We start from the raw sequence: 144,179 nt of genomic DNA on the forward strand, positions 1-144,179 counted from the left end.
GCTGGAAATATCACCATTTATGATATACCTTACTGCATAATCCATGTGGGATACATCTATTTTGAGGTTTTGGAGTCCAAATTTGGAGGCCTCCCTCTCTGCATAATTTAGAATCAGTCGTTCTATATATTCTTAATTATCTGTGCAGAATAGATGTTTCTTCTACTTGTACTTGCGACTACTTTTGCCGTGAATATTTAGATGGGTACCTGATTTTTGTGTTATAATTTTGTGTTATTGAGAAACAACTTTTGATTCTTTTTCATCAGCTGCCTAGACACTTGTGGTCTACACAATATCGCAAATTGGCTCTTACCTGTGCCCAATTAGGACACAGTGTGACTAGGGTGAGCATAAGGTCTGCGGTCATACCCCACTGGAGATGCCCAATCTCATCTGATCTTGGAAGCCAAGCAGTGGAGGGCCGGTTTAAGTACTTGGATGGGAGACCACCAAGGAACACCCTGGTACTGCAATTATTTGCTACCCCTTCTGTCACTAAAATAGAGCACTGATTCGCCTATCGGTCATGACCTATGATTTAACTACCTGCTAGGATTCAATTCCCAGTTGGGATATACAGCAGTTTTCAAATGATGGTCATATATATATACATTGAACAAACAATTTTTTGACCACAAGGTGTCCCATAGTTGGTGTGTTTGTGTTTTTGTTTCACAAAATCACAGAGTTACCCATCTCGGCCTATATTAGGTATTTGTACCTCAAAAGCTACGAACATTTTCTTTATATTTTCGCAATGTCACCATTCAGACAAATATTGGCGCTCATTGAACTCCTCAGTAATTAACTTATTAACGAAAATTATTAAAGTATTGTATTTTAGTCAGTTATTGTGACAATCAGTCATACAATATTATCTGTATATGAGTGCTTCCCAAAAAGAGTCTTCTTTCTTCTCTTTTTTCTGTGTTTACAATGTATATTTGACTCGTGGGAGCACCGCTGATGGGCAGTTTTTCCGACACACAAAAACAAGGAGTGTATTACCTTATGTGTCTGCTTCCCAAAGTGAGGATTTAAACCTTGAATTTAATTATCAGCTAATTACAGATAGTTTATCATTTTCACATATACACCTACTACACCAGTGCGGTTTCCAATCCTTTTGCTATCTCTGTGTCGTCAGTGCTCGTCCATAATTGTATACCTACCTACCTGTGGTGGAGTTTTTTTTTCTATCTTCTTCATACTAGTGTCACAACTGAGGGCCTGAGCTGACGGGAGGCAGCCTCAGTTGTAGGGGCTGAGATGTACCGGAACCTGGGAGGTTGTATCAGACCCCTGGACATGTAAGTAACATGAATAATAACTGCCCGAAGGCGTGACCACGACAACTTGGATAAAAGTCAATGATGTTTATTATGACAACTCCGCAACACAGCAGCAGTAAAAGAAAACGTAAAAGTCAGCAAATAATAAATACAGTTCCTGGGTACTACAGGATGGCAGGAGCCACAGGGCACTGGTAGTGTGAGATAGTTCTTATGATCTTCTAGATGGAAAGTCCTTACCAGGCCCGACTGTAGCAATGGAGATAACCCAGGATTGTGCCAGCTGGTGTTCCAGGAAAAGCTGGGTTGCTGAAGGTAAAACAGCTGCTGTGGATACTGGCTGGAACCAGACTGTTGTTAGCACGGAGTGGATACTGGCTGGAACCAGTTAAATAATAAATGAACTTGGGAGCGATGAAATATGAACTGAAATGTAGAACTTGAGAGCGGAGAAATAATAATACCGGTGGAGAGTGGTAAAGTGTAGAAAGGACACCGGCCCTTTAAGGGAAGCTGTACTCTGCTGAAAGCTGAGCTGGAAGCAGGTAATGGTGTAGCTGGAAACAGATGAATCCACAATGGATTGGAGAGTCAGGCTACACCGCAGGTGGAATGCTGGTGCGGGTCTCTATGGTGGAAGTCTTGAGACAGGAGCTGGAACCTGGAAGACAATCACAGGAGAGAGACAAACAGGAACTAGGTTTGACAACCAAAGCACTGACGCCTTCCTTGCTCATGCACAGTGTATTTATACCTGCAGCAAGGAAGGGATTGGCTAGGCAATTATGCAGATTAACAATACTGACAACAGATTGGAGGAAATGATCAGCTGACAGATCCAAGATGGCTGCGCCCATGCAGACACTTGGAGGGAAGTTTGGTTTGTAATCCATGTGGTAATGAAAACAGTAATGGCGGCGCCGGCCACTGGAGACAGGAGACGCCAGGCTGACAAGTGCACATCCAACCACGCGGACACAGCGGAGGCCGCGGCTGACGTAATCGCCACTCTGACACTCTGCATGCAGAAGCTCAGGGACGGCCGCGGGAGACGCCACGCCAGATGTAATATGGCGTTACTGTGACAGCGTCTCAGAGAGACAGGAGAGGATACAGGAATGTACACATCAGGATAACAGATGGGATCCGGTCCTGGAGCGCTGAGCCAGCCTTAGGAGGCATCTGATGGGTAAGAAATGGCGTCCAGATACCCGGATCGTGACAACTAGTAGTTTAGGAGTCTGCTGACAGTGTCCACCAGGTCCGTCATTATAATCCTACAGTAGTAATATATTTAGTATATTATCTATACTAGCAGACGCAGTATGGTAGTCCACGGCTGTGGCTATCTCTGTGTCGTCAGTTCTCGTCCATAATTGTATACCTACCTACCTGTGGTGGGTTGTTTTTTTTCTATCTTCTTCATACTAGTAGTTTAGGAGTCTGCTGACAGTGTCCACCAGGTCCGTCATTATATTATATACCTACAGTAGTAATATATTTAGTATATTATCTATACTAGCAGACGCAGTACGGTAGGCCACGGCTGTACCTCTGTGTCGTCACTCGTCCATAATTGTATACCTACCTACCTGTGGTGGGTTTTTTTTTCTATCTTCTTCATACTAGTAGTTTAGCAGTCTGCTGACAGTGTCCACCAGGTCCGTCATTATATTATATATACCTACAGTAGTTATATATATATATTTTTTATATCATTAATTATCATCTCTATACTAGCAGACGCAGTACGGTAGTCCACGGCTGTAGCTACCTCTGTGTCGTCAGTCACTCGTCATCCATAAGTATACTAGTATCCATCCATCTCCATTGTTTACCTGAGGTGCCTTTTAGTTGTGCCTATTAAAATATGGAGAACAAATGTTGAGGTTCCAAACATAGGGAAAGATCAAGATCCACTTCCACCTCGTGCTGAAGCTGCTGCCACTAGTCATGGCCGAGACGATGAAATTCCATCAACGTCGTCTGCCAAGGCCGATGCCCAATGTCCTAGTACAGAGCATGTAAAATCCAAAACACAAAAGATCAGTAAAAAAGGACTCAAAAATCTAAATTAAAATCGTCGGAGAAGCGTAAACTTGCCAATATGCCATTTACCACACGGAGTGGCAAGGAACGGCTGAGGCCCTGGCCTATGTTCATGGCTAGTGGTTCAGCTTCACATGAGGATGGAAGCACTCAGCCTCTCGCTAGAAAAATGAAAAGACTTAAGCTGGCAAAAGCACAGCAAAGAACTGTGCGTTCTTCGAAATCACAAATCCACAAGGAGAGTCCAATTGTGTCGGTTGCGATGCCTGACCTTCCCAACACTGGACGTGAAGAGCATGCGCCTTCCACCATTTGCACGCCCCCTGCAAGTGCTGGAAGGAGCACCCGCAGTCCAGTTCCTGATAGTCAGATTGAAGAAGTCAGTGTTGAAGTACACCAGGATGAGGAGGATATGGGTGTTGCTGGCGCTGGGGAGGAAATTGACAAGGAGGATTCTGATGGTGAGGTGGTTTGTTTAAGTCAGGCACCCGGGGAGACACCTGTTGTCCGTGGGAGGAATATGGCCATTGACATGCCTGGTGAAAATACCAAAAAAATCAGCTCTTCGGTGTGGAAGTATTTCAACAGAAATGCGGACAACAGGTGTCAAGCCGTGTGTTGCCTTTGTCAAGCTGTAATAAGTAGGGGTGAGGACGTTAACCACCTCGGAACATCCTCCCTTATACGTCACCTGCAGCGCATTCATCATAAGTCAGTGACAAGTTCAAAAACTTTGGGCGACAGCTGAAGCAGTCCACTGACCAGTAAATCCCTTCCTCTTGTAACCAAGCTCACGCAAACCACCCCACCAACTCCCTCAGTGTCAATTTCCTCCTTCCCCAGGAATGCCAATAGTCCTGCAGGCCATGTCACTGGCAATTCTGACGAGTCCTCTCCTGCCTGGGATTCCTCCGATGCATCCTTGAGTGTAACGCCTACTGCTGCTGTTGTTGCTGCTGGGAGTCGATGGTCATCCCAGAGGGGAAGTCGTAAGACCACTTTTACTACTTCCACCAAGCAATTAACTGTCCAACAGTCCTTTGCGAGGAAGATGAAATATCACAGCAGTCATCCTGCTGCAAAGCGGATAACTGAGGCCTTGGCATCCTGGGCGGTGAGAAACGTGGTTCCGGTATCCATCATTACTTCAGAGCCAACTATAGACTTGATTGAGGTACTGTGTCCCAGGTACCAAATACCATCTAGGTTCCATTTCTCTAGGCAGGCGATACCGAAAATGTACACAGACCTCAGAAAAATACTCACCAGTGTCCTAAAAAATGCAGTTGTACCCAATGTCCACTTAACCACGGACATATGGACAAGTGGAGCAGGGCAGACTCAGGACTATATGACTGTGACAGCCCACTGGGTAGATGTATTGACTCCCGCCGCATAACAGCAGCGGCGGCACCAGTAGCAGCATCTCGCAAACGCCAACTCTTTCCTAGGCAGGCTACGCTTTGTATCACCGCTTTCCAGAATACGCACACAGCTGAAAACCTCTTACGGCAACTGAGGAAGATCATCGCAGAATGGCTTACCCCAATTGGACTCTCCTGTGGATTTGTGGCATCGGACAACGCCAGCAATATTGTGTGTGCATTATATCTGGGCAAATTCCAACACGTCCCATGTTTTGCACATACCTTGAATTTGGTGGTGCAGAATTATTTAAAAAACGAGAGGGGCGTGCAAGAGATGCTGTCGGTGGCCAGAAGAATTGCGGGACACTTTCGGCGTACAGGCACCACGTACAGAAGACTGGAGCAACACCAAAAACGCCTGAACCTGCCCTGCCATCATCTGAAGCAAGAAGTGGTAACGAGGTGGAATTCAACCCTCTATATGCTTCAGAGGATGGAGGAGCAGCAAAAGGCCATTCAAGCCTATACATCTGGCCACGATATAGGCAAAGGAGGTGAAATGCACCTGTCTCAAGCGCAGTGGAGAATGATTTCAACGTTGTGCAAGGTTCTGCAACCTTTTGAACTTGCCACACGTGAAGTCAGTTCAGACACTGCCAGCCTGAGTCAGGTCATTCCCCTCATCAGGCTTTTGCAGAAGAAGCTGGAGACATTGAAGGAGGAGCTAAGACATAGCGATTCCGCTAGGCATGTGGGACTTGTGGTTGGAGCCCTTCATTCGCTTAACCAGGATTCACGGGTGGTCAATCTGTTGAAATCAGAGCACTACATTTTGGCCACCGTGCTCGATCCTAGATTTAAAACCTACGTTGGATCTCTCTTTCCGGCAGACACAAGTCTGCAGGGGTTCAAAGACCTGCTGGTGGGAAAATTATCAAGTCAAGTGGAACTTGATCGGTCAACAGCTCCTCCTTCACATTCTCCCGCAATTGGGGGTGCGAGGAAAAGGCTCAGAATTCCGAGCCCACCCGCTGGCGGTGATGCAGGGCAGTCTGGAGCGACTGCTGATGCCGACATCTGGTCCGGACTGAAGGACCTGCCAACGATTACGGACATGTCGTCTACTGGCACTGCATATGATTCTCTCTCCATTGAAAGAATGGTGGAGGATTATTTGAGTGACCGCATCCAAGTAGGCACGTCAGACAGTCCGTACGTATACTGGCAGGAAAAAGAGGCAATTTGGAGGCCCTTGCAGAAAATAAGATTTTACTTACCGATAAATCTATTTCTCGTAGTCCGTAGTGGATGCTGGGGACTCCGTCAGGACCATGGGGATTAGCGGCTCCGCAGGAGACAGGGCACAAAAATAAAGCTTTAGGATCAGGTGGTGTGCACTGGCTCCTCCCCCTATGACCCTCCTCCAAGCCTCAGTTAGGATACTGTGCCCGGACGAGCGTACACAATAAGGAAGGTTTTTGAATCCCGGGTAAGACTCATACCAGCCACACCAATCACACCGTACAACTTGTGATCTGAACCCAGTTAACAGTATGACAAACGTAGGAGCCTCTGAACAGACGGCTCACAACAATAACAACCCGATTTTTTTGTAACAATAACTATGTACAAGTATTGCAGACAATCCGCACTTGGGATGGGCGCCCAGCATCCACTACGGACTACGAGAAATAGATTTATCGGTAAGTAAAATCTTATTTTCTCTGACGTCCTAGTGGATGCTGGGGACTCCGTCAGGACCATGGGGATTATACCAAAGCTCCCAAACGGGCGGGAGAGTGCGGATGACTCTGCAGCACCGAATGAGAGAACTCCAGGTCCTCTTTAGCCAGGGTATCAAATTTGTAGAATTTTACAAACGTGTTCTCCCCCGACCACGTAGCTGCTCGGCAGAGTTGTAATGCCGAGACCCCTCGGGCAGCCGCCCAGGATGAGCCCACCTTCCTTGTGGAATGGGCCTTGACAGATTTAGGCTGTGGCAGGCCTGCCACAGAATGTGCAAGTTGAATTGTGCTACAAATCCAACGAGCAATCGTCTGCTCAGAAGCAGGAGCACCCAGCTTGTTGGGTGCATACAGTATAAACAGCGAGTCAGATTTTCTGACTCCAGCCGTCCTTGAAATATATATTTTCAATGCCCTGACAACGTCCAGCAACTTGGAATCCTCCAAATCGCTAGTAGCCGCAGGCACCACAATAGGCTGGTTCAGGTGAAACGCTGACACCACTTTAGGCAGAAACTGAGGACGCGTCCGCAGTTCTGCCCTGTCCGAATGGAAAATCAGATATGGGCTTTTATACGATAAAGCCGCCAATTCTGACACTCTCCTGGCTGAAGCCAGGGCCAGTAGCATGGTTACTTCCAAAACTACATTAAGGTCCCACGGAGCCACTGGGGGCACAACCGGGGGCTGTATATGTAGTACTCCTTTACAAAAGTCTGGACTTCAGGAACTGAAGCCAATTCTTTCTGGAAGAAAATCGACAGGGCCGAAATTTGAACCTTAATGGACCCCAATTTGAGGCCCATAGACAATCCTGTTTGCAGGAAATGTAGGAATCGACCCAAATGAAATTCCTCCGTGGGGGCCTTCCTGGCCTCACACCACGCAACATATTTTCTCCAAATGCGGTGATAATGTTGTGCAGTCACCTCCTTCCTGGCTTTTACCAGTGTAGAAATTACCTCTTCCGGAATGCCTTTTTCCCTTAGAATTCGGCGTTCAACCGCCCTGCCGTCAAACGCAGCCGCGGTGAGTCTTGGAATAGACACGGTCCCTGCTGAAGCAGGTCCCGTCTTAGAGGTAGAGTCCACGGATCTTCCGTGAGCATCTCCTGAAGTTCCGGGTACCAAGTTCTTCTTGGCCAATCCGGAGCCACGAGTATCGTTCTTACTCCCCTTTGCCGTATAATTCTCAGTACTTTTGGTATGAGAGGCAGAGGAGGAACACATACACTGACTGGAACACCCACGGTGTTACCAGAGCGTCCACAGCTATTGCCTGAGGGTCTCTTGACCTGGCGCAATACCTGTTCAGTTTTTTGTTGAGGCGAGACGCCATCATATCCACCTTTGGTTTTTCCCAACGGTTCACAATCATGTGGAAGACTTCTGGATGAAGTCCCCACTCTCCCGGGTGTAGATCGTGTCTGCTGAGGAAGTCTGCTTCCCAGTTGTCCACTCCCGGAATGAACACTGCTGACAGTGCTATCACATGATCTTCCGCCCAGCGAAGAATCCTTGCAGCTTCTGCCATTGCTCTCCTGCTTCTTGTGCCGCCCTGTCTGTTTACGTGGGCGACTGCCGTGATGTTGTCCGACTGGATCAACACCGGCTGACCCTGAAGCAGGGGTTTTGCCAGGCTTAGAGCATTGTAAATCGCTCTTAGCTCCAGTATATTTATGTGAAGAGACATCTCCAGGCTTGACCATACTCCCTGGAAGTTTCTTCCCTGTGTGACCGCTCCCCAGCCTCTCAGACTGGCATCTGTGGTCACCAGGACCCAGTCCTGTATGCCGAATCTGCGGCCCTCTAACAGATGAGCACTCTGCAACCACCACAGAAGAGACACCCTTGTCCGTGGCGATAAGGTTATCCGCTAATGCATCTGCAGATGCGATCCGGACCATTTGTCCAGCAGATCCCACTGAAAAGTTCTTGCGTGAAATCTGCCGAATGGAATCGCTTCGTAAGAAGCCACCATTTTTCCCAGGACCCTTGTGCAATGATGCACTGACACTTTTCCTGGTTTTAGGAGGTTCCTGACTAGCTCGGATAACTCCCTGGCTTTCTTCTCCGGGAGAAACACCTTTTTCTGGACTGTGTCCAGAATCATCCCTAGGAACAGCAGACGTGTCGTCGGAAACAGCTGCGGTTTTGGAATATTTAGAATCCACCCGTGCTGTCGTAGAACTACTTGAGATAGTGCTACTCCGACCTCCAACTGTTCTCTGGACCTTGCCCTTATCAGGAGATCGTCCATTTTCTTTGAAGAAGAATCATCATTTCGGCCATTACCTTGGAAAGGACCCGGGGTGCCGTGGACAATCCAACCGGCAGCGTCTGAAACTGATAGTGACAGTTCTGTACCACGAACCTGAGGTACCCTTGGTGAGAAGGGCAAATTGGGACATGGAGGTAAGCATCTGTCCCGGGACACCATATAGTTCCCTTTTTCCTGGTTCGCTATCACTGCTCTGAGTGACTCCATCTTGATTTGAACCTTTGTATGTAAGTGTTCAAATATTTCAGATTTAGAATAGGTCTCACCGAGCCGTCTGGCTTCAGTACCACAATATAGTGTGGAATAATACCCCTTTCCTTGTTGTAGGAGGGGTACTTTGATTATCACCTGCTGGGAATACAGCTTGTGAATTGTTTCCACTACTGCCTCCCTGTCGGAGGGAGACGTTGGTAAAGCAGACTTCAGGAACCTGCGAGGGGGAGACGTCTCAAATTTCCAATCTGTACCCCTGGGATACTACTTGTAGGATCCAGGGGTCCACTTGCGAGTGAGCCCACTGCGTGCTGAAACTCTTGAGACGACCCCCCACCGCACCTGAGTCCACTTGTACGGCCCCAGCGTCATGCTGAGGACTTGACAGAAGCGGTGGAGGGCTTCTGTTCCTGGGAATGGGCTGCCTGCTGCAGTCTTCTTCCCTTTCCTCTATCCCATGGCAGATATGACTGGCCTTTTGCCCGCTTGCCCTTATGGGGACGAAAGGACTGAGACTGAAAAGACGTGGTCTTTTTCTCCTTTATACGGCAATACTTCCATGTGCCGTTTGGAATCTGCATCACCTGACCACTGTCGTGTCCATAAACAACTTCTGGCAGATATGGACATCGCACTTACTCTTGATGCCAGAGTGCAAATATCCCTCTGTGCATCTCGCATATATAGAAATGCATCCTTTAAATGCTCTATAGTCAATAAAATACTGTCCCTGTCAAGGGTATCAATATTTTCAGTCAGGGAATCCGACCAAGCCACCCCAGCACTGCACATCCAGGCTGAGGCGATCGCTGGTCGCAGTATAACACCAGTATGTGTGTATATACTTTTTAGGATATTTTCCAGCCTCCTATCAGCTGGCTCCTTGAGGGCGGCCCTATCTGGAGACGGTACCGCCACTTGTTTTGATAAGCGTGTGAGCGCCTTATCCGCCCTAAGGGGTGTTTCCCAACGCGCCCTAACTTCTGGCGGGAAAGGGTATACCGCCAATAATTTTCTATCGGGGGAAACCCACGCATCATCACACACTTCATTTAATTTATCTGATTCAGGAAAAACTACAGGTAGTTTTTTCACACTCCACAAAATACCCTTTTTTGTGGTACTTGTAGTATCAGAAATATGTAACACCTCCTTCATTGCCCTTAACAAGTAACGTGTGGCCCTAAAAGAAAAATACGTTTGTTTCTTCACCGTCGACACTGGAGTCAGTGTCCGTGTCTGTGTCGACCGACTGAGGTAAAAAGACGTTTTAACGCCCCTGACGGTGTTTGAGACGCCTGGACAGGTACTAATTGGTTTGCCGGCCGTCTCATGTCGTCAACCGACCTTGCAGCGTTTTGACATTATCACGTAATTCCTTAAATAAGCCATCCATTCCGGTGTCGACTCCCTAGAGAGTGACATCACCATTACAGGCAATTGCTCCGCCTCCTCACCAACATCGTCCTCATACATGTCGACACACACGTACCGACACACAGCACACACACAGGGAATGCTCTGATAGAGGACAGGACCCCACTAGCCCTTTGGAGAGACAGAGGGAGAGTTTGCCAGCACACACCAAAACGCTATAATTATACAGGGACAACCTTTATATAAGTGTTTTTCCCTTATAGCATCTTAATATATATAATCATATCGCCAAATAAGTGCCCCCCCTCTCTGTTTTAACCCTGTTTCTGTAGTGCAGTGCAGGGGAGAGCCTGGGAGCCTTCCCACCAGCATTTCTGTGAGGGAAAATGGCGCTGTGTGCTGAGGAGAATAGGCCCCGCCCCCTTTTCGGCTGGCTTCTTCTCCCGTTTTTCTGAGACCTGGCAGGGGTTAAATACATCCATATAGCCCCAGGGGCTATATGTGATGTATCTTTTAGCCAGTATAGGTATTTCATTGCTGCCCAGGGCGCCCCCCACAGCGCCCTGCACCCTCAGTGACCGCTGGTGTGAAGTGTGTGACAACAATGGCGCACAGCTGCAGTGCTGTGCGCTACCTCATGAAGACTGAAAAGTCTTCTGCCGCCGGTTTCTGGACCTCTTCACTTTTCGGCATCTGCAAGAGGGTCGGCGGCGCGGCTCCGGGACCGGACTCCATGGCTGGGCCTGTGTTCGATCCCTCTGGAGCTAATGGTGTCCAGTAGCCTAAGAAGCCAATCCATCCTGCACGCAGGTGAGTTCACTTCTTCTCCCCTAAGTCCCTCATTGCAGTGAGCCTGTTGCCAGCAGGACTCACTGTAAAATAAAAAACCTAAAAACTTTTTCTAAGCAGCTCTTTAGGAGAGCCACCTAGATTGCACCCTGCTCGGACGGGCACAAAAACCTAACTGAGGCTTGGAGGAGGGTCATAGGGGGAGGAGCCAGTGCACACCACCTGATCCTAAAGCTTTATTTTTGTGCCCTGTCTCCTGCAGAGCCGCTAATCCCCATGGTCCTGACGGAGTCCCCAGCATCCACTAGGACGTCAGAGAAACTGGCTTTATTCTTCCTAAGTTGCCCTCCCACAAGTGTGTACTCCGAAAGAGTGTTTAGTGCCGCCGCTCACCTTGTCAGCAATCGGCGTACGAGGTTACTTCCAGAAAATGTGGAGAAGATGATGTTCATTAAAATGAATTATAATCAATTCCTCCGTGGAGACATTGACCAGCAGCAATTGCCTCCACAAAGTACACAGGGAGCTGAGATGGTGGATTCCAGTGGGGACAAATTGATAATCTGTGAGGAGGGGGATGTACACGGTGATGAATCGGAGGATGATGATGAGGTGGACATCTTGCCTCTGTAGAGCCAGTTTGTGCAAGGAGAGATTAATTGCTTCTTTTTTGGTGGGGGTCCAAACCAACCCGTCATTTCAGTCACAGTCGTGTGGCAGACCCTGTCACTGAAATGATGGGTTGGTTAAAGTGTGCATGTCCTGTTTATACAACATAAGGGTGGGTGGGAGGGCCCAAGGACAATTCCATCTTGCACCTCTTTTTTCTTTAATTGTTTCTTTGCGTCATGTGCTGTTTGGGGAGTGTTTTTTGGAGGGCCATCCTGCGTGACACTGCAGTGCCACTCCTAGATGGGCCAGGTGTTTGCGTCGGCCACTAGGGTCATTTAGCTTACTCACACAGCTACCTCATTGCGCCTCTTTTTTTTCTTCTTTGCGTCATGTGCTGTTTGGGGAGTATTTTTTGGAAGGGCCATCCTGCGTGACACTGCAGTGCCACTCCTAGATGGGCCAGGTGTTTGTGTCGGCCACTTGGGTCGCTGAGCTTAGTCACACAGCTACCTCATTGCGCCTCTTTTTTTTCTTCTTTGCGTCATGTGCTGTTTGGGGAGTGTTTTTTGGAAGGGCCATCCTGCGTGACACTGCAGTGCCACTCCTAGATGGGCCAGGTGTTTGTGTCGGCCACTAGGGTCACTTAGCTTACTCACACAGCTACCTCATTGCGCCTCTTTTTTTTCTTCTTTGCGTCATGTGCTGTTTGGGGAGTATTTTTTGGAAGGGCCATCCTGCGTGACACTGCAGTGCCACTCCTAGATGGGCCAGGTGTTTGTGTCGGCCACTTGGGTCACTTAGCTTAGCCATCCAGCGACCTCGGTGCAAATTTTAGGACTAAAAATAATATTGTGAGGTGTGAGGTGTTCAGAATAGACTGAAAATAAGTGGAAATTATGGTTATTGAGGTTAATAATACTTTGGGATCAAAATGACCCCCAAATTCTATGATTTAAGCTGTTTTTTAGGGTTTTTTGAAAAAAACACCCAAATCCAAAACACACCCGAATCCGACAAAAAAAAATTCGGTGAGGTTTTGCCAAAACGCGTTCGAACCCAAAACACGGCCGCGGAACCGAACCCAAAACCAAAACACAAAACCCGAAAAATTTCCGGTGCACATCTCTACTTTGCAAGCGTATTTCATGGCCAAACCAATGTTGGGCAAGGCAGAATACAGGTGATTGATATGTAAGTGACCACTCTCTGTCGATTTCAAGTCTCATATTTGTGGCCAAAGACTAGTTAACCCTTGCAAAACTACAGCTACTTATTCAAAATGGTAAATTATGGTGTTTGTGCCCACTTTGCCAGTGTATTTCATGGCCAAAACAGCGTTGGGCCAAACAAAACACAAGTGGGTCATATGTAAGTGACCACCCTCTGTTGATTTCAGGGGTCAAACTTGTGGCCCAAGACTAGATAACCCTTGCAAAACTACAGCTACTTATTCAAAATGGGTGTGTGTGTGTGTGTGTGTGTGTGTGTGTGTGTGTGTGTGTGTGTGTGTGTGTGTGTGTGTGTGTGTGTGTGTGTGTGTGTGTGTGTGTGTGTGTGTGTGTGTGTGTGTGTGTGTGTGTGTGTGTGTGTGTGTGTCCCCACTTTGCCAGTGTATTTAAAGCCAAAACTGAGTTGGGCCAAACAAAACACAAGTAGATCATATGCAAGTGACCACGCTCTGTTGATTTCAGGTGTCAAATTTTTTACCCAAGACTCATTAACCCTTGCAAAACGGAATGATCTGAATAAGAAGCTGGAGCTTGAATAAGGGGGGTAATTCCAAGTTGATCGCAGCAGGAAATTTTTTAGCAGTTGGGCAAAACCATGTGCACTGCAGGGGAGGCAGATATAACATGTGCAGTGAGTTAGATTTGGGTGGGTTATTTTGTTTCTGTGCAGGGTAAATACTGGCTGCATTATTTTTACACTGCAATTTAGATTGCAGATTGAACTCACCACACCCAAATCTAAGGGGCCCTACACATATCACGATGCGCCGCCGAGGTGCCCGACGGCCGACCCGGCGGCGGGGGGGGGCGGCAGTGACGGGGGGAGTGAAGTTTCTTCACTCCCCCCGTCACGCGGCTGCATTGAAGTGCAGGCAAATATGGACGAGATCGTCCATATTGGCCTGCGTGCACAGCCGACGGGAGACCAGCGATGAACGAGCGCGGGGACGCGCATCGTTCATCGCTGGAGTCTCCACACTGAAAGATATGAACGAGTTCTCATTCATTTATGAACGAGATCGTTCATATCTTTCAGAAAATCGGCCAGTGTGTAGGGCCTATAACGCTCTCTGCCCCCCCTCCCTCCCTGCAGTGCACATGGTTTTGCGCAACTGCTAAAAAATTTCCTGCTGCGATCAACTTTGAATTACCCCCAAGAAGTGAATAAGAAGCTATCTTCAGCCTCATCGTTTAACACTATTTATTATAACAGCAGCCCTCTCCGATAATTGAATGGCTCTCTGTCAACATGCTGAGAAGATAGAACAGTCCAGAACACAAATTATGAATAATACATAATTACGCTTGCGCAGTGAAGCTGACAATGCGCACCTCTCCAGACTCGCACCTCCCGTCTGTATCCCGCTTCACACATCACACCCTCCCATCGTATCCTGATAGCCTCCCGCGCCGCCTGATTGGTTCCGTCCTTCCCGCCCTTTCCTTCTAGCCTCACATTAGTGACGTCAGTAAGCGCCAGCCACTCACAGGCCGCCGCTTCCAGCCAGTGGCGAGCGCCCATCTTGTGTGTGGCGTCGCGGAGGGCGGAGCTCAGCCTGACGCAGGAGGGAAGATGGCGGACGAGGAGAAACTGCCGCCCGGGTGGGAGAAGCGGATGAGCCGCAGCTCTGGTAATGGTGACCGGGGAGCCGAGCTCGGCCCTTAGTCTGTGTGCGGGTGATGCGGCGCGGGTCTCCCGGTATTAAGCAGGCGGTGTCAGGGATAAAATCTATATGCAGTGGCTGTGTAACAGGCGGACCCGAGCCGGAACGGGGAAGGGGTGTGTGTGGGGGGTCGCGGCGCCTCATACAGGCCTCTAGGAGAATAATCAACCTGCTTGTCTGCAGTACCGGAGAAGGCTGGGCTCGCCTGCACAGGGGGACTCCGTTCCTGCAGTACAGGCAACGGGCAGGATGGGCCCATCTATGATTTTCCTACCCTTACACTTGGATGTGTTTAGAATATATTTTGTTTAAAACGTGAATTTACGCTCTGCCCTTCACATATCTCTCTCTCCTGTTATGTTGTATGTCTGAGTTGCACACCCTTGGGTTTGAACTCCAGTCCCGAAGCACCACAGCAGGTTATGTTTTTTGGAGGTTTTTAATTGTGCACAGGTGCGTTACTCTGTGTTGCTGGGTCAGTAATACCCTTTTCAGACTAGCATAAATTTCCTGGGTTATTGCATGCGAACGAGCATCAACCCGGGGGTTTGCTTAGTCTGAAAGTGTCCTGGCATATCATTCCAGGTCATGACCTGAGTTGAAGCCGGAATTTACCCGGGATGCGTGCAGTGTGAATGGGTAAACCCATTCTCTGCGTAGGAGGAGACGGCGGGAGATGATCATTTCCAAGCGCTACCTCCTGAAGCATTGGCGGTGACGTCACCAACCCGGCAATATTCCAGGTTGGGCTGCAAGTCTGAAAGGGATCTCAAGCCAGGTCGCACCCCGGAAGTTCCTGTGTACAAATTCCTGGGTGTGACCTGGAATATAATTTTTTGTTGTTGCTGTTTCTGTTTAACCCTCCCCATCCCCCAGGCCATACTCCCCCATCCCCCATATGCAGAACACAGTGGAGCGAGTGTCAGTGGAGACTGAGGATCAGTGACCAGCTGCCAGGTATTCCAGTGTGGGCAGCACTGTCTTCCCTGGCAACGACTGTTCTTTGCAGCCGCCAGGTAACCTCAATATGGACAGGCTTCTTCTCTCTGACACCGCCGGGGTGTGGGGAATATATCGTGGGATGCCAGATTACTGCTGGCCACAGTGATCAGGAAAATTGGGGGTGGAGCTGCTGGTGCAAGGGGTCCAGGAGGTCCCTCTGAGATTGACTGTTGCGCAAAGATGATCTTCCCACAACCGCCTAGTAGGTGTTTCTGATTGGTCGCATAAGATACAACCATGTCAGGAAAAGCCCAGCCTGGTGTGGTCATTGAGACCACGCCAGACAAGTGTACATAAAGTTACTATAGGAAGATCCTTGTCATAGTAGCAGGATCCTTGGCATTTGTGCTTTGCCTTTTCAGTCCATTGAAGTAGGTCATCCACCGGGCCAGGTGTTAGCTCTGGCACCAACAACTGAACGAAGGCTGTGTTGGGTGTCTGTTCCAGCACCATGAACAAATCAATTAGCTTGAATGAAACAAAAAATTAGGTGTTTGGGGCTCCAAAATAAATTTCACCACCTTTTTAAAACACAGAAAAAAATACAACAAATAAGTTAAACACACTGAGCACTAGACAATAATATGTCCCTTAAGTGGGGTACACACAGAGAAATCCGTGCTTAATGTCTAAGCAATCTGACTAGATTGCTTAGAAATTAAGCATGTATCTCTCCGTGTATATGCCCCATAGCGATGCCCCGTGCGTTGCTATCGCCGGTACTAGATTGACCTGGCACAATCTAGTTAGAAAGCTCACTTCACCGCTGGGTGAAGTGAGTGTAAACCCCCCCACCCCCCTTGCTCAGCGCACATCGCGCTGAGTGGGGGAGAGATGTGTCCTGAGCGGTCTGTGCTAGATCTCTCAGCACACATCTCCCAGTATAGATCATCTTCAAGCGCTGCCTCTGCAATATATTGGGTCGGGCGCAAGTCTGAAAGGGATCTCAAGCCAGGTCGCACCCCGGAAGTTCCTGTGTACATATTCTTGGGTGCGACCTGATACTGTATATTGGTAATTTGTTTATTTTCCATGTTGGAGTCACTCCATTCGACGCTAACCAGTACAGGAGGATCCAAACCAGGGGACATTTTCATACAAACTAAAGGTGTGTGTACACGGTGAGATCTGGGCTATATTAGATTCTCACTATGCAATAGGGACTGTAGTCGGTATCGCAAGCATAGATGACTGTGCTTGCAATACTGGCTCTGCGCGATTTTGTATAACTGTCAATTTTGACTATACGTTTATACTAGACAAAATTGACTTGCCTGCACAGTCTATTTAGGCTCGCAATACCAACCTCGCGGGACCGTGCATCGGGGACGTAAGGTGACTTTCACCTTGCGATCTGCACTAACTTTTCTTGCGATTTTTGACTATAAAGTCAAAATCGCAAGGAAATATCTCACCGTGTACACACCTTGAGGGACACATTATTGTCTAGCGCTCAGTGTGTTTAACTGGCTTCTATTTGTTGTAATTTCTCTAACGTCCTAAGTAGATGCTGGGACTCCGTAAGGACCATGGGGAATAGCGGCTCCGCAGGAGACTGGGCACAAAAGTAAAAGCTTGAACTAGCTGGTGTGCACTGGCTCCTCCCCCTATGACCCTCCTCCAAGCCTCAGTTAGATTTTTGTGCCCGAACGAGAAGGGTGCATGCTAGGTGGCTCTCCTGAGCTGCTTAGAGTAAAAGTTTATTTTAGGTTTTTTATTTTCAGTGAGTCCTGCTGGCAACAGGCTCACTGCATCGTGGGACTAAGGGGAGAAGAAACGAACTCACCTGCGTGCAGAGTGGATTGGGTTTCTTAGGCTACTGGACATTAGCTCCAGAGGGACGATCACAGGTTCAGCCTGGATGGGTCCCGGAGCCGCGCCGCCGGCCCCCTTACAGAGCCAGAAGAACGAAGAGGTCCGGTGAAATCGGCGGCAGAAGACGTTCCTGTCTTCAACTAAGGTAGCGCACAGCACTGCAGCTGTGCGCCATTGCTCTCAGCACACTTCACACTCCGGTCACTGAGGGTGCAGGGCGCTGGGGGGGAGCGCCCTGAGACGCAATAAAAACAGAAATACCTTAGGATGGCAAAAGAAATACATCACATATAGCTCCTGGGCTATATGGATGTATTTAACCCCTGCCAGTTTTCCAGAAAAAAGCGGGAGATAAGGCCGTCGTGAAGGGGCGGAGCCTATCTCCTCAGCACACAAGCGCCATTTTCCCTCACAGTTCCGCTGGAAGGACGGCTCCCTGACTCTCCCCTGCAGTCCCTACAGAATCGGGGTAAAAACGAGAGAGGGGGGGCACTATTGGCAGCTAAATTATAAACAGCAGTTATAAAAGGGAGTAACACTTATATAAGGTTATCCCTACAGTGATCGCGCTGATCCAAAAAAAAGTGGGTCCCAGGGACCCCTCACTTTCGAAAATTGGGGTCCTACCGGTCTTTTTCTGGGTCCCATCGGAATGAAGGTTCTTATTAATCTTGTTTGGACACTACAAAAGTGTTGCAAGGTGGGGGGATGGGGTGACAGTGCTGTGGGGCTGTGTAGCATGCAGGACACCCTGCACCAGAGCTGTAACTAGACATTTTGGTGCCCTTAGGCAGAAAGTGAATTGGTGTTCCACCTCACCAGACAATAAAGCATAGGCAGTGCGCGCTGCAAAATTTAAGGGGCGTGGCTTCATGGGGAAGGGGCGTAACCACATAATAGTGCCAATTCACATTACACCACACAGTAGTTCCGCTTATACAGATTGCACCAGGCAGAGCACGTTATACATATTGCACCAGGTAGAGCACATTATACATATTGCGCCAGGTAGAACACGTTCTACACATTGCACCAGGTAGAGCACTTTATACACATTGCGCCAGGCAGAGCACTTTATACACATTGCGCCAGGCAGAGCACTTTATACACATTGCGCCAGGTAGAGCACTTTATACATATTGCGCCAGTTAGAGCACATTATTATACACATTGCGCCCGGTAGAGCACGTTACACACATTGCGCCCAGGCAGAGCACATATAAACATTGCACTAGGTAAATAAAATATAAACATTGCACAAGGTAGAGCACGTTATACACAATGCACCAGGCAGAGCACGTTACACACATTGCAGCAGGCAGAGCACGTTACACACATTGCGCCAGGTAGAGCACGTTACACACATTGCGCCAGGTAGAGCACGTTATACACATTGCGCCAGGTAGAGCACGTTATACACATTGCGCCAGGTAGAGCACGTTACACACAATGCGCCAGGCAGAACACGTTCTACACATTGCGCCAGGAAGAGCGCCGAAACACATTGCGCCAGGTAGAGCACCGAGACACATTGCACCAGGTAGAGCGCCAAGATACATTGCATCATACCCCGGGCACACACACAGCAGCTACCCACCACACACCCCGGACGCGTGCACACACACACAGCATCTACCCACCACACACCCCGGACGCATGCACACACACACAGCATCTACCCACCACACACCCCGGACGCGTGCACACACACAGCATCTACCCACCACACACCCCGGACGCGTGCACACACACACAACATCTGCCCACCTTATACCCCGGACGCACACACACACAGCATCTGCCCACCTTATACCCCGGACGCGCACACACACACACAGCATCTGCCCACCTTATACCCCGGACGCACACACACACACAGCATCTGCCCACCTTATGCCCCGGACGCACACACACACACACAGCATCTGCCCACCGTATACCCAGGACGCACACACACACAGCATCTGCCCACCGTATACCCCGGACGCGCACACACAGCACCTGCCCACTGTATACCCCGGACATACACACACACACACACAGCATCTGCCCACCGTATACCCAAGACGCGCACACACACACACACACACACACACAGCATCTGCCCAACTTATACCCCGGACGCACACACACACAGCATCTGCCCACCTTTTACCCCGGACGCACACACACACACACACACACACACAGCATCTGCCCACCGTATACCCCGGACATACACACAGCATCTGCCCACCGTATTCCCCAGACACGCACACACAAACACACAGCATCTGCCCACTGTATACCCCGGACACACACACATACAGCATCTGCCCACCTCATACCCCGGGCACACACAGCATCTGCCCACCTCATACCCCGGGCACAGTCAGCAGCTGCCCACCTCATACTCCAGGCACACACACACATCTGCCCACCTCATAATCTCCCCCCTCTTATACCCAGTGCACACACCCAGTAATTGCCCCCTCCCAAAATAACCCGGACACACAAGCAGTAATTGACAACCCCCTTGTACCCAAAGCACACACACACTAACTGGCCCCCTCCACTTACACACCGCAACAGTGCTGGGAGAGCCCATATGGCAGGCACGGCGAGAGCCAGCAGCCAGAAGTCCGTTTACAGCAGCGCGGAGACCGGGATGGCGGGAGATGTACACCGCACAGACACACACACTGGCCGGCGCTCAGAGCGGCTGTCAGGAGCGGCGGGGAAACTGTCCTGCGGAGAGGCGGTGCGCTCAGTCCATGAGCACGGGCGCCGGAGCGGAGGGTTCAGGCAACAGCAGCGCCAAGTCTGATGAATCTGCGCCTCCGCGGTGCTCACCTTCTCCCCCCACAGTCACAGGCATCAATCAGTCACTTAACAGGAAGTGATTGGCTGCTGCAGCAGAGCGCGTCCCCGGGGACCCGCCCATTTCAGAAAAGTGAGTCACCTTCCCTCAAAATCGGGTAAAATACGCGCTATAGCGCGTTTTTGCGATCACTGCCCTATATATATATATATATATATATATATATATATATATATATATATATATATATATATATATAGCGCTCTGGTGTGTGCTGGCAAACTCTCCCTCTGTCTCCCCAAAGGGCTAATGGGGTCCTGTCCTCTATCAGAGCATTCCCAGTGTGTGTGCTGGGTGTCGGTACGATTGTGTCGACATGTATGAGGAGGAAAATGATGTGGAAGCAGAGCAATTGCCTGTATTAGTGATGTCACCCCCTAGGGAGTCGACACCTGACTGGATGGTGGTATTTAAAGAACTACGTGACAATGTCAGCACTTTACAAAAAACTGACGACATGAGACAGCCGACAAATCAATTAGTGCCTGTCCAGGCGTCTCAGACACCGTCAGGGGCGATAAAACGCCCGTTACCTCAGTGGGTCGACACAGACCCAGACACGGATACTGAGTCCAGTGTCGACGGTGAGGAGACAAACGTAATGTCCAGTAGGGCCACACGTTACATGATCACGGCAATGAAGGAGGCATTGAACATTTCTGACACTACAAGTACCACAAAGAAGGGTATTATGTGGGGAGTGAAAAAACTACCAGTAGCTTTTCCTGAGTCAGATGAATTAAATGAGGTGTGTGATAAAGCGTGGGTTTCCCCCGATAAAAAAGTGCTAATTTCTAATAAATTATTGGCACTATACCCTTTCCCGCCAGAGGTTAGGGCGCGTTGGGAAACACCCCCTAGAGTAGATAAAGCGCTCACACGTTTATCTAAACAAGTAGCGTTACCGTCTCCTGATACGGCCGCCCTCAAAGAACCAGCGGATAGAAGGCTGGAAAATATCCTGAAGGGTATATACACACATACTGGTGTTATACTGCGACCAGCAATCGCATCAGCCTGGATGTGCAGTGCTGGAGTGGCGTGGTCGGATTCCCTGACTGAAAATATTGATACCCTGGATAGGGACAGTATATTAACTATAGAGCATTTGAAGGATGCATTACTATATATGCGTGATGCACAGAGGGATATTTGCACCCTGGCATCAAGAGTGAGTGCTATGTCCATTTCTGCAAGAAGAGCGTTATGGACGCGACAGTGGTCAGGGGATGCGGATTCCAAACGACATATGGAAGTATTGCCGTTTAAAGGGGAGGAGTTATTTGGGGCCGGTCTATCGGACCTGGTGGCCACGGCAATGGCCGGAAAGTCCACCTTTTTACCCCAGGTCACCTCTCAGCAGAAAAAGACACCGTCTTTTCAAACTCAGTCCTTTCGTTCCCATAAGTACAGGCGGGCAAAAGGCCACTCATTTCTGCCCCGGGGCAGAGGAAGAGGAAAAAGACTGCACCAGGCAGCCTCTTCCCAGGAGCAGAAGCCCTCCTCTGCTTCTGCCAAGTCTTCAGCATGACGCTGGGGCTTTACAAGCAGACTCGGACACGGTGGGGGCCCGTCTCAAAAATTTCAACGCGCAGTGGGCTCACTCGCAAGTGGACCCCTGGATTCTGCAGGTAGTATCACAGGGGTACAAACTGGAATTCGAGACGTCTCCCCCTCGCCGGTTCCTGAAGTCTGCTCTACCAAAGTCTCCCTCCGACAGGGAGGCAGTTTTGGAAGCCATTCACAAGCTGTATTCCCAGCAGGTGATAATCAAGGTACCTCTCCTACAACAGGGAAAGGGGTATTATTCCACGCTGTTTGTGGTACCGAAGCCGGACGGCTCGGTGAGACCAATTTTAAATCTAAAATCCTTGAACACTTACATAAAGAGGTTCAAATTCAAGATGGAGTCACTCAGAGCAGTGATAGCAAACCTGGAAGAAGGGGACTATATGGTGTCTCTGGACATCAAAGATGCTTATCTCCACGTCCCAATCTACCCTTCTCACCAAGGGTACCTCAGGTTTGTAGTACAAAACTGTCATTATCAGTTTCAGACGCTGCCGTTTGGATTGTCCACGGCACCTCGGGTCTTTACCAAAGTAATGGCCGAAATGATGATTCTTCTTCGAAGAAAAGGCGTTTTAATTATCCCTTACTTGGACGATCTCCTGATAAGGGCAAGGTCCAGGGAACAGTTAGAAGTCGGAGTAGCACTATCTCAGTTAGTGTTACGTCAGCACGGGTGGATTCTAAATATTCCAAAATCGCAGCTGATTCCAACGACACGTCTCCTGTTCCTAGGAATGATTCTGGACACAGTCCAGAAAAAGGTGTTTCTCCCAGAGGAGAAGGCCAGGGAGTTATCCGAGCTAGTCAGGAATCTCCTAAAACCAGGCCAGGTGTCAGTGCACGAGGGTCCTGGGAAAAATGGTGGCTTCTTACGAAGCGATTCCATTCGGAAGATTCCATGCAAGAACGTTTCAGTGGGATCTTCTGGACAAATGGTCCGGATCGCATCTTCAGATGCATCCGAGGATAACCCTGTCGCCAAGGACAAGGGTGTCTCTTCTGTGGTGGCTGCAGAGTGCTCATCTACTAGAGGGCCGCAGATTCGGCATTCAGGATTGGATCCTGGTGACCACAGATGCCAGCCTGAGAGGCTGGGGAGCAGTCACACGGACAAAATTTCCAGGGCTTGTGGTCAAGCATGGAAACATCTCTTCATATAAACATTCTGGAACTAAGGGCCATTTACAATGCCCTAAGTCAAGCAAAACTCCTGCTTCAGGGTCAGGCGGTATTGATCCAATCGGACAACATCACGTCAGTCGCCCACGTAAACAGACAGGGCGGCACGAGAAGCAGGAGGGCGATGGCAGAAGCTGCAAGGATTCTTCGCTGGGCGGAGAATCATGTGATAGCACTGTCAGCAGTGTTCATTCCGGGAGTGGACAACTGGGAAGCGGACTTCCTCAGCAGACACGACCTTCACCCGGGGGAGTGGGGACTTCATCCAGAAGTCTTCCAAGAGATGGTAAACCGTTGGGAAAAACCAAAGGTGGACATGATGGCGTCCCGTCTCAACAAAAAACTAGACGGATATTGCGCCAGGTCAAGGGACCCTCAGGCAATAGCGGTGGACGCTCTGGTAACACCATGGGTGTACCAGTCAGTGTATGTGTTCCCTCCTCTGCTTCTCATACCAAAAGTACTGAGAATCATAAAAAGGAGAGGAGTAAGAACTATACTCGTGGTTCCGGATTGGCCAAGAAGGACTTGGTACCCGGAACTTCAAGAGATGCTCACGGAGGACCTGTGGCCTCTACCTCTAAGAAAGGACCTGCTCCAGCAGGGACCTTGTCTGTTCCAAGACTTACCGCGGCTGCGTTTGACGGCATGGCGGTTGAACGCCGGATCCTGAAGGAAAAAGGCATTCCAGAAGAAGTCATCCCTACCCTGATAAAGGCCAGGAAGGATGTAACCGCGAAACATTATCACCGCATTTGGCGAAAATATGTTGCGTGGTGTGAGGCCAAAGAGGCCCCTACAGAGGAATTTCAACTGGGTCGCTTCCTACATTTCCTGTAAACAGGACTGTCTATGGGCCTAAAATTAGGGTCCATTAAGGTTCAAATTTCGGCCCTGTCGATTTTCTTCCAAAAAGAACTGGCTTCAGTGCCTGAAGTCCAGACGTTTGTCAAAGGGGTACTGCATATACAGCCTCCTTTTGTGCCCCCGGTGGCACCTTGGGATCTCAATGTGGTTTTGGGGTTCCTAAAATCACATTGGTTTGAACCACTCACCACTGTGGAATTAAAATATCTCACATGGAAGGTGGTAATGCTGTTAGCCCTGGCTTCAGCCAGGCGTGTCTCAAAATTGGCGGCTTTATCTTATAAAAGCCCTTACCTGATTTTTCACACGGATAGGGCAGAATTGAGGACTCGTCCTCAATTTCTCCCAAAGGTGGTTTCAGCGTTTCACGTGAACCAGCCTATTGTGGTGCCTGCGGCTACTAGGGACTTGGAGGACTCCAAGTTACTGGACGTAGTCAGGGCCCTGAAAATATATATTTCCAGGACGGCTGGAGTCAGGAAATCTGACTCGCTGTTTATCCTGTATGCACCCAACAAGCTGTGTGCTCCTGCTTCTAAGCAGACGATTGCTTGTTGGATTTGTAGTACAATTCAGCTTGCACATTCTGTGGCAGGCCTGCCACAGCCAAAATCTGTAAAAGCCCATTCCACAAGGAAGGTGGGCTCATCTTGGGCGGCTGCCCGAGGGGTCTCGGCTTTACAACTTTGCCGAGCAGCTACTTGGTCAGGGGCAAACACGTTTGCTAAATTCTACAAATTTGATATCCTGGCTGAGGAGGACCTGGAGTTCTCTCATTCGGTGCTGCAGAGTCATCCGCACTCTCCCGCCCGTTTGGGAGCTTTGGTATAATCCCCATGGTCCTTACGGAGTCCCAGCATCCACTTAGGACGTTAGAGAAAATAAGAATTTACTTACCGATAATTCTATTTCTCATAGTCCGTAGTGGATGCTGGGCGCCCATCCCAAGTGCGGATTGTCTGCAATACTTGTATATAGTTATTGTTACAAAATTCGGGTTATTATTGTTGTGAGCCATCTTTTCAGAGGCTCCTTCGTTTATCATACTGTTAACTGGGTTCAGATCACAGGTTGTACGGTGTGATTGGTGTGGCTGGTATGAGTCTTACCCGGGATTCAAAATCCTTCCTTATTATGTACGCTCGTCCGGGCACAGTATCCTAACTGAGGCTTGGAGGAGGGTCATAGGGGGAGGAGCCAGTGCACACCAGCTAGTTCAAGCTTTTACTTTTGTGCCCAGTCTCCTGCGGAGCCGCTATTCCCCATGGTCCTTACGGAGTCCCAGCATCCACTACGGACTATGAGAAATAGAATTATCGGTAAGTAAATTCTTATTTTAAATCGGTTAGCTTACCTCCCTGAGTCTGTGTGAAGCACGTAACCCCTGACTCGTTGAATTTTGTTTGCAGCTTCATAGAGCTGCATACAAAAAGCTGCAAGTACAGGACAAGATTGGGCGGCAAAAGGAGGTGGTGTTTCCACACTTGCAATTTTCAGTAGCTCATTGAATTGACGTTATAGTACAGGTTGAGTATCCCATATCCAAATATTCCGAAATACGGAATATTCCGAAATACAGAATTTTTTGAGTGAGACTGAGATAGTGAAACCTTTGTTTTCTGATGGTTCAATGTCCACAAACTTTGTTTAATACACAAAATTATTAAAAATAATTTATAAAATGACCTTCAGGCTGTGTGTATATGAAACATCAATGAATTGTGTGAATGTACACACACTTTGTTTATTGCACAAAGTTATTAAAAATATTGGCTAAAATGACCTTCAGGCTGTGTGTATAAGGTGTATATGAAACATAAATGCATTCTGTGCTTAGACTTGGGTCCCATCACCATGATATCTCATTATGGGATGCAATTATTCCAAAATACTTCTGGTCCCAAGCATTTTAGATAAGGGATACTCAACCTGTATGTGGATTGCTTGGTGTACCCCCAGGATAGTGTTGCCCCCATCCCATGATATCTGTGATGCTTTTTCCAACCTCTGGAACAGGTCACCCACAGTGCCAGTTGTTGTGGCACCTGCAATAGGGGAGTAGCATGGCTGCATCAGGAAAAATGTAACACCACATTATTGTCCTCTTTCTAGCATTACATACTTGACCAAGTACATAAGGTTTTGTGGGTGGAGTAATTGATCAACTTCATTAATTGTTTGATGCCTGATTTGCAGTATAATACATGCTGTGTTGAGTGTAGGTGATTGAGGGTACATTCCTTGGCCATTTTTGATTTTGTTTTCCCCTGAAATGTCCCAGAGATGAAGGCAAATAGTGAAAAGTACAACAATCCTGGTTCAAATAAGACAGGAAAAATTCAAACGCACCAAAAGATACCGATGCACATATTGGGCATCACCACTATTGATAACCTCTAAATGTGCATTACAATGATGAGGCATGTTTGGCATCAGGCCTACCACTGGCATTAAAGCTGGGCAAATATTGTTAGTCATGTTACTGTATATTAAACTATTGATAACGTACTTGACAGTACTGTAATCACTGCATATACTGTAACTAGTCATTGCTTCTGTGCATTTATTACTACTGTCACGATACCTGTTTAATTCAGCTTTCTGTGCTTGTGTCAAAAAGTGATTATCTAAAATAATGGTTTCATCAAATATATTTGGACTTTCAGTTGCCAGACTGAATAGTGAGCCCTAACACTCTTCCCTTGCACCCATAATCTTCTATCATTTGGCTGCTACAGTAGCTGAGATCCACTCTGCAAACACACACTGGGGTGTACAATTTAAAAGAAAACCTGTAGCTTCTGCCAGCATATAACCGTACGTAGGAACAGATTGCAATTATATCTGTATTCATATATAGTTCTTTTTCTTTTTTTCCCTTGATAGTTTTCCAAAATGGATGTTCTACCAGCAATTTTGCATTGATATACATACCGAATGTCTGTGAGGTGTGTCTTGAACTTCTGTCAATTGCGATTAATTCATCACATACAAACTGTGTGTATACATGATTCACTAACAAATAAAATATAACTTTTAGGTATTCAATCGTAACAAGTGCCTCGTTAAAGCGTTTCAGCTGTGTCTGTGTCTACTCTGATCTTAGAACCTACTTTATGGTCTACGAGGGGGAAGTTGGTTAGCTGCGATAATTTTACTGCAATCTGATTTATCATGGACATTGCCAAAAAAAATGCTCTGAAAAGCAGCTTATTGTGAGGTGGAACCGTTGGAGCACGTAAACAAAGTTTGGGAAAACTGGATTCTTGAGATTATTCTTCCTGTCAAAACCAGAGAAAAGTGTAGGAGAAAATGGAGGAAATCTGCTCATAAATAAAGCCAAACTAATACCGCTTTCAGATTGCAAATGCCGGTTCTCACCCGGTAAGAGAAACGTGTCCTTACCGGGTGGGATCCGGCATTTGGTCTCCTTTGATGGCTTTCCGACCCGGCAATATACTGGGTCGGTTGCCATAGCAGCGGGGGGGCGCGGGTGGAGGTGGCGCTGGGAGATGAGCTCATCTCCTGCGCCGCCTCTCCCTATGCTGTGAATGGGAACAGAGTCGCATCGACGCGGCTCCCATTCACACTGCGCCTGACCTGGTATTCAACCCGGGTATAATCCTTTTTATACCAGATTGAATTACCGGGTCAGGCGACTCGCTAATTCACGCAAAGTGCTTTCACATTGCACACTGACTCGTGTCGACACGGCAATATACTGTATCGATACCGGGTTATTTGTGCGATGTGATAGGGGTACAAGATAAAAGAACAGTACAGAATTTTATCAATATGATTATTCTTTATTTATACGGCGCCACGGATCAGCAGCGCCCAATTACAGAGTACATAAATAATCAAAACAGGAAAACAGTGACTTACATAAACATAGCTACATCCGCAGATGACGCTGAAATAAGTATCGGTGGCAGACAACCAAGGGATTTGGTGCCATCGAAGATGGTTTAAGTAAGAAAAGGATAAGCACATGAGGGCTCTACTCATGAGAGCTTACATTCTAAAGGGGAGGGGAGACACAGATTTGGGTAGACAGCATGGAACAGAGGGTTAGGATGAGATTTGGCTGGGTTTGGTAGAAGTGGGCCTTGAGAGCCCGTTTTGAAGTTTTATGGAAAGACTGAGAGGTAGAGAATTCCAGAGAAAGGGAGCTGCATGTGAAAAATCTTGGAGGTGGGACAAAGTAATCAGTAGGCTGGAGAGGTGGCATGAATTAGCAGAACAAAGGACGGGTGGGAGAGTAAAGGGAGATTAGGTCAGAGATGTAAATGGGAGAGGAGTGGGTGATGGTTTTGTGAGTGTGAGAAGCTTGATTTGGATTCTGAAAGAGAAGAGAACCCAGTGAAGGGCTTGTAGAAGAGGGGAGGTGGATGTAGTGGGTTTGAAGAGGATCCGGACTGCAACATTGAGGTTGGATTGGAGTAGAGAGAGGCATTTGTCAGGGATGCCAGTCAGGAGTAGATTACAGTAGTCTAGTCTGAAGCTGACCAGTGAGTGGATAAGGGTCTTGGTAGCATCCTGGGTGAGAGGGTTTGATCCTGGAAATATTTTTGAGATAAAAATGGCAGGTTGGTGAGGTGCTGAATTTTTATTAGTGGTCATAATAAAAATATTTGGGGTATTTATATTTGGTCAAATGGCTGTTTATATGCATTTAAAAAAAAATGTTTTTCAGCAAAATAAGGGCTCAAATTAAATTGAGCATTCATAAAAATTGGTATGAGTATATTTGGGTCATTTTAAGCCACTTTCAGAAAACTTAAAAAAAAAACGACAGAAAATGACTCCCACCTGTAACGCAAAAAACAAGTGTCCCAATCATAAAGCATCCCGATATACCTGTCCCCAAAAATGACATGTCATTATCGGCCAATTAAAAATAACAAAACTTTTACGTGGCTCATTAGTCATTCAGGGGGGTATCATTTCCCCAGGCTTATCACCTGTTCAGAGGTAGATAAGTGAAATTCCCGGTAAAGTATGGAAAATTTTGTGGCTGATTGAATCCCTCCCTAATACCCCTTTTCCACTATAAGGACGGGTCGCAGCTGGGTTCAACCCGGCTAGCTACCCGGGTAGGATTCCCGGATCACTTGATCCGGGAATTTGCCGGGGGACCCGTTTCCACTAGGGAAAAAAATGGGTAAATGTGCGCCCCCGTGTTTTAAGGAGCTGGTGCAAAAGGGGTATAATTCTGCAACACTGCTGATAACAAGTCCTACAGTATATCATAATATAGTGAAGTTTTACTGAGCCTACTATTTTTGAGGAGAAGCTGCATGAGATTGATCTACCTCCAAAAGTGTGCTGATCACTATATTAATGCAATCGAGAGAACCTACATAAAATGTAATGACCAAATACAGATCATAAGCTATTGGAGAGGCTAATCTCTAATGAAACATGCTATTCGCTCTGTAAATTCAGATGCGTGTGTATGTGTGTGTGTGTGTATATATATGTATATATATATATATATAATATTTTTCTATAACGTCCTAGTGGATGCTGGGGACTCCGTAAGGACCATGGGGAATAAACGGGCTCCGCAGGAGACAGGGCACTTTAAGAAAGAATTTGGATACTGGTGTGCTCTGGCTCCTCCCTCTATGTCCCTCCTCCAGACCTCAGTTTGAATCTGTGCCTGGACGAGCTGGGTGCTACTTATTGAGCTTTCCTGAGCTTGCTAAAAAGAAAGTGTTTTGTTGGGTTTTTTTATTTTCAGAGAGATCTGCTGGCAACAGACTCTCTGCTACGTGGGACTGAGGGGAGAGAAGCAGCCCTACTCACTGAAGATAGGTTCTGCTTCTTAGGCTACTGGACATCATTAGCTCCAGAGGGATCGTACACAGGATCGCACCCTTTGTCGTCCGGAGCTGTGCCGCCGTCCCCCTCGCAGAGCCGGAAGACAGAAGCCGGTGACAGAAGCAAGAAGACTTCGAAATCGGCGGCAGAAGACTCCAGTCTTCATATGAGGTAGCGCACAGCACTGCAGCTGTGCGCCATTGCTCCCACACTAAACCCACATACTCCGGTCACTGTAGGGTGCAGGGCGCAGGGGGGGGGGGCGCCCTGGGCAGCAATTAGAGACCTCTTGGCAAAAGTGGGCATATATACAGTTGGGCACTGTATATATGCATGGGCCCCTGCCATATTTTTACACAGAAAAGCGGGGCTTCTTCCTCAGCACTCACCAGCGCCATTTTCTCTCCACAGCTCCGCTGAGAGGAAGCTCCCCAGGCTCTCCCCTGCAGAAACACGGTAAAAGAGGGTAAAAAGAGAGGGGGGGGCACATAAATTTGGCGCAAAAATCAGTATATACAGCAGCTACTGGGTTAACACTAAGTTACTGTGTGATTCCTGGGACATATAGCGCTGGGGTGTGTGCTGGCATACTCTCTGTCTCTCCAAAAGGCCTTGTGGGGGAACTGTCTTCAAAAAGAGCATCTCCTGTGTGTGTGGTGTGTCGGCATGTTTGAAGAGGAATGCTATGTGGAAGCAGAGCGGGAACAAATGAATGTGGGGTCGGCGCCGACACCCGATTGGATGGATATGTGGAAGGTTTTAAATGATAATGTCACTTCCTTGCCTAAAAGGTTGGATAAAGCTGAAGCCTTAGGACAGCCTGGGTCTCAGCCCATGCCTGATCCTATGTCGCAGAAACCGTCAGGGTCTCAGAAGCGCCCACTATCCCAAATTGTTGACACAGATATCGACACAGATTCTGACTCCAGTGTTGATGGCGATGATGCAAAGTTACAGCCTAAATTGGTTAAAGCCATCCGTTACATGATTATAGCAATGAAGGATGTGTTGCACATCAGAGGAAACCCCAGTCCCTGACGAGGGTTTATATGTATGGGGAAAAAAGGCAAGAGGTGACCTTTCCCCCTTCACATGAGCTAAATGAGTTATGTGAAAAGGCTTGGGAATCTCCAGATAGGAAACGGCAGATTTCCAAACTGATGCTTATGGCGTATCCTTTCCCGCCAACGGACAGGTTACGCTGGGAATCCTCCCCTAGGGTAGACAAAGCTTTAACACGCTTATTCAAGAGGGTAGCCCTGCCGTCACAGGATACGGCCACCCTGAAAGATGCTGCGGATAGAAAGCAGGAGGGTATCCTGCAGTCCATTTATACACATTCCGGTACCTTACTAAGGCCGGCGATTGCGTCGGCCTGGATGTGTAGTGCTGTAGCAGCATGGACGGATACCTTATCTGAGGAACTTGATACCTTGGACAAGGATACTATATTACTGACCCTGGGGCATATAAAAGACGCTGTCCTATATATGAGAGATGCTCAAAGAGACATTAGCCTACTGGGCTCTAGAATAAGTGCAATGTCTATTTCTGCCAGAAGGGTCCTGTGGACTCGGCAATGGACAGGAGATGCCGACTCAAAAAGGCACATGGAGGTTTTACCTTACAAGGGTGAGGAGTTGTTTGGGGAGGGTCTCTCGAACCTGGTCTCCACAGCTACGGCTGGAAAGTAAAAATGTTTGCCATATGTTCCCTCACAATCTAAGAAAGCACCATATTACCAAATGCAATCCTTTCGATCACAAAAAGGCAAGAAAGTCCGAAGTGCGTCCTTTCTTGCCAGAGGCAGGGGTAGAGGAAAGAAGCTGCACAATACAGCTAGTTCCCAGGAACAGAAGTCCTCCCCGGCTTCCACTAAATCCACCGCATGACGCTGGGGCTCCACAGGCGGAGCTAGGCCCGGTGGGGGCGCGTCTCTGAAATTTCAGCCACAAGTGGGTTCACTCACAGGTGGATCCCTGGGCTATAGAGATTATGTCTCAGGGATACAAGCTGGAATTCGAAGAGATGCCCCCCCCCACCGTTGCCTCAAATCGGCCCTGCCAGCTTCCCCCTTAGAGAGGGAAATAGTGTTAGCTGCAATTCACAAATTGTATCTTCAGCAGGTGGTGGTCGTCAAGGTTCCCCTCCTTCAACAAGGAAAGGGTTGCTATTCGACCATGTTTGTGGTACCGAAACCGGACGGTTCGGTCAGACCCATATTGAATTTAAAATCCCTGAACATATACCTGAAAAGGTTCAAGTTCAAGATGGAATCGCTCAGAGCGGTCATCGCAAGCCTGGAAGGGGGGGATTTTATGGTGTCTGGACATAAAGGATGCTTACCTTCATGTCCCCATTTATCCACCTCATCAGGATTACCTCAGATTTGTGGTACAGGATTGTCATTACCAATTCCAGACGTTGCCGTTTGGTCTCTCCACGGCACCGAGAATATTTACCAAGGTAATGGCCGAAATGATGGTGCTCCTGCGACGGCAAGGAGTCACAATTATCCCATACTTGGACGATCTCCTCATAAAGGCGAGGTCCAGAGAGCAGTTGCTGATCAGCGTAGCACGCTCTCGGGAAGTGTTACAACAGCACGGCTGGATTCTGAATATTCCAAAGTCGCAGTTGATTCCTACGACTCGTCTGCCCTTCCTGGGCATGATTCTGGACACAGGCCAGAAGAGGGTTTATCTCCTGATGGAGAAGGCCCAGGAGCTCATGACACTGGTCGGAGACCTATTAAAACCAAAACAGGTGTCGGTGCATCACTGCACGCGAGTCCTGGGAAAGATGGTGGCATCATACGAGGCCATTCCTTTCGGCAGGTTCCATGCGAGGACCTTTCAATGGGATCTGTTGGACAAGTCGTCCGGATCACATCTACAAATGCATCGGCTGATCACCCTATCCCCCAGGGCCAGGGTGTCTCTCCTGTGGTGGCTGCAGAGTGCTCACCTTCTCGAGGGCCGCAGATTCGGCATTCAGGACTGGGTCCTGGTGACCTCGGACGCAAGCCTCCGAGGTTGGGGAGCAGTCACACGGAAGAAATTTCCAAGGGCTGTGGTCAAGTCAGGAGACTTGCCTTCACATCAATATCCTGGAACTAAGGGCCATATACAACGCCCTACGTCAAGCAGAGACCCTGCTTCGCGACCAATCGGTGCTGATTCAGTCAGACAACATCACCGCAGTGGCTCATGTAAACCGTCAAGGCGGCACAAGGAGCAGGGTGGCGATGGCGGAAGCCACCAGAATTCTTCGCTGGGCAGAGAATCACGTAAGAGCACTGTCAGCAGTGTTCATTCCGGGAGTGGACAACTGGGAAGCAGACTTCCTCAGCAGGCACGACCTCCACCCGGGAGAGTGGGGACTTCATCAAGAAGTCTCTGCGCAGATAGCAGGTCGGTGGGAACTTCCACAAGTATGATGGCATCCCACCTCAACAAAAAGCTACAGAGGTATTGCGCCACGTCAAGAGACCCTCAGGCGATAGCTGTAGACGCACTAGTGACACCGTGGGTGTTCCAGTCGGTTTATGTGTTTCCTCCTCTTCCTCTCATACCCAAGGTGCTGAGAATCATAAGAAGAAGAGGAGTGAGAACAATACTCATTGTTCCGGATTGGCCAAGAAGGACTTGGTATCCAGAGCTGCAAGAAATGCTCACAGAGGACCCTTGGTCTCTGCCTCTAAGACAGGACTTGTTGCAACAGGGGCCCTGTCTGTTCCAAGACTTACCGCGGCTGCGTTTGACGGCATGGCGGTTGGACGCCGGATCCTAGCAGAAAAAGGCATTCTGGATGAGGTTATTCCTACGCTGATAAAGGCTAGGCAGGACGTGGCGGCTAAACATTATCACCGTATTTGGCGAAAATATGTTGCTTGGTGTGAGGCCAGGTATGCCCCTACGGAGGAATTCCAGCTGGGCCGTTTCCTTCACTTCCTACAGTCGGGAGTGACTTTGGGCCTAAAATTGGGTTCCATTAAGGTCCATATTTCGGCCATATCCATTTTCTTTCAAAAAGAACTGGCTTCTCTACCGGAAGTTCAGACGTTTGTAAAGGGAGTGCTGCATATTCAGCCGCCTTTTGTGCCTCCAGTGGCACCTTGGGATCTTAACGTGGTGTTGAGTTTCCTGAAGTCACACTGGTTTGAGCCACTTAAAACCGTGGAGTTAAAATATCTCACGTGGAAGGTGGTCATGCTATTAGCCTTGGCTTCAGCTAGGCCTGTGTCAGAATTAGCGGCTTTGTCACATAAAAGCCCCTATCTGGTTTTCCATATGGACAGGGCAGAATTGCGGACCCGTCCACAATTTATGCCAAAAGTGGTGTCATCTTTTCATATGAACCAACCTATTGTGGTGCCTGTGGCTACTCGTGACTTGGAGGATTCCGAGTTACTAGATGTGGTCAGGGCTTTGAAGGTTTATGTAACCAGAAAGGCTGGAGTCAGAAAGGCTGACTCGCTGTTTATCCTGTATGCATCCAAGAAGCTGGGTGCTCCTGCTTCAAAGCAAACTATTGCTCGCTGGATCTGTAACACGATTCAGCAGGCTCATTCTGCGGCTGGATTGCCGCTACCAAAATCAGTAAAAGCCCACTCCACAAGGAAGGTGGGCTCTTCTTGGGCGGCTGCCCAAGGGGTCTCGGCATTACAGCTTTGCCGAGCAGCTACTTGGTCAGGTTCGAACACTTTTGCAAAGTTTTACATGTTTGATACCCTGGCTGAAGAGGACCTTGTGTTCGCTCATTCGGTGCTGCAGAGTCATCCGCACTCTCCCGCCCGTTTGGGAGCTTTGGTATAATCCCCATGGTCCTTAAGGAGTCCCCAGCATCAACTAGGACGTTAGAGAAAATAAGATTTTACTTACCGGTAAATCTATTTCTCGTAGTCCGTAGTGGATGCTGGGCGCCCGTCCCAAGTGCGGACTTTTTCTGCAATACTTGTATATAGTTATTGCTTCAATAAGGGTTATGTTATGGTTGCATCAGGGTTGATCTGATGCTCCGTTGTTGTTCATACTGTTAACTGGGTAAGTTTATCACAAGTTATACGGTGCGACTGATATGAGTCTTGCCCTGGATTCCAAAATCCTTTCCTTGTACTGTCAGCTCTTCCGGGCACAGTTTCTCTAACTGAGGTCTGGAGGAGGGACATAGAGGGAGGAGCCAGAGCACACCAGTATCCAAATTCTTTCTTAAAGTGCCCGGTCTCCTGCGGAGCTTGTCTATTCCCCATGGTCCTTATGGAGTCCCCAGCATCCACTACGGACTACGAGAAATAGATTTACCGGTAAGTAAAATTATATATATATATATAATTTTTTTTTTTTTTTTTTTTTTTTTTTTAATTATATACAGGTTGAGTATCCCTTATCCAAAATATATATCAGTAGCGGATCTTGCCACGGGCAAGCAGGACTTTTGCCCGGGGCGCCGCCTTCCGGAGGGCGCCGTCCGGAGCGCGCCGCACCATGGCAAGATCCGCTGCTGCTGTGGTGGCCCCCGCTGCTGCCGCCCGCTGTCCGTTGTGAAGGGAAACTAGACGCTACGCGTCTAATTTCCCTTCCTGGAGAGGACCTTCACTGTAATGATGTGCGGTGCGCGTTGACGTAATCGCGCACCGCAAAGGTCCTCTACACGAAGGAACTAGACGCTTAGCGTCTAGTTTACCTTCGTGGAGAGGACCTTTGCTGTGCGGTGCGCTATGACGTCATCGCGCACCGCACATCCTACAACAGTACAGGGGGCGTAACTGACCACGCCCCCTGTATGAAGACACACACCCTAATGTCGCCCGGGGGGGCCAGAAGCCCCGGAATCGGCCCTGGTACGTACGTACATAGGAACTGCTCATTCACTGATATCTATTTTTAAATTTAAATACAGAGCTGCTAGTGAGTAGATACAAATAATAATAATCTATATTCACATACAGTGGTGGTTGAAAATGTGTGAACACTTCAGAATTTTCTATATTTCTACCGAAATGTGGCCTAAAACTACCCCATTTCTCTATCGTCCTAGTGGATGCTGGGGTTCCTGAAAGGACCATGGGGAATAGCGGCTCCGCAGGAGACAGGGCACAAAAAGTAAAGCTTTAGGATCAGGTGGTGTGCACTGGCTCCTCCCCCCATGACCCTCCTCCAAGCCTCAGTTAGGTTTTTGTGCCCGGCCGAGAAGGGTGCAATCTAGGTGGCTCTCCTAAAGAGCTGCTTAGAAAAGTTTAGCTTAGGTTTTTTATTTTACAGTGAGTCCTGCTGGCAACAGGATCACTGCAACGAGGGACTTAGGGGAGAAGAAGTGAACTCACCTGCGTGCAGGATGGATTGGCTTCTTTGGCTACTGGACATTAGCTCCAGAGGGACGATCACAGGTACAGCCTGGATGGTCACCGGAGCCTCGCCGCCGGCCCTCTTGCAGATGCTGAAAAGAGAAGAAGGTCCAGAATCGGCGGCAGAAGACTCCTCAGTCTTCTTAAGGTAGCGCACAGCACTGCAGCTGTGCGCCATTGCTCTCAGCACACTTCACACGGCAGTCACTGAGGGTGCAGGGCGCTGGGAGGGGGGCGCCCTGGGAGGCAATGTAAACCTATTTTTTGGCAAAAAATACCTCACATATAGCCTCCGGGGGCTATATGGAGATATTTAACCCCTGCCAGAATCCGTTAAAGAGCGGGAGACGAGCCCGTCGAAAAAGGGGCGGGGCCTATCTCCTCAGCACACAGCGCCATTTTCCTCACACAGCTCCGCTGGTCAGGAAGGCTCCCAGGCTCTCCCCTGCACTGCACTACAGAAACAGGGTTAAATCAAGAGAGGGGGGGCAAAATTTGGCGAAATTGTGATTTTATAAAAGCAGCTATAAGGGAGCACTTATTATAAGGCTATCCCTGTAAAATATAGCGCTTTGGTGTGTGCTGGCAAACTCTCCCTCTGTCTCCCCAAGGGGCTAGTGGGGTCCTGTCCTCTATCAGAGCATTCCCTGTGTGTGTGTGTGTGTGTGCTATATGTCGGTACGTGTGTGTCGACATGTATGAGGACGATGTTGGTGAGGAGGCGGAGCAAATTGCCTGTAATGGTGATGTCACTCTCTAGGGAGTCGACACCGGAATGGATGGCTTATTTATGGAATTACGTGATAATGTCAACACGCTGCAAGGTCGGTTGGCGACATGAGACGGCTGGCAAACAAATTAGTACCTGTCCAGGCGTCTCAAACACCGTCAGGGGCGTTAAAACGTCCTTTTACCTCAGTCGGTCGACAGACACAGACACGGACACTGATTTCAGTGTCGACGGTGAAGAAACAAACGTATTTCCCTTTAGGGCCACACGTTACATGTTAAGGGCAATGAAGGAGGTGTTACATATTTCTGATACTACAAGTACCACAAAAGAGGGTATTATGTGGGATGTGAAAAAACTACCTGTAGTTTTTCCTGAATCAGATAAATTAAAAGAAGTGTGTGATGATGCGTGGGTTCCCCCCGATAGAAAATTATTGGCGGTATACCCTTTCCCGCCAGAAGTTAGGGCGCGTTGGGAAACACCCCTTAGGGTGGATAAGGCGCTTACACGCTTATCAAAACAAGTGGCGGTACCGTCTATAGATAGGGCCGTCCTCAAGGAGCCAGCTGACAGGAGGCTGGAAAATATCATAAAAAGTATATACACACATACTGGTGTTATACTGCGACCAGCGATCGCCTCAGCCTGGATGTGCAGAGCTGGGGTGGCTTGGTCGGATTCCCTGACTAAAAATATTGATACCCTTGACAGGGACAGTATTTTATTGACTATAGAGCATTTAAAGGATGCATTTCTATATATACGAGATGCACAGAGGGATATTTGCACTCTGGCATCAAGAGTAAGTGCGATGTCAATATCTGCCACAAGATGTTTATGGACACGACAGTGGTCAGGTGATGCAGATTCCAAACGGCACAAAGGTGTATTGCCGTATAAAGGAAGAGGAGTTATTTGGGGTCGGTCCATCGGACCTGGTGGCCACGGCAACTGCTGGAAAATCCACCGTTTTTACCCTAAGTCACATCTCTGCAGAAAAAGACACCGTCTTTTCAGCCTCAGTCCTTTCGTCCCTATAAGAGTCATATCTGCCCAGGGATAGAGGAAAGGGAAGAAGACTGCAGCAGGCAGCCCATTCCCAGGAACAGAAGCCTTCCACCGCTTCTGCCAAGCTCTCAGCATGACGCTGGGACCGTACAGGACCCCTGGATCCTACAAGTAGTATCCCAGGGGTACAGATTGGAATGTCGAGACGTTTCCCCCTCGCAGGCTCCTGAAGTCTGCTTTACCAAGGTCTCCCTCCGACAAGGAGGCAGTATGGGAAACAATTCACAAGCTGTATTCCCAGCAGGTGATAATCAAATTACCCCTCCTACAACAAGGAAAGGGGTATTATTCCACACTATATTGTGGTACTGAAGCCAGAAGGCTAGGTGAGACCTATTCTAAATCTAAAAAAATTTGAACACTTACAAAGGTTCAAATCAAGATGGAGTCACTCAGAGCAGTGATAACGAACCAGGAAGAAGGGGACTATATAGTGTCCCGGGACATCAGGGATGCTTACCTCCATGTCCCAAATTTGCCCTTCTCACTAAGGGTACTTCAGGTTCGTGGTACAGAACTGTCACTATCAGTTTCAGACGCTGCCGTTTGGATTGTCCACGGCACCCCGGGTCTTTACCAAGGTAATGGCCGAAATGATGATTCTTCTTCAAAGAAAAGGCGTCTTAATTATCCCTTACTTGGACGATCTCCTGATAAGGGCAAAGTCCAGGGAACAGTTGGAGGTCGGAGTAGCACTATCTCGGATACTGCTACAACAGCACGGGTGGATTCTAAATATTCCAAAATCGCAGCTGTTCCCGACGACACGTCTGCTGTGCCTAGGGATGATTCTGGACACAGTCCAGAAAAAGGTGTTTCTCCCGGAAGAGAAAGCCAGGGAGTTATCCGAGCTAGTCAGGAACCTCCTAAAACCAGGAAAAGAGGATTCCTACGAAGCAATTCCATTCGGCAGATTTCACGCAAGAACTTTTCAGTGGGAACTGCTGGACAAATGGTCCGGATCGCATCTTCAGATGCATCAGCGGATAACCCTATATCCAAGGACAAGGGTGTCTCTCCTGTGGTGGTTACAGAGTGCTCATCTTCTAGAGGGCCGCAGATTCGGCATTCAGGATTGGATGCTGGTGACCACGGAGGCCAGCCCGAGAGGCTGGGGAGCAGTCACACAAGGAAAAAATTTCCAGGGAGTGTGATCAAGTCTGGAGATTTTTCTCCACATAAATATACTGAAGCTAAGGGTAATTTTATAATGCTCTTAGCTTAGCAAGACCTCTGCTTCAAGGTCAGCCGGTATTGATCCAGTGGGAAAAACATCACGGCAGTCGCCCACGTAAACAGACAGGGCGGCACAAGAAGCAGGAGGGCAATGGCAAAAACTGCAAGGACTTTTCGCTGGGCGGAAAATCATGTGATAGCACTGTCAGCAGTGTTTCATTCCGGGAATGGAAACTGGGAAGCAGACTTCCTCAGCAGGCACGACCTCCACCCGGGAGAGTGGAAACTTCATCGGGAAGTTTTTCCACATGATTGTGAACCGTTGGGAAATACCAAAGGTGGACATGATGGCGTCCCGTCTGAACAAAAAACGGGACAGGTATTGCGCCAGGTCAAGAGACCCTCAGGCAATAGCTGTGGACGTTCTGGTAACACCGTGGGTGTACCAGTCGGTGTATGTGTTCCCTCCTCTGCTTCTCATACCTAAGGTACTGAGAATTATAAGACGTAGAGGAGTAAGAACTATACTCATGGCTCCGGATTGGCCAAGGAGGACTTGGTACCCGGAACTTCAAGAGATGCTCACAGAGGACTTATGGCCTCTGCCGCTAAGAAGGGACTTGCTTCAGCAAGTACCATGTCTGTTCCAAGACTTACCGCAGCTGCGTTTGACGGCATGGCGGTGGAACGCCGGATCCTAAGGGAAAAAGGCATTCCGGAAGAGGTCATTCCTACCCTGGTCAAAGCCAGGAAGGAGGTGACCGCACAACATTATCACCACATGGGGCGAAAATATGTTGCGTGGTGTGAGGCCAGGAAGGCCCCACGAAGAAATTTCAACTCGGTCGATTCCTGCATTTCCTGCAAACAGGAGTGTCTATGGGCCTCAAATTGGGGTCCATTAAGGTTCAAATTTCGGCCCTGTCGATTTTCTTCCAGAAAGAATTGGCTTCAGTTCCTGAAGTCCAGAAGTTTGTCAAGGGAGTATTGCATATACAACCCCCTTTTGTGCCTCCAGTGGCACTGTGGGATCTCAACGTAGTTCTGGGATTCCTCAAATCACATTGGTTTAAAACCAGTCAAATCTGTGGATTTGAAGCATCTCACATGAAAAGTGACCATGCTCTTGGCCCTGGCCTGGGCCAGGCGAGTGTCAAATTGGTGGTTTTTTTCTCAAAAAAGCCCATATCTGATTGTCCATTCGGACAGGGCAGAGCTGCGGACTCGTCCCCAGTTCTCTCCCTAAGGTGGTGTCAGTGTTTCACCTGAACCAGCTTATTGTGGTGCCTTGCGCCTACTAAGGACTTGGAGGACTCCAAGTTGCTAGATGTTGTCAGGGCCCTGAAAATATAGGTTCCAGGACGGCTAGAGTCAGGAAAACTGACTTGCTGTTATCCTGTATGCACCCAACAAACTGGGTGCTCTAGCTTCTAAGCAGACTATTGCTAGTTGGATGTGTAATACAATTCAGCTTGCACATTCTGTGGCAGGCCTGCCACAGCCAAAATATGTAAATGCCCATTCCACAAGGAAGGTGGGCTCATCTTGGGCGGCTGCCCGAGGGGTCTCGGCTTTACAACTTTGCCGAGCGGCTACTTAGTCAGGGGCAAACACGTTTGTAAAATCCTACAAATTTGATACCCTGGCTAAGGAGTGCCTGGAGTTCTCTCATTCGGTGCTGCAGAGTCATCCGCACTCTCCCGCCCGTTTGGGAGCTTTGGTATAATCCCCATGGTCCTTTCAGGAACCCCAGCATCCACTAGGACGATAGAGAAAATAAGAATTTACTTACCGATAATTCTATTTCTCGGAGTCCGTAGTGGATGCTGGGCGCCCATCCCAAGTGCGGATTATCTGCAATACTTGTACATAGTTACAAAAATCGGGTTATTATTGTTGTGAGCCATCCTTTAAGAGGCTCCGCTGTTATCATACTGTTAACTGGGTTCAGATCACAGGTTGTACAGTGTGATTGGTGTGGCTGGTATGAGTCTTACCCGGGATTCAAAATCCTTCCTTATTGTGTACGCTCGTCCGGGCACAGTATCCTAACTGAGGCTTGGAGGAGGGTCATGGGGGGAGGAGCCAGTGCACACCACCTGATCCTAAAGCTTTACTTTTTGTGCCCTGTCTCCTGCGGAGCCGCTATTCCCCATGGTCCTTTCAGGAACCCCAGCATCCACTACGGACTCCGAGAAATAGAATTATCGGTAAGTAAATTCTTATTATTTCTCTTACGTCCTAGAGGATGCTGGGGTCTCCAAAAGGACCATGGGGTATAAATGGGATCCGCAGGAGCTTGGGCACACTGAAAAGACTTACTAGGGTATTCAATTATCCGCAAATTCGCGGCAATTTTTCGCCCGAAAATTGCCGCGAAAACGCTCCATTTTTCGACCTATTCAATTCCGACCGGGTTTCACGTGAAAATTCTTGCAGTGAAAGTGCAGGTGAAAATGGGGAAATCAGCCTGTACCCCAAAAAATGCTAAACTAACATAGGAAAACAGAAGAGAAGTGTGTTAGAGATCACATTAGAGAGTTTTTGGGGACTTAAATTGTGTGAAATGGCTGTTATATGCATTTTTTTTTTAAAATGCAAAAAAAAAATGACAGAAAGCAAGTTTTTTTGAGCAAAATAAATGCTCATTAAATTTGGGGTACATGAAAATGGGTGTAAGTATATATTTGGGTCATTTTAGGGTACTTTACAAAAAAGTGGGAACAGACCGATTACTCCCATCTGCAAGCCTAAAAAACACCTGTCCCACTCATAAAGCACCCCGATATACCTGTCCCATACCTTGAACCCCAATTTCCATCACTTTTTACTTTTTCACCCCAAAAATGACGTCATTATTGGCCAATTAAAAATTATTAAAAACTTCAACGTGCCTAATTAGTCATTAAGGGGGGTGTCCCAGGAGTTCTCTACCATATCCAAACATTTTTACCTTAAAATAGTGACTTTTCCCAACTTTTCACCTGCTTCAGAGAAGGTGAAGTGAAATTAGTGAAAAAATGATCACCGATAAATTTTCCAGGATAATTGAATAGGCTGTAATTGCGTTTCACGTGAAAAGTCCGTTATCACTGCTAATTGAATATACCCCTTAAACTGGGTGTGAACTGGCTCCTCCCTCTATACCCCTCCTCCAGACCTCAGTTAGACTTTGTGCCAAGGACTGACTGGACACTCACTAGGGGAGCTCTCCTGAGTTTCTCTGGAAAAGACACTTTTAGTTTTTTGTTTTTTTTCAGGGAGACCTGCTGGCTACAGGCTCCCTGCATCGTGGAACTGAGGGGAGAAAAGCAGACCTACTTCTTAGTTTAAGGGCTTTGCTTCTCGGCTACTGGACGCTATTGCTCCAGTGGGTTCGATCACTTGGTGCGCCTAGCTGCTCGTTCCCGAAGCCACGCCGTCACCCCCCTCACAGAAGACAGAAGTCGGGTGAGTATGAGAAGAACAGAAGACTTCAGGACGGCAGAAAACTTCAGTAAAGGTACAGCGCAGTGGTAACGCTGCGCTCCATGCTCCCACACACACACTTCCTCCAGCACTCATAGGGTGCAGGGGGGGAGGGTCGGGGGGGGGGGGGCGCCCTGGGCAGCATGTTAGAGTCTTTTTTGGGCCGGCAGATGCTTGTTCGGTGCCTTGACACCGTTTTCGGGACCCCCCGCCGGCATTTTCGTGATTTTGAATTTGGCGGGCTGAAGTGCGCCGGGAGGGGGCGGAGCTTAGCCGCGCGGCTCACAGGCGCCATTTTCTCCTCACAAGCATGCGGGAGACGCTGGTCCGGGACCTCCACAAGCTCCATTAACGTAACGGGGAGCTTATCGGGTGGGGGGGGGACAGTACCTGGTGCTTAATTGGTAGTATTGGGCAGCGCTGGTACATATATTTTGTTGGTGGGATATATGGGCACTGGGGTGTGAGCTGGCATACTCCCTCTGTGTTTCTCTATCCAGGCTTCCTTGTGGGCCTGTCCCCTGGCTGAGGCTTTGTATGTGTGTGTCGGTGGGTCAATACTAGGTGTCGACATGTCTGAGGCTGATTGTTATTCACCGGAGGAGGTTATGGGGGGGCAGATGCGGGTCTGGAGTTGGCTCTGTCGCCGCAGCCGACATCTGACTTACTTGCACTGTTGAATACAATTGATTCTAATGTGACTTCTTTATCAAAGAGATTAGATAAATCTGAACCACAGAGACAGGTGTTGAAAAAATCCATGGAGGATGCTTTGTCGCAGGTACAGACCCCTTTGGGGTCGATAAAGCGGCCGTTTACTCAAGTGGTAGATACTGATACCGACACGGATTCTGAGTCAGATGTCGACTTCACTGAGGCTCCTTTACATCCAAGAGTATTCAGTACATGATTGTGGTTATAAAAGATGTGTTACGCATTTCTGAGGAACCTGCCGTACAGGAAACAAGGATTTGCTTGTTTAAGGAGAAAAAACCTGAGGTGCAGTTTCCCCCCTCTCATGAGATGAATGCTCTTTGTGAAAAGGCTTGGGAGTCGCCGGACAAGAGGTGGCAGATTCCCAAGAGGATTTACATGGCGTATCCTTTTCCATCTATTGATAGGGGAAAATGGGAGGCATCTCCTAAAGTTGATAAAGCTTTATCTCGTTTGTCTAAGAAGGTGGCGCTTCCGTCTCCTGACACGGCAGCTCTCAAGGATCCGGCGGATCGCAAGCTGGAGACGTCTCTGAAGTCCATTTTCACTAATACGGGTGCATTGCTCAGACCTGCTGTGGCGTCGGTATGGGTGAGTAGTGCTATTGCTAAATGCGCTGAGAATTTAGCTGCTGATATGGATACCCTTGATAAAGATACTGTTCTTTTGACTCTTGGTTATATCAAGCATGCTGCAGATTACCTGAAGGATGCGGCGAGGGATGTTGGTCTCTTGGGGTCAAGAGCCAATGCCATGTCGATTTCGGCCAGGAGGGCGCTGTGGATCCATCAATGGAATGCTGATGCCGATTCCAAGAGAGCTATGGAAGCGTTACCCCTCAAAGGTAATGTCCTGTTTGGGGAAGGCTTGGCGGACCTGGTTTCTACCGTGACGGCGGGTAAGTCCTCTTTTGTTCCCTATGTTCCCACACAACACAAAAAGCCACCACATCAGCAGATGCAGTCCTTTCGTCCAAATAAATACAGGCGAGGAAAAGGTTCGTCCTTTCTCGCTTCAAAAGGTAGAGGAAGGGGAAAGAAGTCGCCTGCCGCTACCAAGTCCACCGCATGACACTGGGGCTTTCCTGGGGGAGTCCGTACCGGTGGGGGGCCGTCTTCAGTTCTTCAGTCGGGTCTGGGTCCAATCGGACTTGGATCCGTGAGTTCTAGAGATTGTATCTCAGGGCTACAGGCTGGAGTTTCAGGAGACTCCCCCTCACCAGTTTTTCATGTCGACCCTGCCAGTGTCTCTTCCGGACAGTGAGGTCGTGCTGGCAGCAACACAAAAGTTGCGTCTTCAGAGGGTCATTGTTCCCGTTCCCCCGTCTCAACGGGGGGAGGGGTTCTACTCGAGCCTTTTTGTGGTGCCGAAACCGGACGGTTCGGTCAGACCGATTCTGAACCTAAAATCCCTCAATCCATACTTGAAAGTTTTCAAGTTCAAGATGGAATCTCTTCAAACGGTGATTGCCAGCCTAGAAGGGGGGGATTTTATGGCGTCAGTGGACATAAAGGATGCCTACTTACACGTTCCGATTTATCCTCTGCATCAAGCTTTCCTAAGGTTTGCGGTACAGGATTCTCATTACCAATTTCAGACATTGCCGTTTGGGCTTTCCACGGCCCCGAGGATTTTCACCAAGGTCATGGCAGAAATTATGGTTCTCCTTCGTAGGCAAGGGGTTACAATTATCCCGTACTTGGACGATCTCCTGATAAAGGCTAGGTCCAAGGAATGCTTGCTGAGGAGTGTGAATTTGGTACTGTTGGTGCTCCGGCAGCATGGTTGGGTGCTAAATTTGCAGAAATCTCAGTTGATTCCGGCCACTCGGCTGTCTTTTCTGGGCATGATTCTGGACACTGAGTTACGAAGAGTATTTCTTCCAGAAGAAAAAGCTCTAGAACTGCAGTCGATGGTCAGGGAACTTCTGCGGCCGAAGAGTGTTGCGGCGTACGAAGCCATTCCGTTTGGCAGGTTTCATGCCCTGGTGTTTCAGTGGGATTTGCTGAGCAAATGGTCCGGGTCTCACCTGCACATGCACCGGAAGATAAGTCTATCTCCCAGAGCCAGAATTTCTCTCCTGTGGTGGATGCAAAGTTCTCACCTCCTGGAAGGACGCCGGTTCGGTATCCTGGACTGGGTACTTCTGACAACAGATGCAATTCTCCGGGGCTGGGGTGCAGTAACCCAAGGAAGAAACTTCCAGGGGAGATGGTCGCTCCAGGATGCGTGTCTCCACATAAATGTTATCAAGTTAAGAGCCATTTACAACGGCCTGCTACAAGCAAGAAGCCTTCTTCGGGGTCGACCTGTCCTGGTACAGTCGGACAACATCACAGCGGTGGCACATATAAACCGTCAGGGCGGGACAAGGAGCAGAGCGGCAATGCCCACAAGAATCATTCGCTGGGCGGAACAACACGTGAGCGCCCTGTCAGCAGTCTGCTTCCCAGTCGTCCTCTCCCGGTAGGAAGATTTCCTCAGCAGACACTATCTCCATCCGGGAGAGTGGGCTCTTCACCAAGAGGTATTTGCAGAGGTGATAAAGCGTTGGGGAATTCCGTTAATCGACATGATGGCGTCTCGTCTCAACAAGAAGCTTCCGAGGTATTGTTCCAGGTCAAGGGACCCCCAAGCCAGTGCAGTGGACGCCCTGGTGTCTCCGTGGGTGTTCCGGTCGGTGTATGTGTTCCCTCCACTTCCTCTTATTCCAAAGGTACTGGGGATGATTCGACGAGCAGGGGTTCAGGCGATTCTCGTCGTTCCAGATTGGCCAAGAAGGGCCTGGTACCCGGATCTTCAGGAGTTACTGGTGGAAGATCCATGGCCGCTTCCTCTAAGAGAGGACCTGTTGTTGCAGGGTCCATGTGTGTTTCCAGACTTACCGCGGCTGCGTTTGACAGCATGGAAGTTGAGCGCCAGATCTTAGCTCGTAAGGGTATTCCCGGGGAGGTCATTCCCACGGAGGTCATTCCCACTCTCATTAAGGCTAAGAAGGAGGTGACGGCGAAACATTATCACCGTATTTGGAGAAAGTATGTTTCCTGGTGTGAGACTAAAATGGCTCCTGCGGAAGATTTTCACTTGGGTCGTTTTCTCCATTTTTTGCAGGCAGGTGTAGATGCAGGCCTGAAATTAGGCTCCATCAAGGTGCAGATTTCGGCTTTGTCTATTTTCTTTCAAAAGGAATTGGCTATCCTCCCGGAGGTTCAGACTTTTGTGAAAGGAGTAATGCATATCAATCCTCCGTTTGTGCTTCATGTGGCTCCATGGGATCTTGAGGTGGTCTTACAGTTTCTCATGTCTTCCTGGTTTGAACCTTTGCGTAAGGTTGAGTTGAAGTTTCTCACTTGGAAGTTAGTCATGCTGTTGGAGCTGGCGTCTGCCAGGCGGGTGTCTGAGTTGGCGGCCTTATCTCATAAGAGCCCGTACTTGATTTTTCATTCAGATAGGGCAGAATTGCGGACTCGTCAACAATTTTTGCCGAAGGTGGTGTCTTCGTTTCACATTAACCAACCTATTGTGGTGCCGGTGGCTACGGATGCTGTGGCGGTTCCAAAGTCTCTGGATGTGGTGAGAGCTTTGAAGATCTACGTCGCCAGAACTGCTGTTGCCAGGAAAACTGAGGTGCTGTTTGTCCTGTATGCTTCTAACAAGATTGGTCATCCTGCTTCAAAACAGACTATTGCACGCTGGATTTGTAGTACGATTCAGCAGGCTCATTCTTCGGCCGGGCTACCGGTGCAGAAGTCGGTAAAAGCCCATTCTACCAGAAAAGTGGGCTCGTCTTGGGCGGCTGCCCGAGGCGTCTCTGCTTTACAGCTTTGGTGAGCGGCCAACTGGTCAGGTGCAAACACTTTTGCTAAGTTATATAAGTTTGATACCCTGGCTGATGAGGATCTTGCGTTTGCTCAGTCGGTGCTGCAGAGTCGTCTGCACTCTCCCGCCCAGTCTGGAGCTTTGGTATAAACCCCATGGTCCTTTTGGAGTCCCCAGCATCCTCTAGGACGTAAGAGAAAATAGGATTTTGGTACTTACCGATAAATCCTTTTCTCTGACGTCCTAGTGGATGCTGGGAACTCCGTAAGGACCATGGGGAATAGCGGCTCCGCAGGAGACTGGGCACAAAAGTAAAGCTTTAGGACTACCTGGTGTGCACTGGCTCCTCCCCCTATGACCCTCCTCCAAGCCTCAGTTAGATTTTTGTGCCCGGCCGAGAAGGGTGCACACTAGGGGCTCTCCTGAGCTTCTTATTGAAAGTTTAGTTTTAGGTTTTTTATTTTCAGTGAGACCTGCTGGCAACAGGCTCACTGCATCGAGGGACTAAGGGGAGAAGAAGCGAACCTGCCTGCTTGCAGCCAGCTTGGGCTTCTTAGGCTACTGGACACCATTAGCTCCAGAGGGACCGAACACAGGCCCAGCTTCTGAGCTCGGTCCCAGAGCCGCGCCGCCGGCCCCCTTACAGAGCCAGAAGCAAGAAGAGGTCCGGAAAAATCGGCGGCAGAAGACATCAGTCTTCAACAAGGTAGCGCACAGCACTGCAGCTGTGCGCCATTGCTACTCAGGCACACTTCACACTTCGGTCACTGAGGGTGCAGGGCGCTAGGGGGGGGGCGCCCTGAGCAGCAATGTAAACACCTTGGCTGGCGAAAATACACCACATATAACCCCCAGGGCTATATGGATGTATTTTAACCCCTGCCAGAACTCACCAAAAAGCGGGAGAGAAGGCCGCCGAGAAGGGGGCGGAGCCTATCTCCTCAGCACACGGGCGCCATTTTCCATCACAGCTCCGCTGGAAGGACGTCTCCCTGACTCTCCCCTGCAGTCCTGCTCTACAGAAAAGGGTAAAAAAGAGAGGGGGGCACTAATTTGGCGCAGTTCTAATAATAACAGCAGCTATAAAGGGAAAAGCACGTTTTATAGTGGTATTCCTGTCTATATATAGCGCTCTGGTGTGTGCTGGCATACTCTCCCTCTGTCTCCCCAAAGGGCTAGTGGGGTCCTGTCCTCTATCAGAGCATTCCCTGTGTGTGTGCGGTGTGTCGGTACGATTGTGTCGACATGTTTGAGGAGGAAAATGAGATGGAGGCGGAGCAATTGCCTATTATAGAGTTGTCACCCCCTAGGGAGTCGACACCTGAGTGGCTGAGCTTATGGAAGGAATTGCGTGACAGTGTCAGTTCTTTACGAAAGACAGTTGACGACATGATACAGCCGGCTACTCAGCTTGTGCCTGTCCAGGGGTCTCAAACGCCATCAGGGGCTTTAAAACGCCCGTTACCTCAAATGGCAGACACAGACACGGATACTGACTCCAGTGTCGATGATGAGGAGACAAACGTGACTTCCAGTAGGGCCACACGTTACATGATTGAAGCAATGAAAAATGTATTGCATATCTCTGATAATACAAGTACCACTAAAAAGGGTATTATGTTTGGTGAGAAAAAACTGCCTGTAGTTTTTCCTGTATCCGAGGAATTAAATGAAGTGTGTGATGAGGCGTGGGTTTCCCCCGATAAAAAAACTGATAATTCCTAAAAGGTTATTGGCATCATACCCTTTCCCGCCAGAGGATAGGGCACGTTGGGAAACACCCCCTAGGGTGGATAAAGCGCTCACACGCTTGTCTAAACAGGTAGCACTACCCTCTCCTAATACGGCCGCCCTAAAGGAACCTGCCGATAGAAAGCAGGAGAATATCCTAAAATGTATATACACTCACACGGGTGTTATACTGCGACCAGAAATCGCCTCAGCCTGGATGTGCAGTGCGGGCGTGGCGTGGTCGGATTCCCTGACTTAAAATATTGATATCCTAGATAGGGACAGTATATTACTGACTATAGAGCATTTGAAAGATGCATTTTTATATATGCGTGATGCACAGAGGGATATTTGCCGACTGGCATCAAGAGTTAGCGCGCTGTCCATTTCTGCAAGAAGAGGTTTATGGACGCGGCAGTGGTCAGGTGATGCGGATTCTAAAAGGCACATGGAAGTATTGCCTTATAAGGGGGAGGAGTTATTTGGGGTAGGTCTATCAGACCTGGTAGCCACGGCAACTGCTGGAAAATCCACATTTTTACCCCAGGTAGCTTCTCAACCTAAGAAGACGCCGTATTTTCTCTATCGTCCTAGTGGATGCTGGGGTTCCTGAAAGGACCATGGGGAATAGCGGCTCCGCAGGAGACAGGGCACAAAAAGTCAAGCTTTTCCAGGTCAGGTGGTGTGCACTGGCTCCTCCCCCTATGACCCTCCTCCAGACTCCAGTTAGATTTTTGTGCCCGGCCGAGAAGGGTGCAATCTAGGTGGCTCTCCTAAAGAGTTGCTTAGAAAAAGTTTAGCTTAGGTTTTTTATTTTACAGTGAGTCCTGCTGGCAACAGGATCACTGCAACGAGGGACTGAGGGGAGAAGAAGTGAACTCACCTGCGTGCAGGATGGATTGGCTTCTTGGCTACTGGACATCAGCTCCAGAGGGACGATCACAGGTACAGCCTGGATGGTCACCGGAGCCGCGCCGCCGGCCCCCTTGCAGATGCTGAAGTCAGAAGAGGTCCAAAATCGGCGGCTGAAGACTCCTGCAGTCTTCTAAAGGTAGCGCACAGCACTGCAGCTGTGCGCCATTTTCCTCTCAGCACACTTCACACGCAGTCACTGAGGGTGCAGGGCGCTGGGGGGGGGCGCCCTGGGAGGCAAATGTAACCTATATAAAGGCTAAAAATACCTCACATATAGCCCCCAGAGGCTATATGGAGATATTTAACCCCTGCCTGGATTCACTAAATAGCGGGAGACGAGCCCGCCGGAAAAGGGGCGGGGCCTATCTCCTCAGCACACGGCGCCATTTCCTCTCACAGCTCCGCTGGTCAGGACGGCTCCCAGGTCTCTCCCCTGCACTGCACTACAGAAACAGGGTAAAACAGAGAGGGGGGGCAAATTTATGGCGATATTTTTATATATATATATATATATAAAGCAGCTATAAGGGAGCACTTATTATAAGGCTATCCCTGTTATATATAGCGCTTTTGGTGTGTGCTGGCAAACTCTCCCTCTGTCTCCCCAAAGGGCTAGTGGGTCCTGTCTTCGTTAGGAGCATTCCCTGTGTGTCTGCTGTATGTCGGTACGTGTGTGTCGACATGTATGAGGACGATATTGGTGTGGAGGCGGAGCAATTGCCAAATATGAGGATGTCACCCCCTAGGGAGTCGACACCAGAATGGATGCCTTTATTTATGGAACTACGGGATAGTGTCAACACGCTAAAGCAGTCGTTTGACGACATGAGACGGCCGGACAATCAATTAGTGCCTGTCCAGGCGACTCAAACACCGTCAGGGGCTGTAAAACGCCCTTTGCCTCAGTCGGTCGACACAGACCCAGACACAGGCACTGACTCCAGTGGTGACGGTGACGAATCAACCGTATTTTCCAGTAGGGCCACACGTTATATGATTTTGGCAATGAAGGAGGCGTTACATTTAGCTGATACTACAGGTACCACTAAACAGGGTATTATGTGGGGTGTGAAAAAACTACCTATAGTTTTTCCTGAATCAGAAGAATTAAATGACGTGTGTAATGAAGCGTGGGTTGCTCCTGATAAAAAGCTGATAATTTCAAAGAAATTATTGGCATTATACCCTTTCCCGCCAGAGGTTAGGGAGCGCTGGGAAACATCTCCTAGGGTGGACAAGGCGCTAACACGCTTATCTAAACAAGTGGCGTTACCCTCTCCTGAGACGGCCGCACTTAAAGATCCATCAGATAGGAGGATGGAAAATATCCAAAAAAGTATATACACACATGCAGGTGTTATACTACGACCAGCTATAGCGACTGCCTGGATGTGCAGTGCTGGGGTAGTTTGGTCAGAGTCCCTGATTGAAAATATTGATACCCTGGACAGGGACAATATTTTACTGTCGTTAGAACAAATAAAGGATGCATTTCTTTATATGCGTGATGCACAGAGGGATATCTGCACACTGGCATCACGGGTAAGTGCTATGTCCATTTCGGCCAGAAGAGCTTTATGGACGCGACAGTGGACAGGCGATGCGGATTCAAAACGACATATGGAAGTTTTGCCGTATAAAGGGGAGGAGTTATTTGGAGTCGGTCTATCAGATTTGGTGGCCACGGCTACAGCCGGGAAATCCACCTTTCTACCTCAAGTCACTCCCCAACAGAAAAAGGCACCGACTTTTCAACCGCAGCCCTTTCGTTCCTTTAAAAATAAGAGAGCAAAGGGCTATTCATATCTGCCACGAGGCAGAGGTCGAGGGAAGAGACAGCAACAGGCAGCTCCTTCCCAGGAACAGAAGCCCTCCCCGGCTTCTACAAAAGCCTCAGCATGACGCTGGGGCTTCTCAAGCGGACTCGGGGACGGTGGGCGGTCGTCTCAAAAATTACAGCGCGCAGTGGGCTCACTCGCAAGTAGATCCCTGGATCCTGCAGATAATATCTCAGGGGTACAGGTTGGAATTAGAGACAGATCCACCTCGCCGTTTCCTGAAGTCTGCTTTACCAACGTCCCCCTCCGAAAGGGAGACGGTTTTGGAAGCCATTCACAAGCTGTACTCTCAGCAGGTGATAGTCAAGGTACCTCTTCTACAACAAGGGAAGGGGTATTATTCCACTCTTTTTGTGGTACCGAAGCCGGATGGCTCGGTAAGGCCTATTCTAAATCTGAAGTCCTTGAACCTGTACATAAAGAAGTTCAAGTTCAAAATGGAGTCACTCAGAGCAGTGATAGCGAACCTGGAAGAGGGGGATTTTATGGTATCCTTGGACATCAAGGATGCGTATCTCCACGTTCCAATTTACCCCTCACACCAGGGGTACCTCAGGTTCGTTGTACAAAACTGTCACTATCAGTTTCAGACGCTGCCGTTCGGATTGTCCACGGCACCTCGGGTCTTTACAAAGGTAATGGCCGAGATGATGATTCTTCTTCGAAGAAAAGGCATATTAATTATCCCATACTTGGACGATCTCCTAATAAGAGCAAGGTCCAGAGAACAGCTAGAGATGGGATTAGCACTGTCTCAAGAAGTGCTAAAACAGCACGGGTGGATTCTGAATATTCCAAAATCCCAGTTAATGCCGACAACTTGTCTGCTGTTCCTAGGGATGATTCTGGACACGGTTCAGAAAAAGGTTTTTCTCCCGGAGGAAAAAGCCAAGGAGTTATCCGAGCTTGTCAGGAACCTCCTAAAACCAGGAAAGGTGTCTGTACATCAGTGCACAAGAGTCCTGGGAAAAATGGTGGCTTCTTACGAAGCAATTCCATTCGGCAGATTCCACGCAAGAATTTTCCAAAGGGATCTGTTGGACAAATGGTCAGGGTCGCATCTTCAGATGCACCTGCGGATAACCCTGTCTCCAAGGACAAGGGTGTCTCTTCTGTGGTGGTTGCAGAGTGCTCATCTATTGGAGGGCCGCAGATTCGGCATACAGGATTGGATCCTGGTGACCACGGACGCCAGCCTGAGAGGCTGGGGAGCAGTCACACAAGGAAGAAACTTCCAGGGAGTATGGACGAGCCTGGAAACGTCTCTTCACATAAACATTCTGGAACTAAGAGCAATCTACAAGGCTCTAAGCCAGGCAGAACCTCTGCTTCAGGGAAAACCGGTGTTGATCCAGTCGGACAACATCACGGCAGTCGCCCATGTGAACAGACAGGGCGGCACAAGAAGCAGGAGTACAATGGCAGAAGCTGCAAGGATTCTTCGCTGGGCAGAGAATCATGTGATAGCACTGTCAGCAGTGTTCATCCCGGGAGTGGACAACTGGGAAGCAGACTTCCTCAGCAGACACGATCTTCACCCGGGAGAGTGGGGACTTCATCCAGAAGTCTTCCACATGCTGGTAACCCGTTGGGAAAGACCAATGGTGGACATGATGGCGTCTCGCCTCAACAAAAAACTGGACAGGTATTGCGCCAGGTCAAGAGATCCGCAGGCAATAGCTGTGGACGCGCTGGTAACGCCTTGGGTGTACCAGTCGGTGTATGTGTTTCCTCCTCTGCCTCTCATACCAAAAGTATTGAGAATTATACGGCAAAGAGGCGTAAGAACGATACTAGTGGTTCCGGATTGGCCAAGAAGGACTTGGTACCCGGAACTTCAAGAGATCACGGAAGATCCGTGGCTTCTACCTCTAAGGAGGGACTTGCTTCAGCAGGGTCCCTGTCTGTTTCAAGACTTACCACGGCTGCGTTTGACGGCATGGCGGTTGAACGCCGGATCCAAAAGGAAAAAGGCATGCCGGAAGAAGTCATTCCTACTTTGATTAAAGCAAGGAAGGAAGTAACCGTGCAACATTATCACCGAATTTGGCGAAAATATGTTGCGTGGTGCGAAGATCGGAGTGCTCCGACGGAGGAATTTCAACTGGGTCGATTCCTACATTTCCTGCAATCAGGATTGTCTATGGGTCTCAAATTGGGATCTATTAAGGTTCAAATTTCGGCCCTGTCGATTTTCTTTCAAAAAGAATTGGCTTCAGTCCCTGAAGTCCAGACCTTTGTTAAGGGAGTGCTGCATATACAGCCTCCTGTGGTGCCTCCAGTGGCACCGTGGGATCTCAATGTGGTTTTGGACTTTCTAAAATCTCATTGGTTTGAACCACTAAAAAAGGTGGATTTGAAATATCTCACATGGAAAGTGACCATGCTTCTAGCCCTGGCTTCGGCCAGGAGAGTGTCAGAACTGGCAGCTTTATCTTACAAAAGCCCATATCTGATTTTCCATTCGGACAGGTCAGAACTGCGGACTCGTCCTCATTTTCTACCTAAGGTGGTTTCTGCATTTCACATGAACCAACCTATTGTGGTACCTGCGGCTACCAGGGACTTAGATGACTCTAAGTTGCTTGACGTTGTCAGGGCCTTGAAAATATATGTTTCCAGGACGGCTGGAGTCAGAAAATCTGACTCGCTGTTTATCCTGTATGCACCCAACAAGCTGGATGCTCCTGCTTCTAAGCAGACGATTGCTCGTTGGATTTGTAGTACAATTCAGCTTGCACATTCTGTGGCAGGATTGCCACAGCCAAAATCAGTAAAAGCCCATTCCACAAGGAAAGTGGGCTCATCTTGGGCGGCTGCCCGAGGGGTCTCGGCTTTACAACTTTGCCGAGCAGCTACTTGGTCAGGGGCAAACACGTTTGCTAAATTCTACAAATTTGATACCCTGGCTGAGGAGGACCTGGAGTTCTCTCATTCGGTGCTGCAGAGTCATCCGCACTCTCCCGCCCGTTTGGGAGCTTTGGTATAATCCCCATGGTCCTTACGGAGTCCCAGCATCCACTAGGACGTCAGAGAAAATAAGATTTTACTTACCGATAAATCTATTTCTCGTAGTCCGTAGTGGATGCTGGGCGCCCATCCCTAGTGCGGATTGTCTGCAATACTTGTATATAGTTATTGTTACAAAGATTCGGGTTATTATTGTTGTGAGCCATCTTTTCAGAGGCTCCTTTGCGTTTATCATACTGTTAACTGGGTTCAGATCACAAGTTGTACGGTGTGATTGGTGTGGCTGGTATGAGTCTTACCCGGGATTCAATATCCTTCCTTATTATGTACGCTCGTCCGGGCACAGTATCCTAACTGAGGCTTGGAGGAGGGTCATAGGGGGAGGAGCCAGTGCACACCACCTGATCCTTAAGCTTTTATTTTGTGCCCTGTCTCCTGCGGAGCCGCTATTCCCCATGGTCCTTACGGAGTCCCAGCATCCACTACGGACTACGAGAAATAGATTTATCGGTAAGTAAAATCTTATTTATTTTCCCTGGGTCAGTTGGCGCTGGTGTGTGCTGGCATACTCTCTCTCTGTCTCTCCAAAGGGCCTTCTTTGGGGAATTGTCCCCCTATAGTTATATCCCAGTGTGTGTGTGTGTGTTACGTGTCGGTGCGTGTGTCGGCATGTCTGAAACGGAAGGCTTATACAAAGAGGAGGTGGAACAGATGAGTGGTGTGTCTCAGTCGGCGGTGCCGACTCAGGATTGGATGAATATGTGGCATATGTTAAATGCTAGTGTAGCTTCACTGCATGAAAGACTGGACAAAGCAGAGTCCAGAGCGTCGGCAGGTAATCGATCTACAGATTGTGCCGACTCACAGGACCCGTCGGGGTCTCAAACGTCCCTTCTCACAAATAAGGGACACAGATACCGACACGGACTCTGATTCCAGTGTCGACTATGATGAAGCAAGGTTGCACCCCAGGGTGACAAAAAGTGTTCAGTGCATGATTATTGCAATAAAAGATGTGTTACATATCACTGATGAGCCCTCGGTGCCCGACACGAGGATACACATCTTTAAGGGAAAGAAACAGGTTATAAACTTTCCTCTTTCCCATAAAATTAATGAGTTATGTGAAAAAGCTTGGGAAGCTCTAGATAAGAAACTGCAGATTGCCAGAAGGGTTCTTATGGCGTACCCTTTCCTTACACATGACAGGGTACGTTGGGAATCCTCTCCCACAGTGGACAAAGCCTTAACACGCCTTTCCAAGAAGGTGGCGCTACCGTACCCTGACACAGCGACCCTCAAGGACCCTGTGGACCGCGGGCGAGAGACTACACTAAAGTCTATCTACACTCATACTGGTACTTTGCTTAGACCGGCAATTGCGTCGGCATGGGTATGTAGTGCAGTAGCAGCTTGGACAGATACACTGTCAGCTGACCTTGATGCCCTAGATAGGATACAATTTTGTTAAGGACGCAGTCTTATATAGGAGGGATGCTCAAGGAGACATTGGTTTACTGGGTTCAAGAGCCAATGCTATGGCTATTTCGGCAAGAAGAGCCTTGTGGATCCGCCAAGGGATGAGGGATGCAGACTCAAAAAGGCACATGGAGGTTTTACCTTACAAAGGTGATGTATTGTTTGGGGACGGCCTCGCGGACCTGATCTCTACAGCTACCCCGCAGGTAAGTCGACCTTTTTACCTTTTGTTCCCCAACAGCAAAAGAAACCCCCACAATATCAGATGCAGTCCTTTCGGTCGCATAGATCCAGAAGAGGTCGGGGCTCCTCTTTCCTCGCCAGAGATAAGGGTAGAGGCAAGAGGACACCTGCTGCTGCTGGTTCCCAAGAGCAGAAGTTCTCCCTGGCTTCCGCTAAGTCCACCGCATGACGCTGGGGCTCCCCTGCGGGAGTCCGCTCAGGTGGGGGCACGCCTTCGACTATTCAGCCAAGTCTGGGTTCAGTCAGACGTGGACCCTTGGGTAATAGAAATAGTCTCCCAGGGCTACAAGCTGGAATTCGAAGAGGTGCCCCCACGCCGATTTTTCAAGTCGGCCTTACCAGCTTCTACTCCAGAGCGGGAAGTAGTGCTAGCTGCAATTCAAACGCTGTGTCAACAGTGAGTGATTATCAGGGTTCCCCTGAGCCAACAGGGAAAAGGCTATTATTCAACCCTGTTTGTGGTCCCGAAGCCGGATGGTTCGGTCAGGCCCATTCTAAACCTAAAATACCTGTACCTGAAAAGATTCAAATTCAAGATAGAATCGCTCCGAGCAGTGATAGCCTGCCTGAAAGGGGGGGATTTTATGGTGTCACTGGACATAAAGGATGCTTACCTTCATGTCCCCATATATCCCTCTCATCAGGAGTACCTGAGATTTGCGGTACAGGATTGTCATTACTAGTTTCAGACGTTGTCGTTTGGGCTGTCCACGACCCCGAGGATTTTCACCAAGATAATGGCGGAAATGATGGTGGGTCCTGCACAAGCGAGGAGTCACAATTATCCCATACTTGGACGATCTCCTGATAAAAGCGAGGTCAAGAGAGCAATTACTGGAGAACGTGGCACTCTCTCAGAGACTGCTTCAGCAACATGGGTGGATTCTCAATCTACCAAAGTCACAGTTGGTTCCGACAACTCGACTAGCCTTCCTTGGCATGATACTGGACACGGAACAAAGGAAAGTTTTCTTCCCGTTGGAAAAAGTCCAGGACCTCCAGAACATGGTCCGAGAACTACTGAAGCCGAAAAGAGTGTCGGCTCATCAATGCACTCGGGTTCTGGGGAAAATGGTGGCAACTTACGAGGCCATTCCCTTCGGCAGGTTCCATTCAAGGACGTTTCAATGGGATCTTCTGGACAAATGGTCCGGGTCCCATCTACAATTACATCAAAAAATAACACTGTCCCCCAGGACCAGGGAGTCTCCTCTATGGTGGCTGCAAAGTGCTCACTTTCTAGAGGGTCGCAGGTTCGGCACTCAGGACTGGATCCTGGTAACCACGGACACGAGCCTCCGAGGAGGGGGAGCAGTCACCCAAGGAAGAAATTTTCAGGGACTATGGTCAGACCAGGAGTCCTGTCTACACATCAACGTGTTGGAGCTAAGGGCCATATACAACGGCCTTCGACAAGCGGAGATTCTTCTTCGCAACCTACCGGTTCTGATTCAATCAGACAATGTCACAGCAGTAGCTCATGTGAACCGCCAAGGCGGGACAAGAAGCAGAGTCGCGATGGAGGAAGCCACCAGGATTCTTCGCTGAGCGGAAAATCACGTAATCGCTCTGTCAGCTGTCTTCATTCCGGAAGTGGACAACTGGGAAGCAGACTTACTCAGCAGACACGATCTCCATCCAGGAGAGTGGGGACTTCATCAAGAAGTCTTTGCAGAGATAACTGATCTCTGGGGAGTTCCTCAAATAGACATGATGGCGTCACGCCTCAACAAGAAGCTTCGAAGGTATTGTGCCAGGTCCCGGGACCCTCAGGCAATAGCAGTAGACGCTCTGGTAACACCATGGGTATTCCAGTCGGTCTACGTGTTTCCTCCTCTTCCTCTCATCACAAAAGTGTTGAGGATCATAAATCGAAAAAAGTACAAACAATACTCATTGTTCCAGACTGGCCTCGAAGGGCCTGGTACTCAGATCTTCAGGAGATGCTCACGGAAGATCCCTGGCCTCTTCCTCTAAGGGTAGACCTGTTACAGCAGGGGCCCTGCATGTTCCAAGACTTACCGCGGTTACGTTTGACGGCATGGCGGTTGAACGCCGGATCCTAGTGGAGAAGGGTATTCCGGAGGAGGTCATACCTACTCTAATAAAGGCTAGGAAGGAGGTGACGGTAAAACATTATCACCGTATCTGGCGGAAATATGTCTCTTGGTGTGAAACCAAGAATGCTCCTACGGAAGATTTCCATCTGGGTCGTTTTCTCCACTTCCTACAGACAGGAGTGGATATGGGCTTAAAGTTAGGCCCTGTTAAAGTACAGATTTCTGCCTTGTCAATATTCTTTCAGAAGGAATTGACTTCTCTCCCAGAAGTCCAGACGTTTGTAAAAGGAGTACTACACATCCAGCCTCCTTTTGTGCCCCCGGTGGCACCATGGGACCTGAACGTGGTGTTGCAGTGCCTTAAATCACACTGGTTTGAACCCCTTAAAACGGTGGAGTTGAAATTTCTCACCTGGAAAGGTGGTCATGTTGTTAGCCTTGGCATCTGCGAGGCGTGTCAGAATTGGCGACCTTGTCTTTACAAGAGCCCTTACTTGATTTTTCACGTAGATAGAGCGGAATTAAGGACTCGTCCTCAATTTTTACCCAAGGTGGTGTCTTAATTTCATATGAACCAACCTATTGTGGTGCCTGTGGCTACGAGTGACTTGGAGGATTCCATGTCCCTGGATGTAGTCAGGACCTTAAAAAATTTATGTAGCCAGGACGGCTATAATTAGGAAAACAGATGAATTGTTTGTCCTGTATCCTGCCAACAAGATTGGCGCGCCTGCTTCGAAGCAGACTATTGCTCGCTGTGGATCTGTAACACGATTCAGCAGGCTTATGTTATGGCTGGATTGCCGTTACCGCATACAGTAAAGGCCCATTCCACTAGGAAGGTGGGCTCTTCTTGGGAGGCTGCCCGGGGCGTCTCGGCATTACAGCTTTGCCGAGCAGCAAATTGGTCGGGGTCAAACACTTTTTCTAAACTCTACAAGTTTGATACCCTGGCTGATGAGGACCTAGCGTTTGCTCAGTCGGTGCTGCAGAGTCATCCGCACTCTCCCGCCCGATTGGGAGCTTTGGTATAAACCCCATGGTCCTTACAGAGTCCCCAGCATCCTCTAGGACGTAAGAGAAAATAAGATTTTAAACCTACCGGTAAATCTTTTTCTCCTAGTCCGTAGAGGATGCTGGGCGCCCGTCCTAGTGCAGAAAATCTGTAAGACTTGTATATAGTTATTGCTTACATAAGGGTTATGTAACAGTTAGACTCTGTCTTGGACCGGTACTGTTGTTTGTTCATACTGTTAACTGGTTATGTGTATTCCAGGTTATATGGTATGATTGGTGTGGGCTGGTATGAATCTTGCCCTTAGATTAACAAAATCCTTTCTCTGACGTCCTAGTGGATGCTGGGGACTCCGTAAGGACCATGGGGAATAGACGGGCTCCGCAGGAGACTGGGCACTCTAAAAGAAAGATTAGGTACTATCTGGTGTGCACTGGCTCCTCCCTCTATGCCCCTCCTCCAGACCTCAGTTAGAATCTGTGCCCGGCCAGAGCTGGGTGCTCCTAGTGGGCTCTCCTGAGCCTGCTAGTTAAAGAAAGTATTTGTTAGGTTTTTTTATTTTCAGTGAGCTTCTGCTGGCAACAGACTCACTGCTACGTGGGACCGTAGCAGTGCCGACTCCTGATTGGATGGATATGTGGAAGGTCTTAAATGACAATGTAAACTCATTACACAAAAGGTTTGATGATGTTGCAGCCGGGGGACAGCCGGGCCCTCAACCCGGGCCTGCCCAGGCGCCTCAGAGGCCGTCAGGGTCTCAAAAACGCCCACTATCTCAGTTGGTTGACACGGATGCCGACACGGAGTCCGACTCCAGTGTCGACGATGATGAGGCACAATTACAGCCTAAAATGACCAAGGCCATCCGATACATGATTATTGCAATGAAAAATGTATTACACATTTCAGAGTTTGACACTGTCCCTGACAAGAGGGTAAATATGTTTGGGGAGAAAAAGCAGCCAGTAGCTTTTCCCCCGTCACATGAATTAAATGAGTTATGTGAAGAAGCGTGGTCTTCCCCTGATAAGAAAGTGGTGATTCTCAAAAGAATACTAATGGCGTACCCTTTCCCGCCAACGGATTGGTTACGTTGGGAATCCTCCCCTAGGGTAGACAAGGCCATGACGCGCTTATCTAAGAGGGTGGCCCTGCCGTCTCAGGATACGGCCGCCTTAAAGGAGCCTGCGGATGGGAAGCAGAAAGGTATCCTGAAGTCAGTGTATACACACTCTGGTACTCTACTGAGACCGGCTATTGCTTCAGCCTGGATGTGCAGTGCTGTAGCAGCATGGACAGGTACTCTGTCGGAGGAGTTAGATACCCTGGACAGGGATACCGTATTGCTAACCCTTGGCCACATTAAAGACGTTGTCTTGTATATGCGGGATGCCCAGAGGGACATTTGCCTGCTGGGCTCTAGAATAAATGCAATGTCCATTTCTGCCAGGCGGGTCTTATGGACTCGGCAATGGACAGGGGATGCCGACTCTAAAAAACACATGGAGGTTTTGCCTTATAAGGGTGAGGAGTTGTTTGGGGACGGTCTCTCGGACCTCGTATCCACAGCGACAGCTGGAAAGTCAACTTTCTTGCCACAGGTTTCCTCACAGCCTAAGAAAGCACCGTATTACCAAATGCAGTCCTTTCATTCTCAAAAAAGCAAGAAAGTCAGAGGTGCATCCTTTCTTGCTAGAGGCAGGGGTAGAGGAAAGAAGCTGCACCATGCAGCCAGTTCCCAGGAACAAAAGTCCTCCCCGGCTTCCACTAAGTCCACCGCATGACGCTGGGGCTTCACAGGCGGAGCCAGGAGCGGTGGGGGCGCGTCTCTGAAACTTCAGCAATCGGTGGGTTCGCTCACAGGTGGATCCTTGGGCTATACAGATTGTATCACAGGGTTACAAGCTGGAGTTCGAGGTGACACCCCCCCCCCCCCCCCCCCCCCCCTCACCGTTACCTAAAATCTGCCTTGCCTGCTTCTCCCACGGAGAGGGAGGTAGTCTTGGCGGCAATTTCACAAGCTGTACCTCCAGCAAGTGATAATACTGGTACCCCCCCCCTTCAGCAGGGAAAGGGTTACTATTCCACACTGGTACCGAAACCGGACGGTTCGGTAAGACCCATTCTAAATTTAATATCCTTGAACATTTACATGAAAAAGTTCAAGTTCAAAATGGAATCGCTCAGAGCGGTCATTACGAGCCTGGAACAGGGGGATTTTATGGTATCTCTGGACATCAAGGATGCGTACTTGCATGTCCCCATTTATCCACCTCACCAGGAGTACCTCAGGTTTGTGGTACAGGACTGTCTTTACCAATTCCAGACGTTGCCGTTTGGTCTGTCCACGGCACCGAGAGTATTTACCAAGGTAATGGCGGAAATGATGGTACTCCTTCGGAAGCAAGGAGTTACAGTTATCCCGTACTTGGACGATCTCCTCATAAAGGCGAGGTCCAGGGAGCAGTTGTTGATCAGCGTAGCATACTCTCAGGAAGTGTTGCTACGGCACGGCTGGATTCTGAATATTCCAAAGTCGCAGCTGAGTCCTACGACGTGTCTGCCCTTCCTGGGTATGATTCTGGACACAGAACAGAAGAAGGTGTTTCTCCCAGAGGAAAAGGCTCAGGAGTTAGTGACTCTGGTCAGAGACCCACCTAAAACCAAAACAGGTATCGGTGCACCACTGCACGCGTGTACTGGGAAAGATAGTGGCGTCATACGAAGCCATTCCCTTCGGCAGGTTCCATGCCAGGATCTTTCAGTGGGATCTGTTGGACAAGTGGTCCGGATCGCATCTTCAGATGCATCGGCTGATCACCCTGTCCCCGAGGGCCAGGGTGTCTCTTCTGTGGTGGCTGCAGAGTGCTCATCTTCTCCAGGGCCACAGGTTCGGCATACAGGACTGGGTCCTGGTGACCACGGATGCAAGCCTCCGCTGATGGGGGGCAGTCACTCAAGGAAGAAACTTCCAGGGCCTGTGGTCAAGTCAGGAGACTTGTCTGCACATAAACATACTGGAATTAAAGGCCATATATAATGCCCTGAGTCAAGCGGAGCCCCTGCTTCGAGACCAACCAGTGCTGATTCAGTCAGACAACATCACGGAAGTCGCCCATGTAAACCGCCAGGGCGGCACAAGAAGCAGGGTGGCAATGGCGGAAGCCACAAGGATTCTGCGTTGGGCGGAGAATCACGTGCAAGCACGGTCAGCGGTGTTCATTCCGGGAGTGGACAACTGGGACGATCTCCACCCGGGAGAGTGGGTACTTCATCAAGAAGTCTTCGAGCAGATTGTAAATCGGTGGGAACGGCCACAGGTGGACATGATGGCGTCCCGCCTAAACAAAAAGCTAAAAAAATATTGCGCCAGGTCAAGGGACCCTCAGGCGATAGCTGCGGAAGCACTAGTAACACCGTGGGTGTTCCAGTCGGTATATGTGTTTCCTCCTCTTCCTCTCATACCCAAGGTGCTGAGAATAGTAAGAAAAAGAGGAGTGAGAACAATACTCATCGTTCCGGATTGGCCAAGACGGACTTGGTACCCAGAGCTACAAGAGTTGATCACAGAGGACCCATGGCCTCTGCGACGGGACCTATTGCAACAGGGACCCTGTCTGTTCCAAGACTTACCGCGGCTGCGTTTGACGGCATGGCGGTTGAACGCCGGATCCTAGCGGAAAAGGGTATACCGGATGAAGTAATTCCTACGCTGATAATGCTTTGCTGTCACATCCATCCTAGCTCTTATCACCGCATATGGCGGAAATATGTTGCTTGGTGTGAGGCCAGGAAGGCCCCTACAGAGGAATTCCAGTTGGGTCATTTTCTGCACTTCCTACAGTCTGGTGTGACTATGGGCCTCAAATTAGGGTCCATAAAGGTTCAGATCTCGGCCCTATCCATTTTCTTTCAAAAAGAACTGGCTTCACTGCCTGAGGTTCAGACGTTTGTAAAGGGAGTGCTGCATATTTAGCCTCCTTTTGTGCCACCAGTGGCACCTTGGGATCTTAACGTTGTGTTGGATTTCCTGAAATCCCACTGGTTTGAGCCACTTGAGACTGTGGAGCTAAAATATCTCACGTGGAAAGTGGTCATGCTGTTGGCCTTCGCATCGGCTAGGCGGGTGTCAGAATTGGCGGCTTTGTCATGTAAAAGCCCCTATCTGATCTTCCATATGGACAGGGCAGAATTGAGGACTCGTCCCCAATTTCTCCCTAAGGTGGTATCATCGTTTCATTTGAACCAACCTATTGTGGTGCCTGCGGCTACTAGGGACTTGGAGGATTCCAAGTTGCTGGACGTAGTCTGGGCTTTGAAAATTTATGTTTCCAGAACGGCGGGAGTCAGAAAGTCTGACTCGCTGTTTATTCTGTATGCAGCCAACAAGGTTGGCGCTCCTGCTTCAAAGCAGACTATTGCTCGCTGGATCTGTAGCATGATTCAGCTGGCTCACTCTGCGGCTGGATTGCCGCATCCAAAATCAGTGAAAGCCCATTCCACAAGGAAGGTGTGGGCTCTTCTTGGGCGGCTGCCCGAGGGGTCTCTGCTTTACAGCTTTGCCGAGCTGCTACTTGGTCGGGTTCAAACACATTTGCTAAGTTCTACAAGTTTGATACCCTGGCTGAGGAGGACCTTGAGTTTGCTCATTCGGTGCTTCAGAGTCATCCGCACTCTCCCGCCTGTTTGGGAGCTTTGGTATAATCCCCATGGTCCTTACGGAGTCCCCAGCATCCACTAGGACGTCAGAGAAAATAAGAATTTACTCACCGGTAATTCTATTTCTCGTAGTCCGTAGTGGATGCTGGGCGCCCGTCCCAAGTGCGGACTTCTTCTGCAATACGTGTATATAGTTATTGCTTAATAAAGGGTTATTGTTATGAGCCATCCGTTGACTGAGGCTCAGTTGTTGTTCATGCTGTTAACTGGGTAAGTTTATCACAAGTTGTACGGTGTGATTGGTGTGGCTGGTATGAGTCTTACCCTGGATTCCAAATCCTTTCCTTGTAGTGTCAGCTCTTCCGGGCACAGTTTCCCTAACTGAGGTCTGGAGGAGGGGCATAGAGGGAGGAGCCAGTGCACACCAGATAGTACCTAATCTTTCTTTTAGAGTGCCCAGTCTCCTGCGGAGCCCGTCTATTCCCCATGGTCCTTACGGAGTACCCAGCATCCACTACGGACTACGAGAAATAGAATTACCGGTGAGTAAATTCTTATTTTCCTCGTGTTGTCCATCTCCTCTGGGCACAGTTCTCTAACTGAGGTCTGGAGGAGGGGCATAGAGGGAGGAGCCAGTGCACACCATACTAGAAAGTTCTTTTAGGTGCCCATATCTCCTGCGGAGTTCTTTAAGGTGCCCATGGTCCTTACGGAGTCCCCAGCATCCTCTACGGACTAGGAGAAAAAGATTTATCGGTAGGTCTAAAATCTTATTTTAACCATTGTTTGGTCGGATGACGTGTGTGCTTAAGATCGTTGTCTTGCTGCATGACCTATGTTCTCTTGAGCTGCAACTCATGGGCAGATGTTCTGAAATTTTCCTTTAGAATATTGTGGTATATTTCAGAGTTCATTGTCCCATCAATGATGGCAAGTCGTTCTGGCCAGATGCAGCAAAACAGGCCAAAACCATGATACCACCACCGTGTTTCACAGATGGTATGAGATATTTGTGCTGAAATGCTGTGTTCTCTGTTCTCAAAACATAACTCTTCTCATTTAAACTAAAGCTTTATTTTAGTCTCATCTGTCCTTTAAAACATGGTTCCAGTAGGCTTCTGGCTTGTCTAGGTGATATCTAGCAGACTGGCAGCAATATTCTTTTTTCAGTTTTGCCATGCGCACCATTGTTGTTCAGTGTCCTCCTGATGGTGGAATCATGAACAAAAGCTAAGACCTTCAGTTGCTTTGGGTTCCTTTGAGTGTTTCAGTGGGAATTTTGCCCATTCATTCTGTAGAGCATTTATGAGGTCAGACACTGATGTTGTACAAGCATGCCTGGCTCGCAATCTCCGTTCCAGTTCACCCCAAAGTTGCTAGATGGGGTTGAGATCAGGGCTTTGAGCAGGCCAATCAAGTTCTTCCACACTGAACTCCTAAAACCATGTTTCTGCTGCGGGGTACACTGGGCTCCACAGGGAATGACATTGGGGTGTAGAGTAGGATCTTGATCCGAGGCACCAACAGGCTCAAAGCTTTGACCTTCTTCCCAGAATGCATAGCGCTGCCTCCTCTATAACCCCGCCTCCGTGCACAGGAACTCAGTTTTGTAGTTGGTGACATGCAGTAAGCAGGCATACAACGGGGGCTGCTCCAGCAGCCCTGAGAAGAAGCTTTTAAAGAAAAATGAAGACTTCAAGGGCTGCGGCAGACACACTGGCTGTGTTAGATGTCAGTCAGACATCTTCTGCTGCAGCTCAATCACCTCCCCCAGCGGCGCTGTAAACTCCCACGCCCTGGTTGCCGGGTACCTACAGCGGAGGCTCCAGTTTTCTTCCAGTTAGTCACTCACACAACTGATGTTCTCCTGTATCGCGTGGCCGCACTCAGGGAGGAGTTAAGTGGGTCCCCCCGGCGTGAACCGCTGTAAATCGCGATCCCGCGCGGCTGGTGGGAGGCGGGCCGCTGTGGTATTACAAGGACCCCACCAGGGCAAGGGCACAGGTCGGTTTTCTCTCATAAACCGTTTATATAAGCCCACAGTACCCGGTGGTGAAGTCAAGCAGGGGGATAAGTCTTTGACCTGTAGCCCCAGAGCTCTATTTAGAGTAAATGTTCTTTCCCTGGAGCTGCATATCTCGCTCCCTGTCAGCGTTTGGGCACCATTACCTCAAGCTGAGCTGATCCTGGGACTGTTTGGGCAAATCCTCCTCTCTAAAGCCGCCTGGATGTCAGCGCTGTGCATTTTACAGGACACTTAACTAACACTGTCAGCAGACATGTAGAATACTTAAGAGAGTGCCTTTAGTCAGGGTTATATTGTACAAGTACCGTGTGATATACATCCAGTGTTTACTGTGCATTTTTATGTCTATTGAGTGTATAGCTATACATAGTACTACTCTGTATTGCTAGTCCAGTGCAGTTTTATTGCATGTCATAATTTCTGCATTGTACAGTGTGACTATGTGTGTATCTAACTCAGATTGCTATCCCTATATTCTATAACCTGAGGGGGCTCAGTGCGTCAGGTTTATCATTTAATATAGGTAGTTCACAGGATAGTCACCATATACCTCTTGAATTCCCTGTTTGTGCTGATACACTGCACAGGGGGGCTTCTTTTCAGGTATTGTGCTGCTGATATTGGCCATCATTCCGAGTTGTTCACTCGCTAGATGCTTTTAGCAGCAGTGCAAACGCTAAGCCACCGCCCTCTGGGAGTGTATCTTAGCTTCGCAGAAGTGCGAACGAAAGGTTCGCAGTGCTGCTACAAAAAAAAAATCTGTGCAGTTTCAGAGTAGTTCGAGACTTACTTCTAGCTTGCGATCACTTCAGACTGTTTAGTTCCTTTTTTGACGTCACAAACACGCCCTGCGTTCGGCCAGCCATGCCTCCATTTCCCCAGCCACTCCTGCGTTTTTATTTGGCACGCCTGCGTTTTTTCTTACACTCGCCAAAAACGGTCTGTAACCACCCAGAAACACCCACTTCCTGTCAATCACTCTGCGGTCAGCAGTGCGACTGAAAAGCGTCGCTAGACCCTGTGTAAAACTGCAATGGCTTTTGTGAAAGTATGACGCGCGTGCACACTGCGTACCATGCGCAGAAGTGCCGATTTTTAGCCTGATCGCTGCACTGCGAACAACGGCAGCTAGCGATCAACTCTGAAGGACCCCCTTTGTACTGTGTTGCCTTGTATTGAGCTTTCGGATATGTCGGCTACAAAGGGAAATGGTGCTGGAGCTAATCCCGCATTGCATGGTGGTGACGCTGCAGACACATTTGAGTAAAACATAGCAGCTGAAGGTTCAGGCTCTGGAGGATCCTTACCCCCAAGTGGAACTGTAGCAATGGGGGTTCAAAATGACCCACCTTGGGCTACCTTCTCCACGCTATTGAATACGCTGGTAACTAGACTAATGCCCCCTATGGGACCTCCCTGTGCCAGTACAACCGCTTATGGTCCCCGCGGTTAACCCGCCATGGTCAGATCAATTGTCCGCTCAGTTACAGCAATTGAACCAATCACTAACTACTCAGAAGTCTAACCCTCGCCCGCTTAAGACCAAGGGGTCCTCTAAGCGGGCCATTACTTCCTCACAATCCACCAACGCCTCAGACTCCTCGTCTGATGAGGATGGCGTTTATACTGACCCCACAGATTCTGATCCCGATGCTTCTGATGGGGAATCTATTTCATAGGTGGATGTTCCTGACTTGTTGGAGGCTATCAGGACCATTCTTCAAATTACTGATGACCCGCATCCTGATGCTGCCCCTAAGAAACCGGACAGGTTTAAACGTCAGAAAGTGGTTAAACAAGTTTTACCTCATTCTGACCATTTAGTTGACATACATCAGGAGTTCTGGGAAAATCCAGGAAAGAGATTCACACCTCACAAGAAGATGCTGGCTCGCTACCCCCTCGCTGCGGAGCGAAGTAAAAATTGAGAAACACCCCTGCAAGTGGATTCGCAGGTGGTGCGGCTGGTGGTATCTTCCACTCTGCCTGTAACTACCATCACGTCTCTGAAAGAACAGACGGATAAGCGTGTGGTGGGTTGTTTAAAGGCAATTTACACCCTAACTGGTGCTGCGCATAGGCCCACCATTGCAGCGACATTGGCTGCAGAGGCTGTTGAAGCGTGGGCTCAGGAGCTGGAGGCGGAGTTGCCTTCCAACGCTTCTGATCATGCTAGACAATGTCTCTTATATTGTCACAGCTTCTCATTACATTAAAGAGGCAGCTTCTGATGCCGGTGTTCTGGCTGCCAAGGCTTCTACTACGTCCATGTTGGCTCGCCGGATTCTCTGGTTACGTTCCTGTTCTTTGGATCTGGACTCTAAGAAAACCCTGGAGGTACTCCCTTTTAAGGGAGACATTCTCTTTGGAGAAGACCTCAACAAGATAGTGGCTGACTTAGCTTCTGCTAAAACAGCATGTCTACCTAGTACTGCTCCTTCGGTGCTGAAGGCTAAAGTACTCCATTTCACTCCTTTCGTCCTTCAGGGAAAGCAAAATGTCAGGCGTACCGAAACAGGTTCGCACTTCCTAACCCAATAAGCCCAACCCCAAAAGAGTCGGGGCTGCCCGTCAGCCTGCTTCCAAAACTGAAAATCCTGCTGCATGACGGGCCTCCCTCTGGTGGATCCCAGGGTGGGGGGCCGACTTCTAGGGTATACCCAGGAATGGTTGAGGACCACTTCACATGCCTGGGTACGGGAAGTTGTCACTCGAGGTTACGCCGTATCCTTCAAGAATCGTCCTCCTCATCTATTTTGCCTGACAGACATCCCTTCGGGTCAGGTGAAGGCAAAGACTCTTCATTCGGTGGTACAGTCCCTCCTGGACACAGGAGTGGTAGTACAGGTGCCCCTGGCTCAGAGAGGCAAGGGGGGGTATTGTTCACCGCTGTTCCTAGTCCCGAAACCGAATTGGTCCTCCCGGCCCTTTCACAACATCAAGTCCTTGAACAGATTTGTGAGGGTCTCCAAGTTTTGTATGGAAACTCTTCGCTCTATTGTTCTGGCCTAGGAACCTGGGGATTATATGGTCTCCCTGGATATACAGGATGCTTATCTGCATATTCTCATTGCAGTGTCACATCAGCAGTACCTGAGGTTTGCTGTGGGCAACCTCCATTACCAATTTCGGGCGTTACATTTTGGTTTGACCACGGCTCCGCGAGTCTTCACCAAGGTCATGGCGGTAATGACGGCTGTACTCCGCCGTCAAGGGGTCAGGATCCTACTGTACCTGGACGACTTGTTGATCCTGGCAAATTCCCCAGAAATTATCCTACGCCATCTGGATCTGACTATCCAGTTTCTGCAAGACCACGGGTGGCTCATCAACTGGAAGAAATCTTCCCTGGTCCCTTCTCAGAGCATGGTGCTCCTGGGGACGTTGTTGGACACTTACAATCAGCGGTTGTTCTTGTCTCAGGAGAAAGTCCTGAAGCTTCAGGACAGGATTCGATGCTTCCTATCTCGTCCGCAAGTGTCACATTCGGCAATGCAAGTGCTTGGTCTCGTGGTGTCGGTTTTCGACATGGTGGAGTGCGCTCGATTCCATTCCCACCCTCTTCAGAAGCTGATTCTTGCCAAGTGGGACGGCCTGCCTCACTGGATCAGGTCTCAAATGATCTCCTTGTCTCCGGAGGTCCGTCTGTCACTGAGCTGGTGGCTTCAGGACCAACGATTGAGCAGGGGTTGTCCCTTCTAGATCTCCAACTGGGTCCTCCTGACGACTGATGCCGGTCTGAGAGGTTAGGGCGCGGTGTTGGAGCAACACTCCCTTCAGGGTCGGTGGACCGAGGAGGAGTCTCTCCTCCCGATAAACATTTTGGAACTGCGGGTGTTTTCAAATGCTCTGAACTTGGCCCAGCATTTAATACAAAACAGACCTGTTCAAGTACAGTTGGACTATGCCACCACGGTGGCATACATTAATCATCAAGGCGGCACTCAAAGCCGCATGGCAATGAGGGAATTAACAAGGATTCTTCAGTGGGCGGAACGCCATCTGCCAGCCTTATCAGCAGGATTCATTCCGGGGGTCCTAAACTGGGCAGCGGACTTTCTCAGTCGTCAGCATGTACATGCCGGAGAGTCGAGCCTCCATCCAGAAGTGTTTCAACTCCTCGTGGACAGGTGAGGCCTTCCAGATGTGGACCTGATGGCGTCTCGACACAATCACAACGTTCCGGTCTTCGGCGCAAGGACAAGGGATCCTCTAGCAGCGTTCGTGGACGCACTGGCAATTCCATGGAACTTTCAGCTGCCATACATGTTCCCTCCTGTGTCACTTCTGCCCAGAGTAATAAGGAAGTTCAAGCAAGAAGGAGAAATCCTACTTCTGATCGCTCCCACGTGGCCCAGACGGCATTGGTTCTCAGACCTTCAGGGTCTCTCGATAGATCGTTCCCTTCTACTTCCGCAGCACCCAGATCTCCTTGTTCAGGGCCCCTGTGTATATCAGGATTTAACCCTGTTGGCTTTGACGGCGTGGCTCTTGAAGCTTCCATCTTGAAGGCTAAAGGTTTTTCTGAGGCGGTCATTCAAACTTTGTTGAAGGACCAGAAACCGGCTTCTGCTCGGATTTACCATAGGGTCTGGAATTCTTACTTTGCTTGGTGCGCATCTAACAATCATGACGCTTACAAGTTTTAGAACGGCCAATATTTTGGCCTTTCTACAACAGGGCTTGGACTTGGGCCTTCGTCTGGCCTCCATCAAGGTTCATATTTCCTCCTTGTTGGTTTGGTTCCAGAGAAAAATTGCATCTTTGCCTGATGTTCATACGTTCACTCGGTGTGTTGCGGATTCAACCTCCTTATGTCCCGCCTGTGGCTCCTTGGGACTTGTCGGTGGTTCTAGAGGCGTTGCAAGAGTCTCCGTTTGAGCCCCTTGAATCGGCAGGTATTGTTTCTGCTGGTTATTGCCTCTGCTAGACGGATGTAGGATCTGGGTACCTTGTCTTGTAGGTCCCCATATCTGATTTTTCACCGTGACCGAGCGGTTCTTAGAACACTTCCCGGGTACTTACCTAAGGTGGTGTCTTTCCACCTTAATCAGGAGATTGTGGTTCCGGCGTTTGCCTCTCCTGAATTGTCTTCCAAAGAGCGGTCTTTGTATGTGGTACGGGTTCTCCGTATCTATGTGAAGAGGACAGCTCCTATCAGGAAGTCTGACTGCTTCCATTCGGAAGTCTGATTCTCTCTTCGTACTGTTTGGTTTTCACAAACGTGGCTGGCCTGCTCACAAGCAGACCTTAGCCAGATGTATTAGAATGGTGATTGCACATGCTTATGTACAGGCTGGTCGTCCAGTTCCTGCTACTATAAAGACCCATTCTATTCGGTCTGTTGGACTTTCTTGGGCGGCCGCCGTGGTGCGACCCTTGAACAATTGTGCAAGGCAGCTACATGGTCCTGAGTGAACGCGTTCATAAGGTTCTATGCCTTCGATACTTCAGCCTCCCAGGATGCTTCTTTTGGACGCCGGGTTCTTGTGCCCGCTACAGTGCGTCCCCTCCCATAAGGAACTGCTTTAGGACATCCCCAATATCATTCCCTCTGGAGCCCAGTGTACCCCGCAGCAGAAAACGAGATTTATGATAAGAACTTACCATTGTTAAATCTCTTTCTTGGAGGTACACTGGGCTCCACAGGGCGTCCACCCTGACGCACTTAGCTTCTTGGGGTTGGTATGGCATTAGTCGCTGACACTTTCTCCTGTCGTGAGAATGTGGTGTATGTGGCTAATAACAGTTGTCTTTTTTGCCTGCTACTGCATTGGACTGGTTAACAAAAACGGCGTTCCTGTGCACGGAGGTTGGGTTATAGAGGAGGCGGCGCTATGCATTCTGGGAAGAAGGTCAAAGCTTTGAGCCTGTTGGTGCGTTGGATCAAGATCCTACTCTACACCCCAATGTCATTCCCTGTGGAGCCCAGTGTGCCTCGCAGAAAGATTTAACAACGGTAAGTTCTTACCATAAATCTCGTTATTTATAATCCTTGCTCTGCACTGGGGTAGGTATGAATAGAAAAGGGTCTTCCCCCAAACTGTTGCCACAAAGTTGGAAGCATATCATTGTCAAAAATGTCTTGGTTTGCTGAAGCATTAAGACTGCCCTTCACTGGAGATAAGAGGCCTAGCCCAAACCTTGAAAAACAGCCCTATTACCACTCCTCCACCAAACTTCAAAGTCAACATAATGCAGTCAGGCAGGTAATGTTCTCCTGCAATCCGCCAAACCCAGACATGCCCATCTGACTTCCAAACAGAGAAGCGTGATTGGTCACTCCGGGTTGGGATTGTTTTGCTGGCAGTCAGGGATCCCAGAAGTCGGCATACTGATCCCCGGCCGCCACGCAACAGAGCCCCTTGCGGGCTCGCTGTGTTCACCACAGGTTCTATTCCCCCTCTATGGGTGTCGTGGACACCCACGATTGGGAATAGTCTCTGTGTGTTGGAATGCCGACCATCAGCATTGCCAGCGACTGGGATCCCGGCGCCGTCATCCTGACCATTGAGATCCAGACCGCCGTTCATGTGACCACATCCCGTCACGCCACAGAACATGTTTCCACTGCTCCACAGTCCATTAAGATCCCGCCACAGCTTTTGTGCGTACATTAATGCCAGTGGAAGTTCTGAACCCATAAGCTATGAAATCAGAGTTTAGACAACTTTTACGCACCATACGCCTCAGTCTGTGACCCCGCTCGGTGAGTTTACAAGGTCTTCCGCTTCATTGTTGAGCTGCTGCTGTTCCTAAACGCTTCCACTTTCCAATATCGCGTACAGCTGACCGTGGAATATCCAACAGGGATGAAATTTCATGAACAGTCTTATTACAAAGGTGGCATCCTATCACAGTACCACGCGTGAAGTCACTGAGCTTTTAGTACAGCCCAGTTTGTATCACAAATGTTTGCAAATAGATTGCATGGCTTGGTGCTTTATTTTATACACCTGTGGCAACGGGTCTGTTTGAAACGCCTGAATTCAATAAGTAACTGGTGTGGCCAAATAATTTTTTCATATAGTATGCATGTATTATTAAATTTAAATTATTAAAATTTTAATTGCGTAGTTTTCCTATTTCCCACGTGAAGAATACCTGTGTTGAAATTTCAGCTCCCTAACATATCTAGAAGCGACATGTCTGAGGCTAAAGTCGGCTGCGATTTCCCATGAACTGACCGGCATCCTCCTGGGCGGCACGATTGCGGACGCTCAACATTGATTCCTCAATTCCCGGGATTGAATCCCAGCTGTTTTTGGCCCTAAATCCCAGGATCCCACTGATCATGACCCCGGGATTGGCCTCCCTAGTACACACAATGAGATACTTGCTATGCCCTATTGTAACTATGAGATTTCCTTGAACTCCACCAGAGCCCAGAAGCACCTATTTTGACTATCTGTACTTTGGATTTTGGGGGCTAAATTCAGAGTTAATCGCAGCAGCAAATTTGTTAGCAGTTGGGCAAAACCATGTGCACTGCAAGGGAGGCAGATATAACATGTGCAGAGAGCGTTAGATTTGAGTTTGGTTGTTTTGTTTCTGTGCAGGGTAAATACTGGCTGCTTTATTTTTACACTGCAGTTTAGATTTCAGTTTGAACACACCACACCCAAATCTAACTCTCTGCACAAATTATATCTGTACCTATATATGATACAGGTTGAGTATCCCATATCCAAATATTCCGAAATACGGAATATTCCGAAATACGGACTTTTTTGAGTGAGATAGTGAAACCTTTGTTTTTTGATGGCTCAATGTACACAAACTTTGTTTAATACACAAAGTTATTAAAATATTGTATTAAATGACCTTTAGGCTGTGTGTAGGGTGGCCAATCCCGGGATCGGGATCGGCGGGATCCCGGGATTTAGGCCCAAAAATGGCCGGGATTCAATCCCGGGATTGGAAGCTCCAATCCCGGGGATTGAGGGATCAGCGTTGAGCGTCCACAGGACGCTCAGACGCTGCCCGGCTTCCTCCTTCCGGGTCCCCAGCGCAGCGTGAGAGGTCACGCTGCGCTGTCAGAAGCCGTCAGCATTGAAGAAAGGATGCTCCCCTCCCGCCCGCCCTCGGTATATGGTAAATTATATGTGCGGGGTGGGGCGGGGCGAGGGGGCGGCCACCTATCTAAAAGCCAATCCCGGGTATCCCGGGAATCCCGGGATTGGCCATTTTTCAATCCCGATCCCCGGGATTGAAAAAAGGGCCCGGGATTGGCTTCCCTAGCTGTGTGTATAAGGTGTATATGAAACGTAAATGAATTGTGTGAATGTAGACACACTTTGTTTAATGCACAAAGTTATAAAAAATATTGGCTAAAATGACCTTCAGGCTGTGTGTATAAGGTGTATATGAAACATAAATGCATCCTGTGCTTAGATTTAGGTCCCATCGCCATGATATCTCATTATAGTATGCAATTATTCCAAAATACGGAAAAATCCGATATCCAAAATACCTCTGGTCCCAAGCATTTTGGATATGGGATACTCAACCTGTATATGTATATATGATTTTGACTATACTTTGTATTAGATAGTACTAGATGGTCAAGATTGACTTGGTACATACACAGTTGTGCTGTCAACTCATCTTATTGGTTTTGGTGGCTGCTTTAATTTGCGCACAGTAGGATCTTCAACTGTTATTAGTCAAGATTGACTTGCCTGCACAGTCTATCTAGTCTTGTTATACCGACCTTGCATTGGTATCGCAAGGTGCCTAACCTTTCAAATTCCACTGTTCTTGTGATTCTGACTATATAGTAATAATCGAAAGAAATCTCACTGTGTACACACCTTAAGACACTATCATTTCTCTGACGTCCTAGTGGATGCTGGGAACTCCGTAAGGACCATGGGGAATAGCGGCTCCGCAGGAGACTGGGCACATCTAAAGAAAACTTTAGGACTATCTGGTGTGCACTGGCTCCTCCCCCTATGACCCTCCTCCAAGCCTCAGTTAGATTTTTGTGCCCGACCGAGCAGGGTGCAATCTAGGAGCTCTCCTGAGCTTCTTAGAAAAAGTTAGTTTTAGTTTTTTTTATTTTCAGTGAGGCCTGCTGGCAACAGGCTCACTGCATCGAGGGACTAAGGGGAGAAGAAGCGAACCTGCCTGCTTGCAGCCAGCTTGGGCTTCTTAGGCTACTGGACACCATTAGCTCCAGAGGGACCGAACACAGGCCCAGCCTCGGAGTCCGGTCCCAGAGCCGCGCCGCCGGCCCCCTTACAGAGCCAGAAGCAAGAAGAGGTCCGGAAAATCGGCGGCAGAAGACATCAGTCTTCACCAAGGTAGCGCACAGCACTGCAGCTGTGCGCCATTGCTCCTCATGCACACCACACACTCCGGTCACTGAGGGTGCAGGGCGCTGGGGGGGGGGCCCTGAGCAGCAATATAAACACCTTGGCTGGCAAAAATACATCGCATATAACCCCCAGGGTTATATGGATGTATATTAACCCCTGCCAGATTCCATAAAAATGCGGGAGAAAAGTCAGCGAAAAAGGGGCGGAGCCTATCTCCTCAGCACACTGGCGCCATTTTTCCCTCACAGCTCCGTTGGAGGGAAGCTCCCTGGCTCTCCCCTGCAGTTAATACACTACAGAAAGGGTTAAAAAGAGAGGGGGGGGGGGGGGGGGGCACAATTTAGGCGCAGTATACAACATATAGGCAGCTATAAGGGAAAACACTTTTTTATAGGTGCTATCCCTGTGATATATATAGCGCCCTGGTGTGTGCTGGCATACTCTCCCTCTGTCTCCCCAAAGGGCTTTGTGGAGTCCTGTCCTCTATCAGAGCATTCCCTGTGTGTGTGCTGTGTGTCGGTACGGCTGTGTCGACAGGTATGTGGAGGATAATGAGGTGGAGGCGGAGCGAATGCCTGTAAATATGTGGTTGAACTTATGGAAGGATTACGTGAAAGTGTCAACTCCTTACATAAAAGGCCGACGACACGGAACAGCCGGCTACTCAGCTTGTGCCTGTTCCAGCGTCTCAAATGTCATGGGGGGCTCTAAAATCGCCCGCTACCTCAGATAACAGACAGATGTCGACACGGATACTGACTCCAGTGTCGACATCGATGAGACTGGTGTACCCTCCAAATAGGTCCACCCGTTACAGGATTGAGACAATGAAAAATGTATTACACATTTATGATTATACCCCAGGTACCACATAAAAGGGTATTGTGTTTGGTGAGAGAAAACTATTAGTAGTTTTTCCTGCATCTGAGAAATTAAATGAGGTGTGTGAGGAAGAGTGGTCTTCCCCCGGTAAGAAATTGATAATTTCTACAACGGTTATTGGCAGCGTACCCTTTCCCGCCAGAGGATAGGTCACGCGGGGAAACACCCCGTAGGGTAGATACAGCGCTTACACGCTTATCAGAAAAGGTGGCACTACCGTCTTTGGGTACGGCCGCCCTGAAGGAACCTGCTGATAGAAAGCAGGAGGTTACCCTATAAGATATGGTCACACACTAGGGCATTATATTGCGACCAGCCGTTGCTTCGGCATGGATGGGCAGTGCTCCCGCTGCGTGGTCAGATTCCCTGTCGGAAAATAACTATGGATAGGGACAATATTTTGCTGAAAATAGAGCATATAAAAGACGTGGTCTTATACATGCGTGATGCACAGAGGGATATTTGCCGGCTGGCATCAAAAATAAGCGCTAGGTCCATTGCCGCCAGACGGGGGTTATGGACTTGGCAATGGTCAGTCGATGCCGACTCGAATCGGCACATGGAAGTTGCCCTATAAGGGGGTAAAACTGTTTGGGGATAGTTTTTCAGACCTCGTTTCCACAGCTACTGCTGGGAAATTAATTTTTTTGCCACAGGCTACCCCACAACAAAAGAAAGCACCGTATCATCAAGTACAGTCCTTTCGGCCCCAGAAAAACAAGTGGACTAGAGGCTCATCCTTTCTGCCGAGAGGCAAAGGTAGAGGAAAAAAGCTGCAACACACAGCTAGTTCCCAAGAGCAGAAGTCCTCCCTGCGTCCGGTAGGTCCACAGCATGGTGCTGGGGCTGCTCAGGCGGACCCGGGTACGGTGGGGGCCCGTCTCAGATATTTCAGCGGACAGTGGGCTCTCTCACATAGATCCCTGGGTCCTTCAAGTAGTATCTCAGGGGTACAGGCTGGAGTTCGAGACGTTCTTCCCCCTGCCGTTTCCTAAAATCTGCCTTACCGGCACCTCCCTCTGCCAGGGAGACTGTGTTGGTGGATATTCAACACTATAATCACAACAAGTGATTGTCAAGGTGCCCCTCCTTCAGCAAGGAAGGGGTTACTATTCCACAGTGGTTGTGGTACCACAACGGTTCGGTGAGACCCATCTTGAAATTAAAATACTTGAACTTTTATATCAGAAGATTCAAGTTCAAGATGGAATCGCTCAGGGCGCTTATTACGAGCCTGGACGAGGGGGATTACAGGGTCTCCCTGGACATCAAGGATGCGTACCTGCATGTCCCCATTCCCCCCCCTCACCAGGAGTACCTCAGATATGTGGTACAGGACTGTCACTATCAGTTCCAGACGCGGCCGTTGGAGTTGTCCACGGCACCGAAGGTCTTTACCTAGGTAATGGCCGAAGTGATGATACTCCTTCACAAGAAGGAAGATTTTATTATCCCGTACTTGGACGATCTCCTGATAAAGGCGAGGTCCAAAGAACAGTTGGTAGTGGGGGTAGCACTCTCTCGGGAAGTGCTACAACAGCACGACTGGATTCTCAATATTCCAAAGTCACAGCTGGTCCCGACGACACGTCTTCTGTTCCTGGGAATGTTTCTGAACGCAGACCAGAAAAGAGTGTTTCTTCCAGTGGAAAAAGCCGAGGAGTTGTCATCTCTAGTCAGAGACGTCCTAAAACCAGGATAGTTGTCGGTACATCAATGCATATGAGTCCTGGGAAAAATGGTAGCTTCGTACGAAGCATAATTCCATTCGGAAGACTCCACGCAAGGACGTTCCAGTGGGACCTGTGGGACTAATGGTCCGGGTCCCATGTACAGATACAACAGCGGATAACCCTGTCAGCAAGAAACAGGGTGTCGCTGCTGTGGTGGCTGCAGAGGGCTCATCTACTAGTGGGCCACAGATTCGGAATACAGGACTGGGTCCTGGTGACCACGGATGCCAGCCTTCGGGGCTGGGGTGCAGTCACACAGGGAAGAAATTTCCAAGGAGATTTCGCTTCACATAAATATTCTGCAGCTAAGGGCCATTTACAATGCCCTAAGACAAGCAAGGCCCCTGCTTCAGAACCAGCCGGTACTGATCCAATCAGACGACATCACGGCGGTCGCCCATGTACACAGACAGGGCGGCACAAGAAGCAGGATGGCGATGGCAGAAGCCACAAGGATTCTCCGATGGGCGACCTACACTCAGGAGAATGGGGACTTCATCCAGAAGTTTTCCAAATGCGGGTAAACCGCTGGGAATGACCACGGGTGGACATGATGGCGTCCCGCCTCAACAAGAAGTTGAAAAGATATTGCGCCAGGTCAAGGGACCCTCAGGCGATCGCTGGGGACGCTCTAGTGACACCGTGGGTGTACCAGTCGGTTTATGTGTCTCCTCCTCTACCTCTCATACCCAAGGTACTGAGAATAATAAGAAGGCGAGGAGTGAAAACCATACTCGGGGTTCCGGATTGGCCATGAAGAGCTTGGTACCCGGAACTTCAAGAGATGCTGGCAGAGGACCCTTGGCCTCTGCCGCTCAGACAAGACCTGCTGCAGCAGGGACCCTGTCTGTTCCAAGACTTACCGCGGCTGCGTTTGACGGCATGGCGGTAGAACACCGGATCCTAAAGGAAAAGGGTATTCCGAAGGAAGTCATCCCTACCCTGATCATAGCCAGGAAGGATGTCACCGCAAGACAGTATCGCCGCGTTTGGCGAAAATTTGTTGCTTGGTGGGAGGCCATGAAGGCCCCGACGGAGGAATTTCAACTGTCGATTCCTGCACTTCCTGCAAGCAGGGGTGACGTTTGGGCCTCAAATTGGGGTCCATCAAGGTCCAGATTTCGGCTCTGTCGATTTTCTTCCAGAAAAAACTGGCTTCACTGCCTGAAGTTCAGACTTTGGTTAAAGGAGTACTACATATTCAGCCTCCTTTTGTGCCTCCTGTGGCACTTTTTGGATCTCAACGTGGTGTTGGATTTCCTAATGTCGCATTGGTTGAGCCACTTAAAACCATGGAGCTAAAGTATCTCGCGTGGAAAGTGGTCATGCTGTTGGCCTTGGCCTTGGCCAGGCGTGTGTCAGAATTGGCGGCTTTGTCATGTAAAAGGCCTTATCTGATTTTCTGTATGGATAGGGCAGAGTTGAGGACTCGTCCTCGGTTTCTCCCGAAGGTGGTCTCAGGTTTTCACTTGAACCAACCTATTGTGGTGCCTGCGGCTACTGGGGACTTGGAGGATTCCAAGTTGCTGGACGTAGTCAGAGCCCTGTAAATTTTATTTTTCCAGGACGGCTGGAGTCAGGAAAACTGACTCGCTGTTTATCCTGATGGCACCCAACAAGCTGGGTGCTCCTGCTTCTAGGCAGTCTATTGCGCGCTGGTTTTGTAGCACTATTCAGCTGGCGCATTCTGCGGTAGGATTACCGCAGCCTAAATCAATAAAAGCCCATTCCACAAGGACGGTGGGCTCATCTTGGGCGGCTGCCCGAGAGGGGTCTCTGCTTTACAACTTTGCCGAGCAGCTACTTGGTCAGGGGCAAACACGTTTGCAAAATTCTACGAATTGATACCCTGGCTGAGGAGGACCTGGAGTTCTCTCATTCGGTGCTGCAGAGTCATCCGCACTCTCCCGCCCGTTTGGGAGCTTTGGTATAATCCCCATGGTCCTTACGGAGTTCCCAGCATCCACTAGGACGTCAGAGAAAATAAGAATTTACTTACCGATAATTCTATTTCTCGTAGTCCGTAGTGGATGCTGGGCGCCCATCCCAAGTGCGGATTGTCTGCAATACTTGTACATAGTTATTTGTTTACTAATCGAGTTCTTGTTGTGAGCCATCTATTCAGAGGCTTCTCTGTTATCATGCTGTTAACTGGGTTTCATATCACAAGTTGTACGGTGTGATTGGTGTGGCTGGTATGAGTCTTACCCGGGATTCAAAATCCTTCCTTATTGTGTACGCTCGTCCGGGCACAGTATCCTAACTGAGGCTTGGAGGAGGGTCATAGGGGGAGGAGCCAGTGCACACCAGATAGTCCTAAAGTTTTCTTTAGATGTGCCCAGTCTCCTGCGGAGCCGCTATTCCCCATGGTCCTTACGGAGTTCCCAGCATCCACTACGGACTACGAGAAATAGAATTATCGGTAAGTAAATTCTTATTTTTTTTAACGGAAATATTTTGCTACTTGTCTTGTTTCCGGCTGATCAAAACATGCGGATTTTGTGATTTTTGACCGCTGGTCATTATCGCTGTATCCAATTAGGGTCCGTTTTCATCTGGCAAAAATGGACCTGCGAAAATGCATCTAATAGTATAGACACCGGCCGATACAATTACCCATGGTCAATGGCACCCAAATGAACACATCTGTGATTATTTTATTTGAATATTTAAGTTATATTTTAGTTGGTGCAGAGTTTTACATACCCTTTCTTGTTTGTATGTAAATAATAAACCTTTTTGGGGTTTTTTTTTGTTACCTGCGGTAACACCCCTTAACTTTGATTAGATTTTTCCATAGTTCTGAAAAATATATATTCTGTGTGTGTCTAAATTAGAATGCACTATTTAAAAGGAATTTTCCTAGTGTGATAGACTTTTTCTCCTTCGTTAAATGATTCTTGCACTTCAAAGTTTCAGAAAGTCCCCAAATGATCCTTTAACAGTTTCAGTTCTGACACTTCTTAATTTACTTGTTATGCAACTTAAATGTGTCCATTTAATAAGTTTCTGCATAACTATAAAACTTGAAGGAGACTAAAACCTTGCAATAAACATGCTCATGGGAGGTTATCCTGTGCATGAGCGCTAATCTAGCAGTTAATCCCCCACATTGTACAGGTCAGACATAGTGAGAGGTTCGGCCTAATAGTAAGTAGGTCAGTTATGCATTATTTGTGCACTTTGTGTTATTTCAGACGCGCAGTCCATGATCTGGAGAAAGTGCATCAGCTGGGCGGATGAGGTGAAAGGGCAGAATCCTTTCCTTTCTTTAGTTCATAACTGAATGTCGGAAATGAGTATCAGTTATGCCACACACAGTTGTGTCCAAACTGCACAGCTCCTTTGACTAAAGGGCCCCATACATTAGAACGATATGTCTGAGGCTGAAGTCGGAGGCGATTTCCCATGAACTCTCCCGGTAGTGGTTCCATACGATTTGGTACATTTTGCTTGCGATATATCGTATGCGATTCCAGCCATACCCGCGGGAACCGACGTATCACGAGTGCAGCACTAACGACCTAGAGGACTCGAACCGATGCTCACGGGGCCGCGCATCGGATACACAGCCAAAATGCTCGATTTCACCCAATATATCAGCCCGAATTGGGCTGAAATCGGGCATAATCGTTCTAGTGTATGGGGCCCTTAAGATGTTGGGCCCTGTAGGCCAGTCACCTTTCATCTTTCTGCCCCCTCTTGTTTCTGGTACATACATGTGCTTAGAACAGCAACCTTGTATGCATCTCCATCCCAATATATTAAATTCTGTTGATTGAGTTTACTTGGTATTATGATGCATCCAATTGGCTGTTTCCTTCTGTGTATGCGTTGGATAATCCTCCATTATTTATTTTCTGAATCTGTTCATTCTAATTTAGCTGGATGAGATTTGATGTGTTAAGATGGGGCCACATGTAGGGCTGCTGTTCTCATCATGCATATTCACAAGGATGGTCTGCAAATCCTTCTGTCCAGGGACACACTATAACAATTTTGAGGATATGCCAATGCAGCAGTTGATTGCAGATGTAATTTACACTTTTTTTATTTTGCAGGCCGTGTGTATTATTTTAACCATATGACAAATGCCAGTCAGTGGGAACGGCCCAGTGCTGGTGGGAAGAATGGGCAAGGTGATCCAGGGAAGGTGCGATGTTCTCACCTGTTGGTGAAGCATAATCAGTCCAGACGTCCTTCATCGTGGAGGCAGGAGAGGATCACACGCACCAAAGACGAGGCCCTGGAGCTTATTAATGGTAGGTAAGCAGGTGTGCTATAAGTAAACCCCATAATCTTTGTAGAACCACCTATACGATTACAAGATCTTGTACTATGAGTATGTGCCTCCCATAATACCTGAGGAAATCTGGTCCATTCCTCCTTACATCACTGCTTCAAGTAACTGATGTTTGATGCAATTCCCTGTTGCTACATATATATTGGTCTAAGCTATGGACCTTGGTTTGGTCATTGCTAAAAAAATAAATAAATATATATATATCTATCAAAATGGCCTCACGTTTTCCTCAAGAATACGGTTTATACATAGTTCATGGTGGATAGATTGATAGTAATAGGTCCGTGTTCGGTGTCTTTAAAATGGCCCCAAATTATCACCATCGTGCTTGGCAGGTTCTTGTTGTGATACATTGGGTGGTGTTGGGTTTTATGGCAATCAAAGTTGTGTATTAAGGGCCTAATTCAGATCTGATTGCAGCAGCAAATTTGTTAGCTGATGGGCAAAACCTTGTGCACTGGAGAGAGAGTTAGATTTTGGTGGGTTATATTGTTTCTGTGCAGGGCAAATACTAGCTGCTTTATTTTTACACTGCTGTTTAATTTCAGATGGAACACACCCCACCCGAATCTAACTCTCTCTGCACGTTACATCTGCGCACCCCCCTCCCCCCCGCAGTGCACATGGTTTTGCCTATTGGCTAACAAATTTGCTGCTGCGATCAGATCTAATTAGGCCCCAAGACCAATAACTCTTCTTTCCTTCATCTGTTTGACTCTATTGCAATATACTTCAGATGCAAGTCTGTAACATAAACCACTCCTGTCTCTCAAACATACACTAATTGCTCACATTCATGGTTACAGGACTTTTTGGGGCTGCACCCACTCTGGAATGCACTTGCATGCTCATCCTTCAAGCATTCCCTGAAAATGCAATTTATGTTTAAGAACCAGTTAACTAATCTTCATAACCCAATTCCATCCCTTCTATATCCGGGCTCAACAAATCCCAGGCGCCAGGTCCCCTAAATTTTGCTGGCTCCTAGATTTTAGACATAATTGTCAAGCCCTGCTCTATATGGTCCACACATAACTTTACACATTTATTTTCCTTGCTCACACGTCCCATTAACTGTAGGCAAACAATCCTGTGTGACTGGATCGTACAGCCAACAAAAAACCTCTGCAATATGGCTAGACTGATATGCAATAGATGGCACTTATCCTTGTGTATCAATGCCCGTTTCCCTATAGATTGTAAGCTTGCGAGCAGGGACTTCTTAACCACTTTGTCTGCTATTACCCAGTCTTGTTTCATTAGTGTTTTGTTCCATTTGTAAAGCATAGCGGAATATGCTGACACTATGGGGTATATGCAATTGCGGTCGAATTCCCGAAATTGTCGAATTTCGGGTCATTTTCGACCCAAAAAAAAAATCGCCTATGCAATTCAGTGCTTTCCGACCAAAAAACGGACTTTCAAAATTCGACTTTTTGAAATTCGAATTTTTGCAAATTCGACTTTTTTGCAATGATACAAGTGCTGCAATTCGACCAAAGCATATTCAATTCAAGTTTGGAAATTCGACAGCAGTGCTTTTAGACAGCAAATTCGTCATTTTCAATCCGCCACACTTTGGAGGGTGAAAACAAATAAAAAAAATTTAAACATGTGTTTTTTTTTTTGTGTTTTTTTTTTTTTGGGAATAGCAGATCTATTTATATTAGAAGGGATTAGGTACTTTTTTTTTTTTTTTTTTTTTTGGAGGCACAAATATTATTTATATATTTTTTAAAATATTATTTTTTTTTTATTTTTTTTTATGCTGGAACTGTAAAATCATAAAAAAAATGGCGTGGGGTCCCCCTTCCAAAGCATAACCAGCCTCGGGCTCTAAGAGCTGGTCCTGGTTCTAAAAATGCGGGGAAAAAATTGACAGGGGATCCCCCGTATTTTTAAAACCGGCACCGGGCTCTGCGCCTGGTGCTGGTGCCAAAAATACGGGGGACAAAAAGAGTAGGGGTCCCCCGTATTTTTAACACCAGCATCGGGCTCCACTAGCTGGACAGATAATGCCACAGCCGGGGGTCACTTTTATGCAGTGCCCTGCGGCCGTGGCATCAAATATCCAACTAGTCACCCCTGGCCGGGGTACCCTGGGGGAGTGGGTACCCCTTCAATCAAGGGGTCCCCCCCCCCCCCAGCCACCCAAGGGCCAGGGGTGAAGCCCGAGGCTGTCCCCCCCCCCATCCAATGGGCTGCGGATGGGGGGGCTGATAGCCTTTTGTGATAATAAAAAGATATTGTTTTTTCCAGTAGTACTACAAGTCCCAGCAAGCCTCCCCCGCAAGCTGGTACTTGGAGAACCACAAGTACCAGCATGCGGGAGAAAAACGGGCCCGCTGGTACCTGTAGTACTACTGGGAAAAAAATACCCTAGTTGGATATTTGATGCCACGGCCGCAGGGCACGGCATAAAAGTGACCCCCGGCTGTGGCATTATCTGTCCAGCTAGTGGAGCCCGATGCTGGTGTTAAAAATACGGGGGACCCCTACTCTTTTTGTCCCCCGTATTTTTGGCACCAGCACCAGGCGCAGAGCCCGGTGCTGGTTTTAAAAATACGGGGGATCCCTGGCCAATTTTTCCCCGGATTTTTAGAACCAGGACCAGCTCGATGAGCCCGAGGCTGGTTATGCTTTGGAGGGGGGACCCCACGCCATTTTTTTTCCGGGTTTTTTACCGTTTTTTAAAATCGCTGCAAAATCCGCCAAATCGGCCGATTTTCGCCCGCGATTCTGGCGAATCCGTTTTTCATTGAATATGGTGAATTCCGGCAGGCACCTGCCGGAATTCACCTGGCGAATTGAGTCGGGAAAAAAAACGGCGAAAAATTGCCGCGATTCGCCGTGAATTGCATATACCCCTATGAGTGAATGTTAAAAATAAACACTGCTATGTGTTTGGAGAAATGACCGTACTTTTCCCTAGCTACCCTTGCTTAAAGGCCATATTGTTCAGTTTGTTTCTAGTGGTAATTGAGCACTTTTTACATTTACAGTGCTAACAGAGGCCTGGATGTAAATCATCTAAGCAGTTTGGGTTCTTTGTAGTTTTTCTCTAACGTCCTAAGTGGATGCTGGGGACTCCGTAAGGACCATGGGGAATAGCGGCTCCGCAGGAGACTGGGCACATCTAAAGAAAGCTTTAGGACTAACTGGTGTGCACTGGCTCCTCCCCCTATGACCCTCCTCCAAGCCTCAGTTAGATTTCTGTGCCCGACGAGAAGGGTGCACACTAGGGGCTCTCCTGAGCTTCTTAGTGAAAGTTTTAGTTTAGGTTTGTTATTTTCAGTGAGACCTGCTGGCAACAGGCTCACTGCATCGAGGGACTAAGGGGAGAAGAAGCGAACTCACCTGCGTGCAGAGTGGATTGGGCTTCTCGTCATCCCAACACCACTCATTTAGGTTGTGTAGTAAAGTGTTGGGCTACCGTATTATCAATTTGTGCAACACTACACTGGGTCCCCAAAATTTAGGTAAGATTCCATTTTGGCAGACAAAATAAGATTTAGGCCCAGCCTGACATAACTGGGAGGCCACCACAAAAACTACTTCACGCCCTGTGAACTAATCTCAGTAGGAGTTATTCCTACTTCTCACTCCGGAAATGGTTCTAAAGCTACGATCGATGGTATTTGTTACCATCTTTCTACAATGGAAAGTTACAATTGGAGAATACGGAAGAAAGTTTTATATCTTCTCGGGAGTAGGAATTTTGCCCAAATCATCCAAAGATCAGAAAATAAGAATTTACTTACCGATAATTCTATTTCTCATAGTCCGTAGTGGATGCTGGGGACTCCGTAAGGACCATGGGGAATAGCGGCTCCGCAGGAGACTGGGCACATCTAAAGAAAGCTTTAGGACTAACTGGTGTGCACTGGCTCCTCCCCCTATGACCCTCCTCCAAGCCTCAGTTAGATTTCTGTGCCCGACGAGAAGGGTGCACACTAGGGGCTCTCCTGAGCTTCTTAGTGAAAGTTTTAGTTTAGGTTTGTTATTTTCAGTGAGACCTGCTGGCAACAGGCTCACTGCATCGAGGGACTAAGGGGAGAAGAAGCGAACTCACCTGCGTGCAGAGTGGATTGGGCTTCTTGGCTACTGGACATTAGCTCCAGAGGGACGATCACAGGCCCAGCCTGGATGGGTCCCGGAGCCGCGCCGCCGCCCCCTTACAGAGCCAGAAGAGCGAAGAGGTCCGGAAAAATCGGCGGCAGAAGACGTTCCAGTCTTCAATAAGGTAGCGCACAGCACTGCAGCTGTGCGCCATTGCTCTCAGCACACTTCATACTCCGGTCACTGAGGGTGCAGGGCGCTGGGGGGGGCGCCCTGAGACGCAATAAAACATGATAAAAATACCTTACATGGCAAAAAATACATCACATATAGCTCCTGGGCTATATGGATGCATTTAACCCCTGCCAGAATATACAGAAAAACGGGAGATAAGGCCGCCGAAAAGGGGGCAGAGCCTATCTCCTCAGCACACTGGCGCCATTTTCCCTCACAGCTCAGTTGGAGGGAAGCTCCCTGGCTCTTCCCTGCAGTCGCTACACTACAGAAAGGGTTAAAAAAGAGGGGGCACTAATTAGGCGCAGTATTAAAACATACAGCAGCTATAAGGGGAAAAACACTTATATAAGGTTATCCCTGTGTGTGTGTGTGTGTGTGTGTATATATATATATATATATATATATATAGCACTCTGGTGTGTGCTGGCATACTCTCCCTCTGTCTCCCCAAAGGGCTAGTGGGGTCCTGTCCTCTATCAGAGCATTCCCTGTGTGCGTGCTGTGTCGGTACGTTTGTGTCGACATGTATGAGGAGAAAAATGATGTGGAGACGGAGCAGAGTGTCTGTAACAGTGATGTCACCACCTAGGGGGTCGACACCTGAGTGGATGTACTGTTGAAAATTACGTGACAGTGTCAGCTCTGTATAAAAAAAACAGTGGTTGACATGAGACAGCCGGCTACTCAGCTTGTGCCTGTCCAGACGTCTCATAGGCCGTCAGGGGCTCTAAAGCGCCCGTTACCTCAGATGGCAGATACAGACGCCGACACGGATACTGACTCCTGTGTCGACGGTGAAGAGACAACCGTGATTTCCAGTAGGGCCACACGTTACATGATTGAGACAATGGAAAATGTTTTATACATTTCTGATAATACGAGTACCACCAAAAAGGGGTATTCTGTTCGGTGAGGGAAAAACTACCTGTAGTTTTCCTGAATCTGAGAAATAAAATGAGGTGTGTGATGATGCGTGGGTTTCCCCCCGATAACAATTGATAATTTCTTAAAAAGTATTGATGTATACCCTTTCCCGCCAGAGGTTAGGGTGCGTTGGGAAACACCCCCTAGGGGGGATAAGGTGCTCACACGCTTGTAAGAACAAGGGCTCTACCCTCTCATGAGATGGCCGCCCTTAAGGATCCTGCTGATAGAAAGCAGGAGGGTATCCAAAAATGTATTCACACACATACTGGTGTTATACTGCGACCAGCAATCGCCTCAGCCTGGAGGTGCAGTGCTGGGTTGGCATGGTCGGATTCCCTGACTGGAAATATTGATATCCTAGATAAGGATAGTATATTATTGCCTATAGAGCATTTAAAAGATGCATTTCTATATATGCATGATGCACAGCGGAATATTGCCGACTGGCATCAAGTATAAGTGCGTTGTCCAATTCTACCAGTAAAATGGTCAGGTGATGCGGATTCCAAACGGCATTTGGAAGTATTGCCTTTGAAAAGGGACATTTGGGGTCGGTCTTTTAGACCTGGTGGCCACGGCAACAACTGGGAAATCCACGTTTGTACCCCAGGTCGCCTCTCAAAATAAGACGCCGTATTATCAGGCGCAGTCCTTTGTTGGCAAGCGGACAAAAGGTTCCTCTTTTCTGCTCGTGACAGAGGGAGAGGAAAAAGGCTGAAGAGATTAGCCAGTTCCCAGGAACAGAAACCCTTTCCCGCCTCTGCCAAGCCCTCAGTATGACGCTAGGGCCTTACAAGCTCATGCACGGTGGGGGCCCGTTCTCAATGAATTTCAGTGCGCAGTGGGCTCACTCGCAAGTAGACCCCTGGATCCTTCAGGTAATATCTCAAGGGTACATATTGGAATTCGAGACGTCTCCCCCTCGCCGTTTCCAAAAGTCGGCTTTACCGACGTCTCCCTCTAACAGGGAGGCAGTTTTGGAAGCCATTCACAAGCTGTATTCCCAGCAGGTGATAATCAAGGTACCCCTCCTGCAACAGGGAACGGGGGGTATTATTCCACACTATTGTGGTACCGAAGCCAGACGGCTCGGTGAGACCGATTCTAAATCTAAAATCTTTGAACACTTACATACAGAGGTTCAAATTCAAGATTGAGTCACTCAGAGCAGTGATTGCGAACTTGGAAGAAGGGGACTACATGATGTCTCGGGACATCAAGGATGCTTACCTTCATGTCAAAATTTACCCTTCTCACCAAGGGTACCTCAGGTTATGGTACAGAACTGTCACTATCAGTTCAGACGCTGCCGTAGGGATGGTCCACGGCACCCCGGGTCTTTACCAAGGTAATGGCCGAAATTATATCCCTTCGAAGGAAGGGAATTTCTCTATCGTCCTAAGTGGATGCTGGGGTTCCTGAAAGGACCATGGGGAATAGCGGCTCCGCAGGAGACAGGGCACAAAAAAGTAAAGCTTTACTAGGTCAGGTGGTGTGCACTGGCTCCTCCCCCTATGACCCTCCTCCAGACTCCAGTTAGATTTTGTGCCCGAACGAGAAGGGTGCAATCTAGGTGGCTCTCCTAAAGAGCTGCTTAGAGAAAGTTTAGTTTAGGTTTTTTTCTTTACAGTGAGTCCTGCTGGCAACAGGATCACTGCAACGTGGGACTTAGGGGGAAAGTAGTAAACTCACCTGCATGCAGAGTGGATTTGCTGCTTGGCTACTGGACACCATTAGCTCCAGAGGGATCGAACACAGGCCCAGCCGTGGAGTCCGGTCCCGGAGCCGCGCCGCCGACCCCCTTGCAGATGCTGAAGCGTGAAGAGGTCCGGAAACCGGCGGCTGAAGACTCCTCAGTCTTCATAAGGTAGCGCACAGCACTGCAGCTGTGCGCCATTTTCCTCTCAGCACACTTCACTGGGCAGTCACTGAGGGTGCAGAGCGCTGGGGGGGGGCGCTCTGAGAGGCAAATATAAACCTTATACAAGGCTAAAAATACCTCACATATAGCCCATAGGGGCTATATGGAGATATTTAACCCCTGCCTGACTGGAAAAATAGCGGGAGAAGAACCCGCCGAAAAAGGGGCGGGGCCTATCTCCTCAGCACACGGCGCCATTTTCTGTCACAGCTCCGCTGGTCAGAACGGCTCCCAGGTCTCTCCCCTGCACTGCACTACAGAAACAGGGTAAAACAGAGAGGGGGGGCACATTAATGGCTATATATATATATATATTAAAGCAGCTATAAGGGAGCACTTAATATAAGGATATCCCTTGTATATATAGCGCTTTGTGGTGTGTGCTGGCAGACTCTCCCTCTGTCTCCCCAAAAGGGCTAGTGGGTCCTGTCTTCATTAGAGCATTCCCTGTGAGTTTGCGGTGTGTGTCGGTACGTGGTGTCGACATGTATGAGGACGATATTGGTGTGGAGGCGGAGCAATTGCCAAATATGCAGATGTCACCCCCCAGGGGGTCGACACCAGAATGGATGCCTTTATTTGTGGAATTACGTGATGGTTTATCTTCCCTTAAACAGTCAGTTGAGGACATGAGGCGGCCGGACAATCAATTAATGCCTGTCCAGGCGCCTCAAACACCGTCAGGGGCTGTAAAACGCCCTTTGCCTCAGTCGGTCGACACAGACCCAGACACGGGCACTGATTCCAGTGACGACGGTAGAAATTCAAACGTATTTTCCAGTAGGGCCACACGTTATATGATTTTGGCAATGAAGGAGACGTTACATTTAGCTGATACTACAGATACCGTAAAACAGGGTATTATGTATGGTGTGAAAAAACTACAAACAGTTTTTCCTGAATCAGAAGAATTAAATGACGTGTGTGATGAAGCGTGGGTTGCTCCTGATAAAAAGTTGATAATTTCAAAAAAGTTATTGGCATTATACCCTTTCCCGCCAGAGGTTAGGGCGCGCTGGGAAACACCCCCTAAGGTGGACAAGGCGCTCACACGCTTATCCAAACAAGTGGCGTTACCCTCTCCTGAGACGGCCGCACTTAAGGATCCATCAGATAGAAAGATGGAAGTTATTCAAAAGAATATATACACACATGCAGGTGTTATACTACGACCAGCTATAGCAACTGCCTGGATGTGCAGTGCTGGAGTAGTTTGGTCAGAATCCCTGATTGAAAATATTGATACCCTAGATAGGGACAATGTTTTACTGTCGTTAGAACAAATAAAGGATGCATTTATCTATATGCGTGATGCACAGAGGGATATTTGCACACTGGCATCTCGGGTGAGTGCTATGTCCATTTCAGCCAGAAGAGCCTTATGGACACGACAGTGGACAGGCGATGCGGATTCAAAACGTCACATGGAGGTTTTGCCGTATAAAGGGGAGGAGTTATTTGGAGTTGGTCTATCAGACTTGGTGGCCACGGCTACTGCCGGGAAATCCACTTTTTTACCTCAAGTCACTCCCCAACAGAGAAAGGCACCGACCTTTCAACCGCAGCCTTTTCGCTCCTACAAAAATAAGAGAGCAAAGGGCTTGTCGTACCTGCCACGAGGCAGAGGAAGAGGGAAGAGACACCAACAGGCAGCTCCTTCCCAGGAACAGAAGCCCTCCCCGGCTCCTGCAAAAACCTCAGCATGACGCTGGGGCCTCTCAAGCGGACTCGGGGACAGTGGGGGGCCGTCTCAAAAATTACAGCGCGCAGTGGGCTCACTCGCAGGTAGACCCCTGGATCCTGCAGATAATATCTCAGGGGTACAGGTTGGAATTAGAGACGGATCCTCCTCATCGTTTCCTGAAGTCTGCCTTACCAACCGTCTCTTCCGAAAGGGAGAGGGTGTTGGAAGCCATTCACAAGCTGTACGCTCAGCAGGTGATAGTCAAAGTACCCCTATTACAACAAGGAAAGGGGTATTATTCCACTCTATTTGTGGTACCGAAGCCGGATGGCTCGGTAAGGCCTATTCTAAATCTGAAGTCCTTGAACCTCTACATAAAAAAGTTCAAGTTCAAGATGGAGTCACTCAGAGCAGTGATAGCGAACCTGGAAGAAGGGGACTTTATGGTATCCTTGGACATCAAGGATGCGTATCTACACGTTCCGATTTACCCCGCACACCAGGGGTACCTCAGGTTCATTGTTCAAAACTGTCACTATCAGTTTCAGACGCTGCCGTTCGGATTGTCCACGGCGCCTCGGGTCTTTACCAAGGTAATGGCCGAGATGATGATTCTTCTTCGAAGAAAAGGCGTATTAGTTATCCCATACTTGGACGATCTCCTAATAAGGGCAAGGTCCAGAGAACAGCTGGAGACAGCTTTAGCACTATCTCAAGAGGTGCTAAGACAACACGGGTGGATTCTGAATATTCCAAAATCCCATTTAATCCCGACAACTCGTCTGCTGTTCCTAGGAATGATTCTGGACACGGTTCAGAAAAAGGTTTTCCTTCCAGAGGAAAAAGCCAAGGAGTTATCCGATCTGGTCAGGAACCTCCTAAAACCAGGAAAAGTGTCAGTACATCAATGCACAAGAGTCCTGGGAAAAATGGTGGCTTCTTACGAAGCAATTCCATTCGGCAGATTCCATGCAAGAATATTCCAAAGGGATCTGTTGGACAAATGGTCAGGGTCGCATCTGCAGATGCACCTGCGAATAACCCTGTCACCAAAGACAAGGGTGTCACTTCTGTGGTGGTTGCAGAAGGCTCACCTATTAGAAGGCCGCAGATTCGGCATTCAGGATTGGATCCTGGTGACCACGGACGCCAGCCTGAGAGGCTGGGGAGCAGTCACACAAGGAAGAAACTTCCAGGGAGTATGGACGAGTCTGGAAAAGTCTCTTCACATAAACATTCTGGAACTAAGAGCAATCTACAATGCTCTAAGCCAGGCGGAACTTCTCCTGCAAGGAAAGCCGGTGTTGATTCAGTCGGACAACATCACGGCGGTCGCCCATGTAAACAGGCAGGGCGGCACAAGAAGCAGGAGTGCAATGGCAGAAGCTGCCAAGATTCTTCGCTGGGCGGAGAATCACGTGATAGCACTGTCAGCAGTGTTCATCCCGGGCGTGGACAACTGGGAAGCAGACTTCCTCAGCAGACACGATCTTCATCCGGGAGAGTGGGGTCTACATCCAGAAGTCTTCAACATGTTAATAGACCGTTGGGAAAGACCAATTGTAGACATGATGGCGTCTCGCCTCAACAAGAAACTGGACAAATATTGCGCCAGGTCAAGAGATCCACAGGCAATAGCTGTGGACGCACTGGTAACTCCTTGGGTGTACCAGTCAGTGTATGTGTTTCCTCCTCTGCCGCTCATACCAAAGGTATTGAAGATCATACGGCAAAGAAGAGTAAGAACAATACTAGTGGTTCCGGATTGGCCGAGAAGGACTTGGTATCCGGAACTTCAAGAGATGCTCACGGACGAACCGTGGCCTCTACCTCTGAGAAGGGACCTGCTACAGCAGGGTCCCTGTCTTTTTCAAGACTTACCGCGGCTGCGTTTGACGGCATGGCGGTTGAACGCCAGATCCTAAAAGGGAAAGGCATTCCAGAAGAAGTCATTCCTACCTTGATTAAGGCACGGAAGGAAGTCACCGTGAAACATTATCACCGCATTTGGCGAAAATATGTAGCGTGGTGCGAGGATCGGAGGGTTCCGACGGAGGAATTCCAACTGGGTCGTTTCCTACATTTCCTGCAATCAGGATTATCTATGGGTCTCAAATTGGGATCCATTAAGGTTCAAATTTCGGCCCTGTCAATATTCTTCCAAAAAGAATTGGCCTCTGTCCCTGAGGTCCAGACTTTTGTCAAGGGAGTACTGCATATACAGCCTCCTGTGGTGCCTCCGGTGGCACCGTGGGATCTAAAGGTAGTTTTAGATTTCCTCAAATCCCATTGGTTTGAACCATTGAAAAAGGTGGATTTGAAATATCTCACATTGAAAGTGACTATGTTACTAGCCCTGGCCTCTGCCAGGAGAGTATCTGAATTGGCGGCTTTATCTTATAAAAGTCCTTATCTAATCTTCCATTCGGATAGGGCAGAACTGCGGACTCGTCCGCATTTTCTCCCTAAAGTGGTATCAGCATTTCATCTGAACCAACCTATTGTGGTGCCTGCGGCCACTAGCGACTTGGAGGACTCCAAGTTGTTGGACGTTGTCAGAGCCTTAAAAATATACATTGCAAGGACGGCTGGAGTCAGAAAATCTGACTCGCTGTTTATATTGTATGCACCCAACAAGTTGGGCGCACCTGCTTCTAAGCAGTCGATTGCTCGTTGGATTTGTAACACAATTCAACTTGCACATTCTGTGGCAGGCCTGCCACAGCCTAAAACTGTAAAAGCCCACTCCACAAGGAAGGTGGGCTCATCTTGGGCGGCTGCCCGAGGGGTCTCGGCATTACAACTCTGCCGAGCAGCTACGTGGTCGGGGGAGAACACGTTTGTAAAATTTTACAAATTTGATACCCTGGCAAAGGAGGACCTGGAGTTCTCTCATTCGGTGCTGCAGAGTCATCCGCACTCTCCCGCCCGTTTGGGAGCTTTGGTATAATCCCCATGGTCCTTTCAGGAACCCCAGCATCCACTTAGGACGATAGAGAAAATAAGAATTTACTTACCGATAATTCTATTTCTCGGAGTCCGTAGTGGATGCTGGGCGCCCATCCCAAGTGCGGATTATCTGCAATACTTGTACATAGTTATTGTTAACTAATTCGGGTTATTGTTAAGGAGCCATCTTTAAGAGGCCCTTTCTGTTGTCATACTGTTAACTGGGTTTAGATCACAAGTTGTACGGTGTGATTGGTGTGGCTGGTATGAGTCTTACCCGGGATTCAAAATGCCTCCCTTATTGTGTATGCTCGTCCGGGCACAGTACCTAACTGGAGTCTGGAGGAGGGTCATAGGGGGAGGAGCCAGTGCACACCACCTGACCTAGTAAAGCTTTACTTTTTTGTGCCCTGTCTCCTGCGGAGCCGCTATTCCCCATGGTCCTTTCAGGAACCCCAGCATCCACTACGGACTCCGAGAAATAGAATTATCGGTAAGTAAATTCTTATTTTTAGTTATCCCTTACTTGGACGATTCCCTGATAAGGGTAAGATCCAGGGAACAGTTGGAAGTCGGTGTAGCACTATCTCAGGTAGTGTTGCGGCAGCACGATTGGATTCTCAATATTCCAAAATCGCAGCTGGTTCCGACGACTTGTCTTCTGTTTCCTAGGGATGTTCCTGGACACAGTCCAGAAAAAAGGTGTTTCTCCCGGAAGAGAAAGCCATGGAGTTATCCGAGCTAGTCAGGAACCTCCTAAAACCGAACTAAGTCTCAGTGCATCAATGCACAAGGGTTCTGGGTAAAAATGGTGGCTTCCTACGAAGCAATCCCATTCGTTAGATTCCACGCAAGAACTTTCCAGTGGAACCTACTGGACAAATGGTCCGGGTCGCATTTTCAGATGCATCAGCGGATAACCCTGTCACCAAGGACAAGGGTATCCATCCTGTGGTGGTTGCAGAGTGCTCATCTTCTAGAGGGCCGCAGATTCGGCATTCAGGACTGGGTCCTGGTGACCACGGATGCCAGCCTGCGAGGCTGGGGAGCAGTCACACATGGAAGGAATATCCAGGGCTTAGGGTCAAAGCCTGGATACATCACTTCACATAAATATCCTGAAGCTAAGGGCCGTTTACAATGCTCTAAGCTTAGCAAGACCTCTGCTTCAAGGTCAGCCGGTGTTGATCCAGTCGGACAACATCATGGCAGTCACCCACGTAAACAGACAGGGTGGCACAAGAAGCAGGAGGGCAATGGCAGAAGCTGCATGGATTCTTCGCTGGGCGGAAAATCATGTGATGGCACTGTCAACAGTATTCATTCCGGGAGTGGACAACTGGGAAGCAGACTTCCTCAGCACGACCTCCACCCGGGAGAGTGGGGACTTCACCCAGAAGTCGTCCACATGATTAAAAAACTCGACAGGTATTGCGCCAGGTCAAGAGACCCTCAGGCAATAGTTGTAGACGCTCTGGTAACACCGTGGGTGTACCAGTCAGTGTATGTGTTCCCTCCTCTGCCTCTCATACCCAAGGTACTGAGATTGATAAGATGGAGAGGAGAAAGCACTATATTCGTGGCTCCGGATTGGCCAAGAAGGACTTGGTAACCGGAACTTCAAGAGATGCTCACGGAGGATCCTTGGCCTCTACCTCTAAGAAGGGACCTGCTCCAGCAAGGACCCTGTCTGTTCCAAGACTTACCGCGGCTGCGTTTGACGGCATGCCGGTTGAACACCGGATCCTGAAGGAAAAAAGGCATTCCGGATGAAGTCATCCATATCCTGATCTAAAGCCAGGAAGGATGTAACCGCAAAAACATTATCACCGCAATTGGCGAAAATATGTTGCGTAGTGCGAGGCCAGTAAGGCCAGTAATTCAACTGGGTCGATTCCTACATTTCCTGCAAACAGGAGTGTCTATGGGCCTGAAATTGGGGTCCATTAAGGTTCAGAATTCGGCCCTGTCAATTTTCTTCCAAAAAAGAACTAGCTTCAGTCCCTGAAGTTTAGACGTTTGTAAAAGGGGTACTGCATATACAGCCTCCTTTTGTGCCTCCAGTGGCAATTTGGGATCTCAATGTAGTTTGGGTTCCAAAAGTCACATTGGTTTGAACCACTTAAATCTGTGGAGTTAAAATATCTCACATGGAAAGTGGTCATGCTGTTGGCCCTGGCCTGGGCCAGGCGCGTGTCAGAATTGGCGGCTTTATCCTGTAAAAGCCCTTATCTGATTTTCCATTCGGACAGGGCGGAATTGAGGACTCGTCCTCAGTTTCTCCCTAAGGTGGTTCCAGCGTTTTCACCTGAACCAACCTATTGTGGTGCCTGCGGCTACTAGGGACTTGGAGGAATCCAAGTTGCTGGATGTTGTCGGGGCCCTGAAAATATTTCCAGGACGGCTGGAGTCAGGAAATCTGACTCGCTGTTTATCCTGTATGCACCCAACAAGCTGGGTGCTCCTGCTTCTAAGCAGACTATTGCTCGTTGGATTTGTAGTACAATTCAGCTTGCACATTCTGTGGCAGGCCTGCCACAGCTAAAATCTGTAAAAGCCCGTTCCACAAGGAAAGTGGGCTCATCTTGGGCGGCTGCCCGAGGGGTCTCGGCTTTACAACTTTGCCGAGCAGCTACTTGGTCAGGGGCAAACACGTTTGCTAAATTCTACAAATTTGATACCCTGGCTGAGGAGGACTTGGAGTTCTCTCATTCGGGGCTGCAGAGTCATCCGCACTCTCCCGCCCGTTTGGGAGCTTTGGTATAATCCCCATGGTCCTTACGGAGTCCCCAGCATCCACTTAGGACGTTAGAGAAAATAAGAATTTACTTACCGATAATTCTATTTCTCATAGTCCGTAGTGGATGCTGGGCGCCCATCCCAAGTGCGGATTGTCTGCAATACTTGTACATAGTTATTGTTACAAAAATCGGGTTATTATTGTTGGGAGCCATCTTTTCAGAGGCTCCTCTGTTATCATACTGTTAACTGGGTTCAGATCACAAGTTATACGGTGTGATTGGTGTGGCTGGTATGAGTCTTACCCGGGATTCAAAATCCTTCTTTATTGTGTACGCTCGTCCGGGCACAGTATCCTAACTGAGGCTTGGAGGAGGGTCATAGGGGGAGGAGCCAGTGCACACCAGTTAGTCCTAAAGCTTTCTTTAGATGTGCCCAGTCTCCTGCGGAGCCGCTATTCCCCATGGTCCTTACGGAGTCCCCAGCATCCACTACGGACTATGAGAAATAGAATTATCGGTAAGTAAATTCTTATTTTCTGATCTTTGGATGATTTGGGCAAAATTCCTACTCCCGAGAAGATATAAAACTTTCTTCCGTATTCTCCAATTGTAACTTTCCATTGTAGAAAGATGGTAACAAATACCATCGATCGTAGCTTTAGAACCATTTCCGGAGTGAGAAGTAGGAATAACTCCTACTGAGATTATTTCACAGGGCGTGAAGTAGTTTTTGTGGTGGCCTCCCAGTTATGTCAGGCTGGGCCTAAATCTTATTTTGTCTGCCAAAATGGAATCTTACCTAAATTTTGGGGACCCAGTGTAGTGTTGCACAAATTGATAATACGGTAGCCCAACACTTTACTACACAACCTAAATGAGTGGTGTTGGGATGACGAGTGCTCACGCTTTTCCGTTAATTGAATTGCCTTCCCTCACCCCTTTTACATGTATTAACAGCAGCTTCATGTTGTTTGACATCCAGTGACTGCCATGTGAGCAGATGATTACACTGTGCATCTGTTTAATTTCTCTAACGTCCTAGTGGATGCTGGGAACTCCGAAAGGACCATGGGGATAGCGGGCTCCGAAGGAGGCTGGGCACTCTAGAAAGATTTATGACTACCTGGTGTGCACTGGCTCCTCCCACTATGACCCTCCTCCAAGCCTCAGTTAGATCTTGTGCCCGGCCGAGGTTGGATGCACACTAGGGGCTCTCCTGAGCCTCTAGAAAGAAAGTATAGAATTAGGTTTTTTATTTTCAGTGAGACCTGCTGGCAACAGGCTCACTGCAGCGAGGGACTAAGGGGAGAAGAAGTGAACTCGCCTGCTTGCAGCCGGATTGGGCTTCTTAGGCTACTGGACACCATTAGCTCCAGAGGGATCAACCGCAGGCCCAGTCCTTGGTGTTCGGTCCCGGAGCCGCGCCCCCGTCCCCCTTACAGAGCCAGAAGCAAGAAGAGGTCCGGAAAATCGGCGGCAGAAGACATCCGTCTTCACCAAGGTAGCGCACAGCACTGCAGCTGTGCGCCATTGCTCCTCATGCACACTTCACACTCCGGTCACTGAGGGTGCAGGGCGCTTGGGGGGGTGCCCTGAGCAGCAATAAAAACACCTTGGCTGGCAAAAATACCACAATATATAGCCCCAGAGGCTATATATGTGGTAAATACCCCTGCCAGAATCCAGAAAAAAGCGGGAGAATAGGCCGCGGAAAAGGGGCGGAGCTATCTCCCTCAGACACACTGGCGCCATTTTCTCTTCACAGTGCAGCTGGAAGAAAGCTCCCCAGGCTCTCCCCTGTAGTTTTCAGGCTCAAAGGGTTAAAAAGAGAGGGGGGGCACTAAATTTAGGCGCAATATTGTATATACAAGCAGCTATGGGGGAAAATTCACTCAATTATAGTGTTAATCCCCACATTATATAGCGCTCTGGTGTGTGCTGGCATACTCTCTCTCTGTCTCCCCAACGGGCTTTGTGGGGTCCTGTCCTCAGTCAGAGCATTCCCTGTGTGTGTGCGGTGTGTCGGTACAGCTATGTCGACATGTTTGAGGAGGAGGCTTATATAGTGACGGAGCAGATGCCGATAAATGTGATGTCGCCCCCTGTGGGGCCGACACCAGAGTGGATGGTTAGGTGAAAGGTATTAACCGACAGTGTCAACTCCTTACATAAAAGGGTGGATGACGTAACAGCTGTGGGACAGCCGGCTTCTCAGCCCGCGCCTGCCCAGGCGTCTCAAAGGCCATCAGGGGCTCAAAAACGCCCGCTCATTCAGATGGCAGAGACAGATGTCGACACGGAGTCTGACTCCAGTGTCGACAAGGTTGAGACATATACACAATCCACTGGGAACATCCGTAACTTGATCCCGGCAATAAAAAATGTGTTACACATTTCTGACATTAACCTCTAAAAATGGGTTTTTATGTTTGGGGAGAAAAAGCAGGCAGTGTTTTGTTCCCCCATCAGATGAATGAATGAAGTGTGTGAGAAGCGTGGGGTCCCCCTGGTAATTTCTAAAAAGTTACTGATGGCGTACCTTTTCCCGCCAGTGGATAAGTTACGCTGGGAGATATCCCCTAGGGTGGATAAGGCGCTCACACGGTTGTCAAAATAGGTGGCACTGCCGTTTTAGGAACGGCCACTTTGAAGGTACCTGTTGATAAAAAGCAGGAGGCAATCCTGAAGTCTGTTTTTACACACTCAGGTACTAGACTGAAACCTGCAGAGCGTGCTGCTGCAGCGTGGTCGGTGACCCTGTCAAACATACTAGTTTGCTAACATGAGAACATATTAAAGACATAGTCTTATATATGAGGGATGCACAGAGGGATATTTTGCCGGCTGGCATCCAAAATGAATGTAATGTCCATTCTGTCAGGAGGGTATTAGAGACCTGTCAATGGACAGGTGATGCTGACTTTAAAAGGCGCATAGAGATTCTGCCTTATAAGGGTGAGGAATTATTTGGGGATGGTCTCTGGGACCTCGTATCCGCAGCAACAGCTGGGAAGAAATATTTTTACCTCAGTTTTCCTCACAGACTAAGATAGCACTGTATTATCAGGTACAGTCCTTTCGGCTTCAGAAAAGCAAGCGGGTCAAAGGCGCTTCCTTTCTGTACAGAGACAAGGGAAGAGGGAAAAAGCTGCACCAGTCAGCCTGTTCCCAGAATCATAATTCTTCTCTCGCTTCCTCTGAGTCCACAGCATGACGCGGGGGCTCCACAGGTGTAGCCAGGTACGGTGGGGGGCCGTCTCAAAAATTTCAGCGATCAGTGGGCTCGCTCACAGGTGGATCCCTGTTTCATTCAAGTAGTATTTCAAGGGTACAAGCTGGAATTCGAGATGTCTTCCCCCCGCCGTTTCCTCAAATATGCCTTGCCGACAACTCCCTCAGGCAGGGAGGCTGTGCTAGAGGCAATTAATAAGCTGTATTCCCATCAGGTAATACTTAAGGTGCCCCTACTTCAACAAGGACGGGGTTACTATTCCACACGGTTTGGGGTACCGAAACCGCATGGTTCGGTGTGACCCTTTTTTATATTTAAAATCCTTGAACACATACATAAAAAAAATTCAAGTTTAAGATGGAATTGCTCAGGGCGGTTATTGCAAGCCTGGACGAGGGAGATTACATGGTATCCCGGGACATCAAGGATGCTTACCTGCATGTCCCCATTTACTATCCTCGCCAGGAGTACCTCAGATTTGTGGTACAGGATTACCATTACCAAGTCCAGACTCTGCCGTTTGGACTGTACATGACACCGAGGGTGTTACCAAGGTAATGGCCGGAATGATGATACTCCTTCGAAAAAGGGGAGTTTTTAATGATCCCGTACTTGGACAATCTCCTTATAAGGGCGAGGTCCAAGGAGCAGTTGCTAGTCGGGGTAGCACTATTTTGGAAAGTGCTACAACAGCACGGTTGGATTCTAAACAGTCCAAAGACACAGCTGTTTCCTACGACACGTCTACTGTTCCTGGGGATGGTTCTGGACACAGACCAGAAATAAGTGTTTCTCCCGGAGGAGAAAGCCAAGGAGCTGTCATCTCTAGTCAGAGACCTCCTGAAGCCAAAACAGTTATCGGTGCATCATTGCACGCGAGTCCTGGGAAAAATGATAGCTTCCTACGAAGCAATCCCATTCGGCAGGTTCCATGCAAGAACTTTTCAGGGGGACCTGTTAGACAAGTGGTCCGGATCACATCTTCAGATGCATCGGCTGATAACCCTGTCTCCAAGGACCAGGGTATCTCTACTGTAGTGGCTGCAGAGTGCCCATCTTCAAGAGAGCCGCAGGTTAGACATACAGGACTAGGTCCTAGTGACCATGGATGCCAACCTTTGAGGCTGGGAGGCAGTCACACAGGGAAGAAGCTTCCAGGGACTTTGGTCAAGTCAGGTGACTTCCCTACATAAATATTCTGGAACTGAGGGCCATTTACAATGCCCTGAGTCAGGCAAGGCCTCTGCTTCAAAAGGCCGGTCCTGATCCAATCAGACAACATCACGGCAGTCGCCCATGTAAACCAACAGGGCGGCACAAGAAGCAGGATGGCGATGGCAGAAGCCACAAGGATTCTCCGATGGGCGGAAAATCATGTGTTAGCACTGTCAGCAGTGTTCATTCCCGGAGTGGACAACTGGGAAGCAGATCTTCTCAGCAGACACGACTTCCACCCGAGAGAGTGGGGACTTCATCCAGAAGTCATCCTAAGGATTGTACACCATTGGGAAAGGCCACAGGTGGACATGAAGGCGTCCCGCCTCAACAAAAAGCTATAAAAGATATTGCGCCAGGTCAAGGGACCTTCAGGCGATAGCTGTGGACGCTCTGGTAACACCGTGGGTGTACCAGTCGGTTTATGTGTTCCCCCCTCTGCCTCTCATACCAAAGGTACTGAGAATAATAAGAAGGCGAGGAGTAAGAACGATACTCGTGGTTCCGGATTGGCCAAGAAGAGCCTGGTACCCAGAACTTCAAGAAATTATATCAGAGGACCCAGGGCCTCTGTCGCTCAGACAGGTCCTGCTGCAGCAGGGGCCCTGTCTGTTCCAAGACTTACCGCGGGTATGTTTTGATGGCATGGCGGTTGAACGCCGGATCCTAAAGTAAAAAGGGCATTTCGGAGGAAGTCATTCCTACACTGATTCAAGCCAGGAAAGATGTAACTGCAAAACATTATCACTGCATATGGCGGAAATATGTTGCTTGGTGTGAGGCCACAAAAGGCCCCAACAGAGGAATTTCAACTACGTCGATTTCTGCATTTCCTACATGCAGGAGTGTCTATGGGCCTAAAATTAGGCTCCATTAAGATATAGATCTCGGCTCTGTCGATTTTCTTCCAGAAAGAATTAACTTCAGTACCTGAAGTTCAGACATTGTAAAAGGAGTGCTGCATATTCAGCCCCCGGTTGTGCTTCCAGTGGCACCTTGGGATCTCAACGTGGTGTTGAGTTTCTTAAAATCACATTGGTTTGAACCACTAAAAACCGTGGATCTAAAATATCTCACGCGGAAAGTGGTCATGTTATTGACCTTGGCTTCGGCCAGGCGTGTATCAGAATTGGCGGCTTTGTCATATAAAAGTCCTTATCTGTTTTTCCATATGGAGAGGGCAGAATTGAGGACTCGTCCCCAGTTTCTCCCTAAGGTGGTATCAGTTTTTCACTTGAACCAACCTATTGTGGTGCCTGCGGCTACTAGGGACTTGGAGGATTCCAAGTTACTGGACGTAGTCAGGGCCTTGAAAAATTATGTTTCCAGGACGGCTAGAGTCAAGAAAATTGACTCGCTATTTATCCTGTATGCACCCAACAGGCTGGGTGCTCCTGCTTCTAAGCAGACTATCGCTCGCTGGATCTGTGACACGATTCAGCAGGCGCACTCTGCGGCTGGACTGCCGCATCCTAAATCAGTGATAGCCCATTCCACAGGGAAGGTGGGCTCATCTTGGGCGGCTGCCCGAGAGGTCTCGGCTTTACAACTTTGCCGAGCTGTTACTTGGTCAGGGGCAAACACGTTTGCAAAATTCTACAAATTTGATACCCTGGCTGAGGAGGACCTTGAGTTCTCTCATTCGGTGCTGCAGAGTCATCCGCACTCTCCCGCCCGTTTGGGAGCTTTGGTATAATCCCCATGGTCCTTTCGGAGTTCCCAGCATCCACTAGGACGTTAGAGAAAATAAGATTTTGCTCACCGGTAAATCTATTTCTCGTAGTCCGTAGTGGATGCTGGGCGCCCATCCCAAGTGCGGATTGTCTGCAATACTTGTAAATAGTTATTGCTAACTAAAGGGTTATTGTTGAGCCATCTGTTGAGAGGCTCGGTTGTTTTCATACTGTCAAACTGGATATAGTATCACGAGTTGTACGGTGTGATTGGTGTGGCTGGTATGAGTCTTACCCGGGATTCAAAATCCTTCCTTATTATGTTAGCTCGTCCGGGCACAGTGTCCTAACTGAGGCTTGGAGGAGGGTCATAGTGGGAGGATCCAGTGCACACCAGGTAGTCATAAATCTTACTAGAGTGCCCAGCCTCCTTCGGAGCCCGCTATCCCCATGGTCCTTTCGGAGTTCCCAGCATCCACTACGGACTACGAGAAATAGATTTACCGGTGAGTAAAATCTTATTTTAACCAAAACTCTGTGTAACTTGCCATCTGATTATTGGCGTGTGGTTATTTCTCCCCTTCTTAAATGGTCCAGTAGATGGCACAGTGAAGTGTACAAAAGTTACGTTGTGTTACTCATTACGTTGGTTCCCAACTCCAGTCCTCAAGGATCACCAGCCAGTTAGGTTTTCAGTATTTGGAAATCAGTGGGCTAATTACGGACTCTGCAAATTAGGTATATGTTTCTAGCACTTGAGGATGGAAGATTAAAGCAGTGGCTCTATCAGATTTTGATGGCTATAAGAGAAGAATGACTGGGGGCATCTGTGGTTGTGCTCTGGTGTAGTATCACCTATAGGCCCAAATGTATTAAGCGTTAACAAGAGGTAAAGTGGAGACGGATAAAGACCAGCCAATCGGCTTCCTAACTGCCATGTGACAGACTGTGTTTGAAAAATGACAGGAGCTGGTTGGCTGGTACTTTACCCAATAGTGCCTAAATGTATGTACAACAACACCGCATAAAGCTTGCAGTATTCTCCCAAGAAATGTTTTCTTGCTAGGCGGAGTGTGTGGAGGGGGGAGGTGTTTGGCCGCATGCAGACTGAACCTACTACAGCATGTAAACAGCTGTGCTCACTTACCGTTTGACATGCTCGGGAAAGGAGAAGGCTCTCATGCTTGCCTCCAGTGGTAAGGTGGTGCGGGGTTTGAGGTAGAGGGGACAAGCACCGTCCCCCTTATGGTGGAGATGGCTCAGACCGTGTGGGCTAGGGTTGAGGTGGAGGGGGCGGCCAGTATCCTCCTTCTGGCAGAAGCCGCTCCAAAGAGTGAGATGCACTATGTCACAGACAATAAGTTGCAATGTGTTAATGTTTCCATCAGTGCTGCGCGACTGTGACCATATCACTGCGGGGCGGCAGAGAAGTTTAGACGGGCAGGCAGCCCGAAAATATAGTGTGGGGAGAACACTGGCCTGTGGATATGTGTAGTCAGTATATTTGTAGAAATCTACAACAATATGTACATAATAATGCAGGAGAATAAACTGTTTGAAAGAAAAGTGGCATTTTACATAGAGCTAAAATACATTATACATAATATCTAAGTTGTGTATCTAAGCGGACGTTTCTTTTTAGGACTTTTTTTCAGTACTTTTTATGTAAGCAGTACAAAATTCTGTATCTCATCTATGGGTGGTGATAAACTATAAGTCTTTACGCTTGGCCGTTTTGGCACGGAGCCTCACCCTGCCCGATTTTAAACTGCAAAATGTGTCCTGCTAAAACAGCTTGCCCAGTGCATGAGCTCTGCATCTATTCACATTACGGGGAGAGCTTGGGGGAAAACCAGCATCTATGTATGTGCTGGGCACGCCCCCATTAATGACGCTTACAGACGCACTGCCCCCAGTAGTGATGTGGCGTGCGCGTCGATACTGTCTCCGCACTGCTGCGCTCTGCTTACATCCTAACAGGCACACGAAGTAACAAACAATATAAACAATATACAAATACAACAATAAGAATAGTTCCCAGGGGAACTTAAATGGAAAAAAAGATAAACACAGGACTGGTTCAGCAGAAAGAGCAAGGATAGGGGAGTTACAATGTTCCACACTTGACAACTCTTATTGGAGCAACCCATTTATCTATCTCTGATCATACATTCAGTGTGGCTAGGGCTAATTTATAATGGGCCAAACCCATAGGCGTTTCTATAATGGGTGTGTTTAGACAACACGGCCCCCTGGGTCCGGTGGGAGACCACTGCACACCCTACATCCATATTTAATAACTTACCTCTTCGGGGTCCCGCGTTGATGCCAGAGAAATCACTGAAAACATGGCGTGGCGCCAATTTTCCAGTGATTTGCACATGCGCAGTAAAGATTTGTCTCTGGGAAATTAATGACGTTATGTTTCCGGAGACCTGTGCATGTGTAGCGTTTACAGCGCTGCAGAGAGGAGGAGGCCCACATAGGGGACACCTCCTCTCTTAACCCCTTCAGTTGTGGGTTTTATTAAAAAGTACACACCTCCAATGGTGTGTGTTTTTAAATTTTGTGAGTGCGGGGGTTAAAGGACAGAGGGGGGGGGGGGGGGGGGGGTGCACAGGGGCGATTGCCCGTGGGGAAACACCCGCGGGCATCTCCAGCGTGAGTGCTCATGCAAAAAAAACTAAAACAGTGGGTGAGCAGACTGGGATCGCCTGCGTCAGCACTGATTTCTGGCCGCATAGTGGCGCCCAGGAGTCTGCATAAGCCATGACTGTTAAGCACGTCCGCCTGCCAATAGGAGTCTGGCGGGCAGGCTTAACGCCATAATAGCTTATGCTGATTCCCGGGCGTTGCAACGCTGCACGGCTGTCCCCATAGAATCCGTTAGTAGCATGCCCGGAAATCATCCAGGGTAGCGTAACAAGTGCTGGCTACCCCAGAAGATTTCCGGGCATACCACTGAAGAGGTTAAGCCTCCCCTGGCCAAACCAATTATATTACAGTGTATTGCCAATCAGTAGAGAGACTGAGAATAGTAACACCTTCAGGTCCTCCAACAGCAATACAAATGTATACAGTTTTCTCTGACGTCCTAGTGGATGCTGGGGACTCCGAAAGGACCATGGAGAATAGCGGCTCCGCAGGAGACTGGGCACAAGTAAAAGCTTTTGGACTACCTGGTGTGCACTGGCTCCTCCCCCTATGACCCTCCTCCAAGCCTCAGTTAGATTTTTGTGCCCGAACGAGAAGGGTGCATACTAAGGGGCTCTCCTGAGCTGCTTAGAGTAAAAGTTTAAATTAGGTTTTTTATTTTCAGTGAGACCTGCTGGCAACAGGCTCACTGCACCGAGGGACTAAGGGGAGAAGAAGCGAACTCACCTGCGTGCAGAGTGGATTGGGCTTCTTAGGCTACTGGACATTAGCTCCAGAGGGACGATCACAGGCCCAGCCATGGATGGGTCCCAGAGCCGCGCCGCCGGCCCCCTTACAGAGCCAGAAGACTGAAGAGGTCCGGAAAATCGGCGGCAGAAGACGTCCTGTCTTCAATAAGGTAGCGCACAGCACCGCAGCTGTGCGCCATTGCTCTCAGCACACTTCACACTCCGGTCACTGAGGGTGCAGGGCGCTGGGGGGGGGGGGGCCCTGAGACGCAATAAAAACACCTTATATGGCAAAAAATACATCACATATAGCTCCTGGGCTATATGAATGCATTTAACCCCTGCCAATTTTTCCTTAAAAAAGCGGGAGAAAGGCCGCCAAGAAGGGGGCGGAGCCTATCTCCTCAGCACACTGGCGCCATTTTTTCCTCACAGCTCCGTTGGAGGGAAGCTCCCTGACTCTCCCCTGCAGTCCTGCACTACAGAAACAGGGTAAAACAAGAGAGGGGGGGCACTAATTTGGCAGATAAATCTATACAGCAGCTATATAAGGGAAAAACACTTATATAAGGTTATCCCTGTATATATATATATAGCGCTCTGGTGTGTGCTGGCAAACTCTCCCTCTGTCTCCCCAAAGGGCTAGTGGGGTCCTGTCCTCTATCAGAGCATTCCCTGTGTGTGTGCTGTGTGTCGGTACGTTGTGTCGACATGTATGAAGAGGAAAATGGTATGGAGGCGGAGCAATTGCCTGTATTAGTGATGTCACCCCCTAGGGAGTCGACACCTGACTGGATGGTCTTATGGAAGGAATTACGTGATAGTGTCAGCACTTTACAAAAGACTGTTGACGACATGAGACAGCCGGCAAATCAGTTAATACCTGTACAGGCGTCTCAAACACCGTCAGGGGCTCTAAAGCGCCAGTTACCTCAGATGGTCGACACAGACCCAGACACGGACACTGACTCCAGTGTCGACGGTGAGGAAACAAACGTATTTTCCAGTAGGGACACACGTTACATGATCACGGCAATGAAGGAGGTTTTGAACATTTCTGATACTACAAGTACCACAAAAAAGGGTATTATGTGGAGTGTGAAAAAAACTACCCGTAGTTTTTCCTGAATCAGATGAATTAAATGAGGTGTGTGATGAAGCGTGGGTTTCCCCCGATAAAAAACTGCTAATTTCGAAAAAATTATTGGCATTATACCCTTTCCCGCCAGAGGTTAGGGCGCGTTGGGAAACACCCCCTAGGGTAGATAAGGCGCTCACACGCTTATCAAAACAAGTGGCGTTACCGTCTCCTGATACGGCCGCCCTCAAGGAACCAGCTGATAGGAAGCTGGAAAATAATTCCCTGACTGAAAATATTGATACCCTGGACAGGGACAATATATTATTGACTATAGAGCATTTAAAGGATGCATTTCTATATATGCGAGGTGCACAGAGGGATATTTGCACTCTGGCATCAAGAGTAAGTGCGCTGTCCATTTCTGCCAGAAGAGGGTTATGGACGCGACAGTGGTCAGGTGATGCGGATTCCAAACGGCATATGGAAGTATTGCCGTATAAAGGGGAGGAGTTATTTGGGGTCGGTCTATCGGACCTGGTGGCCACGGCAACGGCTGGGAAATCCACCTTTTTACCCCAGGTCACCTCTCAGCAGAAAAAGACACCGTCTTTTCAGGCTCAGTCCTTTCGTCCCCATAAGGGCAAGCGGGCAAAAGGCCACTCATATCTGCCCCGGGGCAGAGGAAGGGGAAAAAGACTGCAGCAGGCAGCCTTTTCCCAGGAACAGAAGCCCTCCCCCGCTTCTGCCAAGTCCTCAGCATGACGCTGGGGCCTTACAAGCGGACTCAGGCACGGTGGGGGCCCGTCAAGAATTTCAGCGCGCAGTGGGCTCACTCGCAAGTGGACCCCTGGATCCTGCAGGAAGTATCTCAGGGGTACAAATTGGAATTCGAGACGTCTCCCCCTCGCCGGTTCCTGAAGTCTGCTTTACCAACGTCTCCCTCCGACAGGGAGGCGGTATTGGAAGCCATTCACAAGCTGTATTCCCAGCAGGTGATAATCAAGGTACCCCTCCTACAACAGGGAAAGGGGTATTATTCCACGCTGTTTGTGGTACCGAAGCCGGACGGCTCGGTGAGACCTATTTTAAATCTGAAATCCTTGAACACTTACATACAAAGGTTCAAATTCAAGATGGAATCACTCAGAGCAGTGATAGCGAACCTGGAAGAAAGGGACTATATGGTGTCTCTGGACATCAAGGATGCTTACCTCCATGTCCCAATTTGCCCTTCTCACCAAGGGTACCTCAGGTTTGTGATACAGAACTGTCACTATCAGTTTCAGACGCTGCCGTTTGGATTGTCCACGGCACCCCGGGTCTTTACCAAGGTAATGGCCGAAATGATGATTCTTCTTCGAAGAAAAGGCGTCTTAATTATCCCTTACTTGGACGATCTCCTGATAAGGGCAAGGTCCAGAGAACAGTTAGAGGTCGGAGTAGCACTATCTCAAGTAGTACTACGACAGCACGGTTGGATTCTAAATATTCCAAAATTGCAGCTGATTCCGACGACACGTCTGCTGTTCCTAGGGATAATTCTGGACACAGTACAGAAAAAGTTGTTTCTCCCGGAGGAGAAAGCCAGGGAGTTATCCGATCTAGTCAGGAACCTCCTAAAACCAGGCCAAGTGTCAGTGCATCAATGCACAAGGGTCCTGGGAAAAATGGTGGCTTCTTGCGAAGCGATTCCATTCGGCAGATTCCACGCAAGAACTTTTCAGTGGGATCTGCTGGACAAATGGTCCGGATCGCATCTTCAAATGCCTCAGCGGATAACCCTGTCTCCAAGGACAAGGGTGTCTCTCCTGTGGTCGTTACAGAGTGCTCATCTTCTAGAGGGCCGCAGATTCGGCATTCAGGACTGGGTCCTGGTGACCACGGATGCCAGCCTGAGAGGCTGGGGAGCAGTCACACAGGGAAGAAATTTCCAGGGCTTGTGGTCAAGCATGGAAACGTCACTTCACATAAATATCCTGGAACTAAGGGCCATTTACAATGCCCTAAGTCAGGCAAGGCCTCTGCTTCAGGGTCAGCCGGTGTTGATCCAGTCGGACAACATCACGGCAGTCGCCCACGTAAACAGACAGGGCGGCACAAGAAGCAGGAGGGCAATGAAAAGCCCGGAAGGATGTAACCGTGCAACATTATCACCGTATTTGGCGTAAATATGTTGCGTGGTGTGAGGCCAGGAAGGCCCCTACAGAGGAATTTCAACTGGGTCGTTTCCTGCATTTCCTGCAAACAGGACTGTCTATGGGCCTAAAATTAGGGTCCATTAAGGTTCAAATTTCGGCCCTGTCAATATTCTTCCAAAAAGAACTAGCTTCAGTTCCTGAAGTTCAGACGTTTGTCAAGGGGGTACTGCATATACAGCCTCCTTTTGTGCCTCCAGTGGCACCTTGGGATCTCAATGTAGTTTTGGGGTTCCTAAAATCACATTGGTTTGAACCACTCACCACTGTGGACTTAAAATATCTCACATGGCAAGTGGTAATGCTGTTAGCCCTGGCTTCAGCCAGGCGTGTCTCAGAATTGGCGGCTTTATCCTATAAAAGCCCTTACCTAATTTTTCATACGGACAGGGCAGAATTGAGGACTCGTCCTCCATTTCTCCCTAAGGTGGTTTCAGCGTTTCACTTAAACCAGCCTATTGTGGTACCTGCGGCTACTAGGGACTTGGAGGATTCCAAGTTGCTGGACGTAGTCAGGGCCCTGAAAATGTTTCCAGGACGGCTGGAGTCAGAAAATCTGACTCGCTGTTTATCCTGTATGCACCCAACAAGCTGGGTGCTCCTGCTTCTAAGCAGACTATTGCTCGTTGGATTTGTAGTACAATTCAGCTTGCACATTCTGTGGCAGGCCTGCCACAGCCAAAATCCGTAAAAGCCCATTCCACACGGAAAGTGGGCTCATCTTGGGCGGCTGCCCGAGGGGTCTCGGCTTTACAACTTTGCCGAGCAGCTACTTGGTATGGGGCAAACACGTTTGCTAAATTCTACAAATTTGATACCCTGGCTGAGGAGGACCTGGAGTTCTCTCATTCGGTGCTGCAGAGTCATCCGCACTCTCCCGCCCGTTTGGGAGCTTTGGTATAATCCCCATGGTCCTTACGGAGTTCCCAGCATCCACTAGGATGTCAGAGAAAATAAGAATTTACTTACCGATAATTCTATTTCTCATAGTCCGTAGTGGATGCTGGGCGCCCATCCCAAGTGCGGATTGTCTGCAATACTTGTACATAGTTATTGTTACAAAAATCGGGTTATTATTGTTGTGAGCCATCTTTTCAGAGGCTCCTCTGTTATCATGCTGTTAACTGGGTTCAGATCACAAGTTGTACGGTGTGATTGGTGTGGCTGGTATGAGTCTTACCCGGGATACATAAATCCTTCCTTATTGTGTACACTCGTCCGGGCACAGTATCCTAACTGAGGCTTGGAGGAGGGTCATAGGGGGAGGAGCCAGTGCACACCAGGTAGTCCTAAAGCTTTACTTTTGTGCCCAGTCTCCTGTGGAGCCGCTATTCCCCATGGTCCTTACGGAGTTCCCAGCATCCACTACGGACTACGAGAAATAGAATTATCGGTAAGTAAATTCTTATTAATTGTCATCGTTAACACAAAAAAATGGATTTTGCTGAAGAACATTTCTCTAACATTCCCTTGAGAAGTTTGCATACCTTTTAACTATGTGTTTAATAATCTCGGCTCAGTAGGCTGAGAATGTATTACATACGGAGACAGACGTACTGTAGTATTCCCATATGTCATGTACAAATTAATGTCTTAAGTATGTTAGAACAAACAAATGCAATACACGATTCTATTTCCTTCCCCTCAGGCTCATATTTATTTTCTGCAAATATCTAAAACACATAATTGTTCTTAAATAAATAAAAAAATGTAAAACCCTACGCCCAGTGTTAATTTTGACAAGGATTTTAGTCTAAATCGTTTTATTTTTGTTTATGAAGATTTAGTCAGTGGATCTCGGTTTTCATTATAGTCTAGTCGGTAAGTACTTCTAGCCAAATGTTTTGTCTGCCCTAATGAACACGTTGCGTTGCTTACAGATCTGTAAAGAGAGATGGCTGTGAGTACACAGGTGTTTTACATGGGCATGTGGTACCGCATAGGCAGAGGGAATATGGAACAGACTCTACTTTCCCTCTTCCTGCTCCAGCATCCGCCTCTGTACAGCGGATATGTGCACTGTTAGGCTGCCTCCCCTAAGAGCTGAATGATCTGTGTACAAACTCATGACTTGTCTTCTGAAAAAGAAGAAACGTACAGTGGGGAGATGAATGTAATTGCTGTATGCACATGACCAGGTTGTAATACTGCTTATAAAGGAAATAATATCTGGTTGCTATGGATTGCAGTACAATGCTCCCTGTTATGTATGGAATAATCAGCATTTTCCCTCACTGTGTGTTTCTAAGTCGTTATATATGTCATCTATACCTACTGCAATATACAGAGATCTTATACTGTGTTCCTGCTTGTCTGCATTCACAGGCTACATACAGAAAATTAAGTCTGGAGATGAGGACTTTGAAGCTCTGGCCTCTCAGTTCAGTGACTGCAGCTCCGCTAAGGCTGGGGGAGACTTGGGCAATTTTGGGAGAGGCAAGTCCAACTCTTCATCCTTTTTTAGTTTAATTAATGCAGATTTGATGGACATAGATAAAGGGAATCACATTTGTACTTACTGATAACTGATTTTTATTACTTTTTCTGTTATATTCCTCCTAGGCGGGCTGAATATTTTATGGTCACTATCACATGACACATGTAGGGCTTTGTCTTCTATTTTTAGTTTCATTTGCTGTACGTTGTAATCTTCAATGGTTGGTTGTTTTTCTAGTTTTGTTGACGTAACTGATGATTGCACCCTACTATACCACAATAAAAAAATTAAAAAAACTAGCATATATCCCTACCCCTACAAGTAGGCCCTTTCTTCCTATGACACTTCTGAATCACTGTAGATTGGATTGAAATATAGCTTGTGCGAAACACAAGACGAGTATTAGTCTGTAATATAATATTGCTCTTTAGGTGCTTCACTTTGGTACCTGTAACTGTGTCTCGTTCTCTGTCCCGCAGGTGACATGCAGAAACCCTTTGAAGATGCTTCCTTTGCTCTGCGGCCAGGAGAAATGAGTGGCCCGGTTTTCACGGATTCTGGCATCCACATTATACTTCGCACAGAGTGATTCCCTGTCTGTAGAGAGGATTGGGGGTCGGAGAGATGGGGGTGTTGTACAGGCAGGTGGGAGGGGGTAGACTAAACTTAAAAATACCCTGGGGATTACCGAAGACTTCCGATTGTCCGTTTATCAGCGTTCAATGTAACTGGTTTCAGCGGCCATTGACAGCATAGTATCAATGTTAAACATTTCAGTTTACAGCAAGGGATCTGCATGAAGGGGCTTCTTGAGTCACGGGCTACATGTGCACTCCCCTATCTGTGAGCTACCTGGATAAGTAGGAAAACTGTGGCTCTGTCATTTTACTGTTTATATCCCAACATAAATGGTGTAGATTAACTCCTGCATGCCGGGCGCTCTGGCGTGTGCTTTTACCACATCATATTGAGAACCAGTGATCCAGGGTCTAACTGCTTAAATGATTTGTTGCTGGTGGTCTGTGTTGCTCCCATCTGAATTTTAAAATTGTGCATGATAGTTGTGTCACTAGAGTCATTGCAACAGCCTATAAAGATGCTCCTGTTACTGTAAAGGGTGCATTATTTTGGTACAGTTTCTTGGAACCTCCAACCCCCCTAAGTGGGTGAAAATAATTTCCTTCTGTTAAGATTCCTTTAAAGAGCACCTGCTGCCTACACATAAGGAATTAGCCATTTTCCTGAGTGAACCAATGTCCGAAGCGTTAACAGCATTCTCGAGATACTGGTCCCTATATGAGCACTGAGTTCAGCCCACGTGATGACTGATTCCAGTCTGGTACTGCCTGTCCAGGTTTGAAACCTCCTAAGAGATCATGGCGCTTTTAGATGGTGATGGGTTTTTTGGGGGTTCTTTTTTTTCCCAAATACATTCTAAAGTCAAAATGTGTACTGGTTATGTAGACAGTGGCCATCTTGTGCTCACAAGAGTGCAACCGATCAATTTGAAAGGAAGTAATGATGTTCTTGAGACACTGAGGAATTAAATCTAACATTACACTATCAACTGGCTTTCTGCATAGTAAGTAAAGGTATGCTTTACTGCATATACTCTGCCGTTGTTATGAAACAGGCTGAACACAAGGCAGTGTGTCAGCCACAGATGGGGAAATGTAAAGAAGTGTTTTTTTTGCCGGGTAATTTTAGAGCTACAAAATTTAAGGCAAAACCAGGTTGGCATTTCCTCCAAAATAAAACGGCTGCTTTAAATCCCGGGTCAAAACCAGAAAAGTTTGTCAAATTGTTTTATCTATCTCTTCCTGAGTGTCCCTATTTTAAGAGCACGTTCTACTTGTGACACAAACAATCCTGTATGTTGTGCTGAGACTCCTAGTTTTCCAGTTTAGAAAGGCATCTTACTATCAGTTGTGCTCCGGGCTGTTCTGGGATACCTCAGAGTTTAGTAATAAAGTATACATGGCTATATACGCAACAACAGGTTTCAGCAAGGCGTTTCTTTACTTACCCACCTAAACTGATATGAAGTTTAACACTAAGATCATACTGTATACAGTCTATTAGTACTGGTATATAATTTGAGTTTGCAAAGCTGTATACACCACAACATTCTGTGAAACTACTGTAGTTGCTAAATGTTCTATCCAGTTGCTGTAAGCAGAAAATGTTACTCTTGCATGATAGAACTAAATGGCTGTGATGCTTGTGGGCTCTTTTTTACGTTCTAGGTAAATGCTCATCTAGGTGCAGAAAGTGTTAAAAATACCTTTACACTTAAGGTTTGTGCTTAATGCCCCTGGACCCAAGTTGTACCATAGCTATGGATAGTTATACAGTTTCTATTGACCATAAATTTTCAACTTTGTGATATTTGAGAGACAATGGTCAAATGTGTTCCTTGTCAAATGGTTTTTTTGCTTTTTGTTTTTTTTGTTTCCTATATCACAAGGGCAGGGTAGGGAGGAATAATTCTGTACAATGAGCGTATGAGTTCAATAGCCATTAAAGTGCATCTGTTGCCTATACACTGTGGAGACTGCTCCTATGTTCATCTTAGCAATTCCTAAATAACCGTTGACCCTTCTGTTGAATTAACAGGATATATGCCAATGAGCATTGGTAGCGCAGAGGCATAACATAGTCGCCTATCTCCAGTTCTAATTAATATTAGATCCAAAAGGCTTCCATCACATGCAGGCTCCAGGTTCATTTTATTCATATTAAGTTAGGAGTCTAAGGGGTGAGATTTATAAAAGCTTGGAGAGAGAGAAAGTACCGACCAATCGGCTCCTAACTCAGTTTGCAGGCTGTGTTGAAAAATAACAGGAGCTGACCCGGCTGATGCTTGCTCTCCGCTTAATCCCTCTCCCAACTTTTATACATCTTCCCTTAAATGTTTAAACGACCATACGTGGAATGCCGTTTCAATCCATAAAAAGGCACTTGAAATTTGAATTAATTTAGGATTTATTTTAAATATGGCTTTCTTAATTATGTTGGGTACACACTTTAGCGAAGGGCATTCTTTCCGGCATTGAGAAGAATGCCCAGATTGCCCATACACAACAGAATAATGTTAATGAAAGATTTCAACCGTTATTTGGTCTTGGTCCTTTCACGTGTATGGCTGATATTTCACGTCTCCCCTACACACGGCAAGTATAGCCTTTGTTCTGCAAACCTGTTTCTTTTACTATTTATATGAAAATAAAAAAAATAAAACACACACAACCCTGCTTCTTAACGTCTCGCCACAATGAAAATTTGACTTTTAACATTCTGTATGTTCTTATCCCAATAATGAAGTGTAATAGTGGCAGCTGCTGGTTACTCACATGATAAATCATATTTTACTATTGTTTCATTGTGACTAAAATATTTACATTCCTAGTAGTAATCTGGTTTAGGAACATATTTAAAGACTGGGCTGTTTGGTTTGTAGGCCTCGTGTTGTTGAAGGGTGATTTGGTACATGACATGGAGAGGAGCCCCTGAGCGTGGTCTTCCTTGACTTTGGCTTTATAAAGAACATTAGACTTGTACTGAAGACCATTCTAATAAAGTAAAGTATGTACTGAAAAACAAACCTCAGCCCTCTGTCTGAGGTTACTAAGCTGTCGCTCTGAGTGGAGGCAAACACCTTGGTGACTAATATTCACGGAATTATTGCAATGATCCCACTAGTTCCTTGTAAAATTATTTGCTGAACATTGGTTCAGCCCCTCCTCCAAAAAAAGAGTACTGTCACTGTATATTAGCAATGGGTGACTAAATATGTCTGACTCTTGGCCAAGGATAATTACATAAGGCTGTTACCATGGACAATGCATGTCACTGAGCTTCTACCTGCTACTGAAGCCACCAAAACTGAATGTGCCTCCTAGTTATCCACCCATTCAGTAAACACGGCAGCTGGAGTTTATGCCAATGCCTATCAAGTTCTTCCACATAAACTGTACGCAACACAATATTTATTAAGCTACTCTATTGGTTTGGCTCTTGGTTGTGGTGGTTTTGTTTTATTTGTTTTTTATAGGTTTTTTTTTTTTTTACTAGTTTCGTTAAGAACTTGTATCACAATAAAAGTGCAATGTGTGTACAAGTAATCATTGTATGCATTCTTTAATTTGACTCTGCAGTTTTGTTTCTTGTGTCAACTAATAAGCCAAACCAATTAAATTACTAATAAGCACATTCTAAAATGAGAGGCTCTTTTATGCATAACCAAAAAAAAAAAAAGAAAGGTGGTAGCAAGCAGACCCCCCACCCCAATAGCATGCCCACCTGAATGGAGCAAAAATTGAATAGCTCCGTTGGGCAACCACTAGTGACGGCCGCCCAGGGATTCCATTGTATCGCCCCTAAATATAATATGAACATTTTAGAGTGCAATAATGGGAATGAGCCTATTCATACTTTCTCTAACGTCCTAGTGGATGCTGGGGACTCCGTAAGGACCATGGGAATAGACGGGCTCCGCAGGAGACATGGGCACTTTAAGAAAGAATTTAGGCTCTGGTGTGCTCTGGCTCCTCCGTCTGTCCCTCCTCCAGACCTCAGTTTGAGACTGTGCCCGGACGAGCTGGGTGCTGTTCAGTGAGCTCTCGTGAGCTTGCTGTGAGAAAGTATTTTGTTAGGTTTTTTATTTGCAGGGAGCTCTGCTGGCAACAGACTCCCTGCATCGTGGGACAGAGGGGAGAGAAGCAGCCCTACTCTCTGAAGCTAGGTCCTGCTTCTTAGGCTACTGGACACCATTAGCTCCAGAGGGATTGTACACAGGATCTCACCCTTGTCGTCCGATCCCAGAGCCGCCGTCCCCCTCGCAGTGCCGGAAGACAGAAGCCGGGTGAGTATGAGAAGCAAGAAGACTTCAATATCGGCAGCAGAAGACTCCGTTCTTCACTGAGGTAACGCACAGCACTGCAGTTGTGCGCCATTGCTCCCACACACCTCACATATTCCGGTCACTGTAAGGGCGCAGGGGGGGGGGGGGGGGGGGCGGGCGGGCGCCCTGGGCAGCATATGGACCTCTTTTGGCAAAAGTACACATATATACAGTTGGGCACTGTATATATGTATGAGCCCCCGCCAAGAAAATGTATAATTAAGCAGGACAGAAGCCCGCCGTCGAGGGGGCGGGGCTTCTTCAGCACTCACCTGCGCCATTTTTTCTCCACAGCTCCGCTGAGAGGAAGCTCCCCGGGCTCTCCCCTGCAGATACACGGTAGAAGAGGGTAAAAAGAGAGGGGGGGGGGGGGGGCACACAATTATGCGCAAAAATCAATATAAACAGCAGCTACTGGGTTAACATTAAGTTACTGTGTTATTCCTGGGTTTATAGCGCTGGGGTGTGTGCTGGCATACTCTCTGTCTCTCCAAAGGGCCTTGTGGGGGAATTGTCTTCAGATGAGCATTCCATGAGTGTGTGGTGTGTCGGTACGTGTGTCGACATGTCAGGTAAAAGTCTCCCCTAAGGAGGTGATGAAGCAAATGTGTGTGTGAGTGGTGTCTCCGTCGACAACGCCGACACCTGTTTGGATATGTGAAATTAAGTGCTAAGGAAAATTTATTGCACAAAAGATTAGAGAACAGACAGGGAATCTACCCATGGTAAAAAATAAATGTCAACATATAACATCAAGCGCCAAAAAAGATGAAAGACTTCCCTTAGGTGTGGAAAATCCTGTAGAGGGTAGTTCTTTCTACTTCCCAGTTGAGGATCTCTCCTTCCACTCTCAATGCAGATGGTACATGTAAAAGGATATAACAATACAATAGTGTAGTATGTCTATGATAAGTGGTATTGCACCCGAGTGGTTGGTTCTGAAGTTAGGGAATAGTGCAGATCCTTCACCACAACTTTAAAATTTTCCCTTTCAGTTAGATGGTTATATTCAGGTATGCATACCCCAACTCACAGGCAAGATGTTTTTTCAAACATATAAAGGTATCTTTAGACGGATGTATTAGATCCCCAAGAAAAACTGTCTAGCGGGCGTACCCCAACTCACAGCAAATGATGATATATAAAACACAAAGGTTTCTTTCTGAAGTGACAAAAGATGACAGTGTACCCCAACTCACCATTCAGTTGATTTTCAGAAGCATAAAAAGGTTTCTTTCAACATCCAGAGGAAAAACCAAGCAATGGATAAGTCCAATTAATTTATTCCATAAAAAAGATGTATCCCAAAATGGTTTACAAGAAAGGGAATACAGAAATGTCCATAAAACATATAAAAATTACAAGGAGCAATGTTGCATGGTCTCACCCAGGGAAACAGGCTGCTGGTATACAAACACTTGACTAGTCGGATTCCGGAATGTCCCACTAGATCAAGGCTTCCAGAGTCCAGGATCCAAAAGGGGAGACCATGCAGTACATAAAAAAATGGTCCGCTCCTGTCTGCAACCAACGCGTTTCGATCTCTCCAAGAGATCTTTGTCAAGGCATGCAGACTGGGAGCCATGTGCTGGAATTTATACCAAACATCTACATAATACAGGAAGTGAGGTCACGGGTTGAATTAGCCCTCTTTGTGTCCTTTTAAAATGATTCAATCGTTTTAACAACCCAGAGTGTACATAAATCCACTCTGAGCCTAATCCTTCCCAAGGAAAAACATTTTTAGCTTGCCAATAGCCTTAATTGTGCGTTAAACCCCACGGCGGAACCGGAAGTATCCCGTCGTGGAACGCACCATGTCACCCAACTCCCCGACGGAAGCGGAGGTTTCCATATACTGGAACCCTTAATTTCCCATCGTGGAACGCACAATTCCACCCAGCTCCCGGCGGAAGTGTCCAGACACTGGGAAAAAAAAAAGTTCCAGTGTCCGGACATTTCCGCCGGGAGCTGGGTGGAATTGTGCTTTCCGCGATGGGGAATTATGGGTTCCAGTATATGGAAACCCCCGCTTCCATCAGGGAGTTGGGTGACATGGGGGGTAATTCCAAGTTGATCGCAGCAGGATTTTTGATAGCAATTGGGAAAAACCATGTGCACTGCAGGGGAGGCAGATATAACATGTGCAGAGTTAGATTTGGGTGGGGTGTGTTCAATCTGCAATCTAATTTGCAGTGTATAAATAAAGCAGCCCGTATTTAACCTGCACAGAAACAAAATAACCCACCCAAATCTAACTCTCTCTGCAAATGTTACATCTGCCCCCCTGCAGTGCACATGGTTTTGCCCAATTGCTAAAAAAAATCCTGCTGCGATCAACTTGGAATTACCCCCTTGGTGCGTTCCACGACGGGATACTTCCGGTTCCGCCGTGGGGTTTAACGCACAATTTAAGGCTATTGGCAGGCTAAAAATGTTTTTCCTTGGGAAGGATTAGGCTCAGAGTGGATTTATGTACACTCTGGGTTGATGTTAAAACGATTGAATCATTTTAAAGGACACAAAGAGGGCTAATTCAACCCGTGACCTCACTTTCTGTATTAGGTAGATGTTTGGTATAAATTCTAGCACATGGCTCCCAGTCTGCATGCCTTGACAGATCTTTTGGAGAGATCGAAACGCGTTGGTTGCAGACAGGAGCTGACCATTTTTTATGTACTGCCTGGTCTCCCCTTTTGGATCCTGGACTCTGGAAGCCTTGATCTAGTGGGACATTCCGGAATCCGACTAGTCAAGTATTTGTATACCAGCAGCCTGTTTCCCTGGGTGAGACCATGCAACATTGCTCCTTGTAATTTTTATATGTTTTATGGACATTTCTGTATTCCCTTTCTTGTAAACCATTTTGGGATACATCTTTTTTTTATGGAATAAATTCATTGGACTTTTATCCATTGCTTGGTTTTTCCTCTGGATGTTGAAAGAAACCTTTATATGCTTATGAAAATCAACTGAATTGTGAGTTGGGGTACGCTGTCATCTTTTGTCACTTCAGAAAGAAACCTTTATGTGTTTTATATATCATCATTTGCTGTGAGTTGCGGTACGCCCGCTAGACAGTTTTTCTTGGGGCTCTAATACATCCGTCTAAAGATACCTTTTATAGGTTTGAAAAAACATCTTGCCTGTGAGTTGGGGTATGCATACCTGAATATAACCATCTAACTGAAAGGGAAGATTTTAAAGTTGTGGTGAAGGATCTGCACTATTCCCTAACTTCAGAACCAACCACTCGGGTGCAATACCACTTATCATAGACAATACTACACTATTGTATTGTTATATCCTTTTACATGTACCATCTGCATTGAGAGTGGAAGGACAGATCCTCAACTGGGAAGTAGAAAGAACTACCCTCTACAGGATTTTCCACAGCTAAGGGAAGTCTTTCATCTTTTTTGGCGCTTGATGTTATATGTTGACATTTATTTTTTACCATTGGTTATTTGTTTAGAGAGTGGTGTTCTCTCTGTTGTCATACATTACTCAGCAGCCAGGGGCGCCTTAGACAGATCTATTCCGCTTTATGTTCCAGGGAATCTACCCATGTCTGTCCCTATGTCGCAGAGACCTTCAGATTCTCTCAATGCTCACTATCCAAAATAATAGACACTGATATCGACACGGAGTCTGACTCCAGTGTCGACTACGATAATGCAAAGTTACAGCCAAAATGGCAGGAAAGTATTCAATATATGATTATTGTAATAAAAAATGTTTTGCATATCACTGATGACTCATCTGTCCCTGACACAAGGGTACACATGTTTAAGGGGAAGAAAGCTGAGGTAAATTTCCCTCTCATGAAGAAAAAGAGCGGGAATCTCCAGACAAGAGACTGCAGTTTCCCACAAAGAATTCTCAGGGAGTATCCTTTCCCTATTAGGGCCAGGATATGATGGGAATCTTCCCCTAGGGTGTCACGTTTGCCCAAAAGGTAGCGCTGACTTAACAGCTATCCTCAGGAATCCTGCAGATAGCATGCAGTAAAAGTACTTTGAAGTCCATTTACACACATTCTGGTACACTACTCAGCCCGGTGATTGTGTCGGCATGGATTTATAGCGCTATAGCAGCGTGGACAGATACCTTATCAGCAGAGATTGAGACCCTAGTGTGTGTGTATATATATATATATAGATGTATATGTATATATATATATATATATATATATATATAAAAGATGCTGTCTTAGATATATATATAAAACATGCCCAAAGAGACATTAGTTTACTGGGTTCTAGAGTCAACGCTATGTCGATTTCTGCTTGACGTGTCCTGTGGAACATGCAATGGACAGGTGATGCCGACTTAAGAGGCATATGGAAAGTTTACCTTACAAGGCTGAGGATTGTGTGCAGAAGGGATCTCGGACCTGGTCTACACAGCTATAGCTGGTAATTCTGAACTTTTGCCTTATATTCCAGCACAGCCTAGGAAAGCACGACATTATCAAATGCAGTCCTTTCGATCACAAAGAAACAAGAAAGTCTGAGGTGCGTCCTTTCTTGCCAGAGGCAGGGGCAGAGGAAAGAAGCTGCACAACACAGCTAGTTCCCAGGAACAGAAGTCCTCCCCGGCCTCTACAAAATCCACTGCATGTCGCTGGGGCTCCACAGGCGGAGCTAGGCCCGGTGGGGGCACGTCTTCGAAATTTCAGCCACAAGTGGGTTCACTCCCTGTTGGATCCCTGGGCAATAGATATTGTGTCTCAGGGATACAAGCTTGACTTCGAGGAGATGCCCCCTCACCGACTGCCCTGCCGGCTTCCCCCCACGAGAGGGAAATTAGTGTTAACTGCAATTCACAAATTGTATCTTCCACAGGTAGTGGTCAAGGTTCCCCTCCTTCAACAGGGAGGGGGTTATTATTCGACCATGTTGTAGTCCTGCAACCGGACGGTTCGGTCAGACCCATATTAAATTTAAAATCCCTGAACATATACTTGAAAAGGTTCAAGTTCAAGATGGAATCGCTGAGGGCGGTCGTCGCAAGCCTGGAAGGGGGGGATTTTATGGTGTCTCTGGACATAAAGGGTGCATACCTTCATGTCCCCATTTATCCACCTCATCAGGCGTACCTCAGATTTGTGGTACAGGATTGTCATTACCAATTTCAGACGTTAACGTTTGGTCTCTCCACGGCACCGAGAATATTTACCAAGGTAATGGCGGAAATGATGGTACTCCTGTGGAAGCAAGGGGTCGCAATTATCCCATACTTGGACGATCTCATAAAAGCGGGATCAAGAGAGCAGTTGCTGATCAGCGTAGCACTTTCTCTGGAAGTGTAACGGCAACACGGCTGGATTCTAAATATTCCAAAGTCGCAGCTGGTTCCTACGGCTCTTCTGCCTTTCCTAGACATGATTCTAGATACAGACCAGACAAGGGTTTCTCTCCCGATAGAGAGAGCTCAGGAGCTCATGACACTGGTCAGGAACCTATTAAAACCAAAACAGGTGTCAGTGCATCACTGCACTCGAGTCCTGGGAAGGATGGTGGCATCATACGAGGCCATTCCCTTTGGCAGGTTCCATGCGAGGACCTTTCAATGGGACTTACTGGACAAGTGGTCCGGATCACATCTTCAGATGCATCGGTTAATCACCCTATCCCCCAGGGCCAGGGTGTCTCTCCTGTGGTGGCTGCAGAGTGCTCACCTTCTCGAGGGCCGCAGATTCGGCATTCAGGACTGGGTCCTGGTGACCACGGATGCAAGCCTCCGAGGGTGGGGAGCAGTCACACAGGGAAGAAATTTCCAAAGTCTGTGGTCAAGTCAGGAGACTTGCCTTTACATCAACATCCTGGAACTAAGGGCCGTCTACAACGCCCTACATCAAGCGGAGACCCTGCTTCGCGACCAACCGGTTCTGATTCAGTCAGACACCATCACCGCAGTGGCTCATGTAAACCGACAAGGCGGCACAAGGAGCAGGGTAGCGATGGCAGAAGCCACCAGAATTCTTCGCTGGGCGGAAAATCACGTAAGCGCACTGTCAGCAGTGTTCATCCCGGGAGTGGACAACTGGGAAGCATACTTCCTCAGCAGACACTACCTCCACCCGGGAGAGCGGGGACTTCATCAGGAAGTCTTCGCACAGACTGCAAGTCGGTGGGAACTGCCACAGGTGGACATGATGGCATCCCGCCTCAACAAAAAACTACAGAGGTATTACGCCAGGTCAAGAGACCCTCAGGTGATAGCTGTAGACGCCCTGGTGACACCGTGGGTGTTCCAGTCGGTCTATGTATTTCCTCCTCTTCCTCTCATACCCAAGGTGCTGAGAATAATAAGAAAAAGAGGAGTGAGAACGATACTCATTGTTCCAGATTGGCCACGAAGGACTTGGTATCCAGATCTGCAAGAAATGCTCACAGAGGACCCGTGGCCTCTTCCTCTAAGACAGGACTTGTTGCAACAGGGGCCCTGTCTGTTCCAAGACTTACCGCGGCTGCGTTTGACGGCATGGCGGTTGAACGCCGGATCCTAACAGAGAAAGGCATTCCGGATGAGGTCATTCCTACGCTGATAAAGGCTAGGAAGGACGTGACAGCTCAACATTATCACCGTATATGGTGAAAATATGTTGCTTGGTGGGAGGCCAGGAATGCCCCTACGGAGGAATTCCAGCTGGGCCGTTTCCTTCACTTCCTACTGTCAGGAGTGAATTGGGGTCCATTAAGGTCCAGATTTCGGCCCTATCCATTTTCTTTCAAAAGGAGTTGACTTCTCTACCTGAAGTTCAGACGTTTGTAAAGGGAGTGCTGCATATTCAGCCCCCTTTTGTGCCTCCAGTGGCGCCTTGGGATCTTAACGTGGTGTTGAGTTTCCTGAAATCCCACTGGTTTGAACCACTCAAAACGGTGGAGTTGAAATATCTCACGTGGAAGGTGGTCATGCTATTAGCCTTGGCTTCGGCTAGGCGTGTGTCAGAGTTGGCGGCTTTGTCACATAAAAGCCCCTATCTGGTTTTCCATGCGGATAGAGCAGAATTGCGGACCCGTCCACAATTCCTGCCGAAAGTGGTTTCATCCTTTTATATAAACCAACCTATTGTGGTGCCTGTGGCTACTACGGACTTGGAGGATTCCGAGTTGCTTGATGTAGTCAGGGTTTTGAAGGTTTATGTAGCCAGAACGGCTAGGGTCAGGAAAACAGAGTCTTTGTTTATCCTGTATGCTTCCAACAAGCTTGGTCCTCCTGCTTCAAAGCAGACTATTGCTCGCTGGATCTGTAACACGATTCAGCAGGCTCATTCGGCGGCTGGATTGCCGCTGCCAAGATCAGTTAAGGCCCATTCCACTAGGAAGGTGGGCTCTTCTTCGGCGGCTGCCCGTGGGGTCTCTGCATTACAACTTTGCCGAGCGGCTACTTGATCAGGTTCAAACACTTTTGCAAAGTTCTACAAGTTTGATACCCTGGCCGAGGAGGATCTTGTGTTTGCTCAATCGGTGCTGCAGAGTCATTCGCACTCTCCCGCCTGTTTGGGAGCTTTTGTATAATCCCCATGGTCCTTACGGAGTCCCCAGCATCCACTAGGACGTAAGAGAAAATAAGATTTTACTTACCGGTAAATCTATTTCTCTGACGTCCTAGTGGATGCTGGGAACTCCGTAAGGACCATGGGGAATAGCGGCTCCGCAGGAGACTGGGCACATCTAAAGAAAGCTTTAGGATCACCTGGTGTGCACTGGCTCCTCCCCCTATGACCCTCCTCCAAGCCTCAGTTAGATTTCTGTGCCCGGCGAGAAGGGTGCACACTAGGGGCTCTCCTGAGCTCTTTGTGAAAGTTTTAGTTTAGGTTTATTATTTTCAGTGAGACCTGCTGGCAACAGGCTCACTGCATCGAGGGACTAAGGGGAGAAGAAGCGAACTCACCTGCGTGCAGAGTGGATTGGGCTTCTTAGGCTACTGGACATTAGCTCCAGAGGGACGATCACAGGTTCAGCCTGGATGGGTCACCGGAGCCGCGCCGCCGTCCCCCTTACAGAGCCAGAAGAGCGAAGAGGTCCGGAAAAATCGGCGGCAGAAGACGATCCTGTCTTCAGATAAGGTAGCGCACAGCACCGCAGCTGTGCGCCATTGCTCTCAGCACACTTCACACTCCGGTCACTGAGGGTGCAGGGCGCTGGGGGGGGCAGCGCCCTGAGACGCAATAAATCGATAAAAAAACCTTATATGGCTAAAATAAATGCATCACATATTACTCCTGGGCTATATGGATGCATTTAACCCCTGCCAAAACATACAGAAAAAGGATGATAAGGATGCCGAGAAAGGGGCGGAGCCTATCTCCTCAGCACACTGGCGCCATTTTCCCTCAGCTCAGTTGGAGGGAAGCTCCCTGGCTCTCCCCTGCAGTCACTACACTACAGAAAGGGGTTAAAAAAGAGAGGGGGGCACAAATTAGGCGCAGTATATAACAATACAGCAGCTATAAAGGGAAAAACACTTATATAAGGTTATCCCTGTATATATATAGCGCTCTGGTGTGTGCTGGCAAACTCTCCCTCTGTCTCCCCAAAGGGCTAGTGGGGTCCTGTCCTCTATCAGAGCATTCCCTGTGTGTGTGCTGTGTGTCGGTACGTTGGTGTCGACAAGTATGAGGAGAAAAATGATGAGGAGACGGAGTAGAGTGTCTGAAATTGTGTTGTCACCCCCTAGGGGGTCGACACCTGAGTGGATGTACTGTTGAAATTGCGTGACAGTGTCAGCTTTGTATAAAAGACAGTGGTTGACATGAGACAGCCGGCTACTCAGCTTGTGCATGTCCAGACGTCTCATACAGGGGCCCTAAAGCGCCCGTTACCTCAGATACAGACGCCGACAGGGGTACTGACTCCTGTGTCGACGGTGAAGAGACAACCGTGATTTCCAATAGGGCCACACATTGCATGATTGAGGCAATGGAAAAAGTTTACACTTTTCTGATAATATGAATACCACCAAAAAAAGGGGTATAATGTTTGGTGAGGAAAAACTTCCTGTAGTTTTCCTGAATCTGAGAAATAAAATGAGGTGTGTGATGATGCGTGGGTTTCCCCCCGATAACAATTGATATTTTCTAAAAAGTTATTGGCAGTATACCTTTTCCCGCCAGAGGTTAGGGTGCGTTGGGAAACACCCCCTAGGGTGGATAAAGCGCTCACACGCTTGTAAAAACAAGGGCTCTACCCTCTCCTGAGATGGCCGCCCTTAAGGATCCTGCTGATAGAAAGCAGGAGCGTATCCTAAAATGTATTTACACACATACTGGTGTTATACTGCGACCAGCAATCGCCTCAGCCTGGATGTGCAGTGCTGGGTTGGCGTGGTCGGATTCCCTGACTGGAAATATGATATCCTAGATAAGGACAGTATATTATTGCCTATAGAGCAATTAAAAGATGCATTTCTATTTCTCTGACGTCCTAGTGGATGCTGGGAACTCCGTAAGGACCATGGGGAATAGCGGCTCCGCAGGAGACAGGGCACATCTAAAGAAAGCTTTAGGATCACCTGGTGTGCACTGGCTCCTCCCCCTATGACCCCCCTCCAAGCCTCAGTTAGATTTTCTGTGCCCGACGAGAAGGGTGCACACTAGGGGCTCTCCTGAGCTCTTTGTGAAAGTTTTAGTTTAGGTTTATTATTTTCAGTGAGACCTGCTGGCAACAGGCTCACTGCATCGAGGGACTAAGGGGAGAAGAAGCGAACTCACCTGCGTGCAGAGTGGATTGGGCTTCTTAGGCTACTGGACATTAGCTCCAGAGGGACGATCACAGGTTCAGCCTGGATGGGTCACCGGAGCCGCGCCGCCGGCCCCCTTACAGAGCCAGAAGAGCGAAGAGGTCCGGAAAAATCGGCGGCAGAAGACTTTCCTGTCTTCAGATAAAGGTAGGCGCACAGCACCACAGCTGTGCGCCATTGCTCTCAGCACACTTCACACTCCGGTCACTGAGGGTGCAGGGCGCTGGGGGGGCAGCGCCCTGAGACGCAATAAATCGCTAGAAAACCTTTTATGGCTAAAATAAATGCATCACATATAACTCCTGGGCTATATGGATGCATTTAACCCCTGCCAAAACATACAAGAAAACGGATGATAAGGACGCAGAGAAAGGGGCGGAGCCTATCTCAGCACACTGGTGCCATTTTCCCTCACAGCTCAGTTGGAGGGAAGCTCCCTGGCTCTCCCCTGCAGTCACTACACTACAGAAAGGGGTTAAAAAAGAGAGGGGGGCACAAATTAGGCGCAGTATAAACAATACAGCAGCTATAAAGGGAAAAACACTTATATAAGGTTATCCCTGTATATATATAGCGCTCTGGTGTGTGCTGGCAAACTCTCCCTCTGTCTCCCCAAAGGGCTAGTGGGGTCCTGTCCTCTATCAGAGCATTCCCTGTGTGTGTGATGTGTGTCGGTACGTTTGTGTCCACATGTATGAGGAGAAAAATGATGAGGAGACGGAGTAGAGTGTCTGTAATAGTGTTATCACCCCCTGGGGGGTCGACACCTGAATGGATGTACTGTGGAAATTGCGTGACAGTGTCAGCTTTGTATAAAAGACAGTGGTTGACATGAGACAGCCGGCTACTCAGCTTGTGCATGTCCAGACGTCTCATATAGGGGCTCTAAAGCGCCCGTTACCTCAGATACAGACGCCGACACGGATACTGACTCCTGTGTCGACGGTGAAGAGACAACCGTGATTTCCAAATAGGGCCACACATTGCATGATTGAGGCAATGAAAAAAGTTTACACTTTTCTGATAATATGAATACCACCAAAAAAAAAAAAAAAAAGGGGTATTATGTTGGTGAGGAAAAACTTCCTGTAGTTTTCCTGAATCTGAGAAATAAAATGCGTGGGTTTCCCCCCGATAACCATTGATAATTTCTAAAAAGTTATTGGCAGTATACCTTTTCCCGCCAGAGGTTAGGGTGCGTTGGGAAACACCCCCTAGGGGGATAAGGCGCTCACACGCTTGTAAGAACATGGGCTCTACCCTCTCTTGAGATGGCCGCCCTTAAGGATCCTGCTGATAGAAAGCAGGAGGGTATCCTAAAATGTATTTACACACATACTGGTGTTATACTGCGACCAGCAATCGCCTCAGCCTGGATGTGCAGTGCTGGGTTGGCGTGGTCGGATTCCCTGACTGGAAATATGATATCCTAGATAAGGACAGTATATTATTGCCTATAGAGCAATTAAAAGATGCATTTCTATATATGCATGATGCACAGCTGAATATTTGCCGACTGGCATCAAGTATAAGTGCGTTGTCCAATTATACCAGTAAAGTGGTCAGGTGATGCGGATTCCAAACGGCATTTGGAAGTATTGCCTTAAAAGAGGGGATGTACCCCAGGTCGCCTCTCAAAATAAGACGCCGTATTATCAGGCGCAGGCCTGGTTGGCAAGCGGACAAAAGGGTTCCTCTTTTCTGCTCGTGACAGAGGGAGAGGAAAATGGCTGCAGAGATCAGCCAGTTCCAAGGAACAGAAACTCTTTTCCGCCTCTGCCAAGCCCTCAGTATGACGCTAGGGCTTTACAAGTTCATGCACGGTGGGGTCCCGTTCTCAATGAATTTCAGTGCGCAGTGGGCTCACTCGCAAGTAGACCCCTGGATCCTTCAGGTAATATTTCAGGGGTACAAATTGGAATTCGAGACGTATCCCCCTCGCCGTTTCCAAAGGTCTGTTTTACCGACGTCTCCCGCTGACAGGGAGGCAGTTTTGGAAACCATTCACAAGCTGTATTCCCAGCAGGTGATAATCAAGGTACCCCTCCTGCAACAGGGAACGGGGTATTATTCCACACTATTGTGGTACCGAAGCCAGACGGCTCGGTGAGACCGATTTTAAAATCTAAAATCTTTGAACACTTGCATACAGAGGTTCAAATTCAAAATTGAGTCACTCAGAGCAGTGATTGCAAACCCGGAAGAAGGGGACTACATGATGTCTCGGGACATCAAGGATGCTTACCTTCATGTCAAAATTTACCCTTCTCACCAAGGGTATTTCAGGTTATGGTACAGAACTGTCACTATCAGTTCGGACGCTGCCGTAGGGATGGTCCACGGCACCCCGGGTCTTTACTGAAGTAATGACCGTAATGATGATATTCCTTCGAAGGAAGGGAATTTTAGTTATCCGTTACTTGGACGATTCCCTGATAAGGGTAAGATCCAGGGAACAGTTGGAGATCGGTGTAGCACTATATCAGGTAGTGTTGCGGCAGCACGATTGGATTCTCAATATTCCAAAATCGCAGCTGGTTCCGACGACTTGTCTTCTGTTCCTAGGGATGATCCTGGTCACAGTCCAGAAAGAAGGTGTTTCTCCCGGAGGAGAAAGCCAGGGAGTTATCCGACAGGAACCTCCTAAAACCGAACCAAGTCTCAGTGCATCAATGCACAAGGGTTCTGGGTAAAAATGGTGGCTTCCTACGAAGCAATCCCATTCGGCAGATTCCACGCAAGACTTTCCAGTGGAACCTACTGGACAAATGGTCCGGGTCGCATCTTCAGATGCTTCAGCGGATAACCCTGTCACCGGGGACAAGGGTATCCCTCCTGTGGTGGTTGCAGAGTGCTCATCTTCTAGAGGGCCGCAGATTCGGCATTCGGGACTGGGTCCTGGTGGCCAGGGATGCCAGCCTGCGAGGCTGGGGAGCAGTCACACAGGGAAGGAATTTCCAGGGCTTATGGTCAAGCCTGGAGACATCTCTTCATATAAACATTCTGGAACTAAGGGCCATTTACAATGCCCTAAGTCAAGCGAAACCCCTGCTTCAGGGTCAGGCGGTATTGATCCAATCGGACAACATCGCGTCAGTCGCCCACGTAAATAGACAGGGCGGCACGGGAAGCAGGGGGGCAATGGCAGAAGCTGCAAGGATTCTTCGCTGGGCGGAAAATCATGTGATAGCACTGTCAGCAGTGTTCATTCCGGGAGTGGACAACTGGGAAGCAGACTTCCTCAGCAGACACGACCTTCACCCGGGAGAGTGGGGACTTCACCCAGAAGTCTTCCACCTGATTGTAAACCGTTGGGAAAAACCAAAGGTGGACATAATGGCGTCCCGTCTAAACAAAAAACTAGACAGATATTGCGCCAGGTCAGGGGACCCTCAGGCAATAGCGGTGGACGCTCTGGTAACACCGTGGGTGTACCAGTCAGTGTATGTGTTCCCTCCTCTGCCTCTCATACCAAAAGTACTGAGAATCATAAGAAGGAGAGGAGTAAGAACTATACTCGTGGTTCCGGATTGGCCAAGAAGGACTTGGTATCCGGAACTTCAAGAGATGCTCACGGACGAACCGTGGCCTCTACCTCTAAGAAAGGACCTGCTCCAGCAGGGGCCTTGTCTGTTCCAAGACTTACCGCGGCTGCGTTTGACGGCTTGGCGGTTGAACGCCGGATCCTGAAGGAAAAAGGCATTCCAGATGAAGTCATCCCTACCCTGGTCAAGGCCAGGAAGGACGTAACCGCAAAACATTATCACCGCATTTGGCGAAAATATGTTGCGTGGTGGGAGGCCAAGAAGGCCCCTACAGAGGAATTTCAACTGGGTCGTTTCCTCCATTTCCTGCAAACAGGACTGTCTATGGGCCTAAAATTAGGGTCCATTAAGGTTCAAATTTCGGCCCTGTCGATTTTCTTCCAAAAGGAACTGGCTTCAGTGCCTGAAGTTCAGACATTTGTAAAAGGGGTACTGCATATACAGCCTCCTTTTGTGCCTCCAGTGGCACCTTGGGATCTCAATGTTGTGTTGAGTTTCCTAAAGTCACATTGGTTTGAACCACTCACCACTGTGGACTTAAAATATCTCACATGGAAGGTGACGATGCTGTTACCCCTGGCTTCAGCCAGGCGTGTGTCAGAATTGGCGGCTTTATCATATAAAAGCCCTTATTTAATATTTCATTCTGACAGGGCAGAATTGAGGACTTGTCCTCAATTTCTACCTAAGGTGGTTTCTGCATTTCACATGAAGCAACCTATTGTGGTACCTGCGGCTACTAAGGACTTGGAGGATTCCAAGTTGCTTGACGTGGTCAGGGCCCTGAAAATATATGTTTCCAGGACGGCTGGAGTCAGAAAATCTGACTCGCTGTTTATCCTGTATGCACCCAACAAACTGGGTGCTCCTGCTTCTAAGCAGACGATTGCTCGTTGGATTTGTAGTACAATTCAGCTTGCACATTCTGTGGCAGGCCTGCCACAGCCAAAAATCTTAAAATGCCCACTCCACAAGGAAGGTGGGCTCATCTTGGGCAGCTGCCCGAGGGGTCTCGGCTTTACAACTTTGCCGAGCAGTTACTTGGTCAGGAGCAGATACGTTTGTAAAATTCTACAAATTTGATACCCTGGCTGAGGAGGACCTGGAGTTCTCTCATTCGGTGCTGCAGAGTCATCCGCACTCTCCCGCCCGTTTGGGAGCTTTGGTATAATCCCCATGGTCCTTACGGAGTTCCCAGCATCCACTAGGACGTCAGAGAAAATAAGAATTTACTTACCGATAATTCTATTTCTCGTAGTCCGTAGTGGATGCTGGGCGCCCATCCCAAGTGCGGATTGTCTGCAATACTGGTACATAATTATTGTTACCAAAAAATTCGGGTTATTGTTGTAGTGAGCCATCTTTTATAGAGGCTTCTCTATTATCATGCTGTTAACTGGGTTCAGATCACAAGTTGTACAGTGTGATTGGTGTGGCTGGTATGAGTCTTACCCGGGATTCAAAATCCTTCCTTATTGTGTACGCTCGTCCGGGCACAGTATCCTAACTGAGGCTTGGAGGGGGGTCATAGGGGGAGGAGCCAGTGCACACCAGGTGATCCTAAAGCTTTCTTTAGATGTGCCCTGTCTCCTGCGGAGCCGCTATTCCCCATGGTCCTTACGGAGTTCCCAGCATCCACTACGGACTACGAGAAATAGAATTATCGGTAAGTAAATTCTTATTATATGCAGGATGCACAGCGGAATATTTGCCGACTGGCATCAAGTATAAGTGCGTTGTCCAATTATTCCAGTAAAGTGGTCAGGTGATGCGGATTCCAAACGGCATTTGGAAGTATTGCCTTAAAAGAGGGGATGTGCCCCAGGTCGCCTCTCAAAAGAAGACGCCGTATTATCAGGCGCAGTCCTGGTTGGCAAGCGGACAAAAGGGTTCCTCTTTTCTGCTCGTGACAGAGGGAGAGGAAAATGGCTGCAGAGATCAGCCAGTTCCAAGGAACAGAAACCCTTTTCCGCCGCTGCCAAGCCCTCAGTATGACGCTAGGGCTTTACAAATTCAGGCACGGTGGGGTCCCGTTCTCAATGAATTTCAGTGCGCAGTGGGCTCACTCGCAAGTAGACCCCTGGATCCTTCAGATAATATTTCAGGGGTACAAATTGGAATTCGAGACGTATTCCCCTCGCCGTTTCCAAAAGTCTGTTTTACCGACATCTCCCGCTGACAGGGAGGCAGTTTTGGAAGCCATTCACAAGCTGTATTCCCAGCAGGTGATAATCAAGGTACCCCTCCTGCAACAGGGAACGGGGTATTATTCCACACTATTGTGGTACCGAAGCCAGACGGCTCGGTGAGACCGATTTTTAAAATCTAAAATCTTTGAACACTTGCATACAGAGGTTCAAATTCAAAATTGAGTCACTCAGAGCAGTGATTGCAAACCTGGAAGAAGGGGACTACATGATGTCTCGGGACATCAAGGAGGCTTACCTTCATGTCAAAATTTACCCTTCTCACCAAGGGTATTTCAGGTTATGGTACAGAACTGTATCAGTTCGGACGCTGCCGTAGGGATGGTCCACGGCACCCCGGGTCTTTACTGAAGTAATGACCGAAATGATGATATTCCTTCGAAGGAAGGGAATTTTAGTTATCCTTTACTTGGACGATTCCCTGATAAGGGTAAGATCCAGGGAACAGTTGGAGATCGGTGTAGCACTATATCAGGTAGTGTTGCGGCAGCACGATTGGAATTTCAATATTCCAAAAATCGCAGCTGGTTCCGACGACTTGTCTTCTGTTCCTAGGGATGATTCTGGACATAGTGCAGAAAGAAGGTGCTTCTCCCGGAGGAGAAAGCCAGGGAGTTATCCGAGCTAGTCAGGAACCTCCTAAAACCGAACCAAGTCTCAGTGCATCAATGCACAAGGGTTCTGGGTAAAAATGGTAGCTTCCTACGAAGCAATCCCATTCGGCAGATTCCACGCACAGTGGAACCTTCTGGACAAATGGTCCGGGTCGCATCTTCAGATGCTTCAGCGGATAACCCTGTCACCAGGGACAAGGGTATCCCTCCTGTGGTGGTTGCAGAGTGCTCATCTTCTAGAGGGCCGCAGATTCGGCATTCGGGACTGGGTCCTGGTGGCCACGGATGCCAGCCTGCGAGGCTGGAGAGCAGTCACACAGGGAAGGAATTTCCAGGGCTTATGGTCAAGCCTGGAGACATCTCTTCATATAAACATTCTGGAACTAAGGGCCATTTACAATGCCCTAAGTCAAGCGAAACCCCTGCTTCAGGGTCAGGCGGTATTGATCCAATCGGACAACTTCACGTCAGTCGCCCACGTAAACAGACAGGGCGGCACGAGAAGCAGGAGGGCAATGGCAGAAGCTGCAAGGATTTTCGCTGGGCGGAAAATCATGTGATAGCACTGTCAGCAGTGTTCATTCCGGGAGTGGACAACTGGGAAGCAGACTTCCTCAGCAGACACGACCTTCACCCGGGAGAGTGGGGACTTCACCCAGAAGTCTTCCACCTGATTGTAAACCGTTGGGAAAAACAAAAGGTGGACATAATGGCGTCCCGTCTAAACAAAAAACTAGACAGATATTGCGCCAGGTCAAGGGACCCTCAGGCAATAGCGGTGGACGCTCTGGTAACACCGTGGGTGTACCAGTCAGTGTATGTGTTCCCTCCTCTGCCCCTCATACCAAAAGTACTGAGAATCATAAGAAGGAGAGGAGTAAGAACTATACTCGTGGTTCCGGATTGGCCAAGAAGGACTTGGTATCCGGAACTTCAAGAGATGCTCACGGACGAACCGTGGCCTCTACCTCTAAGAAAGGACCTGCTCCAGCAAGGGCCTTGTCTGTTCCAAGACTTACCGCGGCTGCGTTTGACGGCATGGCGGTTGAACGCCGGATCCTGAAGATTCCTACCCTGGTCAAGGCCAGGAAAGACGTAACCGCAAAACATTATCACCGCATTTGGCGAAAATATGTTGCGTGGGGTGAGGCCAAGAAGGCCCCTACAGAGGAATTTCAACTGGGTCGTTTCCTCCATTTCCTGCAAACAGGACTGTCTATGGGCCTAAAATTAGGGTCCATTAAGGTTCAAATTTCGGCCCTGTCGATTTTCTTCCAAAAAGAACTGGCTTCAGTGCCTGAAGTTCAGACATTTGTAAAAGGGGTACTGCATATACAGTCTCCTTTTGTGCCTCCAGTGGCACCTTGGGGATCTCAATGTTGTGTTGAGTTTCCTAAAGTCACATTGGTTTGAACCACTCACCACTGTGGACTTAAAATATCTCACATGGAAGTGACGAGTTAGCCCTGGTTTCAGCCAGGCGGGTGTCAGAATTGGCGGCTTTATCATATAAAAGCCCTTACTTAATATTTAATTCTGAAAGGGCAGAATTGAGGACTCGTCCTCAAATTTTCTACCTAAGGTGGTTTCTGCATCTCACATGAACCAACCTATTGTGGTACCTGCGGCTACTAAGGACTTGGAGGATTCCAAGTTGCTTGACGTGGTCAGGACCCTGAAAATACATGTTTCCAGGACGGCTGGAGTCAGAAAATCTGACTCGCTGTTTATCCTGTATGCACCCAACAAATTGGGTGCTTCTGCTTCTACGCAGACGATTGCTCGTTGGATTTGTAGTACAATTCAGCTTGCACATTCTGTGGCAGGCCTGCCACAGCCAAAAATCTTAAAATGCCCACTCCACAAGGAAGGTGGGCTCATCTTGGGCAGCTGCCCGAGGGGTCTCGGCTTTACAACTTTGCCGAGCAGTTACTTGGTCAGGAGCAAATACGTTTGTAAAATTCTACAAATTTGATATCTTGGCTGAGGAGGACCTGGAGTTCTCTCATTCGGTGCTGCAGAGTCATCCGCACTCTCCCTCCCGTTTGGGAGCTTTGGTATAATCCCCATGGTCCTTACGGAGTTCCCAGCATCCACTAGGACGTCAGAGAAAATAAGAATTTACTTACCGATAATTCTATTTCTCGTAGTCCGTAGTGGATGCTGGGCGCCCATCCCAAGTGCGGATTGTCTGCAATACTGGTACATAATTATTGTTACCAAAAAATTCGGGTTATTGTTGTAGTGAGCCATCTTTTCTAGAGGCTCCTCTATTATCATGCTGTTAACTGGGTTCAGATCACAAGTTGTACAGTGTGATTGGTGTGGCTGGTATGAGTCTTACCCGGGATTCAAAATCCTTCCTTATTGTGTACGCTCGTCCGGGCACAGTATCCTAACTGAGGCTTGGAGGGGGGTCATAGGGGGAGGAGCCAGTGCACACCAGGTGATCCTAAAGCTTTCTTTAGATGTGCCCTGTCTCCTGCGGAGCCGCTATTCCCCATGGTCCTTACGGAGTTCCCAGCATCCACTACGGACTACGAGAAATAGAATTATCGGTAAGTAAATTCTTATTATATGCAGGATGCACAGCGGAATATTTGCCGACTGGCATCAAGTATAAGTGCGTTGTCCAATTATTCCAGTAAAGTGGTCAGGTGATGCGGATTCCAAACGGCATTTGGAAGTATTGCCTTAAAAGAGGGGATGTACCCCAGGTCGCCTCTCAAAAGAAGACGCCGTATTATCAGGCGCAGTCCTGGTTGGCAAGCGGACAAAAGGGTTCCTCTTTTCTGCTCGTGACAGAGGGAGAGGAAAATGGCTGCAGAGATCAGCCAGTTCCAAGGAACAGAAACCCTTTTCCGCCGCTGCCAAGCCCTCAGTATGACGCTAGGGCTTTACAAATTCAGGCACGGTGGGGTCCCGTTCTCAATGAATTTCAGTGCGCAGTGGGCTGCGCACTGAAATAGAAATAGAATTATAGAATTATCGGTAAGTAAATTCTTATTTTCTCGTAGTCCGTAGTGGATGCTGGGCGCCCGTCCCAAGTGCGGACTTCTGCAATGCTTGTATATAGTTATTGCTTTAAATAAGGGTAATGTTATGGTTGCATCAGGGTTGACCTGTTGCTCTGTTGTTCATACTGTTGACTGGGTATGTTTATCTCAAGTTATACGGTGTGATTGGTGTGGCTGGTATGAATCTTGCCCTGGATTACCAAAATCCTTTCCTTGTACGGTCAGCTCTTCCGGGCACAGTTTCTCTAACTGAGGTCTGGAGGAGGGACATAGAGGGAGGAGCCAGAGCACACCAGAGTCTAAATTCTTTCTTAAAGTGCCCATGTCTCCTGCGGAGCCCATATATTCCCATGGTCCTTATGGAGTCCCCAGCATCCACTACGGACTACGAAAAATAGATTTACCGGTAAGTAAAATCTTATTTTCTCTTACGTCCTAGAGGATGCTGGGGACTCCGTAAGGACCATGGGGTATAGACGGGCTCCGCAGGAGATAGAGCACCTAAAAAAAACTTTTACTATTGGTGTGCACTGGCTCCTCCCTCTATGCCCCTCCTCTAGACCTCAGTTAGATCTTGTGCCCAGAGGAGAATGGGTGCACTGCAGAGAGCTCTCCAGAGTTTTCTGTTGAAAAATAATTTTGTTAGGTTTTTTATTTTTAGGGAGTCCTGTTGGCAACAGGCTCCCTGCATCGTGGGACTGAGGGGAGAGAAGCAGGGCTGGCTTAACGGTTGGGCTCTGTTTCTAAGGCTACTGGACACCATTAGCTCCAGAGGGAGTCAGAACACAGGTCTCACCTGGGGTTCGACCCGGAGCCACGCCGCCGTCCTCACAGATGCCGAAGATAGAAGCCGGGTGAGTATGAGAAGGAAGAAGACATCAGATCTTCATGAGGTAAGGCGCGCAGCCCATTCACACAGAGCAGCACTGAAGGGCGCAGGGGGGGGGGCGCCCTGGGCAGCAATAAACCTCACATTTGGGCACTGACCAGGTAGATTAGGCTGCTGGGCAGTAATTCTACGATCCCCCGCCATTTTCTATAAAATAAATCACCGGGACCGAAGCCTGCCGTCGGGTGGGCGGAGCTTGATCCCCAGCACTAACCAGCGCCATTTTCTCCACAGAAGCTGCATGAGGAAAACGCTGGCTCCCTGGTCTCTCCCCTGCTGAACATTCAGGCTGGAAAAAAGAGGAGGGGGGCATTTTGAGCGCAGTGAGTGGGAATCTGGTCATTTTATATATAAAAGCGCTATCTGGTCATATTTTTCCAGTGTTATTAAGCGCTGGGTGTGTGCTGGCATACTCTCTCTCTGTCTCTCCTAAGGGCCGGGTTGGGGTTTTGTCCCCTTATAGGTTAATCCCTGTGTGTTGGGGGTGTCGGTACGTGGTGTCGACATGTCTGAAGCGGAAGGCTTTTCCAAGGAGGAGGTGGAGCAAATGAGTGGTGTGTCCTCGTCGGTTGTGCCGACTCGGGAATGGATGGACATGTGGCATATGTTGAATGCAAGTGTGGCATCCTTACATAAGAGGCTTGATAAGGCTGAATTAGGGGGGACATCAGGGGGTCAATCCTCGGATTGGACCGACTCACAGGGCCCGTCGGGGTCTCAAAAGATCAGATGCAGTCCTTTCGGTCGCACAAGCCCAGAAGAGGTCGGGGATCCTCCTTCCTCGCCAGAGGTAAGGGCAGAGGCAAAAGAGCACCTGCTTCGGCAGGTGCCCAGGAACAAGAGTCCTCCCCGGCTACTCCAAAGCCCACAGCATGACGCTGGGGCTCCCCTGAGGGAGTCTGCACCGGTGGGGGCACGTCTTCGACTTTTCAGCCGGGCCTGGTTCAGCTCAGGCCTGAATCCTTGGGTGTTGGAAATAGTTTCCCAGGGTTACCAACTGGTATCCGAGGAGGTGCCCCCGCGCCGATTTTTCAAATCGGCCCTACCAGCTTCCACATCGGAACGGGATGTAGTCTTAGCTGCAATTCAAACGCTGTGTCTACAGCAAGTAATAATCAGGGTTCCCCTGAACCAGCAGGGAAGAGGTTACTACTCAACCCTATTTGTGGTCCCGAAACCGGACGGTTCGGTCAGACCTATTTTGAATCTGAAATCTCTTAACCTGTACATAAAAAGATTCAAATTCAAAATGGAATCACTCAGAGCGATAATAGCCAGCCAATATGGAGGAGAGGGAGTTTATGGTGTATCTGGACATAAAGGATGCGTACCTTCATGTCCCCATATATTCCCCCCATCAGGAATACCTGAGATTCGCTGTACAGGATTGTCATTACCAATTTCAGACGTTGCCATTTGGGCTTTCCACGGCCCCGAGGATTTTCACCAAGATAATGGCGGAAATGATGGTGGTCCTGCGCAAGCATGGAGTCACAATTATCCCATACTTGGACGATCTCCTAATAAAAGCGAGATCCAGAGAGAAATTGCTGAGCAGTGTGGCGATCTGAGAGTGCTCCAGCAACACGGTTGGATTCTAAATCTACCGAAGTCACAGTTGATTCCGACAACTCGACTAACGTTCCTAGGTATGATACTGGATACGGAACAAATGAAGGTCTTTCTCCCACTGGAGAAAGCCCAGGACATCCAGAACATGGTCAGAGACCTGCTAAAAACGAAAAGGGTGTCAGTTCACCAATGCACTCGAGTTCTGGGAAAAATGGTGGCGGCCTACGAGGCCATTCCCTTCGGAAGGTTCCATGCAAGGACTTTTCAATGGGACCTTCTGGACAAGTGGTCCAGGTCCCATCTGTACTTACATCGGAATATAACTGTCCCCAGGGGCCAGGGTGTCTCTCCTGTGGTGGTTGCAAAGTACTCACCTGCTGTAGGGTCGCAGGTTTGGAATTCAGGATTGGATCCTGGTTACCACGGACGCGAGCCTCCGAGGATGGGGAGCAGTCACACAAGGAAGAAGTTTTCAGGGACTGTGGTCAGACCAGGAGTCCTGTCTACACATCAATGTGTTGGAACTCTGGGCCATTTACAACGGCCTTCGACAAGCGGAGAGTCTTCTTTGAAACCTACCGGTTCTGATTCAATCAGACAATGTCACAGCAGTGGCTCATGTGAACCGCCAAGGCGGGACAAGAAGCAGAGTCGCGATGGCGGAAGCCACCAGGATTCTTCGCTGGGCGGAAAATCACGTAAGCGCTCTGTCGGCTGTCTTCATTCCGGGAGTGGACAACTGGGAAGCAGACTTCCTCAGCAGACACGATCTCCATCCAGGAGAGTGGGGACTTCATCAAGAGGTCTTTGCAGACGTAACGCGTCTTTGGGGAACTCCTCAAATAGACATGAATGGCGTCAGGCCTCAACAAGAAGCTTCGGAGGTATTGTGCCAGGTCTCGGGACCCTCAGGCAGTAGCAGTAGACGCTCTGGTAACACCGTGGGTGTTCAAATCGGTCTACGTGTTTCCTCCTCTTCCTCTCAGCACAAAAGTGTTGAGGATCATAAGACGAAGAAGAGTACAGACGATACTCGTCCCAGATTGGCCTCGAAGGGCCTGGTACTCGGATCTACAAGAGATGCTCACAGGAGATCCCTGGCCTCTTCCTCTGAGGGAAAACCTGTTGCAAGACTTACCGCGGTTACGTTTGACGGCATGGCAGTTGAACGCCGAATCCTAGCGAAAAAGGGGATTCTGGAAGAGGTCATCCCTACTTTAATAAAGGCTAGGAAGGAGGTGACGGTAAAGCACTATCACCGTATCTGGCGAAAGTATGTGTCTTGGTGTGAGACCAAGAATGCACCTACGGAAGATTTTCATCTGGGTCGTTTTCTCCACTTCCTACAGACAGGAGTGGATATGGGCCTGAAATTAGGCTCTGTTAAAGTACAGATTTCGGCCCTCTCGATTTTTCTTTCAGAAGGAATTGGCTTCTCTTCCTGAAGTCCAGACATTTGTAAAGGGCGTGCTGCACATCAAGCCCCCTTTTGTGCCTCCAGTGGCACCATGGGACCTAAACGTGGTGTTGCAGTTTCTAAAATCACACCGGTTTGAACCGCTTAACATGGTTATGTTGAAATTTCTTACCTGGAAGGTGGTCATGTTGTTGGCCTTAGCATCAGCAAGGCGAGTGTCAGAATCGGCGGCTTTGTCACACAAGAGCCCCTACTTGATTTTTCATGTGGATCGAGCTGAATTGAGGACACGCAATTTTTGCCTAAAGTGGTTTCTTCATTCCATATTAATCAACCTATTGTGGTGCCTGTGGCTACAAGTGACCTGGAGGATTCCAGATCCCTGGACGTAGTCAGGGCCTTAAAGATTTATGTAGCCAGGACGGCTAGAATTAGGAAAACAGAGGCTCTGTTTGTCCTGTATGCTGCTAATAAGATTGGCGCACCTGCTTCGAAGCAGACTATTGCTCGCTGGATCTGTAATACGATTCAGCAGGCTCATTCTACGGCTGGATTGCCGATACCAAATTCAGTTAAGGCCCATTCCACTAGGAAGGTGGGTTCTTCCTGGCCGGCTGCCCGAGGCATCTCTGCATTACAGCTTTGCCGAGCGGCGACTTGGTCGGGGTCAAACACTTTTGCTAAATTCTACAAGTTTGATACTCTGGCTGATGAGGACTTAGCGTTTGCTCAGTCGGTGCTGCAGAGTCATCCGCACTCTCCCGCCCGATTGGATGCTTTGGTATAAACCCCATGGTCCTTACGGAAGTCCCCAGCATCCTCTAGGACGTAAGAGAAAATAAGATTTTAAACCTACCGGTAAATCTATTTCTCCTAGTCCGTAGATGATGCTGGGCGCCCCTCCCAGTGCGGAAACTCTGCAAGACTTGTATATAGTTGTTGCTTACATAAGGGTTCTGTTACAGTTGGAATCGGTCTTGGACCGTTACTGTTATTGTTCATACGGTTAACTGGTTATGTATGATCCAGGTTACATGGTATGATTGGTGTGGGCTGGTATGAATCTTGCCCTTGGATTTCTAAATCCTGCCTTGTATTGTCCATCTCCTCTGGGCACAGTTCTCTAACTGAGGTCTGGAGGAGAGGCATAGAGGGAGGAGCCAGTGCACACCCATAGTAAAAGTTCTTTTTAGGTGCCCTATCTCCTGCGGAGCCCGTCTATACCCCATGGTCCTTACGGAATCCCCAGCATCCTCTACGGACTAGGAGAAAATAAGATTTTACTTACCGGTAAATCTATTTCTCGTAGTCCGTAGTGGATGCTGGGGACTCCGTAAGGACCATGGGGGATAGCGGGCTCCGCAGGAGACTGGGCACTCTAAAGAAAGATTTAGTACTATCTGGTGTGCACTGGCTCCTCCCTCTATGCCCCTCCTCCAGACCTCAGTTAAGGAAACTGTGCCCGGAAGAGCAGACATTATAAGGAAAGGATTTTGGAATCTCGGGTAAGACTCCTACCAGCCACACCAATCACACCGTATAACTTGTGATACACTTATCCAGTCAACAGTATGAACAACAACAGGGCATCAACAATGGATGCCAACATAACATAACCCATTATTAAGCAATAACTATGTACACGCATTGCAGAAAGTCCGCACTTGGGACGGGCGCCCAGCATCCACTACGGACTACGAGAAATAGATTTACCGGTAAGTAAAATCTTATTTTCTCTGAAGTCCTAGTGGATGCTGGGGACTCCGTAAGGACCATGGGGATTATACCAAAGCTCCCAAACGGGCGGGAGAGTGCGGATGACTCTGCAGCACCGAATAGGCAAACTCAAGGTCCTCCTCAGCCAGGGTGTCAAACTTGTAGAATTTTGCAAATTTGTTTGAACCCGACCAAGTAGTAGCTCGGCAAAGCTGTAAAGCAGAGACCCCTCGGGCAGCCGCCCAAGAAGAGCCCACTTTCCTAGTGGAATGGGCTTTCACAGATTTTGGATGTGGCAATCCAGCCGCAGAATGAGCCTGCTGAATCGTGTTACAGATCCAGCGGGCAACGGTTTGCTTTGAAGCAGGAGCACCCAACTTGTTGGGGGCATATAGGATAAACAGCGAGTCAGTTTTCCGGATTCCAGCCGTTCGGGCTACATAAATCTTCAAAGCCCTGACTACATCTAGGAACCTGGAATCCAAGTCACGAGTAGCCGCAGGCACTACAATAGGTTGGTTCAAATGAAAAGATGACACCACCTTTGGCAGAAATTGGGGACGAGTCCGCAATTCTGCCCTGTCCATATGAAAAACCAGATAGGGGCTTTTACATGACAAAGCCGCCAATTCTGACACACGCCTAGCCGAAGCTAATGCCAATAGCATGACCACCTTCCACGTGAGATACTTTAGCTCCACGGTCTTAAGTGGTTCAAACCAGTGGGATTTTAGGAAACCCAACACCACGTTGAGATCCCAAGGTGCCACTGGTGGCACAAAAGGGGGCTGAATATGCAGCACTCCCTTAACAAACGTCTGAACTTCAGGAAGAGACGCCAGTTCCTTTTGAAAGAAAATGGATAGGGCCGAAATCTGGACCTTTATGGATCCCAACTTCAAGCCCATAGTCACTCCAGACTGTAGAAAGTGCAGAAATCTGCCCAGTTGGAATTCCTCTGTAGGGGCCTTCCTGGCCTCACACCAAGCAACATATTTTCGCCATATGCGGTGATAATGCTTTGCTGTCACATCCTTCCTAGCCTTTATCAGCGTAGGAATAACTTCCTCCGGAATGCCTTTTTCCGCTAGGATCCGGCGTTCAACCGCCATGCCATCAAACGCAGCCGCGGTAAGTCTTGGAACAGGCAGGACCCCTGTTGCAACAGGTCCTGTCTGAGAGGCAGAGGCCATGGGTCCTCTGTGAGCATTTCTTGCAATTCCGGGTACCAAGGTCTTCTTGGCCAATCCGGAACAATGAGTATTGTTCTCACTCCTCTTCTTCTTACGATTCTCAGTACCTTGAGTATGAGAGGAAGAGGAGGGAACACATAGACCGACTGGAATACCCACTGTGTTACCAGGGCGTCCACAGGGTCTCTTGACCTAGCGCCATACCGTTGCAGCTTTTTGTTGAGACGGGACGCCATCATGTCTACCTGTGGCAGTTCCCATCGATTTGTAATCTGAATGAAGACTTCTTGATGAAGTCCCCACTTTCCTGGGTGGAGGTCGTGTCTGCTGAGGAAGTCTGCTTCCCAGTTGTCCACTCCCGGAATGAACACTGCTGACAGTGCTTGTACGTGATTATCCGCCCACCGAAGAATCCTGGTGGCTTCCGCCATTGCGACTCTGCTTCTTGTGCCGCCTTGGCGGTTTACATGAGCCACCGCGGTGATGTTGTCTGACTGAATCAGCACCGGTTGGTTGCGAAGCAGGGGCTCCGCTTGACTCAGTGCGTTGAATATGGCCCTTAGTTCCAGGATATTTATGTGCAGACAAGTTTCCTGACGACCACAACCCTTGGAAGTTTCTTCCCTGAGTGACTGCCCCCCACCCTCGGAGGCTCGCATCCGTGGTCACCAGGACCCAGTCCTGTATGCCGAATCTGCTGCCCTCGAGAAGGTGAGCACTCTGCAGCCACCACAGAAGAGACACCCTGGCCCTGGGGGACAGGGTGATCCGCCGATGCATCTGAAGATTCGATCCGGACCATTTGTCCAACAGATCCCATTGAAAGATCCTCGCATGGAACCTGCCGAAGGGAATGGCTTCGTACGATGCCACCATCTTTCCCAGGACTCGCGTGCAGTGATGCACCGACACCTGTTTTGGTTTTAAGAGGTCTCTGACTAGAGTCACAAGCTCTTGAGCTTTCTCCGTCGGGAGAACACCTTCTTCTGGTCTGTGTCCAGAATCATGCCCAGAAAGGGCAGACGCGTCGTAGGAATCAGCTGCGACTTTGGGATATTCAGAATCCAGCCATGCTGTTGCAACACTTCCTGTGAGTGCGCTACGCTGATCTGCAACTGCTCCCTCGATCTCGCCTTTATGAGGAGATCGTCCAAGTATGGGATAACTGTGATTCCTTGCTTTCTCAGGATCACCATCATTTCCGCCATTACCTTGGTAAATATTCTCGGTGCCGTGGACAGACCAAACGGCAACGTCTGGAATTGGTAATGACAGTCCTGTACCACAAATCTGAGGTACTCCTGATGAGGCGGATAAATGGGGACATGCAAGTAAGCATCCTTGATGTCCAGAGACACTATAAAATCCCCCTCTTCCAGGCTT

General features: G+C 48.4%; 1 protein-coding gene and 1 pseudogene across 1 annotated transcript; both read left to right on the forward strand.

Moving 5' to 3' along the window:
• The first annotated feature begins 358 nt into the window (after positions 1-358).
• Positions 359-479, forward strand: LOC134937069 (5S ribosomal RNA; annotated as a pseudogene).
• Positions 480-14,430: 13,951 nt separating this feature from the next.
• Positions 14,431-115,222, forward strand: PIN1 (peptidylprolyl cis/trans isomerase, NIMA-interacting 1). Its single transcript, XM_063931493.1, has 4 exons — positions 14,431-14,587; positions 81,998-82,198; positions 111,862-111,972; positions 112,453-115,222. The coding sequence occupies exons 1-4, from the start codon at positions 14,530-14,532 to the stop codon at positions 112,560-112,562; spliced, it is 480 nt and encodes a 159-aa protein (XP_063787563.1). The 5' UTR covers positions 14,431-14,529; the 3' UTR covers positions 112,563-115,222.
• Positions 115,223-144,179: the final 28,957 nt, after the last annotated feature.

This window comes from Pseudophryne corroboree, chromosome 6, assembly GCF_028390025.1.
Source record: "Pseudophryne corroboree isolate aPseCor3 chromosome 6, aPseCor3.hap2, whole genome shotgun sequence".
NCBI classification, from domain to species: Eukaryota; Metazoa; Chordata; class Amphibia; order Anura; family Myobatrachidae; genus Pseudophryne; species Pseudophryne corroboree.

What these genes read in the sequence shown, in the direction of transcription:
- PIN1 (XM_063931493.1), top strand. Translation starts at nt 14,530, where the DNA reads ATGGCGGACGAGGAGAAACTGCCGCCCGGGTGGGAGAAGCGGATGAGC. An exon ending in GCGGATGAGCCGCAGCTCTG is followed by an intron (nt 14,588 to 81,997) that starts GTAATGGTGACC and finishes TTTATTTTGCAG; the next exon opens with GCCGTGTGTATTATTTTAAC. An exon ending in CTTGGGCAATTTTGGGAGAG is followed by an intron (nt 111,973 to 112,452) that starts GCAAGTCCAACT and finishes TCTGTCCCGCAG; the next exon opens with GTGACATGCAGAAACCCTTT.